General features: G+C 45.9%; 1 protein-coding gene across 4 annotated transcripts; it reads right to left on the minus strand.

The window, feature by feature from the left end:
- Positions 1-18,645: 18,645 nt before the first annotated feature.
- Positions 18,646-101,270, minus strand: LOC141172499 (membrane-spanning 4-domains subfamily A member 4A-like). 4 transcript variants are annotated; one of them, XM_073656767.1, is made up of 8 exons: positions 101,179-101,252; positions 99,579-99,688; positions 81,594-81,760; positions 61,794-61,910; positions 61,347-61,403; positions 59,660-59,833; positions 31,947-32,066; positions 18,692-19,537 (listed from the first exon to the last, which is right to left on the minus strand). In XM_073656767.1, exons 2-8 carry the CDS (start codon positions 99,655-99,657, stop codon positions 19,430-19,432), a joined length of 822 nt encoding a protein of 273 aa, XP_073512868.1. In that variant the 5' UTR covers positions 99,658-99,688; positions 101,179-101,252; the 3' UTR covers positions 18,692-19,429. The 4 variants fall into 4 exon arrangements, with proteins under 4 accessions (XP_073512871.1, XP_073512869.1, XP_073512868.1 ...); XM_073656770.1 differs by lacking the exon at positions 31,947-32,066 and having other exon boundaries at positions 18,646-19,537; XM_073656768.1 differs by lacking the exon at positions 61,347-61,403 and having other exon boundaries at positions 18,662-19,537.
- Between the last annotated feature and the right edge of the window lie 42,909 nt (positions 101,271-144,179).

A 144,179-nucleotide genomic window follows, 5' to 3' on the forward strand; every position in this document is an offset into this window, starting at 1 on the left:
CATGTGGAATTATATACTTAACAAAAAAGTGTGAAACCACTGAAAATATGTCTTATATTCTAGGTTCTTCAAAGTAGCCACCTTTTGCTTTGATGACTGCTTTGCACACTCTTGGCATTCTCTTGATCATCTTCAAGAGGTAGTCACTGGAAATGGTTTTCACTTCACAGGTGTGCCCTGTCAGGTTTAATAAGTGGGATTTCTTGCCCTATAAATGGGGTTGGGACCATCAGTTGTGTTGTGCAGAAGTCTGGTGGATACACAGCTGATAGTCCTACTAAATAGACTGTTAGAATTTGTATTATGGCAAGAAAAAAACAGCTAAGTAAAGAAAAGCAAGTGGCCATCATTACTTTAAGAAATGAAGGTCAGTCAGTCCGAAAAATTGGGCAAACTTTGAAAGTGTCCCCAAGTGCAGTTGCAAAAACCATCAAGCGCTACAAAGAAACTGGCTCATGAGGACCACCCCATGAAAGGAAGACCAAGAGTAACCTCTGCTTCTGAGGATACGTTTATCCGAGTCACCAGCCTCAGAAATCGCAGGTTAACAGCAGCTCAGATTAGAGACCAGGCAAATGCCACACAGAGTTCTAGCAGCAGACACATCTCTTCAACAACTGTTAAGAGGAGACTTTGTGAAGCAGGCCTTCATGGTAAAATAGCTGCTAGGAAACCACTGCTAACGACAGGCAACAAGCAGAAGAGACTTGTTTGGGCTAAAGAACACAAGAAATGGACATTAGACCAGTGGAAATCTGTGCTTTGGTCTGATGAGTCCAAATTTGAGATCTTTGGTTCCAACCACCGTGTCTTTGTGCGACGCAGAAAAGGTGAACGGATGGATTCTACATGCCTGGTTCCCACCGTGAAGCATGGAGGAGGAGGTGTGATGGTGTGGGGGTGCTTTGCTGGTGACACTGTTGGGGATTTATTCAAAACTGAAAGCATACTGAACCAGCATGGCTACCACAGCATCTTGCAGCGGCATGCTATTCCATCCGGTTTGCGTTTACGTGGACCATCATTTATTTTTCAACAGGAAAAGCCCTCCAGGCTGTGTAAGGGCTATTTGACCAAGAGGGAGAGTGATGGGGTGCTATACCAGATGACCTGGCCTCCACAGTCATCAGACCTGAACCCAATCGAGATGGTTTGGGGTGAGCTGGACCGCAGAGTAAAGGCAAAAGGGCCAATAAGTGCTAAGCATCTCTGGGAACTCCTTCAAGATTGTTGGAAGACCATTTCCGGTGACTACCTCTTGAAGCTCATCAAGAGAATGCCAAGAGTGTGCAAAGTAGTCATCAAAGCAAAAGGTGGCTACTTTGAAGAACCTAGAATATAAGACATATTTTCAGTTGTTTCACACTTTTTTGTTAGGTATATAATTCCACATGTGTTAATTCATAGTTTTGATGCCTTCAGTGTGAATGTATAATTTTCATAGTCATGAAAATACAGAAAAATCTTTAAATGAGAAGGTGTGTCCAAACTTTTGGTCTGTACTGTATATATATGTATATAATGGATATTTTAAACTTCGGTACCTGTATTTTGTACTTTGAGGCTATTGTGATAAAAGTGCAATACAAATGTTTGTTTGCTGATACTGTGTAAATCAATCTGTCAGGTGGGGAGTTTTAAACTTGGAAATGAAAGTGGATATAAAACCCGTGCTGCCGAGGATCCAATATACGATAGGAAACCAGATGCGGTATGGATGCGGTTTATATTTGTCAACGCGTTTCGAGGTGATCATGCCTCTTCATCAGGTTATGGTTTGTCCTGATGAAGAGGTATGATCACCATATCTGGTTTCCTATCATATACTGGATCCTCGGCAGCGCGAGTTTCGCATCCACTTTCATCTCCACTTTTGCTTACTATCTGTTTGGTTGATCTGCAGCAGCCATCTTTGCTTAAAAGCTAATAAAGGGGTTGTGACTTCCACAACGCCCCCCCCCCCCCCAGGTGAGCAAATCTCGTTTTACTCTTTTCTTTGTAATCCGGATAAAACCCTATTGCGCTTTTTATCAGTTCAGTTTTTATCTAAACAGGTGAGGAGTTTTGTCACAATGAGAACTTTGCATTTTCTTGCTCCATTTATGCACTCCAGGTTTATAGTATTATTATAGCTTACAGCCTGTAATGACCACCTGCCACCTCACCGTCTCCGGAACTGCTGCAATCCCCCAACCTACTGTCTCCTTCCTCATTACCCCATAGACAGTAAGCCCGAAAGGAAGGGTCCTCTTCCCTCTGTATCAGTCTGGCACTATAAGTTTGTTCAATGTAATCTACATTAGTATTTTGTATGTAACCCCTTCTCATGTACAGCACCATAGAATCAATGGTGCACTAAAAATAAGTAATAATAATAATAATAAAATTCTTCAAGTGATCAAGTGACTGCAGTTTCACTCCCTCTTAAAGGGTTAAAAGATAAAAGACCAAAAAAGAAAACATGGTAAAAAATGTTATAAAAAGCATTAATATAACTATCATGTTTTCTCATTCTGTATATTAAAAAATTGAAAAAATAAACATGGGTGGCTCAGTGGTTAGCACTGTACTATGTATAGGGCAGCACGGAGGCTCAGTGGTTAGCACTGCAGGCTTTCAGCACTGGGGTCCTGTGTTCAAATCCCACCAAGGAGGAAAATATCTGCAAGGAGTTTGTATGTTCTTCCCGTGTTTGTGTGGGTTTCCTCCGGGTTCTCCGGTTACTTCCCACACTCCTAAGACATACTGATAGGGAATGTAGATTGTGAGCCCAAATGGGGACTGTGATGATAATGTCTGTAAAGCGCTGTGGAATTAATGGTGCTATGTAAGTGATTAAAATAAATAAATAAATATTTGGATCACTATATCCATCAATGTCTGCATGGTGAACTTGTAAAAAAAATGAATTGCTGTTTTTTGATCACTTTGTCTCTCAAAAATCTGGAATGAAAAGATCAAAAAGTCTTATAACCCCCTACAATGGTATAAAGCAAAATGACGGCTTTCTCCTTATAAAACGAGCCCTCATACAGTTCCATAAACGGAAAAATGAAAAAAGTTATACTCAGAATATGGAGACTTACAAAGTTTTACTGTTCTTTAAGTTGTTTGTTTTTAAAAGCAGTAAAAAATGTATAAACGTTTGGTATCACAGTAATCATGCTGATCAGCAATATAAAGTTTAGTAATGAGCGAGCATGCTCGTTTACCCCTTTAAACGAGCACGCTCGGGTACTCGCCGAGTAGTTTCGGCATGCTCGGCATTTCAGTAACAGCGGCCGTGGCTGCATGTGTCACATCTGTTAGACAGCTGTGACACATGCAATAATAGACTGTTTGACATATAAATAAAAATGGTACGACTGAAAACATCATCTTGTTCTGCAAAAAACAAGCCACCATACTGCTCCATCAGCTGAAAAATAAAAAAGTTATAGCTCTCAGAATAAAGCGATGCAAAAAATATATTTTTTCTATAAAATAGTTTTTATTGTGTAAAATCGCCAACACATAATAAAGCGATATAAATGTAATATCGCTGTAAATGTATGTATGCGGAACAGCATAAAAAAACCACCAAAAACAATTCCTGAATTGTTGCTTTTTGTTTATTCTGCTGGCAAAAAATGGCACGTGCACAAAAAAGGTTCCAATAAAAATATAAACTTGTCCCTTACATGGCCGAAATATGGAAAAATTACAGCTCTCAAAATATGGCAATGCAATGCAAAAACTAGTTTTTGCAAAAAAAATGTTTTTTAACGTGTGACAGCAGCTAAACAGCTAAAAACAAATATAAATCTGGTATCGCTGTAATTGCACCGACCCACAGAATAAAGTCGTCTAATCACTTATACCACGCGAGGAAAATAAAGAAAACCAATTCTTCACCTGCTGCTGATTTGTTCATTCTACCTCCCAAAGATCGCAGTATGGCTAGGCTCACATTAATCCTGCGCTCTGCGCTGAGCGCTTACACCGAGGTTTCCATGTAAATCTCTGAAATATGTGATTCAGATGGAACCACCAGTGGAAGATTCCCTGAAATAAGGCAGATGGAGGCACCATGGACGCCGTCTGTTCTGTGATCCCATGGTGTCTGTCTTTTTATTAGGCGTGCATAAAAGTGCCGTCGGCCACAGTTTTGTGAACCTCTGAAAAAAAGGACACTGCCAGATGGAGTTCAGAGTAACTCTGCTGCCTCATGATAGTGAATGGATCCCTCCGGGGTTTCATCTGAATTTACGTGACTCGGAGATTTAAATGGAAACCCAGATAACAGTGCTCAGCATAGAGCAGGATGAATGGGAACATTTTACATAAAATTTTAGATCACAATAAAAGCTTCAACTCAATCCATAAAAAAAGCAAGTCCCCACTCAGATCCTTCATCTGTTAACGGAAATATAGGGGGCTTCCACGTTACTAGTAGCACAAAGGATCTGGAAAAGCAAAATGGCCCTTGTGCCCCAAAAGAAATTCAGCAAATTCTGTACTCCCAAATACAAATGCCCCCCTCCCCTTTGAGCCTCACAGTGTGCCTAAACCGCAGTTAGCATCCACATGTTTGGCATTTCTGTAGTGATGAGAGCCCGCCTAATTTAGGGGTGCGCATCTACAGAAGCACGAGCTGGGCATAACGTACTGGTCACTACAATGGCAGTTTGCAATTTTCACTCAGCAAAATCCACTGCTGCTTGTTTCTGGAAAACACCCATGGAGTTAAAATCCTCACCACACTTGCAGATAAATTCCTAAAGGGGTATAATTTCCTAAATGGGGTCACTGGAGGGGGGATTCTGCTCTTCTAGCACTTAGGGGCTCTGTATATGTATATACTATTCAAGGAAACTCTGCGCTCCAGGAGGCAAATAGCGTTTCGTTCCTCCCGAGTCTCGCTGTGTGGCCAAGTAGTACTGTTCCGCCACATATGAGGTATTTCTACATTCAACAGAAATTGTGGGAAAAATTTTGTTGCCATTTTTCCCATTTCCCAGTGTGAAAGTGTAAAATCTGGGGCTTAATCAAAATTTCGGTAGTAAAAAATGTAATTATTCTTTCTTCACCACCCAATGGTGTAAAATTCTGTGAGGTACATATGGTGTCAACATGCTCACTGCACCCCTAGATGAATTCATTGAGAGGTGTAGTTTATAAAATGGGGTCTCTTATGGGGGTTTCTGCTGTTCTGGCACCTTAGGGGCTCTGCCAATGTGACAAGGCACCGTCAAACCAGCCCAGCTAAATATAATCTCCAATATGGCGCTTCTTCCCTTCTGAGCTTTGCACTGTGCCTCAAAAGTAGTTTTTGACCACATATGGGGCATCGGCGTACTCAGGAGAAATTGCACAACAAATTTTGAGGTTCATTTTCTTCTGCAATCCTTGTGAAAATGAAAATATTGAGGACTAAAACAACATTTTTGTGGGAAAAATATATTTTTTTCATTTTTACAGATGCACGTTGTAAAATTCTGTGAAGCATCTGTGGGATCAAGGTGCTCACCACACATCTAAATAAATTCCTTGAAGGGTCTAGTTTCCAAAATGGCATCACTTGTGGGGGGTTTCCACTGTTTAGGCACATCAGGGGCTCTTCAAATAAGATATGACACCCGCAGACCATTCCATCAAAGTCTACGTTCCAAAATGTCACTCCTTCCTTTCTGAGACCTGCCGTGCACCCAAACAATAGTTTTCCCCCACACATGGGGTGTCTACATGCTCAGGAGAAATTGCACAAGAAATTTTGGGGTCCATTTTCTCCTGTTACCCCTTTGAAAACAAAAAAATTGGGGCTAAAAAGCATTTTTGTGGGAAAAATTGGATTTTTTTATTTTCACGGCTCCACATTATAAACTTCTGTGAAGCACTTGGGGGTTCAAGGTGCTCATCACACATCTAGATAATTTCCATGAGTCTAGTTTCCAAAATAATGTCACTTGTGGGGGGGTTTCCACTGTTTAGCTACATTCAAAAAGTCAAATGGCACTCCTTCCCTTACGAACCATGCTGTGTGCCCAAACACAGGTTTATCCCCACATATGGGGTATCGGCGTGCTCAGGAGAAATTGCACAACAAATTTTGGGGTGCATTTTTTCCTGTTACCATTGCAAAAATAAAAAAAAATTAGGTCTAAAGTAACATTTTTGTGAAAAAAAGTTAAATGTTCATTGTTTTCTCCCACATTCCAAAAATTCTTGTGAAGCACCAGAAGGGTTAATAAACTTCTTGAATGTGGTTTTTAGAACCTTCAGGGGTGCAGTTTTTCAGAATGGTGTCACTTTTGGGTATTTTATGTCATAAAGGCCCCTCAAAGTCACTGCAAGTGTGATGTGGTCCCTAAAAAATGGTTTTGTAAATTTTGTTGGAAAATTTAGAAATCGCTGGTCAACTTTTAACCTTTATAGCTTCCTAACAAAAAAAAATTTGGTTCCAAAATTGTGCTGATGTAAAGTAGACATGTGGGAAATGTTATTTGTTAACTATTTTGTGCGACACATCTCTCTGATTTAAGGGCATGAAAATTAATATATTATACGGCTATGTGCCCACGATGCAGAATGCTCCGGATTTTTCTGCATCTCCCTGGCAGAAAAAACGCATGCGGATTGTACATGCGGATAGTACATGCGTTTTTCCTGCCAGGGACATGCGGATGTGAAGCGTTCTTCACATGCATTTCTGTATGCGGGTTGACGAGTGCTTTCCAAGCGATTTTAGCATCACTTGGAAAGTGCTTGACAACTTGGTCACACTATATAAATCCATGCAAACGGCATGGATTTAGATAGTGTGACTGAAAGAATGGTAAAAATACTGCTTGCCGGCAGCTCGCGGTAGATTTAAGGACCTGCCGACTTCAGCGGTCGCGTGACCCGTCACATGACTAAATGACGTCAGCGCAGGTCCTTTAATCTACTGCGAGCTGCCAGCAAGCAGAGGCAAGGACTTCGGGGGCCATCAGAAGGTAAGTATATATTTATTTTTTATTTTATTCTTTTTTTACAGGTACTATGGTACCCGGGTCCGGAGGAGAGTCTCTTCTTCTCCAAACCCGGGTACCATCCGCACATTGAAACGCATGGAATGCGCATGTACAGATCCAGTGATGCGAATTCCAATGCAAGTCAATGGCGGCGAAAATGCCGCGTTTACGCAAAATAATTGGTAGTGCTGCTGATTTTTCCGCAATGATAATCCGCAGTGGAAATTTCACATATGCACAGCACATGCGGATTATCATTGGGGAACATGGCAGACCTTCTACCAAGCGTTTTTAAGCGTTTCTGCAGCAGAATTGCCGCTGCAGAAACGCTTAAAAAACGCATAGTGGGCACACAGCCTACCACTATCAAGAAGTACAATATGTCACGAAAAAACAGTGTCAGAATCAGTGGGATCCGTTGAAGCGTTCCAGAGTTATTTCCTCATAAAGTGACACTGGTCAGAATTGTAAAAACTGGCCCGGTCATTAACGTGCAAACAGCCTTCTAGGGTAAAGGGGTTAATGCACTACTGCAGCGTTTTTTTATTGCACCGCTGGAGTGGTGCTCTAAATGTAAGTCCACTGCCCCCTGTCTCATACTCACCTGCCGCCGCCTTCTTCTTCATTTTCCACCATCGCTCCCGTCGATCTCCAGCGAAAAGTGACCGGTCGGCAGCTCCAGTGTTTCATGGGCCATCATACATTGTGGGGGCTACTTAGGGGGGCATGAAACAGTGTGGGGGCTACTGAGGGGGTCATCATACAGTGTGGGGGCTACTGAGGAGGCCATCATACAGTATGGGAGCTAATGTGCCTTTGTACAGTGTTGGGGTCATCATACAGTGAGGGGACCATTAAATGGTTTGGGGGCTACTAAGGGGTCAGTATACTATGTGAGGGCTACTAAGGGGCCATTATACAGCGCAGGGGTCATTACATAGTGTGGGAGCATTATACTATGTATAGAGGAGCATCATACTGTGTAGAGTGGAGCTGTAAAGGGGGGAGACTTGGGATATTATTAAATGTTAAGTGGGTACTTATTAATATAGAGGCACTTAAGTTATTGTGACTGTCAAAGGGGCACACAGAGGGCATTATTATTCTCTAGGGGTCAAAGGGCGCTTGCACAGGGCATTAATATATTCTAGAGGTTTCTTTTACCATCTAGAGGGCACATAGTACCACACAGCAGGTGCACTAATAGGGATACATAGGGCAGAAGCAGCTCAGTATTGGGGAGGATAAGGAGTTTGTGCAGGTTGGAGATAGATGGGGAAGGTGGTAGAAATGTGAGAAATCATAGGTGTCTTTGTTGTAGTCTCTGTAGCCGAGTCCTGGCTGGAGAAGTCGTCAAGTCGGTCTGGGCCAGATGAAAAAGACAAGAAAAGTGAACAACTCCACCGGACAAAATGTCAGCTGTAAGTCACTATCTGTAACTATACTGTCATTTCTTACATGTTCTGCAACACTGGTATCTACCACTATATGGTCATTGTATGGCAGTAATATCAGTGTTGGTGTTTGTATAGAGATTTTGTTTAATAACATAGCGGTCATCTGCTGAGGTTCCCCTGCATCCACTATTAGGGTGCGCCGCCATAGTTGTAATCAGGGTTACCAGTTCAGATCTGCCTTTTTTTTCTAGTATACAGAGCAAATTAATCCCTTTTGATTGTAATTTATTTATTTATCCATCCGTGAAAAACACTGATAGTAAAACGGACACACGGACCGTACACTAATGACATATTCATGTGCAACACTGATGACACCAGCACCATTTTTTCACATACATGTTTAAAAAAAATCGAAAAAGAACTAATAACAAATTTAAATGTAATAGAAATCATGTAGACAGCTATAAAAAGAAAAGAAAGACTGATCAAGACAGATGGACCAGGGACTCTGATTCGAGTATTACAGAGGACTTAATTGACTGTGACAATATGGAGGTTTCAGATACAGGATCAACTTCAAAAAACTATCAACCAACAAAAAACGCACCAGATGAGGCATACGGTGGAAAAACAATCAACGAGACCATGTATCCTGGAAAAAATAAACGACTCATCCACAGTTGGAAATGAAATGATTAATCTCATAAATCAGGTTCTAAATCCTCATCATGAGTCTTAACTAGTGATGAGCGAGCATGCTTGCCACTGCTTAGTACTCGCCCGAGCATCTCAGTACTCGAGATGCTCAGAGCTCGCCGAGTACTTTCGAGATGCTCAGGCGGGAGCTCGGGTCCCCGTCCTGCATGTCTGGCGCTATTTAGAGCACCAATCATGCAGGGACTGTCTGCCACTCACTGTAATGTCACAGTCATGGTGGTTGTGGCATTACTGTGATTGCCCAAATCGATGGGAACAGTGCTCACAGTGAAACATGAAAAGCCGGCAATTCAGCAGCGGCATACACCGGTACCCGACAATTTAGAACAGAAAGGATGGAGCATCACACATAGATTACATAGATAGAAACATGTCAGTCACATATATAATAAATATAGTGACAGTGTTGGTTACTGTACTTGTCATTTAGTATTAAAATAAAGGATTTATTAAAAAAAAAATAATAGTGTTTTCATGCACCCGTCTCTTTAAAAAAGCCGGCCGGCAATTCATCATCGGTACCCGACAATTTAGAACAGAAAGAATAGAGCATCACACATAGAGTAGATAGATAGAAACATGTCAGTCACATATATAATAAATATAGTGACAGTGTTGCTTACTGTACTTGTCATTTAGTATTAAAATAAAGGATTTATTAAAAAAAAAATAATAGTGTTTTCATGCACCCGTCTCTTTAAAAAAGCCGGCCGGCAATTCATCATCGGTACCCGACAATTTAGAGCAGAAAGAATAGAGCATCACACATAGATTAGATAGATAGAAACATGTCAGTCACATATATAATAAGTACAGTAACAGTGTAGGTTACTGTACTTGTCATTTAGTGTTAAAATAAAAGATTTATTAAAAAAAAAATTGGCGTAGGGTTCCCCGTAATTTTAGTCTCTAGCGGAGGTTAAGCAGACGGCTGGGGCAGAATTTTGAAGCCTGGGAAGGGGGTAATACCCACGGAGCTTCCAAGGCTGCTAATATCAGCCCCCAGCTGAATACCTAGCCTTTACTAGCTATTAAAATGGGGGACCGAAAAAAAAATTACGTGGGGTCCCCCCTATTTTAATAGCTAGCAAAGGCTAGGCAGAAAGTTGGGGGCTGATATTAATAGCCCAGGAAGGGTGCCATGAATATTGGCCCCCTCCCAGGCTAGAAACACCAGCCATCAGCCGCCCCAGAAATGGCGCATCCAGAGGATGCGCCAATTCTGGCACTTAGCTTTGCTCTTCCCACTGCCCTATAGCGGTGGCAGTGGGGTAATAGGGCTGGGGTTGATGTCAGCTTATAATGCCAGCTGACATCAAGCCCAGGTTAGTAATGGAGAGGCGTCTATAAGACACCCCCATTATTAACCCCATAGTCAAAGTTAAAAAAAACACAAACACCCAGAATAAAGTCCTTTAATTGAAATAAAGACACATTCCTTTAATGTTCTAAATTAAACTCTACTTACCATCACGCCCATTCCAGCTGAAGCCATCGATCTCCTGCAATAAAAATAAAATAATGAACCAACCTCATCCTTACCTTTCCATGGTTCCCAGGACAGCTTCAGCTCTGCTACATTGACATGACAGGCTGGAGCGCAGCAGAACGCTGCCATCCAGCTTGCCAAGCCGCAGACACTGAGAAGCTCCTCAGTGTCTGGCTGTGACGGCATCCAGATGGGCCGAGTTCATGTCCAATGAACTCAACTGACCTCATGCACGTCACTGACAGCGTGGGAGAATTCTCCAGCTCAAGCGGTGCAGGCAAATTACGTCACCACTTTAGCAGGAGAATTCTCCCACTCTGGGATGGCATTGAGATGACAGGCTGGATCACAGCAGAACGCTGCCATCCAGCTTGTCATCCTTCAGAGACACTGCAGAGCGCAAGCATGCCAGCGCTCTGCAGTGTCTCTGAAGCGCTACCTGCAGTGTCTCTGAAGCGCTAGATTTTTGCAGAGCGCTACCATCCAGCTTGTCATCCTTCAGAGACACTGCAGAGTGCAAGCATGCCTGCGCTCTGCAGTGTCTCTGAAGGATGACAAGCTGGATGGCAGAGTTCTGCTGCCATCCAGCCTGTCATCTCAATGCCATCCCAGAGTGGGAGAATTCTCCTGCTCAAGCGGTGAGCGCAGGAGAATTCTCCCACGCTGTCAGTGACGTGCATGAGGTGAGCTGAGGTCATTGGACATGAACTCGGCTCATCTGGATGCCGTCAAAGCGAGACACTGAGGAGCTTCACTGAGGAGCTTCTCAGTGTCTGCGGCATGGCAAGCTGGATGGCAGCGTTCTGCTGCGCTCCAGCCTGTCATGTCGATGTAGCAGAGCTGAAGCCGTTCTGGGAACCATGGAAAGGTAAGGATGCGGTTGGTTTATTATTTTATTTTTATTGCAGGAGATCGTTGGCTTCAGCTGGAATGGGTGATACGGTAAGTAGGGTTTAGTTCAGAACATTAAAGGAACATGTCTTTATTTCATTTAAAGGACTTTATTCTGGGTGTTTGTATTTTTTTTTAACTTTGACTATGGGGTTAGTAATGGGGGTGTCTTATAGACGCCTCTCCATTACTAACCTGGGCTTGATGTCAGCTGGCATTATAAGCTGACATCAACCCCAGCCCTATTGCCCCACTGCCACCGCTACAGGGCAGTGGGAAGAGCAAAGCTAAGTGCCAGAATTGGCGCATACTCTGGATGCGAAATTTCTGGGGCGGCTGACGGCTGGTGTTTCTAGCCTGGGAGGGGGCCAATATTCATGGCACCCTTCCTGGGCTATTAATATCAGCCCCCAGCTGTCTGCCTAACCTTTGCTAGCTATTAAAATAGGGGGGACCCCACGTAATTTTTTTTTGGGGACCCCATTTTAATAGCTAGTAAAGGCTAGGTATTCAGCTGGGGGCTGATATTAGTAGCCTGGGAAGCTCCGTGGGTATTACCCCATTCCCAGGCTTCAAACATCTGCTCCAGCCGTCTGCTTAACCTCCGCTAGAGACTAAAATTACGGGGAACCCCACGCCAATTTTTTTTTTTAATAAATCCTTTATTTTAACACTAAATGACAAGTACAGTAACCAACACTGTCACTTTACTTATTATATATGTGACTGACATGTTTCTATCTATCTAATCTATGTGTGATGCTCTATTCTTTCTGTTCTAAATTGTCGGGTACTGATGCTGAATTCCTTTTTTAAAGAGACGGGTGCATGAAAACACTATTATTTTTTTTTTAATAAATCCTTTATTTTAACACTAAATGACAAGTACAGTAACCAACACTGTCACTATACTTATTATATATGTGACTGACTTGTTTCTATCTATCTAATCTATGTGTGATGCTGTATTCTTTCTGTTCTAAATTGTCAGGTACCGGTGTATGCCGCTGATGAATTGCCGGCCGGCTTTTTTAAAGAGACGGGTGGATGAAAATCGGAGGGCACTAGTGTGTTCCAAGTGCCTTGATATGTTTTTCATGCACCCTCCTATATACCCTGCCTGCCTGTCTGCCTATATATTCTGCCTGCCTGACGTTTAATTAAGCACAGTTCCCATCGATTTGGGCAATTTTTGACCTTCTGCAGACCACTAGGGGGGACCGCCAGAAAAATGCTCAAGTTTCCCATAGACTTACATTGGGCTTGTTGCTCGGGTCGAGCACCCGAGTATTCCAATGTGCTCGACCCGAGCTTCGAGCACCCGAGCATTTTAGTGCTGGCTCATCACTAGTCTTAACTTAAAAAAGGACTTAATCATTGTATCCCAGAACCTTTTAATAAGTCTGAATGTAAGACAAATTTATTTAAAGCTACTCATAAAATACATCTACATAAGGCATTTGTTAATAAAGTATCAGCAAAATTTGCTCCAGTATTTCAGATCAAATAGGTTTCAGTGCGCACACTTCTCGATCTTTTACTAAATTTGGACGAACTGTTCTCTGTATCTAGAAATAGTTCTAATAATACTACAACTATGCCTTTCATAGGAGGTATAAAATCTAGATTTATGTCCCCCATCAATTTGCGGAATATGATAGATCTCCTCCACGAAAAAGTAATCTCAGGTGTTAAAGCTCTGGTATACAAAAATCAATCGAACAATTTAAGTGATAAAGAAAAAGCAGCCCTGAAAGAAATTAAATCATGGGATGATACTATAATCCACAAGGCGGACAAAGAAGGGAATATCGTACTCCTCCAAAAGAACAATATATAGCGGAGGCTATGAGACAATTGACACTAATACATACAAAAAACTTCATCAGGATCCAACATATAGATATAAGGAACAATTGCGTACTTTATTACGATTTTATGTAGAAAATAGCATTCTTTCTAAAAAAGCAGCTAAAAAATTAATTTTGGATTTTCCACAAAAACCGCATTGGTAGTACATTCCTAAAGTGCACAAATCTATTACATCGCCCAATAGTGTCTGTGATCGGGTCACTAACGGAACTTCTTTCCAATTATTTGGACTGGTTATTAAAACCATTGCTAATTAATATACCATCCTATGTCCTATATACAGAATATAGATTGGCAGGATGATTGGTTCTTAGGTTCTATTGATGTTGAGAGCCTGTATACCCGCATTCCACAGAATGAGGGTATACATGGCATAAAAAAAATTCTGACAAACATAGGAAAGGATGAAAAATATATAAATTTTTCAACTACAACTACTAATGCTTTTAAATTTGTCGATTCATGTTCTCGCAATGTTTGAAGAAAAATATATCTATAACACTATTAACCCATATATTAGATACATTAGAGCATTCCACAGATATGTGGATGATATTTTTATTATATGAATATATAATTCAGAGAGTTTGCATCTTACTTAAATACTATCAATGTAGACAACATGACATTCACTTCCAGTTTTGGGGGACAAAGTTTAGATTTTTTGGATGTACGAATACTAATTAAAGATAGTATTTTACATACTGAATCCTTCAAAAAAGACACAGCTACAAACATGCTCCTCCATTTCAATAGTGCGCATCCACAACACACTAAACAAGGCTTACCATACAGCCAGTATTTGTGACGGAGAAAAATTAATAGTTCTGATACCTCCTTTCTGTCTCAAGGCGATGATCTTACCAGTTGTCTGAGAGAGAGGTTATCCATCACAAATATTAAACGAAAATAAATCCCAGGAAGATCTGAAAAAACACTACCAGTCAGAAGACCAAAAATTCAATATTAATTTTAGATATAATCCTATGATGAATATTATCCGTACAGCGATACGAAAAAATTGGTATTTATTAGAAAACTATAATGATTTATATGATAGAGAAAAACTCAAACCTGTTGTCACGGGCGTGTCAGGTGAGACAGACAGTCGTCCTGGATCCAGCTGTTGAAGGTCATTGCACTTGGCTCTGCAGGCACCTTCTTGATCTTTTCATTTCTGCAGTGTATTGATATCCTTCTCCTTCTAGGACCCAGCAGTGATCTCCACCTTCTGCTGCTAATTAACACACGCTTGCTGCATGTTTAAATACCTTCAGTCTCTCCAGAGAGTCGCCAGTGATAGCTCTATTTTCCTCTGTCCAGTTCTGAAGTACTAGTAGGTGGTTAGTGCCTTCTTGGAGTTCCCTTGGAGGATAGTTGGTGTGATGTCTCTGGTGTCTTCTCAAGCTAAGTGTATCCCCTTTGTCTGTTTACCTTGTTGTCTTTAGTTGTAGTGGGGCCTGACTATTGCTCACCCCGTCCCCTCCCTACCTAGGGCCTATCGCTAGGGGCAGTCAGGGATTAGGTTTCCTGCTCGTGATAGGTGTGGAACCTATTTAGGGATGTTAGGGGAGACAGGGTGTTGTCAGATCTGCCTAGAGGTCTCCACACTTTCCCTAGTGTATCTGCTTCCTTCCCCTCTTCCCATCTTGTTGCACTTAGTCTTTCCCGCACCTTGTGTGACACCTATCATATCATACAGAAGATGTCACAATCTAGGGGATCTTTTGGTTCATAATAGATATGGAAATAAAAAATCTAATTGGTTAGACAGTAATCCACTGAGAGGGAATTATAAATGTGGACACTGTTCTTTTTGTAAATTCACATCCCTCATAAAACCATCCGAATAGGTTCTATATATCATATTGTCAAAGATTTTATTTCTTGTAAGACATGTTGTATACAATATTTTTTGTCCATGTGGATATTTTTATACAGGTAAAACAATTCGTCCCCCTATTTGTTAGATTCAGAGAACATTATAAATCCATTTCTTTGGGAAAGGGTTCTCCCAGACTAATTAGTCATTATTATTATTATTATTATTTATTATTATAGCGCCATTTACTCCATGGCACTTTACATGTGAAAAAAGGGTATACATACAAGAACAATTACAATAATCTTGAACACAATGTGACAGCGACTTGTACAGGAGAAGCGAGGACCCTGCCCGCGAAGGCTCACAATCTACAAGGGATGGGTGAGGATACAGTAGGTGAGGGTAGAGCTGGTCGTGCAGCGGTGGTTACTGCAGGTTGTAGGCTTGTCGGAAGAGGTGGGTCTTCAGGCTCTTTTTGAAGGTTTCCACAGTCGACGAGAGTCTGATGTGTTGGGGTAGAGAGTTCCAGAGAAGAGGGGAAGCACGGGTGAAATCTTGTATGCGATTGTGGGAGGAGGAGATTAGAGGGGAGTAGAGAAGAAGATCTTGTGAGGATCGGAGGTTGCGTGTGGGTATGTAACGGGAGACTAGGTCAGAGATATATGGAGGAGACAGGTTGTGAATGGCTTTGAATATCATGGTTAGGGTTTTGAACTGGAGTCTCTGGGCAATGGGGAGCCAGTGAAGAGATTGACAGAGAGGAGAGGCCGGGGAATAGAGGGGGGACAGGTGGATTAGTCGGGCAGCAGAGTTTAGGATGGATTGGAGGGGTGCAAGAGTGTTGGAAGGGAGGCCACAGAGCAGGAGGTTGCAGTAGTCAAGACGGGAGATGATGAGGGCGTGCACTAGTGTTTTTGCAGATTCATGGTTGAGGAATGTGCGGATCCGGGAGATATTTTTGAGTTGGAGTCGGCAGGAAGTGGAAAGGGCTTGGATGTGTGGTTTGAAGGAGAGTTCAGAGTTCAGGGTTACCCCAAGGCAGCGAGCTTGATGGACTGGGGAGAGTGGGCAGCCATTGACTATGATGGATAGGTCAGTTGGGGGGGTTGAATGAGATGGCGGAAAGATGATGAATTCTGTTTTGTCCATGTTAAGTTTTAGAAATCTAGCAGAGAAGAAGGATGAAATAGCAGACAGACATTGTGGGATTTTGGTTAGTAAGGAGGTGATATCAGGTCCAGAGAGGTAGATCTGTGTGTCGTCAGCATAGAGGTGATAATGAAAGCCATGGGACTCTATGAGCTGTCCCAGGCCTAAGGTGTAGATGGAGAAGAGCAGGTGTCCTAGAACTGAACCTTGGGGTTAGATGAGGGGGGGGGGGTTTTGAGTGAGAAACACTGAATGTCCTGTCTGTTAGATATGAGGAGATCCAGGATAGGGCCAAGTCTGTGATGCCGAGAGATGAGAGAGTCTGTAGTAAGAGGGAATGATCCACTGTGTCGAAGGCAGATGACAGGTCTAGGAGGAGGAGGACAGAATAGTGTCGCTTAGATTTGGCGGTTAGTAGGTCATTGGTAACTTTGGTCAGTGCAGTTTCAGTAGAATGGTGCGGTCGGAAACCAGATTGTAGGCGGTCGAAGAGGGAGCAGGAGGAGAGGTGGGATGACAGCTCAGAATGGACATGTTGCTCCAGTAGTTTGGAGGCATAGGGGAGAAGTGATATGGGGTGATAGCTAGTCAGAGAGGATGGGTCAAGGGAGGGCTTTTTGAGGATGGGTGTGATTGAGGCATATTTGAAGCATGAGGGGAAGACACCAGTTGTTAGTGACAGGTTGAAGAGGTGGGCTAGGGCTGGGATGAAGATAGTGGTAAGGTTTGGGATGAGGTGGGACGGGATTGGGTCAAGTTTGCAGGTGGTGAGGTGTGATTTGGAGAGTAAAGAGGAAAGAAATGTAAAAGAATATCATTATAACAATTCTAATGTATTTCTTAGGTCTGGAAAAAGTAAAATATCCCCCTCAAGGAGGGAATTATGATAGGCTATTAATAAAACATGAAGCTTGATGGATTTTAGATACGGATGCCCGAGGCCAGTTAGGTCTAAATGAGAAATTAGACATGTCAGTATTTTGATAACTGGAAATCGACTGTAATAGCTATATATTTGCAATGTTGTATGTTTTTAATTGTTCACCTTTTCACACGTGCACTAATCAAAGGTTTGTATGAAAGGAAGTAGTAATATGCCGTAATCACTTTTTAAGAGTGCAAATGGCCGTCGCTCAGCTCTCTCCTCCCTCACACCATTCTTCCCCTACCTTGCTTGCCAACAAGATGTCCCATTTGAAATAATAAAGGACGACTTGATTTAATCGCTGCTTTTCTGTGCTTCCTATATATATGATCAGGCAACAGCTTTATCACTGCAATTCAAGTTCTTCAGATTGGCTGCACATGCTGAATAGGAAATTGTTGCTTGGAAAACGAATAATAATCAGAGAACTTCTGCACATAAAATAAGACAATTGAGCTTCACAAAAGGGGTGAGTCTGGAGATCAACTATATGCTGTTTATTATTGCTTATAAATTATATACAAGTTATATTGTGCAAAACATAATACATGTTGGAGATAGTATATACTGTAATTGATGATTCAATAGAATATATGCCATACCATTCATGGGCGTACCCAGGATCAAAACTAGGGGGGCCAAGCCATGGTCACAGATATCGAAGAGAAATATATATATAGTACAATGCAAAGATTTCACTTCTTATATTACATGAGTGATATCTATTGTAAATTCCACAATAGCTCAGAAACCGGCGAATCGCTCCACACAGTATACTGGCCCCCATAAAATGCCCCTTACAGGACACTGGTCCCGATATAACGCTCCATACAGGATACTGTCCCCCATATAATGCTCCATACAGAATACTGGCCCCCATATAACGCTCCATACAGAATACTGGCTCCCATATAACGCTCCATACAGGATACTGGCCGACATATAACGCTCCCTACAGAATACTGGCCCCCATATAACGCTCCATGCAGGATACTGGCCCCCATATAACGCTCCATGCAGGATACTGGCCCCCATATAATGTTCCATGCAGGATACTGGCCCCCATATAACGCTCCATACAGAATACTGTCTCCCATATAAAGCTCCATACAGGATACTGACCCCCATATAATGCTCCATACAGAATACTGGCCCCCATATAACGCTTCATACAGAATAGTGGCTCCCATATAACGCTCCATACAAAATACTGGCCCCCATATAACGCTCCATGCAGGCTGTTCCCCCCCACATAATGCCCCACGCAGGCTGTTCCCCCCACATAATGCCCCATGCAGGCTGTTCCCCCCCATATAATGCCCCATGCAGGATGACACACACCCCCCCTTCCTTATAATGCCCGATGCAGGATGTCACCCCCCTTTATAATGCCCCATGCAGGATGTCACACACACCCCCTCCCTTATAATGCCCCATGCAGGATGTCACCCCCCCCCTTATAATGCCCCATGCAGGATGTCACCCCCTCATATAATGCCCATGCAGGATGTCACACACCCCCCTCCCTTATACTGCCCCATGCAGGGTGTCACCCCCCCTCCCTTATATTTCCCCATGCCTCCATACAATAAAAAAAAAAAATCAAATACTCACCTCACTTCTCACCTGCTGCCGCTGCTCCGGACTCCTCAGCGTCGCCGGCGTCTTCCCGCTCTGCGCTGTGACTGCTCAGGAGAGAGCGTGGTGTAAAGACGTCACCACGCCCTCTGACCTGAGACGTCACAGTGCAGGAGCTGCTGCGGAGGCACGGGGAGGGGTAAGTATTCTGCCGGGTGCCGGGGCCCTGAGCAAGCGGGGGGGAGCAGGCGCTGACACCGCTCTCCTCCGCTCACGGGTCCCATAGCTCGCGGGGTGCCCGACGGTGAGGGGTCCCCCCCGCCTGCTCAGGGCCCCAGCATTTGCCCAGGTGCGCCGGGTGCTGACGCCGGCCCTGGTGTGCACCGTGCATCCCTGCTTCTAGGGGGGGGGGCAGCTGCCCCACAGTGGGTACGCCCATGATACCATTACTTATTAATTAAATGTTTAGGAAGTGATACAGTGATACAGAAACTAAAAATGTTCTAAAGTCACAGGTTGTCAATAAGGATAGTGCCATTGAATTTGTTCTGTATTCTTTTTGCCTCTGGTCTATCCCCGAGATCAATGACTTCATGCCTGTGTCTTTAAGGCAGATGAGAAGGCCGCTGTGGAGTCAGGAGGGACATCTCTGGTGGTATCAGATACGACTGAGGACGTGGTTTGATAGATGACCACACTCTGAAATAAAGGACATTTTTGTATAACGGAAGACGAACAATCTTTAATTCTCTTTAACAAGGCAAGAAAGTAATTTCTTAAAAATATTTATCAGTCTTTGAAAAGTTCTGAAACACTGTAATGTACTCCATAACGTTATCTTGTTTCCTTTTCTCTCAAACTCCTTGCTGAAATTGCTGTTTATCTGCCTAGTTCATGCACTGAGAGTAGATGGTTTGGACTGAAGGATGACAAAATATCTGTACACCAGTGTGAGTTTATTTTCTGTTCTGTTACAATTAATGATGAGTGAAAGTGCTCGGATAAGGGGTTAAAAGAGCATGCTTGAGTCCTAACCGAGTATCTTCAGCATGCTTGTATATTATGTTCAAGTCCCAGTGGCTGCATGTTTTGCGGCTGTTAGACAGCTGTAGCGCCCCTGAGGGTTCAGTCACCACAGGGGTACTGCACCTCAGAATGAGGTGTGGTATCTCCTCTCCCACGTAAGGATGGAGTACTTCACAGGACCCCAACCACACATTCAACACTACACCACTCCAGTTCTGAAGGGGGCCTAAAGCACCATAGTGCTGCCCCGGGCCTGAATGGAGGAGTTGGGGGGAACCAAAGTTAGGGGGAACCACGTAGTGAGTGAGGGTGGAGGAAGCACTTTACTTAAGCACTTAATTAGAATCATATATAACTGGAGGCAGGGGCATACATAGAAGTCATGGGTCCCCATAGCAGAAGCTCTAATTGGGCCCCCCCCCCCTACAAAAAATAAATATTTGTCTGTGTCACAGAAGAGCAGATCTCATAACTTTCCAGCCTTTACATAGTAATTTACCTCCTTCTCAAGTCGTAGATTCCTCCTTCATTGCCCCATAAAGTATGATGCCAACAAAAGTGCCCCCCAAACAGTATGATACCCCTATGGTGCATTCCTCCACATGCACAGTATAATGACCCTATTGTACTCCACTTCAACTCCCACAGCAAAGTATGGTGACCCTAAAGCAGTATAATCCCCCAACTGTGAACCCCACAGAGCCCTCCATACACTCTCATGGCCCCACACAGCCCTCCAAACAGTATAATGGCCCCCACACAGCCCTCCAAACAGTATAATGACCCCACACAAACATTCACACTGTATAATTGCTTTCATACAGTATAATGGCCCCCCACATAGCCCTCAAAATATTATAATGGCCCCACAAAGCCTTCCATATAATATAATGCACCACCAATAATCTTCCATATAGCATAATGCGCCCCCATAATCCTCCATATAGTATAATGCTCCCCCCATAAACCTCCATATAGTATAATGCGCCCCCCATAATCCTCCATATAGTATAATGAACTTCCCATGGTCCTCCATAGAATATAATGCACTCCCCATAGTCCTCCATACAGTATATTACACACCCCATAGGGTAAAATGCAGCCCCCATATAGTATAATGCACGCCACAGTCCTGCAGTATTATGGGCACCACGTACTCACTGATTTTAAAATACCGTATATTTTAAACAAGCCGACCCAAATATAAGCCGAGGCCCCTAATTTTACCACATAAAAATGGGAAAACCTATTGACTTGAGTATAAGCCTAGGGTGGGAAATGCAGCAGCTACTGGTAAATTTTCCCATCCTCGTATGTGTGGCCCCCCTCAATCCCACAATCCCTGGTATGTGTGGCCCCCTCAATTCCACAATCCCTGGTATGTGTGGCCCCCTCAATCCCACAATCCCTGGTATGTGTGGCCCCCTCAATCCCACAATCCCTGGTATGTGTGGCCTCCTCAATCCCCCAATCCTGGTATGTGTGGCCTCCTAAATCCCCCAATCCTGGTAAGTGTGGCCTCCTCAATCCCCAAATCCTGGTATGTGTGGCCTCCTCAATTCCCAAATCCTGGTATGTGTGGCTTCCTCAACCTCCCAATCCTGGTATGTGTGGCCTCCTCAATCCCCCAATCCTGGTATGTGTGGCCTCCTCAACCCCCCAATCCTGGTATGTGTGGCCTTTTCAATCCCCAAATCCTGGTATGTGTGGCCTCCTCAACCCCCAAATCCTGGTATGTGTGGCCTCCTCAACCCCCCAATTCTGGTATGTGTGGCCTCCTCAATCCCCCATTCCTGGTATGTGTGGCCTCCTCAACCCCCCAATCCTGGTATGTGTGGCCTCCTCAATCCCCCATTCCTGGTATGTGTGGCCTCCTCAATCCCCCATTCCTGGTATGTGTGGCCTCCTCAATCCCCCATTCCTGGTATGTGTGGCCTCCTCAATCCCCAAATCCTGGTATGTGTGGCCTCCTCAATCCCAAAATCCTGGTATGTGTGGCCTCCTCAATCCCCCATTCTTGGTATGTGTGGCCTCCTCAATCCCCCATTTCTGGTATGTGTGGCCTCCTTAATCCAAGTATCCTGGTATGTGTGGCCTCCTCAATCCCCTAATGCCTGGTAAGTGTGGCCTCCTCAATCCCCCATTCCTGGTATGTGTGGCCTCCTCAATCCCCCATTCCTGGTATGGGTGGCCTCCTCAATCCCCCATTCCTGGTATGTGTGGCCTCCTCAATCCCCAAATCCTGGTATGTGTGGCCTCCTCAATTCCCAAATCCTGGTATGTGTGGCCTCCTCAATCCCCCATTCCTGGTATGGGTGGCCTCCTCAATCCCCCATTCCTGGTATGTGTGGCCTCCTCAACCCCCCAATCCTGGTATGTGTGGCCTCCTCAATCCCCCATTCCTGGTATGTGTGGCCTCCTCAATCCCCCATTCCTGGTATGTGTGGCCTCCTCAATCCCCCATTCCTGGTATGTGTGGCCTCCTCAATCCCCAAATCCTGGTATGTGTGGCCTCCTCAATCCCAAAATCCTGGTATGTGTGGCCTCCTCAATCCCCCATTCTTGGTATGTGTGGCCTCCTCAATCCCCCATTTCTGGTATGTGTGGCCTCCTTAATCCAAGTATCCTGGTATGTGTGGCCTCCTCAATCCCCTAATGCCTGGTAAGTGTGGCCTCCTCAATCCCCCATTCCTGGTATGTGTGGCCTCCTCAATCCCCCATTCCTGGTATGGGTGGCCTCCTCAATCCCCCATTCCTGGTATGTGTGGCCTCCTCAATCCCCAAATCCTGGTATGTGTGGCCTCCTCAATTCCCAAATCCTGGTATGTGTGGCCTCCTCAATCCCCCATTCCTGGTATGGGTGGCCTCCTCAATCCCCCATTCCTGGTATGTGTGGCCTCCTCAACCCCCCAATCCTGGTATGTGTGGCCTCCTCAATCCCCCATTCCTGGTATGTGTGGCCTCCTCAATCCCCCATTCCTGGTATGTGTGGCCTCCTCAATCCCCCATTCCTGGTATGTGTGGCCTCCTCAATCCCCAAATCCTGGTATGTGTGGCCTCCTCAATCCCAAAATCCTGGTATGTGTGGCCTCCTCAATCCCCCATTCTTGGTATGTGTGGCCTCCTCAATCCCCCATTTCTGGTATGTGTGGCCTCCTTAATCCAAGTATCCTGGTATGTGTGGCCTCCTCAATCCCCTAATGCCTGGTAAGTGTGGCCTCCTCAATCCCCCATTCCTGGTATGTGTGGCCTCCTCAATCCCCCATTCCTGGTATGGGTGGCCTCCTCAATCCCCCATTCCTGGTATGTGTGGCCTCCTCAATCCCCAAATCCTGGTATGTGTGGCCTCCTCAATTCCCAAATCCTGGTATGTGTGGCCTCCTCAATCCCCCATTCCTGCGATGTGTGGCCTCCTCAATCCCCCATTCCTGCGATGTGTGGCCTCCTCAATACCCATTCCTGCGATGTGTGGCCTCCTCAATCCAAGTATCCTGGTATGTGTGGCCTCCTCAATCCCCTAATCCCTGGTATGTGTGGCCTCCTCAATCCCCAAATCCTGGTAAGTGTGGCCTCCTCAATCCCCCATTCCTGGTATGTGTGGCCTCCTCAATCCCCCATTCCTGGTATGTGTGGCCTCCTCAATCCAAGTATCCTGGTATGTGTGGCCTCCTCATCCCCCCAATCACTGCACACATAAAACAATAAACACTTATACTCACCTTCCTTCCTCACCTCTGCTCCAGCGCTGAGTCCTGTCTGCAGCAGCTCATGTCGGCAACTGAGCAGCGCGCTCTCAGAAGCCGAGGTGAGCTGCTGCCGGTGCATTCACTCCTCTACACGCCGGGACTATGGGTGTGGAGAGGCGTGAATATGCTTTCTTTTTAGCGGCGGGCACTGACAGCAGGAGCCGGGGCTCAGCGCTCCTCCGTGCCCGCTACTAAAGAGAATGAATATTCCGTCTTCTCCACGCCCATGGGAGTGGAGAAGAGGGAATATTCATATCCCTTTAGCAGCGGGCACACGTGGTAGCTGCAGCAGCGGCTACCGCGTGTGCCCCGCTCCTCCACTGCCGCAACCCGCTCCTCTGCCGCCACAACCTCCTACTCACTTATCCTCCTCGTTCCCACGCTGCTTGGGGCCCTCACAGGCCCCCTCCGGCCACGGGCCTCATAGCAGTGGCGTGGTCTGCCGCCATTGGCGGTACGCCATTGACTGGAGGCCATCTTTATAACAGGGTCTTTGGTCGTGGGTCTTTTGGGACGGCAGGTCAGCACAAGGCTGCAGCCGGCTGAGAGGTCCACGGTTCCCGGTCTCAGGCCTCGAGACGGGGGGTTGGGGCAGAGTTATAACCGGCTCTGTCCCCGATCAGAGTCCAACCAAGAAGGCCCAGGAGGGGAGCAGAGGAGATCGGCTCCACAGGCGAAAGCATCTCAGGTGGTGCGGACGGAGCGGAGTCGCCACCTGCATACCTTATTCTGGCCCTGCCAGAGAGACCCTGCCGCAAAAGGGGGTACCGGTCCCCAATTATCTGACTTTGCACTTCACGTCTCTGTCGGAAAAGTCCGGAGGCTTATGTGGATCACAGGGGGATACGGACGGAGTGGAGTCGCCACCTGTATCCCCTAATCTGAGTTTATCCAGAGGGATCCGGCCTTACGCCACGTTCTCACCACAAGTCACCAAAAAGGGCACCCAGTCGGTCCGGGAGCTACACGCTATCCACAAGGGACATCGCAAAACCCGTACGGGACTCAGTGGGGGACACAAGGCAGGAGAAGTTCAACAAGAGAGGAACACACTAGAGCGGGGGTCCTGTCAAGCGCTCCTGAGCTACCTGGAGAGTGCTGAACCCCACCCTGGCGGCCGCAGCTCGCCGTGTGACAGCAGAGAGAAGCTCTGAGCTGACAAAACACCACAGTGAGTAAAGACTCGGATGACTTCAACTACTGCCTCTGTCTGTTCTTTCCCCCGCAGCTCTGCACCCGCTGACACTCTATTCTACACCCTTTCTCTACGCTGCCCTGAGGCCCCGCTCCACCTGTGGGGAGCCGTCCCAACTAAGCTGCATGAACACCTGTATCAGAGGACTGTCGCAGCGCTGGTGATCCTCACCGGACACCACAGGTGACTTCACGAATATTCCCCTTTCCCATATAACTTTTCCCCTTCTTTTAAGAGTGACCGCAGGGTACGGGCCCGGGAGCCGACCACCGCAACATCCCCTCCCAAGATCAGGCAACAACAAGGCCCGGGTGCCGAGTTGTCCCCATCCCCTGGGCGCGTCACAGCCTCAACACAAAGACTCCCTAACAAACAGGCAAAGTAACACTCTGTAACGCTAAGTATGCTAACATTAAATATACAACTACCGCCTCTGTCTGTTCTTTCCCCCGCAGCTCTGCACCCGCCGACGCTGTATTCTACAGGTGGCGTCACGAATATTCCCCTTTCCCATATAACTTTCCCCCTTCTTTTAAGAGTGACAGCAGGGTATGGGCCTGGGAGCCGACCACCGCGACATCCCCTCCCAAGATCAGGCAACAACAAGGCCCGGGTGCCGAGTTGTCCCCATCCCCTGGGCGCGTCACAGCCTCAACACAAAGACTCCCTAACAAACAGGCAAAGTAGCACTCTGTAACGCTAAGTATGCTAACATTAAATATACAACTACCGCCTCTGTCTGTACTTTCCCCCGCAGCTCTGCACCCGCCGACGCTCTATTCTACAGGTGGCGTCACGAATATTCCCCTTTCCCATATAACTTTCCCCCTTCTTTTAAGAGTGACCGCAGGGTACGGGCCTGGGAGCCGACCACCGCGACATCCCCTCCCAAGATCAGGCAACAACAAGGCCCGGGTGTCGAGTTGTCCCCATCCCCTGGGCGCGTCACAGCCTCAACACAAAGACTCCCTAACAAACAGGCAAAGTAGCATTCTGTAACGCTAAGTATGCTAACATTAAATATACAACTACCGCCTCTGTCTGTTCTTTCCCCCGCAGCTCTGCACCCACCGACGCTCTATTCTACAGGTGGCGTCACGAATATTCCCCTTTCCCATATAACTTTCCCCCTTCTTTTAAGAGTGACCGCAGGGTACGGGCCCGGGAGCCGACCACCGCGACATCCCCTCCCAAGATCAGGCAACAACAAGGCCCGGGTGCCGAGTTGTCCCCATCCCCTGGGCGCGTCACAGCCTCAACACAAAGACTCCCTAACAAACAGGCAAAGTAGCACTCTGTAACGCTAAGTATGCTAACATTAAATATACAACTACCGCCTCTGTCTGTTCTTTCCCCCACAGCTCTGCACCCGCCGACGCTCTATTCTACAGGTGGCATCACGAATATTCCCCTTTCCCATATAACTTTCCCCCTTCTTTTAAGAGTGACCGCAGGGTACGGGCCTGGGAGCCGACCACCGCGACATCCCCTCCCAAGATCAAGCAACAACAAGGCCCGGGTGCCGAGTTGTCCCCATCCCCTGGGCGTGTCACAGCCTCAACACAAAGACTCCCTAACAAACAGGCAAAGTAGCACTCTGTAACGCTAAGTATGCTAACATTAAATATACAACTACCGCCTCTGTCTGTACTTTCCCCCGCAGCTCTGCACCCGCCGACGCTCTATTCTACAGGTGGCGTCACGAATATTCCCCTTTCCCATATAACTTTCCCCCTTCTTTTAAGAGTGACCGCAGGGTACGGGCCTGGGAGCCGACCACCGCGACATCCCCTCCCAAGATCAGGCAACAACAAGGCCCGGGTGCCGAGTTGTCCCCATCCCCTGGGCGCGTCACAGCCTCAACACAAAGACTCCCTAACAAACAGGCAAAGTAGCATTCTGTAACGCTAAGTATGCTAACATTAAATATACAACTACCGCCTCTGTCTGTTCTTTCCCCCGCAGCTCTGCACCCGCCGACGCTCTATTCTACAGGTGGCGTCACGAATATTCCCCTTTCCCATATAACTTTCCCCCTTCTTTTAAGAGTGACCGCAGGGTACGGGCCCGGGAGCCGACCACCGCGACATCCCCTCCCAAGATCAGGCAACAACAAGGCCCGGGTGCCGAGTTGTCCCCATCCCCTGGGCGCGTCACAGCCTCAACACAAAGACTCCCTAACAAACAGGCAAAGTAGCACTCTGTAACGCTAAGTATGCTAACATTAAATATACAACTACCGCCTCTGTCTGTTCTTTCCCCCGCAGCTCTGCACCCGCCGACGCTCTATTCTACAGGTGGCGTCACGAATATTCCCCTTTCCCATATAACTTTCCCCCTTCTTTTAAGAGTGACCACAAGGTACGGGCCTGGGAGCCGACCACTGCGACATCCCCTCCCAAGATCAGGCAACAACAAGGCCCGGGTGCCGAGTTGTCCCCATCCCCTGGGCGCGTCACAGCCTCAACACAAAGACTCCCTAACAAACAGGCAAAGTAGCACTCTGTAACGCTAAGTATGCTAACATTAAATATACAAAATTTGAATAGCATTACTGCTGTAGAAAATAGAAATAAATGAGGAATCTTAGCGCATAAATTGGAGGTAGCTTCTCCTAGTAAGCACCTGTTCACACCCTGCTTTGGAAGTGCCGGCCAGACTTTTCGTTTCTATGTATAAACTTTGACTGAGCACTCCGCCTCTATGCCACAGGTGATTTTAATTGCAACAGGATCTTATTATTCCACATCAAAGCAGACATAGTCTCTTAGAGAGGAGTTCACATGGATAGGGTTCCCACATACAAGCAGACAAAGTCGCTTTAGAGAGGAGTTCACATTGATAGGGTCCTGGTATTTTGAGAGACGCCTTATCATGGCTACCAGGTACACATGAATTGGCCAATTTATGCGCTAAGATTTCTCATCTATTTCTCTTTTCTACAGCAGTCATGCTATTCAAATTTCGTATATTTAATGTTTGCATACTTATCGTTACAGCTTTGTTTGTTAGTGTGTATGGAGGTAGTTTCTCCTCGTACGCACCTGTTCACACCTTGTTTTGGAAGTGGCTGCCAGTATTTTCATTTGCCTAACAAACAGGCAATACCTTCATGTGTTGAGGTTATCTAACAGCCGCAAGTCATGCAGACACAGGGACTCGAGCATAATATGCGAACACGCCGAAGATACTCGGTTAGGACTCATGCATACTTGGTTAACCCCTTATCCGAGCACGTTCGCTCATCACTAGTTTTTCACTGGTGTGTCAGGTTTGACAGACAGTCATTCTGGATCCGGCTGTAGAAGGTCGCTGCGCTTGGCCTTGCAGATACCTTCTTGATCTTTTCATCATCCCTCCCTCTCTGGGACCCAGCGGTGATTTTCACCTTCTGCTGCTAATTAACACACCCTTAATGGATCTTTAAATACACTCAGTTTCTCCAGAGAGTTGCTGGTGATAGAGTAAATTCCTCTGTTCAGAGCTGGGATTCTAGCAGTCGGCTAGATTCTTCATGGTGTTCCTTTGTGGATTGTAGTCATGCTCTCTCGGTGTCTTCTCAAAGCTAAGTGTATCCCCTTGTCTGTTTCCGTTGTTTGTCTTTAGTTGCAGTGGGGCTGACAAGAGCTCACCCCTCCCTCTCCCCAACTAGGGCCTTGCTTTAAGCTCAGCCAGGGTAAGGTATCCTGCTCGGCGATAAGTGTGGAACCTATTTAGTGACGATAGGGGAGTCAGGGTGTCATTAGATCTGGTTAGACGTCTCCACTCTCATTTTCCCTAGTTTCAGGGCTTCCTTTTCCCGTCATTGCACGCTGAGTTATTCCCATACCTGACATGACATTATAACCAGCCATTTAAAAAAAAAGGAAAAAATAAATAAATTGACTTTTTTTGTGTGTGTGTTCCCCCCCCCCGGGTTATTATGGATCCCGTTTTGGTGCCTTCAATTAGAGGTTCAGCAGCAACTGCAGTGGTCGCAGACTCCTAATTCTGGGGACTCTGCGGGTAGACCAGTCCAGATTGAACCCAAAATTGCCCTCCCGGACAGGTTATCAGGAGGTAGAGACATGTTTTTTGTATAAAAGTTGTATTTTAAGGCTCAACCTTACTCCTCTGGAGATGAGGAGCAGCAAGTAGGGATTGTGATCTCACTGTTGCAAGGAGATCCTCAATCTGGGTTTTCTCTTTGCCACAGAACTCTTTTTGCCTCCAATCAGTTGAAGGATCTTTTGGGGCACTGGCCCTCATCTATGATGATCCTGACTGAATCTCCTTGGCTAAATCCAGGCTGCATCGCCTTCAGCAGCTGAATTGGTCAGTGGAGACTTATAGTTCCAAATTCCGTAGATGGGCAACCAATACCAATTGGAATGACCTGGCTCTCAGAAGCCAATTTTTTCAGGAGCTTTCAGAAAGTTTGAAGGATGCCTTGGCAGTTTATGAAATCCCGGGGTCCTTGGAGGCTGCCATGTCATTGGCTATACGTGTGGATAGACGCCTTCGTGATAGGTGGGTGAGACCACCTTCTCAGGAGCCCCCTTTTCAGGGCAATGCCCCTTTGCCAAGGGGGACAGTCTGGGGTTGAACCCGTACTTATGGAGTTGGAGGAACCCATGCAGTTAGAGGGAGCTACTGCATCGCATATTTCCCCTGAAATCCGCAAGAAAAGGGAGTGTGTTTTTTTGTGGTAAAAAGGGATATTTTATTGGGGTCTTTCCCTCGGTTACTAAGCAAAAAGAAACTCTATTAACCCTTGGTAGTGTGGAGTTGGATAATCAGGGGGTGTGTTTGTCTTCAACATGCAGTTCTCTGTTTGTCCTGACAGCAGAGGTGGTGCTATAGAGCAGGACTAAAAATGTCGGTGTCAGCTGGAGTCAGCATGGTTGATGTTGGGTTCGTGAGAACTCATCAGCTTACTTGCTGCACTTTAACTAAGCCCATCCCTATTTATGCCATCGGCTCACTACCATTTGCACAGAGATGTCTGACACAGATTGTACACGATATAAGACTGAAGGTGGGGCCCCTTCATTATGAAGTAATTCCTTATTATGTCCTGGAGGGCCTTCCCACTCCAATTGTACTGGGTCTACCCTGGTTGGTGAAATATAATCCAAGAGTGGATTGGCAATCCAGGGAAATTGTGGAATGGGGAGATTACTGTCATGAAAACTGTTTAAACATTTGCCTTTCTGCGGTCTCTAGGAAGACCTTACCTGTGTTTTTGTCTGTATTTGAGGATGTATTTTCTGAGAAGGGGTATCAGGATTTGCCTCCTCATTTTGCATATGACTGTCCTATTAACCTTACTCCCGGAGCTAAACTACCCAAGTCCAGACTGCATAATCTTTCTGGCTCTGAGAGACAGCCATGAAGGCTTTCATTGCTGAGAGTCTGGAGAAGGGATATATCAGACTCTCATCTGCGCCCGTGGCGGCAGGGTTCTTCTTAGCCTCGTGATTATGCTAATTATTCTCAAATGTGATTGATTGTTAACATATGTGTTTATTGATCAAGGGTTGGTTACCATTTGTTTTTATACCATGTATAAACTCGTTGAGATGTATTCCCAACCTGTATGATCTTTTAAATTATTTTGAAATAAATTGAGGATTTTAATTATTTTTGGGACTCACCAAAATTATTTTCAGCACAGAGACAACCCTCAAAACTTCTGGAACAAGGTAATTTGGAGTGATGAGACCAAAATTGAACTTTTTAGCCACAACCATAATCGTTACATTTGGAGAGAAGTCAACAAGGCCAATGATGAAAGAAACACCATTCCTACTGTAAAGCATGCAGGTGGATCGCCAATGTTTTGGGGATGTGTGAGCCACAAAGGGACAGGAAACTTGGTAGAAGTTGAAGGAAAGATGAATGCAGCACGTTATCAGCAAATACTGGAGGCAAATTTGCACTCATCAGCCCGGAAGCTGCACATGGGACGTACTTGGACGTTCCAACATGACAACGATCCAAAACACAAGGCCAAGTCGAACTGTCATTGGCTACAGCAGAACAAAGTGAAGGTTCTGGAGTGGCCATCTTAGTCTCCTGACCTCAATATCATCGAGCCACTCTGGGGAGATCTCAAGCGCGCAGCTCATGCTAGACAGCCCAGGAATTTACAGGAACTGGAGGATTTTTGCCAAGAAGAATGGGCAGCTTTACCATCTGATAAAATAAAGAACCTCATCCACAACTACCACAAAAGACTTCAAGCTGTCATTGATGTTAAAGGGGCAATACACGGTATTAAGAGCTGGGGTATGTGAACTTTTGATCAGGGTCATTTGGATGTTTTTGGTTGTCATTAAGATTTAAAAAGTGAAAATACAGTAGTTTGACAATAAATGGCTTCTCCCAACCAATAACCATGAGTGGAGAAAAAGTTTTTTTGTTATCATTCATATTCTCTGAAACAAGGCCAAGAAAGGAAAAATTCTGCCGGGGTATGTAAACTTTTGAGCACAACTGTATAAGCTGGCACTGATGTATACATAACAGCCAGCTATTTATAAAAGTGTCTACCCTAGGTCAGGAAATTAATAACCTTCTTATTGCAGCCAAATGTACATTGTGACATAGGGGTACATCCAGAATATACAACACAAGCACATGCCACTTAGTACATATAACCTTACGGTATGGGTGTCACTGCGCATAACATTCACCAACCGTCAGGGGAAAAGTAAAGGAATGATCTCACCCAGTATGTAGATATGGAGGTCAGTCTCCCAAATCATGGGTGTCTATGTCCTTTTCCCGATCTCCAGACACGTCTCGTCATATCTCATGACTCATCAGGGGAAGTAATCAGATGACCATTAGTTTTGGTCGCAAAATCATTGTCACGTATCCATATTGGACGTGGTGAGCGCTGCATGAAAGGCACCCACCTCACTAATTCCGTCTTTTTAATAATGCCACGCTATGGTAACTCCGCCCACAGCGTGTGGCGTGTTTTCGGTCCATGAATACAGTAGACTTGTGCTTAGAAAAAAAATTCACGACACCAGGCCAAGGAAGTCTACACTGTCCTGGTCCAGCTGCCACGGAGTACCAATGTGAATATCAGACCACAGTCATGCCATTTTTTTTCCAAAATCTAAAATAGACTACAGAATTAACAACTTACTATTTCTTGAAAAGAAGATCGGCAGACAGTTCTGCAGGCAAACACACTTGTGGATACAGAAATGGAAAACACCAGCACAGAAAGGATTAAATTTAATGATAAAAAACCATAATGGATATCCTAAAAGAGAAAAAAATAGTTTGGATTAAATTCTCCTATCATTTTGCATATACACCCACAATACAGATGAATCTGTTATTTTTTATTTTATTTTTGAAGAAAACAGAAGCAAAACCCAAATATCAATACTTCCAACAGGACACATATACTGTTAACAGATGTGGAGGAGCAGAGATCAATGGGCTCTTTACTCCACTATTTTTTTTCTGGCAGACTGTCAATCACTTCCGGTCTGTTGGGGGCCGGTGCCAGTTAGGGGGTGTTACGTGGCACAATGACATCACTGCATCACACTGCCTGCCCCAGCCCACTGTTATGAAATTTATAAGAGGAGGCAGAGGCTGCGGTGGATGAGAAACCAGGATTGAGTATAAAAGGTATTTTTAGTTTATTATATTATTGAGTCTGAAAGTTGGGAGATGGGGAATCATACAGTATGTGGGGTGAGGTCATCATACTGTGGGGGCTGTAGGAACATCATGCTGTGTGCGGGTCTATGGAAACTATTATACTGTGTGGAGAGCTGTACTAGTGACCATACGGTGTAGAGGGCTGTGGTGACTATAACACTGTATGCGGGTTGTGGGGGCCATCATACTGTATGGGGAGCTGTGGTGACCATTAGACTGTGTTTGGGCATCATGTTGTGTTGGTGGAGGAATGTGAGGACATCATACTGTGTTTTAAGCACTGTGGGGTAGTCAAACTATATTGGAGCATTTCAGGGGGCATGATTCTTTATGTTGGAAAGTGTATCATAGTGGGTGAGAACACTAAGGGACTTCAGTGTCATGCAAGGTGAGGGAAGGAATAAATGTACAACAACGGGAAGAGGGGGAAGGGAGCCCAACAACTAGGGAGAGGGTGAGTGGAGACCCCTAGGCAGATCTAATATCACCCTGCCTACCCTATCTTCCCTATATAGGTTCTGCACCTATCGCCGAACAAGAACCTAAACCCTGAATGTTCCTAGAGCTAAGCCCTAGATAGGGAAGGGACGGGGTGAGCACTAGTCAGGCCCCACAACAAACTAAAGACAGCAAGGTAAATAAACAAAGGGGATACACTTAACTTGAGCAGACACCAGAGAGATAATGCCAACTGTCCTCCAAGGGCACCAAAGACGAGACTAGCCTACTGCCAGTACTCCAAGTCGGCACAGTGGTACACAGAACTATCACCGGCAACTCTCTGAAGAAAATGAGAGTTTTTAACTACTAAGCAAGGGTGTGTCAATCAGCAGCAGAAGGTGGAGGTTGCTGCTGGGTCCTAAAGGAAGAAGGATATAACTATACTACAGAGATGAGAGGATCAAGAATGTGTCTGCAATGCCAAGCGCAGTGACCTTCGACAGCAGGATCCAGAGCGACTGTCTGTCACACCTGACACACCCATGAGAGTACCCCTCCTTCTACGAGTGGCCTCTAGACACTCAGGACCAGGTTTCTCAGGATAAGAGGTGTGCAATGAATAAATTAGCCTGGGGGCATTCACCTCTGATGCCAAAACCCACATCCTTTCCTCTGCACCATAACTATTTCAGTGCACCAAGTACTGTAGGGAACAATACTGGAGGTGAGAATCTACAATCCTCGAAATCTGAAACTCCAAATTACCATCAACCATGATTGGGGACGGCGGCAGGGGAAAGGACTCAAGAGGTTCTACATATTTCTTGAACAGAGACCTGTGAAACACATTGTGGATCTTAAGGGCCTGAGGTAGCTCAAGACGAAACGCTGCTGAGTTAATGTTGTCGGTTATTTTATAAGGACCAATAAATCTAGGTCCCAGCTTTCAGGAAGGAACCATCAACTTGATATTCCTGGTAGACAACCACACAAAGTCATTCACACTCAAGTCCGGATCTGGCGAGTGTTTCCTATCAGCCATAAGTTTGTACCTGTCTCCCATGATCTTCAAATTACTCAGAACCCCCCACCACACAGAGGAGAGCGACAAAGCAAAACGTTCCTCCTCAGGAACTTCTGAAGCCTCTCCCCCACTAAAAGTACCAAACTGTGGATTCACCAAAGAACGGTGACCTGCCGGTAGATTCTTGGCGATGATTATTGATAGCAAATTCTGCCAACGGTAAGTAAGATGCCCCATCCTCCTGGTTTTTGGAGACAAAACACTTGAGGTAAGTCTCCAAATTCTGATTAATGCGCTTGGTCTGCCCATTTGACTGAGGATGGAAGGCTGAGGAAAAAATCAGCTGAACCCCCAGTCGAGAACAGAAAGCTTTCCAGAACTTAGAAACAAACTGGGTCCCTCGATCTGACACCACATCGGAGGGAACCTCGTGAAGCTTCACAATCTCATTTGTAAATACCTGAGCAAGAGTCTTGGCATTTGGAAGTGCCAGTAATGCAACAAAGTGAACCATTTTACTGAACCTATCTACTACCATCAAAACCACAGTCTTGCCTGCAGATACCGGTAGGTCAGTAATAAAATCCATGATCAAGTGTGTCCATGGCCTGATAAAAATACATAGCAGAAGAAGAGTACCAGACAGACGGGTATGCGATACTTTAGAAAGCGCGCAAGTACTAAAAGCAGACACATGTTCAACCACATCCCAATGCAACCCCGGCAACCAAAAATGCCGCAAAAAGAGGTCCGCAGTTGCCTTACCACCTGGATAACCAGCAAACTCAGAGTTGTGATGTTCCCTAATTACTTTGCGGCGCAGATTAGATGGTACAAATAACCTCCCCGAAGGGCAGGAGACAGGGGCGTCTTACTAAGCCTCCAACACCTCACCCTCCAGTTCAGGGAACAATGCCGAAATGACTACCCCCTCTGAAAAATCCGGGGAGGGTTCTCACCACCACCAGGGAAGCTCCGGGACAAAGCATCAGCCTTGACGTTTTTGACCCCTGGACAGAGAGTGACAACAAAATTGAACCTAGTAAAAAACAGGGACCATCTGGCTTGTCTAGGGTTGAGACGCTTAGCCAATTAAAGATATGACAGGTTGTTATGATCTGCGACAATAGTAATAGGATGGATAGCCCCCTCCAACTAATGTTGTCATTCTTCGAAAGCCAATTTAATCCCTAAAAGCTCCCTATTACTCACGCCATAATTTCTTTCAGCTGAAGATAATTTCTTGGAAAAGAAAGCGCATGGACGCCATTTACCCGGGGACGGACCCTGAGATAACACAGCCCCAACCCCCAACTTTGATGTATCAACTTCAACGATAAAAGACTGAGAAACATCGGGTTGACTGAGTATAGGTGCTGTGGAAAAACATCTCTTTAGGTAGCAAAATGCCTGCAGGGCGGCATTCGACCATTTAGAAAAATCAGCCCCCTTGTCATATCAGTAAGGGGTTTCACAATTACAGAATAATTGTGGATACATTTCCGGTAAAAATTAGTAAAGCCCAGAAAACACTGTAAAGCCTTCAGGTTCTCGGGATGGTCCCAATCAAGGACAGCACGGATCTTCTCCGGATCCATCCGAAAACCTGAAGGTGACAACAGGTACCCCAAAAACTGCACCTCCTGGACGGAGAAAACACATTTTTCTAGTTTGGCATATAGTTTGTTATCCTTTAATATCTGAAGCACCTGTTTAACATGCCCCCGATGTGTCTCAAAATCAGGTGAGTAAACCAAACTATCATCCAGATAGACAACCACAAACCTGCCAACCAAATGATGGAAAATATAATTTATGAAATGTTGGAACACCGCAGGTGAACTGGTCAGACCGAAAGGCATAACCAAACTCTCGAAATGCCTTTCACGGGTACTGAACGCTGTTTTCCATTCATTCCCTTTTCTGATTCGAATCAGATTGTAGGCTGCCTTTAAATCCAAAGTGGAGAATACCTTAGCTCCCACAACCTGGCTAAACAAATCTGGAATCAGAGGAAGAGGGTATGGATCTTGGATGGTAATTTGACATCACTGGACAGACAGAGACACAGGGACAGAGACTGACATTTTTTTTCTTCACGAAGAAGAACCCTGCCACCACAGGAGAAGATGAGGGTCTGATATGTCCCTTCTCTAGACTTTCCGCAATGAAATCTTTCATAGCTTGTCTTTCAGAGCCGGAAAGGTTATACAGTCTAGACTTTGGTAGTTTAGCTCCGGGGGTCAGGTTAATAGGGCAGTCATATGCACAATGAGGAGGCAAATCCTGACACCTCTTCTCAGAAAAAACATCCTCAAAACCAGACAAAAAGGCAGGTAAGGTCTCTATACAGACTACAGAAAGGCAAATGTTCAAACAGTTCTCATAGCAGTAATCTCCCCATTCAATAATCTCTCTAGATTGCCAATCCACAATTGGATGTTGTTTCACCAACCAGGGTAGACCAAATATAATTGGAGTGCGGAGTCCATCCAGGAAATAACAAGGAATTCTCACAATGAACAGACCCCACCCTCAGTCTTATATTATGTACAATCTTAATCAGAGCTTTCTGTGCAAGTGGCGCTGAGTCGATGGCAAAAATAGGAATGAACTTAGTTAAAGTACAGCAAGCAAGCCCATGAGTTCTCACAAACTCAACATAAACCATGCTGACTCCAGCTCCACTGTCTACAATCACAGAAATTTTCTCAGGCCTGCTCTCTAGCACCACATCTGCTGTCAGGATAAACCGAGAACTGCAGGCTGACAACAAACACACCCCCTGATTATCCAACTCCAAATTACCAAGGGTTAATCGAGCTTCATTTTGCTTAGGAATGGAGGGACAGGCCCCAATAAAATATCCTTTCTTCCCACAAAAAAACACACACCCTTCTTTTTGTGGATCTCAAGGGAAACATACAGTGCAGAGGCACCCCCTAACTGCATGGGTTCTTCCATCTCCATCCGTACTGGTTCACCCCCAGACCGCCCCCCTGGCAAAGGGGCATTACCCCGAAAAGAGGGCTCCAGGGAAGGTGGTCTCACCCACCTGTCCCGCAGGCGTCTGTCAGCACGTATAGCCAATGACATTACAGCCTCCAAGGACTCCGAGGTTTCATACTCTGCCAAGGCATCGTTCAACCTTTCAGTCATTCCATTTGGTATCAGTTGCCCATCTGCGGAACTCGGAGCTATACGTCTCCACTGACCGATTCCCCCGCTAAAGACGACACAGCCTGGGCTCAGCCAAGGAGATACGGTCAGGATCATCATAGATGAGGGCTACAGCCCCGAAAAAACCCTCCACTGAAAGGAGACAAACAGAACCCTGCGGCAAAGAGAAAGCCCAGTATTGAGGATCTCCTTGCAACAGTGAGATCACAATCCCCACTCGCTGCTCCTCATCTCCAGAGAAGTAAGGAAGAAGTTTAAAATACAATTTGCAAGCTTCCTTGAACACAAAAAACTTGTCCCTAGCTCCTGAAATCCTGTCCGAGAGGACAACCTTGGGTTTAAGCTGGACCGGCCTACCCACAGAGACCCGACCCCAACATTAAGGACCTGCAGCCGCTGCTGCTGAACCTCAGAGTGGAGGTCAGTCATTTCCAGAGACAGCTTGTGCAGCTACTCTGCCAGCATTGCAATGGGATACATGAACCAAGGGAGAAAGAAAAAAAAAACACACAAAAAAAACCACACACAAAAAAAAAAGTCTGTTTTTTTTTCTTGTTTATGCATGGCCGGTGATAATGTCACCCAAGGTGAGGGAAGGAATAAGTGTACAACGATGGGAAGAGGGGGAAGGGAGTCAAACAACTAGGGAGAAGGGGAGTGGAGACCCATAGGCAGATCTAATATCACCCTGCCTACCCTATCTTCCCTATATAGGTTCTGCACCTATCGTCGAGCAGAAACCTAAACCCTGAATGTCCCTAGAGCTAAGCCCTAGATAGGGAAGGGATGAGGTGAGCACTAGTCAGGCCTCACTACAAACTAAAGACAACAAGGTAAACAAACAAAAGGGATAAACTTAGCTTGAGTAGACACCAGAGAGATAACACCAACTGTCCTCCAAGGGAGACTAGCTGACTGCCAGTACTCCAGGTCTGCACAGTGGTACATAGAACTATCTCAAGTGACTCCTTGGAGAAACTGAGAGTTTTTAACTACCAAGCAAGGGTGTGTCAATCAGCATCAGAAGGTGGAGGTTGCTGCTGGGTCCTAAAGGAAGAAGGATATAACTATACTACAGAGATGAGAGGATCAAGGAGGCGTCTGCAATGCCAAGCGCAGTGACCGTCTACAGCCGGATTCAGAGCGACTGTCTGTTACACCTGGCAAACCCGTGACATTCAGTAGGGGCAAAAAAACTGTAGTATTGCAATACATGTCCCTCTCACTGTCTTTAAAAGTTGAGAAGAATGCACCTCTGCACTCTGATAGGACTTTTACTATGGGACCTCAATGATTTCTATGTGCTCTAGTGATCAGTAAATAGTAATGCTCGAGTGCTCAACCCGAGTAACGAGCCCAATGAAACTCGAGCATTTTTCTTGCGGCCCTCCCCCAGAGGTCTGGGGGGGCCTAAAAACTGGTCAAATCGATGGAAAGAGTGCTCAAATGACATGGGAACAATATGAGGAAGACTCCTGGAAGCATCTCTGACTCACAGGTCACTGCTGTTAACAATGTTGTCAGAGTATTACGCCACTTTTACGGACTGACAATAAAACATACAAAAATGAAGCAAAAATGGATTTTCCTGGAAATAAAGTAAGAAACATTCTTTTCAGGGTATGACTTATATATAGGGAAAAATAAATAATCAAAAACAAAAATACTCCTCCACACCTTGGGCTATGTTCACATATACAGTTTTTGATGCGTTTTTGCACTTTTGCATTTCTTTCAATAGTGAAAAATACATTCACCAGTAAATGTCATTTTAACATTTTGCTACCTTATCTGGCCACATGGTGTTTGAGACATGATAATACACATCCAGAATGAACACTCATTTCCAGCTGATAATACCATCTAGCACCTGTCCCTATTTTAAAAGTAGCTAACAGTGTTATCAATAGGGAATAGATTTTCTTTCACCACGGAGTATAATACAATAATCCCTGACTAGATGCCTGTAAAACGCTATCCCAACTGCTATAGGTCACACGTACATGAATCTCATATAAGAGAGGTAATATAGTACAATAAAAAATAGAGTTTAACTGGCTCAGACAAGGTTTTTTTGGTACATTGCACCACCAAACTGTGAAGGCATGCAAGCAGCCCTGTTTGCTTTCATCAATTTCTAATTACAGATCACCGTTAAAAATTACGAATCGGTCAACGAGTGCATGGAAAGTATCAAGCAATGCACTGTGGAAGAGATGTATTTGACAATAATGAACAACACTCATCTCCAGCTGATGATACCTTGCACCTGTCCTTATTGTAAATGCAGCTAACAGCGGTATCAATAGAGAATAGAATAGATTAATGAGAAAATAACTTTCGCACCTTTCCTCTGATCGGTGACACGGATCTCTGTTCTCTCTATTTCCATTTTTATCATAGTTATATATTTTTTTTAGTATATGTGTATTCACTTGTGTCTTTTTGTTTATTTGCAGTTCTTAACTTTTATTCCCTTGATTGAAGACATGGATCTCACTTACAGCATGAAGCGTATTGGGCACTATGCTTATCTGAACGTCAGCTGGATATGCTGCTTATATTTAAAGCCATCTTTGTGACAACCCTTCTGAGGCATCGATTCAATCCCATTGGACTGCTATTGGCCTTGGACTAATCACTAACTGCTTGCTGTATGATTCTATAGTCTCCTATTTTTATATGGATGTCATTACTGTGCCATTTCTCCTGAACAGCATGCAGATCAATGGAGGTGTTGATTCTGTGGAGTAATCACTATTGAATTTTACTACACCTTAAGGACCATTACGGTAATTACAGTATTATATGAATACGTTGATATAAGGATTTCTCCTGAGTTGGAGGTGAATGTACTTTATTGTTGGTCGTTTTTCTATCTTTGGACCTTATGTGTATTCGTGCAGACTGGTTGCTCTTTAGAATTACTCGTATTAGTTATTTATTTGTCACCTTTATATTTATGTCCTGCGTGTACAAACATTTATTGATTGTACACTTGTTACATCTATATACTACTACATGTGCATCCACTCTTAATGCCACTTTGGCTACATTGTAACGACTTACTGTTTAGATGTCATTGTATTTGGTCCACAGCAACAAGGTGATGTACTTTAGCTTTTTCTGGCTGCGATTGTATGTCCCCCTTACCTGCCGGTGACTCGGACGCTCCCGTGGGTGCCCGCCGACCCGTGTCACTTGCTGTGGGCTCTGTTGCACATGCGCTGCACTATGATTACACCTGGTGGGAGACTATATAAAGAAGCATATGCTATTCACTAAACATCACTGCTCCACCCCTGAGGAAGATTTGAAACGTGCGTTGGGGCATGAGGGTCTGATACACAGGGTCTATGGGTAAGCATTATTACTTTCATTAATATGCTGAATTTGCATCTTGTACTTTATTGGCACTGAGCCATATTAAATGCAGAGCATCCAGTGTGCTCTCTCTCCCATGGTCTACCCACCTGAACATTATGAACTGGCTTATTCTTATTTATATCTACTGATCACTGTCTACTGAGGCCAGCACTGCTGCTCTGTGGCTACCCATGTGATTTGATCACACTGGTATCAGCATCTGATTACACCATACTTATACTCAATGTTTTCCTGTGATCGACCCTCATTTGATTTTTTTGCTCTTCTTTAATTACCTCGTGTTCATTTGAGGGAATTGTCCCTCCACACACTTGGGTTTAATAACCAGTGTATATGTTTTTATCATGTTTGTCTTTCTGTCACCAATAAAATTTATACCGTTTTTTGATATGAATTGAAGTAGTAATGACTCTTTTTTCTTTGGGTTGAAGTTGTATAGACTTTGAGTCTGCTTCTCTTACAATGCAGCATGGATTCCAGAATCTTGGTTTCTCACTGTTTCTGGACCCTAGCGTTCGGCCCAACTATTCGGGTGCTTTGCTGTCATGTGCCTGAACACGCTGGTGGTGGTCAGACTGGTAGTTTTCCTGCCCCTGCTGATGCTGGCATGGCAGATGTTGCAAATGGCCTATTTTTGGGTTAACTTTTGGGTTAACTGGACAGTCTTTAAAAAAGAGCCAGACTGGAGAAGACCTAGCAGTTGGACTGGCAACTTCCCTTGTATTGGTGTCTTGGGGAACAGTTGCCTGCCTTGTGTCTGTGGCCAACACACTGCTTCTTCCTGCATGTTGTGGTGCTACGCCTCCCTCCCCCCTCTGTGCTGCTGTCCTCACTATGCGTGTCACCTTTCCAGGTTGGGTCAGTGACTTCATTGTTCACCATCTTGTCTTCCACGTATGCACCCTGGGCCTCCTCCTGACTTGCTGACAATTGTGCCTAATCATTATCATCCATCTCTTGTGAAAGTAATTGTATTTTCTCACCATCGCGTTCGTGTGACTGTGGCTGCTCAAATATTTTGGCATCACTACATGCGATCTACTCTTGACCCGCTTGAAGCGGACTGAGCAAAAGGCCAGAATCTATAAATGGAAATGTGAACAGCTCTTCAGAGTGTCCAAGTGTGGAATCACATGTCTCTGTGCGCTCGGCATGGTGAGAGGAAGGAGGATCAGGGTGAGGAATATGTGGTCTAGACTCTCGGCTACTGAGACTGGACCATGTGGAAGACAGGGTGGTGGTGGTGGCAAACTAACTGGAAGCATTATCTGCTATCCAACCAACAACCTTTTCACACTGCTCTGGCTTCAAGAGTTGTGTTCTGTGGCCCCCTAGAAAGTGGGACAGGAAGGTAGGTCGACAAGATGTTTGTGTTTGTTGTGCTCCCTCAGTAGGCACAGTTTCATCTTGCCCATGGCCTCGACCTCTGTGTGCGCCATCAGCATCACATCCACTTCCCCGTCCCTTACCCCGCACCTTGCCCATTTTAAATGGAGTAAAATATTTTGCAGCTTGCAAAAAAAATCAGGATCAATACTGCAGTATTTGATCACGTCTGATGACCAATTCTTTTGTCCAGTGAGGGTATACCAATGCTATTGGCCAGCAAACAAGTGTGAATATATTTTTGACACAAAAGTAGCAGACTTTAAATAGAGTATAATCTTTTGAAGCTTGCCAAACATATCAGGATTAATACCGCAGTATTTGATCACGTCTGTTGACCAATTATTTTGCCCAGTCACGGTATAGCGATGCTATTGGTCAGCGAACAAGTGTGGATATATGTTTGACACACAAGTAGCAGACTTTAAATGGAGTATAATCTTTTGCAGATTGAAAAAAAAAACAGGATTAATACTGCAGTAATATTTAACCACCTGAGATGATGGACAAGTATCACAATACAGCAATGCTAGTCAAATCAACCAAATCTGTCTGTGTGCTGCTAACAAGCAAATGGAGCAGTAAAAATGGTGTATTATATTGCTTTTCAACAAAATTAGCAGAATTAAGAGCAAAAAGAATATTATAAGCCCTGATATCTAGGGCTATGGATAGGAGTTCCAGCAGCAGAAAGAACGTGCAATGGACCCTATTCTGTACTATACTAGGTCTCCACAAACTCTGCCTAACTAGTGCTATCAGCAGGGTTAATATTTTCTTCAGAATTTTTATTCCTTAGAAGGACTGTTAGAGTAGATTTCTAATACTGTAGTGGTGTGGAATCTCTGTTTAAAATAACCGCCAATTCTCTCCCTCGCTCAGCAGCACCTCTCCCTACTCTGCCTGTTTGACCGGAAGACTATGATGAGCATAGGGTCCCAGGTCTTACATAGACCCGATGATGCTATGTGGCCAGCCAATCACTGTAATGCCACAACCAACATGGGTACAGCATTACAGTGACTTTTAGACAATCCCTTCATAGCAATTGACTGCCTAAAATGTACCCAACATGTGGGGCGGGGACTCGAGCTCCCGACTGAACATTCAAAATTACTTGCCGAGTACCGAGCATCTCGAGCACTGTGATGCTCGGGCATAAAGAGGCATTGGGTTTTATTATTATAAGGAGGCACAATAAGAAACATTATCAATATAGGGGAAGCACAGAAGGCATTAATTATTATTATTTTATAATAAAGCTCAGGGCGGTGATTTTATTATTATAAGGAGGTACAGGGTCATTATTTTTATAAGATGTTACAGGAGGGTTATTATTAAAAACTTTTTTTCAACAATTGAAAAATATAAAGTTTAATGTTTTTAATTATGAATATTTTTAATGGTATAAATATGAAAAATGATTTAAAAACGTTTGCTATTTTCAACTTTTAAAAACTAGGGGTAGCATCTCTTGACATATGTCGTGAAAGTCAAGAGTAATGACAGCTCACCTTATGACTGCAGTAAATGTGGGCGGGATCTTATGTCATGTGTCTGATGTCACTCCTCTCCTCTCCTTTTGGGTGTTTGCAAAAGGAGGGGGGAGGATAAAGTTTAGGACCTAAGTGCAGAGATATTTTGTTGGCGACTGCAATGTGCTACTGACATGTGGACATCACAGAGTATGGCTGGCAAGGCCAATTCTGGCTTTCACACTAATGTAGGAGAATATTTAAATGGCGGCCTTCCCCGCAGTTCAATATATAACATCCAGTGAATAAACACAATTCTTACCTTACTTTATAGGGTTTGTTTTTCTGGTGTACATTGTATGGTAAAAATGTATGGTAAAAATGAGCTGTTAATATGATTTTCCTGGGAAAACTATGTACTTGGGAAACTGAACAGGTCCCTGGAACCACCACATATTATAACCCCATTCACAATAGAGCAACTTTGGCAGATATTGACGGGTTTGTCTAATGTGCATGGGAAGGAAAAATAGTCGGCACTCCGTGTTGCGTCCTGTTGTTTGAGGTGGAAATACAAATCAGAAAAAGAAGGATCCCGGCATTCACGTGTTGAATAATGGCTGCTTATTGCAGTTCAACACAAAATCCAATTGGACATTTTAGCCCATCCCAAGCCTGAGATGAACTCAAATGTCTAATTAGATTTCGTGCTGAACCGCATTAAGCAGCCATTATTCAACACATGAGTGCCGGGAACCTTCTTGTTATAATGTGTATGAGGGCCCGGACAGATGATTGTGGGAGGAATTAAGGATCCAGCATGTCCGATTCTGGACTGCCAATACTTATGTTCTCCCTGTGATAAGCCCCTGCCAATGATGTCTGGCAGCAGCCGTATCTCATAGAGAACACATGAGCAATCGGCAAATTGAGTGTTTGGGAGAGCAGGATGGGAATTCGAAAGGGGTCTTTGTTGTTAACTCTTCATATGAATTGTGGCTGGAAGACATAGTCATGGCGGTCTGGGCCAGATGGAAAACACGGGAAAAGTGAATGACTCCATCAGACAGAACATCAACTGTATGTATCTGTAACTGTATTGTAACTTCTTAATCTGTTCTGCAGAACTGGTATCTATCAATATAGGGTCATCATAGGGCGGTAATATCTATCTTGGTCTTTGTATTGTGATTTTTTTTAGTAATAACATTCCCCTTTATCCACTATGATTAGGTTGTGCTACAGTAGTTGCAGACATGGTTACCTAGTTAAGGGTCTACTCAGATGTGTTTCTCCCCCCACCAAGCTGATAACCCTAGCTACTAGTGTTGAGCGAGCACTAAAATGCTCGGGTGCTCGAAGCTTGGGCCGAGCTCACTGTGATACTCGGGTGCTCGACCCGAGCAACGAGCCCAATGTTAGTCTATGGGAGACCCGAACATTTTTGCGGCGACTCCCCCGGCAGTCTGTAGACAGCCTAAAAAGTGCCCAAAACGATAGTGACAGTGCTCAAATGACATGGGGACAGCATGGGGATCGCCCCTGGAAGCATTTCTGACCCCCAGGTCACTGCTGTCAACAACGTGGTCAGAGGTATTAAGCCACTTTTACAGGCTCACAATAAAACGTTCAAAAACGAAAGTGAAAGTGCTTTCCTGTGAAATATGTTAACCCCTTAACGACCATGGGTCTTTCTGTTTTTGTGTTTTCCTTTTTTGCTCCCCTTCTTCCCAGAGCCAGAACTTTTTTAATTTTCGTTCAATATGGCCATGTGAGGGCTTATTTTTTGCGGGACGAGTTGTACTTTTAAACACCATCACTGGTTTTACCATATCGTGTGCTGGAAAATGGGAAAAAAATTCCAAGTGCAGTTCCACAGTTGTTTTTTGGCTCATTTTTTTACCACGTTCACAGATTGCTAAAACTGACCTGCCATCATTATTTTCCAGGTCGTTACGAGTTCATAGACACCAAACATGTATAGGTTCTTTTTTATTTAAGTGGTTAAAAAAAAATCCAAAGCTTGCTAAAAAAACAAAAAAAAATGACGCCATTTTCCGAGACCCTTAGCTTCTCCATTTTTCGGGATCTGGGGCCAGGTGAGGGCTTATTTTTTGCGTGCCGGGCTGACGTTTTTATTGATACCATTTTGGGGTAGATCCGATGTTTTGATCGCCCGTTATTGCATTTTATTGCAAAGTTGTAGCGACCAAAAAAACGTAATTCTGGCGTTTAAAATTTTTTTCTCGTTACGCCGTTTACTGATTGTATTAATTCTTCTTTTATATTGATAGATCGGACGATTCTGAATGCGGCGATACCAAATATGTGTATGTGTTTTTTTTTTTAATATATATATATATATTTTATTTTGAATGGGGCGAAAGGGGGGTGACTTAAACTTTTATATATTTTTTATTTTTTTTATTTTTTTAAAAACTTTTTTTTTACACTTTCTGCTTGCTTCTATAGTCTCCAGAGGAGACTAGAAGCAGCAGTTGTCTGATTGCTTCTACTGCATACAAGCGATGAGCAGATCGCTTGTATGCAGGAGAAATGCTCACGTGCTATGAGCGCTAACCACTAGGTGGCGCTCATAGCAATTGAGACATGACAACCACAGGCGTCTGCTGCAGACCCTGAGTTGTCATGCCCACCCATTGGTGACCTGCGATCAAGTGACGGGGTCACTGATGGGCGGGGCTTAGGACTCCCGGAAGCGCGAGTTAAATGCCACTGTCAGAGATTTAACATATTAACAGCCGCGGGTGGATTGCGATTCCAATAATCAGCTGACATGTGCTCGCTTCAGTGCGGGCTCACTGCCGGAGCCCCCGCTGAACCGGCCTTCCCGACCTGGTGCGTACTATTACTGACCAGGTCGGAAAGGGGTTAAGGAACATCCTTTCCAGGGTAAAGACTTGTGTATAAGGTAAAATAAATAACCAAAAACAAAAATACTCCTCCACACCTTGGGCTATGTTCATAAGTAGCATTTTTTATGCGTTTTTGTACGTTTGTATTGCTTTCAACCGTGACAAATGCATTCACCGGAAAATGTCATTTTAACATTTTACAACCTTATCTGGCCATGTGCTGTGTGACACATGCATACAGTGCTAAAAAGACATGAGAACAGCATGGGGAAGACCCCTGGAAGCATCTCTGACACCCAGGTCACTGCCTAAAAGTGTGCCCATCAGAAGTGATCCTTGCCGCATCAGAAGATGCAGACTTGCAACTATCCCCGTGCAAGTCCTTGTCCCAGGGCAGTGTTCAATTGTACCTCCCCCATAACTTGCAATACAAGCGCAAGTATGCAGCCTGCCACCCACCCACCCCCCAGGCTGCAATACCATACTGCTAGCTTGCTTGCACTTGAAATTGGGCCTTTTAGGCATGTGGAGGTGGAATCTGGCCACCACGTCATGGCTGCGTCGGTAGCCTGGTATTCATACTCAGTCCCCAGCCGCCCGGCGGCCGGGTGTCCACGCTTGGTCCCCAGCCGCCAGGGGGCGGCCGGGTGTCCATACTCAGTCCCCAGCCGCCCCGCGGCCGGGTGCCCACACACAGTCCCCAGCCATGTGGGGGTGGCCGGGTGTCCATAAACGGTCCCCAGCCACCCCTATTTGTCCCGGTGCGCCTTATACACAAGCGCGCATACCAAAACATTACCTGTGCGCTCCCCAGTGCATTTAGTGGGAAGGACAGCCTAACCACAAACACGTGGACAAGTGAATGTGGCCAGGAATGGTCCATCTCACTGACGCCTTCACACTGGGTTAATATTGTGGAAGCCGGGACACAGTTGGACACTGGGATGTAACACGTCCTCCAGACATAGAGGATTGCGGGTCCTGGGCCAATCAGGCTTCAACACAAAGTTCAGAAGGTAGACAGCAGCAGTGGTCAGCCTCCTACACAACGAGTAAATTATTCATGATCATGAGGCCATCCACCTCCTTAGCTTTCTGTTCCTTGGAATGCAAGCGCATGTATGTAGTAGCAGCTAGGCCTGAGGTGGTCAGTGTTTTGGCGCATATTCTACCTCCTTCGAGGATTGCTGGATGTTTTCCTGCTACTATCCCAGTTCTATGACTCCCGTTAAAACAAAGCTTCAGGTGATGAATGATGGATGAGGTGGTGGCAAAGGAGAAAGAGCAGGAGGAACAGGGACCATTCACATCAATATCAGGCCAGCCAACCACACATGTCTTGTAGGATATGTTTCCGTACCAAAAGGGGCGGTTCAGCTACACAGTTATAAGGCATACAGTGAATGCAATGCCTACCAAAAATTTCGAGCCACTCCAATGCCCCTTGGAAGTGACATGGAGGTCAGAGGGCATTAACTAAACCGTTTTTTCCATTTATAGCAACTGGGTCTCCTGTACACTGTTGGCCTAAGCAGGGAATGGAAGGCTTTCCAAAAATTATTAGGCACTGCAATGCCCCTTGAAACAGACGTGGATTACAGCGTATTAAAAACCTTCTACCCATTATTGGGGAGTGGGTCTCCCTTAGTGTTCGCCTATGCATCGAAAAGCAAAAGCTGACAAAAATTAGGAGGAAATGCAATGCCCGTTGCAAGAGTCGTGGAGGTTAGAGGTAATTAAAAACAACATGTCAATGCCCCTTGGAAGAGCTGTGGAGTTCAGAGTGGTTTAACAAGACGGTTATAATGCCCCTTAGAAGAGACGTGGAGTTCAGAGTGGTTTAACAAGACAGTTTTAATGCCCCTTGGAAGAGATGTGGAGGTCACAGTAGCTTAACAAGATGGTTTTAATGCCCCTTGGAAGAGACGTGGAGTTCAGAGTGGTTTAACAAGACAGTTTTAATGCCCCTTGGAAGAGAGGTGGAGGTTACAGTGGAATAAAAAGACAATATCAATGCCCCGTGGAAGAGATGTGGAGGTCACAGTAGCTTAACAAGACGGTTTTAATGCCCCTTGGAAGAGTGGTGGAGGTTACAGTGGAATAAAAAGACAATATCAACGCCCTGTGGAAGAGACGTGGAGGTCACAGTAGCTTAACAAGACGCTTTAAATGCCCCTTGGAAGAGTGGTGGAGGTCGCAGTGGAATAAAAAGACAATATTAACGACCCTTGGAAGAGACGTGGAGGTCACAGTAGCTTAACAAGACGATTTTAATGCCCCTTACAAGAGCCATGCAGTACAGCATATTAAAAACATTATTCCCATTATTGGAGAGTGGGTCTCCCATAGTCTTTGCCTATGCCTTCCAAGCAAAAGCTGACAAAAATTAGGAATGGGGAACTTGCAATGTCCCTTACAAGAGCCATGCAGTACAGCATATTAAAAACATTATTCCCATTATTGGGGAGTGGGTCTCCCATAGTCTTTGCCTATGCCTTCCAAGCAAAAGCTGCCAAAAATTAGGACAGAGGAACTTGCAATGCTGGCAACATGGACCACGGTCACCCTGGTGGTATAGTGGTCGTGGAGGCTGAGGATAAGGAGAAGAGCAAAAAACAGCCGAAATGAGGAAGCGTATACTCATGTGTGGGTGTGAAGTGATGCATGGGAATACACCTCCCGAAATAACACAGTGGATTTGACTTTATGTTACTCTGCTGTCATTTGGTGGTGATGAGAAGTCTGGCCCAATCCAGCCCTTGTTCATTTTGATAAGGGTCAGCTTGTCAGCATTGTCAGTTGACAGGCGAGTGCGCTTATCAGTTATAATTCCCCCAGCGGCACTAAAAACATGCTCCGATAACACGCTAGCGGCAGGGCAGGCCAGGACCTCCAAGGCATACAGAGTGAGTTCATTCCAAGTGTCCAGCTTGGATACCCAATAATTAAAAGGCACAGAGGAATCACGGAGGACGCTGGTACTCCCTCACCATCTTTTGAAACTTTCCACTCCTTGTGAGAGTACCCTGCGCCTCAGGGCCTGTAAGCTGGGCAGGTCTCAGAAAACTGTCCTAGAACATTGACAGTGTTCCCCTGCCTCTGCTGGATTGGAGTTGCGTCTCTCTCGCCTGTATGCCTTAGTTGGGCAGCGAACTGTGACCTCTGCCGCTACCGTGTTCAGATGGGAATTTTTTTAATAGTTCTGCAGCAAGGGCCTTCTGGTACTGCCCCATTTTTGTAGACCTCTCCAACTCAGGAATAAGAGAGTGAAAATTCTCCTTGTAGAGGGGGTCTAAAAGTGTCATCAACCAGTAATGACTGTCACCCAACATTTTGACAATGCGAGGGTCACGGTTAAGGCAGCGTAACATAAAGTCAGCCATGGGTGCCAGACTGGTAACGGGCAAGACTTCCGTGTCCTCACCAAGATGACGACTGATAGTGTTGAGCGATCACTAAAATGCTCGGGTGCTCGAAGCTCGGGCCGAGCTTACCGTGATACTTGGGTGCTCGACCCGAGCAACGAGCCCAATGTTAGTCTATGAGAGACCCGAGCATTTTTGCGGCCGCACCCCCGGCAGTCTGTAGAAAGCCTAAAAAGTGCCCAAAACGATAGTGACAGTGCTCAAAAGACATGGGGGCAGCATGGGGATCGCCCCTGGAAGCATTTCTGACCCCCAGGTCACTGCTGTCAACAACGTGGTCAGAGGTATTAAGCCACTTTTGCGGGCTCACAATAAAACGTTCAAAAACGAAACTGAAACGGTTTTCCTGTGAAATATGTTAAGGAATTTCCTTTCCAGGGTAAAAACTTGTGTATAAGGTAAAATAAATAACCAAAAACAAAAATACTCCTCCACACCTTGGGCTATGTTCACAAGTAGCATTTTTCATGCGTTTTTGCACTTTTGTATTGCTTTCAACCGTGACAAATGCGTTCACCGGGAAATGTCATTTTAACATTTTACAACCTTATCTGGCCATGTGCTGTGTGACACATGCATACAGTGCTGAAAAGACAAGGGATCAGCATGGGGAAGACCCCTGGAAGCATCTCTGACCCCCAGTTCACTGTCTAAAAGTGTGCCCATCAGAAGTGATCCTTGCCGCATCAGAAGATGCAGACTTGCAACTATCCCCGTGCAAGTCCTTGTCCCAGGGCAGTGTTCAATTGTACCTCCCCCATTCCTTGCAATGCAAGCGAAAATATGCAGCCAACCACCCACCCACCCGCAGGCTGCAATACCATACTGCTAGCTTTCACTTGAAATGGGGCCTTTTAGTTTGGAGGAGGCCGAAGCTGGCCACTACCTCATGGCCGCTTCGGCAGCGAGGTATCCATACTCTGTCCCCAGCCGCCCGGCGGCCGGGTGTCCACGCTCGGTCCCCAGCCGCCCTGATTTCTCCTGTCACCTTCCCCCACACTTTTCTTAGCCTGGCCTGCTTTAGGGCAGCATTGGACGAGCCCACCAGAGAACCAGACTCCTCCGGTGGGCACTGGCTTCTCCATCAGGGGAGTTGAGAGTGCCTAGGTGAGGAGCTTGATGATGATGATAGAAGTTAGCATCTGCTTTGTTTTCTTGGAATGCAAGCGCATGTATGTAGTAGCGGCTAGGCCTGAGGTGGTCCGCATTTTGGCGCATATCCTACCTCCTCCGAGGATTGCTGGATGTTTTCCTGCTACTATCCCAGTTCTATGACTCCCGTTAAAACAAAGCTTCAGGTGATAAATGATGGATGAGGTGGTGGCAAAGGAGAAAGAGCAGGAGGAACAGGGACCATTCACATCAATATCAGGCCAGTCAACCAGATATGTCTTGTAGGATATGTTTCTGTAACAAAAGGAGCGGTTCGGCTACACAGTTATAGGGCATACAGTGAGTGCAATGCCTACCAAAAATTTCGAGCCACTCCAATGCCCCTTGGAAATGACATGGAGGTCAGAGGGCGTTAACTAAACCTTTTTTTCGATTTATAGCAACTGAGTCTCCCGTGCACTGTTGGCCTAAGCAGTGAATGGAAGGCTTTCCAAAAATTATGAGAAACTGCAGTGCCCCTTACAAGAGCCATGTGTGGCACCCCAGGGGTCTGGTCACCACAGTAATAGAGATATTACGTCGGAGAGGCATGTTTAAGGGATCCTGACCAGGAAACCTCCCACTTGAACATCCTCCTGCCCCAGTCCTGGGAGGGGAGAATTCTGTCCTTATAAATTGGATCTGGGGCGGGGTTGAGTGAGTCAGAGAACAGTCAGCGTCAGAGTGAGAGCAAGGGAAAGTAACAGCAAGGAGCTCTGTAGGAGCTAGGAGCTAAAGACCAGGGGCTGGAAGCTGAGCAGAGCTCGCCCTGGCAGAAGACAATAGGAACCGGACACAGGAGTCCGAAGCTGTGAGGACTTATATATCCAGCAGCAGAAACCAACCGGCAGGGGATTTCAGGTCCTCTGGCCATAGAAGCCCGGAGGCTCAGTCACAAGCAAGGGACCAGCACCACCGTCGTGGAGCGGAGGCTAACAGAAGGCCCCAAGTCACCAGCCATACGGGTGAGCACTACACGGTACACTCAGGGACGTTGGCTACTTCTACCCGCTTACAGCAAGGTAGCCAGGAAGAGTGCAGACAGACGGGGAGGCCTACAACTCCACCTGGCCAGGGGAACTCCTGCTTGCTGACAGACTGACCAGGCCTCTTATGCTAGCCAGTACTCGCGGGAGGGTCTACCTTATAATCATCAGTAAAGACCCTGAACTGCACTGCAAAGACTCTGAGTCGTTCCTGCTGCGCTCGTGCACCATCACCCCCATCATCCACACTCACTGCCCTGAGGCTATACTCCTCCCGAGGGGAGTTATCCCATTCTATGCTGCGCACACAACACCAGCCTCAGCGGTCTGCCTCGCAGCGGTGGTACTCCCTGACCGCAATCCACGGGTGGCGCAGTCGGACAATTAACCTCAAAACCTAAGAAAGACTGCCACTGGTTTGACCAGCCTGAGCCACGGGACAGGGTCACCACCACGGAGACTACAGACCCCAGAGACCCGGCACCGGGTATCCCACACACGTGTACACACGGCCCAGGGAGCGCGTCACATGCAGTACAGCATATTACAAACATAAGTACCATTATTGGGGAGTGGGTGTCCCATAGTATTTGCTTATGCCTTGCAAGCAAAAGCTGCCAAAAATTAGGACGGAGCAACTTGCAATGCCCCTTACAAGAGCAATGCAGTACAGCATATTACAAACATAAGTCCCATTATTGGGGACTGGGTCTCCCATAGTATTTGCTTATGCTTTCCCAGCAAAAGCTGCCAAAAATTAGGAAGGAGCAACTTGCAATGCCCCTTACAAGAGCCATGCAGTACAGCATATTACAAACATAAGTCCCATTTTTGGGGAGTGGGTCTCCCATAGTATTTGCTTAGGCTTTCCCAGCAAAAGCTGCCAAAAATTAGGACGGAGCAACTTGCAATGCCCCTTACAAGAGCCATGCAGTACAGCATATTACAAACATAAGTCCCATTATTGGGGAGTGGGTCTCCCATAGTATTTGCTTATGCTTTCCCAGCAAAAGCTGCCAAAAATTAGGACAGAGCAACTTGCAATGCCCCTTACAAGAGCCATGCAGTACAGCATATTACAAACATAAGTCCCATTATTGGGGAGTGGGTGTCCCATGGTATTTGCTTATGCTTTTCCAGCAAAAGCTGCCAAAAATTAGGACGGATCAACTTGCAATGCCCCTTACAAGAGCCATGCAGTACAGCATATTACAAACATAGGTCCCATTATTGGGGAGTGGGTCTCCCATAGTATTTGCTTATGCTTTCCCAGCAAAAGCTGCCAAAAATTAGGACGGAGGAACTTGCAATGCTGGCACCCTGGTGGTATAGTGGTGGTGGAGGCTGAGGATAAGGAGAAGAAGATTAAACAGCCGAAACGAGGAAGCGTATACCCATGTGTGGGTGTGAAGCGGTGCATGTGAATACACCTCCCGAAATAACACAGTGGATTTGACTTTATGTTACTCTGCTGTCATTTGGTGGTGATGAGAAGTCTGGCCCAATCCAGCCCTTGTTCATTTTGATAAGGGTCAGCTTGTCAGCATTGTCAGTTGACAAGCGAGTGCGCTTATCAATTATAATTCCCCCAGCGGCACTAAAAACACGCTCCGATAGCACGCTAGCGGCAGGGCAGGCCAGGACCTCCAAGGCGTACAGAGCGAGTTCATTCCAAGTGTCCAGCTTGGATACCCAATAATTAAAAGGCACAGAGGAATCACGGAGGACGCTGGTACGATCGGCAAGGTACTCCCTCACCATCTTTTGAAACTTTCCACTCCTTGTGAGAGCACCCCGCGCCTCAGGGCCTGTAAGCTGGGCGGGTGTCAGAAAACTGTCCCAGAACGTTGACAGTGTTCCCCTGCCTCTGCTGGATTGGAGTTGCATCTCTCTCGCCTGTACGCCTTGGTTGGGCAACGAACTGTGACCTCTGCCGCTAGCGTGTTCAGATGGGAATTTTTTTAAGAGTTATGCAGCAAGGGCCTTCCGGTATTGCCCCATTTTTGTAGACCTCTCCACCTCAGGAATAAGAGAGTGAAAGTTCTCCTTGTAGCGGGGGTCTACAAGTGTCACCAACCAGTAATGACTGTCACCCAACATTTTGACAACGCGAGGGTCACGGTTAAGGCAGCGTAACATAAAGTCAGCCATGCGTGCCAGACTGGTAACGGGCAAGATTTCCGTGTCCTCACCAAGATGACGACTGACCATGCTCTCCTCCTCCTCTTCCTCCTCCCCCCTGTCCTCAGGCCACCCACGCTGAACCGACGGTATGACATTGTACAGGTACTACCTTCTACAACGCATAATAGCAGCTCCTGCTCTTCCTCCTCCTCCTTCTCCTCCTCCTCTCCCTCATTGTCCCCCAATGCACGTTGGGATGAGATGAGGCTGGGCTGTGTGTAATCGCCCGCTATGGCTTCTTGATCCATCTCATCATACTCTGGCTGCAATGCCTCCTCTTTAATTCTCTCCAGAGAGCGTTGCAAAAGACAGACAAGTGGGATGCTGACACTAATGATGGCATCATCGCCACTCACCATCTTGGTGGCCTCCTCAAAGTTTGTCAGGATGGTACATATGTCAGACATCCAGGTCCACTCCTGAGGTCTTATGTGCGGAGTCTGACCTGAATATCGACGGCCTTGTTGCAGCTGGTACTCCACAATTGCTCTCTTCTGCTCACAAATCTTTTGCAACATGTGGAGGGTAGAGTTCCAATGTGTGGAGACATCACACACCAGTCGGTGTGCCGAAAGCTGCAAATGCTGCTGCAACACAGCAAGGGCGGCGGAAGCTGTAGCCGACTTGCGAAAATGAGCTGACAGGCGGCGTACTTTCACGAGCAGATCTGGCAACTCGGGGTACGATTTAAGAAACCGCTGAACAACGAGGTTAAGCACATGAGCCAGGCATGGTACGTGTGTGATCTCACCTCGCCTCAGAGCCGCCACCAGGTTACGGCCATTGTCACACACGACCATGCCGGGATGTAGGTTCAGCGGTCTCAGCCACAGATCTGCCTGCTCTTTCACAGCTGTCCACAACTCACAAGCAGTGTGAGGTTTATCAGGAGGAGGAGGAGGATGCGCAGGAGCTGTACACTGTGGGGGCAACTCTGACTGACATAGGGCCCGCAATCCTCGGTGTGGGGAGGATGTGTTCCGTCCCAAGGTCCGACTGGGTCCCGGCTTCCACTATGTTTACCCAGTGTGCCGTCAGAGAGATGTACCGTCCCTGGCCACAAGCACTTGTCCACGTGTCCGTTGTCAGGTGGACTCTCCCAGTAACTGCGTTGTTGAGGGCACGGCAGATGCTTTGGGACACGTGCTTGTGTAGTGCGGGGATGGCACACCGGGCAAAATAGTGTCGGCTGGGGACCGAGTACCGAGGGACGGCCACCGCCATAAGATTGCGGAAGGATTCCGTCTCCACCAGCCTAAAAGGCAGCATTTCCAATGCAAGCAGTCGTGAAATGTGCGAATTTAGGACTGGCCTGTGGGGCGTTAGCTGCGAATTTCCGCTTTCGTTCAAAGGTCTGGGATATGGACAATTGAACGCTGCGGTGGGACGTGGACGTGGACGTTGATGCTGTTTCTTGAGAAACTGCCATAACAAGTGAAGACTGAGAGGAGGGGGCATCTTTACATGCAGTATGGACAGGGGATTGCCTTGCACACACAACAGGGGGTTCTATTGCACGCACAACAGTGGAAGAAGCAGTGGTGACACCCGCTGACACTGGTCGTGGACCCTGGGTTTCGCCCCACAAAGTCGGGTGCTTTGCTGCCATGTGCCTGATCATGCTGGTGGTGGTCAGGCTGGTAGTTTTGTCACCCCTGCTGATGTGGCATGGCAGGTGGAACATATGGCCTTTTTGGGGTTATCAGCAGAGTCTTTAAAAAAATTCCAGACTCTGGAAGACCTACCGCTTGTACTGGCAACGTCCCTCGTGTTGGTGTTACGGGGAACGGTTGCCTGCCTTCTGTCTGCGGCCACCACACTGCTCCTTCCTGCCTGTTGGGGTACTCTGCCTCCCTCCCCCTGTGTGCTGCTGGCCTCACTCTGCATGTCCTCCTTCCACGTTGGGTCAGTTACTAGATCATCCACCACCTCCTCCTCTTCCACTTGCGCACCACGATCCTCCTCCTCACTTCCTGGCAATTGTGTCTTGTCATCGTCCACCTCTTGTGACAGATTGCCAACGTCGACTTCCTGTGGCCGTGGCTGTTCAAATATTTGGGCATCGCAACATGGGATCTCCTCTTCCACCACTTCAAGCGTATCAGGCGAGGGGCCCAAATATGGAAATGGACCAGTGAACAGCTCTTCAGAGTGTCCAAGTGTGGGATCACTTGCTGTCTGACGACACTCGGCATGGTGAGAGGAAGGAGCATCAGGGTGAGGAGGAGTATGCGGTCGAGACTCATGGCTACTAAGAGTTGACCGTGTGGAAGACAGACCGGAGGTGGTGGTGCCCAGGTAACTGGAAGTATTGTCTGCTATCCAATTAATAACCTGTTCACACTGATCAGTTCTCAATACTGGTGTTGTTCTGTGCTTCCCTAGTAATTCAGTCAAGAAGTGGGAGCGAGAAGATGTGGCTGTTGGTTGTGGCACATTTTCACCTTGGCCACGGCCCCGTCCTCTGCACGAACCATCACCAGAACGTCCACTTCCACGTCCCTTGCCACGCGCCTTGTCCATTGTAAATTAAGTAAAATAGCTTACACTTGCACTATCAATGGAAAAAGGGTAATAAAGAGTAGATTAGAACCGTGGAAGAGGAAAACCACAGTTATTGTTTACTGGGGTATACCACACTTTTTTAAATAGAGATATTTGCAGCTGAACAGTGAGCGACACACTCAAACTGCTTTTTTTTTAGATACCAAAAGCCCAAAACTGGATAGTACAGCGATTTGACCCATGGAACTGCGAAACCACACTGGGATGTCGGGGCTACACAAGACTATTTTCAACAGATATATTTTTGTGTCACAACAGTCAGGAGACACTACTGTTTTTCTTTACGGAAAAAACGACCAAAACCTGAATAATAGAGATATTTTACCGTGGAACAGCAAAACCACAGTTATAATTTACTGGTGTATACCAGGCTTTTTAAAATATATATATATTTGCGGCTGAACAGTGAGCGACACACTCAAATTGCTTTTTTTAGATACAAATGGCCCAAAAGTGGATAATACAGAGGTTTGTACCGTGGAACTGCAAAACCACACTTGTATTTCTCGGGCCTACACCAGACTATTTTCAACAGATATATTTGTGTCTGAAAAATCAGGGAGACACTATTTTTTTTTTTTTACAGCAAAAAATGCAAAAAGCAGGATAATAGAGATTTTTTACCGTGGAACAGCAAAAGCACACTTCTGTCTCTCTGGCCTACACCAGACTATTTTCAACAGATATATTTGTGTCTGAAAAATCAGGGAGACACTATTATTATTTTTATACAGCAAGAAATGCCAAAAACAGGATAATAGAAATGTTTTACCGTGGAACATCAAAACCACAGTAATAATTTACTGGTGTATACCAGGCTTTTTAAAATATATATATATATGCGGCTGAACAGTGAGCGACACACTCAAACTGTTTTTTTTAGATACAAATGGCCCAAAAGTGGATAATACAGAGGTTTGTACCATGGAACTGCAAAACCACACTTGTATTTCTTGGGCCTACACCAGACTATTTTCAACAGATATATTTGTGTCTGAAAAATCAGGGAGACACTATTTTTTTTTTTTTACAGCAAAAAATGCAAAAAGCAGGATAATAGAGATTTTTTACCGTGGAACAGCAAAAGCACACTTCTGTCTCTCTGGCCTACACCAGACTATTTTCAACAGATATATTTGTGTCTGAAAAATCAGGGAGACACAATTTTTTTTTTTTACAGCAAAAAATGCAAAAAGCAGGATAATAGAGATTTTTTACCGTGGAACAGCAAAAGCACACTTCTGTCTCTCTGGCCTACACCAGACTATTTTCAACAGATATATTTGTGTCTGAAAAATCAGGGAGACACTATTTTTTTTTTACAGCAAAAAATGCAAAAAGCAGGATAATAGAGATTTTTTACAGTGGAACAGCAAAAGCACACTTCTGTCTCTCTGGCCTACACCAGACTATTTTCAACAGATATATTTGTGTCTGAAAAATCAGGGAGACACTCTTTTTTTTTTTTTTTACAGCAAAAAATGCAAAAAGCAGGATAATAGAGATTTTTTACCGTGGAACAGCAAAAGCACACTTCTGTCTCTCTGGCCTACACCAGACTATTTTCAACAGATATATTTGTGTCTGAAAAATCAGGGAGACACTATTATTATTTTTATACAGCAAAAAATGCCAAAAACAGGATAATAGAAATGTTTTACCGTGGAACATCAAAACCACAGTAATAATTTACTGGTGTATACCAGGCTTTTTAAAATATATATATATTTGCGGCTGAACAGTGAGCGACACACTCAAACTGTTTTTTTTAGATACAAATGGCCCATAGAACTGCAAAACCACACTTCTTTTTCTCTGGCCTACACCAGACTATTTTCAACAGATATATTTGTGTCTGAAAAATCAGAGGCACACTTTTTTTTTGGGGGGGGGGCACCAAAAGGTTAATAAGATGGGTATTTGTACATTGTGAAGGAGGAAAAAAAAAAAGAGGATTTAGATAAAAAAAAAGGATTTTTCCTGGCCCCCGGGACCTGGAGCTAAGTCCAGCAATTTAAGCAACAGGAGCAGCACACAGGACTGTAATGCAGCGTTTGCTGGTATAACCACTGCGTCTCCTATACAGCCTGCCTGCCTGCCTGCCTGATATACCTGGGATGGATATTAGTCCTGAGAAGGACTGTTTGTTTGATCTGGCAGCCTTTACAGACCCTACACTAACTATTTTGCAGGATATATCTCTCCCTAAATCAGCAGCGCTGTCCCTACGCTGTCTGATCCGGAGCGACTGTGTCCAAGATGGCGGCGCCCGGTTTTAAATAGTCGAGGTGACGCTGTGCGGCCAGCCAATCACTGTAATGCCCACAAACAACATGGCTGCGGCATTACAGTGACTGGCTGGCAATCCCTGCATGTTCATTGGCTCTGTAAAGAGTGCCAAACATGCAGGGCGGAGACCCGAGCTCCCGCCCGAGTAACCCGGAAATGCTCGGTGCTCGCCGAACATCCTGAGTAGCGTGATGCTCGGGCGAGTACCGAGCAGTGTCGAGCATGTTCGCTCAATACTACTAGCTACACCTCTGCACTGTAGGTAAAAAATAATCTAACACATCCTCACAGTCATCAGTGGAAAGCTAAGGAATTGCCATCCATTTACAGAGAACTTTATCCAGTGGTTTGGTGCCACTAAACTGAATACCCTGCATGCGCACACCTAGGGAGGCATCATGCAAGATTTTTACTAGCACTGATATCGGTGCAGAGGGGTGGGCTGGATTATGGTCAGTGATAGTAAAAATCTTGCGCATGCATAATGCCTCCATAGGTCTGTGCATGTGGAGTATTCCTATACTGTCATTTACTATCACAGAAGTCGGCGCAGATGAGTGGGTCGGATTATGGGCGTGGGGAGCAGTGCATATTCATTTTAGATTTACATACGCTTGACTAGCTGGCATGTGGCTGTGAATTTTCGGGTGCTTACAGCAAGAAAACTGGAGAAGATACAGCAATAAATGCTACAGATTCTGAAAGGGCTGCCCAAGCCCTATTTCATGATAGTATCATGATACTATTAGCATCCTACTATAAAAATCGCATGACAGATTCCTTTTAACAGAATAACATGAACATGATTCTTACCAAAGGAGAAAAAGTTCCTAAACACTGGATATCACTTTTGTAATATGCACAATATGTAGAGTGCAAGGTCGGTGTGAATATATGTAATAGCAGGATATGCTCACTTATAGCAATTATAATTCCACAAGTTGCAGCTACAGAAGTGATAATCTGCATGACCAAGCTTGACGTTACCTAAAACACAAAATATCATTAATTGGGCAGTGTTTTTAAGAAGTTATAACTTTTTGTTCATTGAAGTGTGATCCATCTATTGTCTATGGGACTGCTGGAAAAAAGCTGAGCGCTGTACTCGACTCTGGAAATGCTATAGAAAATGAATATCCATCCTAAAGCCCCTCATATACATAAGACTAATGTTGATATTTCGGCCGATTGTCTAATATGTATGGGAAAAATACGACAGAGCCCCAAGATGTAATTCAAAATATAAAAAGTACAAATCTTTATTAATAATAAGCCAATAAAAAAAACATGAGGTCACATACAGAGTACAAAGCACAGATGGTCATGTACAAAATTGAAAAAATGGACAACGCAAGCCCCCAGCATGGAGGGCCCAGCTAGACAAGTGAAGATTGTATTGCTAAACTCTAAACATGGTCATTAATTTTTTAGAAGAATCCACAGTATGTAATAAACAGATAGGCCAAATCGGGTCTTCAAATTTATTTAGAAAAATTCACAATATGTAGTAGGCAAATTGGCCAGAAAAACTGCCATATGGAGCAGTGTATATAAGACCAGTTTAAGCAGAGCACGGGCACAGAAATAGTGAACAGGTTAACCAAGCAAAGCTACCATGTAAAGCAGTGTATGCAAAACCAATTATAAGTGATCACATATCAGTACCTTCGTAGAGAGTATAGGCGATGGGCCAGCAGCTGGGGGGTGAGTGTCCACCCCAACGCGCATTTCGGCGAGCCTTCTTCACACCCCCTGAAGAAGGCTCGCCGAAACTGACAGTGGCTCTCTTAAAGAGAATAAAAGAGCATTCTGCAGAGCGAGCTCTTCTGTGTATGGGAAAGATAGCTGCCGACTGAACCATTGCTTGGCCATTGGAGGTGTACAGGGGAATAAATGGCCATTTCAAACCTCCAGCAGTCAGTCCAGTTGAGAATAAATCTTTAAGGGAATTATGGATGGGAATAAAAGGGAGTTGAGTGGAAAAGATTGCTTGATCAAGACAACCAATATTCCTATCTTGTTTTAAAGGGTTATTCTCCTCTTCATTAATGGGTACTATCAAATAGTGATTGTAAATATAAGCAATTTAGTAATTTACTGTATTTTAAAATTTTCCTCCGTTCTTGCGAAATTAAGCGATTTGTCATCTTTGGGGATTTTTTACCTAATTGCATATATTTGGAGCTAAAAATAATGTTTACAATTGGGTTTCATTAAAAATTTTGCACCATCTGGCTTATACAGGCTTTGTTTTCCTGTATATTTAACTTTGATGTTGTCTGTGGTAATAAATCAGTAGAGAAAAGCTCAGAAAAAGACATAAAATTGCTACAAACTCTATCAGACCATCATAGTGGGCTCAATGACGGACTCTGAGTTAATTAATTTAACAACTGGCAATAGCCAGTGCAACACGAAGTACAAAAACAATATTTGACCCCAAATGTTGACAACTCTTTTTAATACTTTTCATTTGATTACTGTTAATAGTCTTTCTTACCTTTCCAGCTTTAGGTTTTACAGAAGCAGCCACTGACAGTGATCCAGAAATAATAAACTAGAAAAACATGATATAAACGTAACTTTTATTTTACAGTAGAGATCGAGACAATTAGCTTATCGATAGAATTATGGAATTAGGGTCATGTGAATGGAAATTTTAAAACGTTATGGCTCTTGGGGAAAAAAAGAAAAAAGAAGAGCAGGGGAAGCAAAATGCAAAAATGGAAAATTCCTTGGTCAGGTAGGAGTTAATACCAAACTACCAGAACTTCATTGGGGGATAGAAAAGCAACCAGAACTAACGCTGAGACCCGTGCTGTGTCTCAGACCACCGCAGACCCCCTGTACACACAGGATTTATGCTGTAATCACTGATCACAGCTTTTGTGTCTAAGCTAAAAAGCAGCAAGAACCAAAAGGAAATAAATAAGTGTAAATATCTTACCAATATTCCAGACCATATGGGGACACCACTGTAGAATAAAATTCCAGGGAAAGTACTGGCTATTATCATCGCGATGTCAAAGGAGATAAGAACGATTCCTGAAAAAATCTGTGTTATCTACAAAATAAGAGAAAGACATTTCACACAATAGTAATATAACTGTAGGAGACAATCAAGTTACACTAAAGAAAAATTATTATATACCTAAAACATAAGTTGGGAAAAAGTGACAGACAGATAGAAGGGAATATGATCTAAGGATCAGACTACTTAAGAATTGTTTGTTGTCTGTTACCATGGAGACTTATAAATCTGCATAGAAGCTGTAGTCAAAAAATGGTAGAATATTTACATTGGGGAAAATAAGTATTTGATACACTGCCGATTTTGCAAGTTTTCCCACCCACAAAGAATGGAGAGGTCTGTAATTTTTATCGTAGGTACACTTCACCTGTGAGAGACAGAATCTTAAAAAAAATCCAGAAAATCACATTGTATGATTTTTACATAATTAATTTGTGTTTTATTGAATGAAATAAGTATTTGATACAATAGAAAAACAAACTTAATATTTGGTATAGAAACCTTTGTTTGCAATTACAGAGGTCAGACGTTTCCTGTAGTTCTTGACCAAGTTTGCACACACTGCAGCAGGGATTTTGGCCCACTCCTCCATACAGATCTTCTCCAGATCTTTCAGGTTTCGAGGCTGTTGCTGGGCAGCATTGAGTTTAAGCTCGCTCCAAAGATTTTCTATTGGGTTCAGGTCTAGAGACTGGCTAGACCACTCCAGGACCTAGAAATGCTTCTTACAGAGCCATTCCTTTGTTTCTCTGGCAGTGTGTTTCAGGTCATTGTCATGCATGAAGACCCAGCCACGACTCATCTTCACTGTTCTTACTGAGGAATAGAAGATTGTTGTCCAAAATCTCGCGATACATGACCCCATCCATCCTCCCTTCAATATGGTGCAGTCGTCCTGTCCCCTTTGCAGAAAAGCACCCCCAAAGTATGATGTTTCCCCAACCATGCTTCACAGTTGGGACGGTGTTCTTGGGGTTGTTCTGATCCTTCTTCTTTTTCCAAACATGGTGAGTGGATTTGATACAAAAAGTTCTATTTTAATCTCATCTGACCACATGACCTTCTCCCTTGCCTCCTTTGGATCATCCAGATGGTCATTGGCAAACTTCAAACGTGGTGTGACATGTGGCATGAGCAAGGGACCTTCTGTGCCCTGCAGGAATTTAATCCATGATAGCGTAGTGTGTGACTAACGATAATGTTTGAGACTGTGATCCCAGCTCTCTTCAGGTCATTGACCAGGTCTTCCTGTGTAGTTCTAGGCTGATTCCTGATCTTTCTCAGAATCATCCTTACCCCACGAGGCAAGATTCTGCATGAAGCCCCAGACCGAGGAAAATGACAGTCAACTTGCGTTTCTTCCATTTTCTAATAATTGCGCCAACAGTTGTTGCCTTCTCACCAAGCAGCTTGCCTATTGTCCTGTAGCCCATACCAGTCTTGTGCAAGTCTACAATTTTGTCCCTGGTGTCCTTAGATAGCTTTTTGGTCTTGGCCATGGTGGGGAGATTTGAGTGTGATTGATTGAGTGTGTGGACAGATGTCTTTTGTACAGGTAATGAATTCAAACAGGTGCAATTAATACAGGTAATGAGTGCAGAGTAGGAGGGCTTCTTAAAGAAAAGCTAACAAGTCTTGGAGAGCCAGAATTCTTGCTGGTTGGTACGTGATCAATTACTTATTTCATGCAATATAATGCAATTTATTTATTTAAAAATCATCCAAAATCGGCAGTGTATCAAATACTTTTTTTCCCCACTCTATAAGGAAAGTTTTATAGAAATTTGCTTATGTTTTCATTTAAGATGATTAGGAGAAAAAAAATTTAAAATAAAGTGAACATGTTGGATTCCTAGATATCAAAGGTTGCAACTCGAGTTATAAGGGTAAAGTGTAACAAAAAATTATATAAGTTAATAAAGTCCCCACAAGAGTCTTTCTGCTCATTCTGAGTCGATAATCAGATAGGCTTTCTCGGGTGTGATGTAGGAACTGAGCTGTACATCCTCCTAGTTAAAGTTTTACATTAGATGAGTTTTGAGAGACAGGGGTAGCTTCTGAGCATTAACAGCCAGCAGGTATGGAATAGAAAGGTGTGGGCTGCTGCCATGTAAGGTATATTATATGTTAGAAAGTTTCAATATTTTCACATGATGTACAATACAAAGTTATATTGTGGTACCGTGTTAGCCAGAAAAATCGATGTAAATACTTTTATGCCCAAAAATGACAAAAGTATTCTTGGAGTGATACCTTTATTGGCTAACCAGAAAAAAAAAAATGCACTCAAAATCTCACGATACATGGCCCCGTTCATTCTTTCATATACACGGATCAGTCGTCCGGGTCCCTTGGCAGAGAAACAGCCCCAAAGCATGTAGCGAAAGTATGCTAGAGGTTTAATATATATATATATATATATATATATATATATATATATATGTGCAAGCTTTCAGAGCACAGAGGCTCCTTTATCAGACAATATTACAAATTAATTCATATGACAAGGGGCACAACATTTAGGAGATGTTACAGTACGACATTTGTTCAAAAGGAGGAGGGGGTGATGCCTCCTAATGATAAGTCAAATTTAGGCTTTTTAGTTGCAAATGACAAGTCTGTGGGAATGCTTAATTATCTGCAGTCCATCTGGTGGAGGTGTGCATTGACTCCATGTAGTGAGTCATAAATCCAGGTATTAGATTGAGTCCTGTTGTCAGTGAATTGAACATCTTTATCAATTTGAATTCCCAGATTTTTCTATCCTTGTCGTCTTTGAAGTGACCTTTTAGTGCTAAAACTTTTAGATCTTTCATACAGTGTCCCTGGCTAGAGAAATGTTTTCCCACAGGTGTGTTCAGTTCATTCTTAATTGTGTGTCTGTGTAAATTCATTCTCGTTTGCAGCCTTTGCATAGTTTCTCCAATATAAACTCCTTTTGCGCACCTTGTCCATTGTATCATGTACACCACATTGGAGAATGTACATGAAAATACATTCATGATGTTGTAGTCCTGACTTGTGTTAGGTATGCAGACTGTATTTGATGGTATTATGTGGGTACAAGCTTTGCATTTTTTTGTTTTTACATGGGAATGTGCCCATCACTGATGGTGATGAGAGGACACTTCTGACAAGGAGATTCCTTAAGTTAGGGGGCTGTTTGTAGGAGAGAAGTTGTTAGTTCTGGGAATATTTCTTTCAGTTTGTGGTCTCTGTGGAATATGGGTTGGAGATCAGCACCAATTTTCCTCAAGATGTTCATTTGGGGGTTGTACGTGACCACAACAGGTACCCTGTTGTTGTCCTCCCTTTGTCTGTAATCCAGCAGGCTGCTTCTTGGGATTCTTGTAGCTCTGTGGATCTTTTCATCTATTACCAGTGGATGGTATAGCTGCAGTTTTCTGTCCTTGCTGTATGAACAGATTCGAATGTACCTCAGAGCTTGGCTGTAGATGATGGATTTTTTTGTGTCTTTGATGAAAGCTGTTCCATCTAAGATATGCCGGGCGTCCTGTGGACTTATGGTAAATTGATGTTTGTATGGTGTTGTCTTTGATGTATATGGTCGTGTCCAGAAAATATATCTGGGATTTTGAGAAGTTGAGGGTGAGCTTGATCGTTGGGTGGAACCTGTAGAAGTTTGAAGGTCAGCAGATCATCTTTTGAGCCTGTCCAAATTATTAGCAGATCATCAATGTAGCGGAAGTATGCTAGAGGTTTAATAGAGCAAGATGACAAAAACGCCTCCTCTAGTTTTGCCATAAATAGGTTAGCATATTGTGGGGACATTTTTCTTCCCATGGCACTGTCCATACATTGTTGGTATAAATTGTTCCCAAAGGAGAAATAGCTGTTATGGAGCACAAACCTGATGAATTGCAGAGTTGGTTCTGTGGCCAGATTGTTTTTTTTGCAGGAAATGTTTGCATGCTGCAATCCCATCCTCATGAGGAATGTTGGAGTAGAGAGAACATAAAGATATTCAATTCACTGACAACAGGACTCAGCAGGATTTTTGCTCACCGTTCTTGAGATCATTTTGACCCTACAGGGTGAGATCTTGTGTGGAGCCCCAGATCGAGGGAAATAATCAGTGGTCTTGTATGTCTTCCATTTTCTAATTATTGCTCCTACAGTTGATTTCACAGCTGCTTGCCTATTGCAGATCCAGTCTTCCCAGCCTGGTGCAGGGCTACAATTTTGTTTCTGGTGTCCTTTGACAGCTCTTTGATCTCCACCATAGTGGAGTTTAGAGTGTGACTGTTTGAGGTTGCAGATAGGTGTCTTTTATACTGCTAACAAGTTCAAACAGGTGCCAGTACTACAGGTAGTGAATGGAGGACAGAGGAACCTCTTAAAGAAGAAGTTACAGGTCCGTGAGACCAGAAATCTTGCTTGTTTGTAATTAACCAAATACTCACTTTCCACCAAAATTTGAAAAAAATTTCTTTCCAAATCAGACAATGTGATTTTCAGGATTTGTTTTCTCATTTTGTATTGGGTGTGGGGGGAGTGGCAGCGGGGGATCAGCGTGGCACAGGAGGCTGCAGCTACCTGCTGCAGCCTTTGCTGTGCCCGCTACTAAAGAAATTTAATATTCCCTGCTCCCCATGCCCATGGGCATGGAGAGCAATGAATATTCATTTCTCTTAATAGCCGGCACACTGGAGCCGCAGCACGGCTCCTGCTGCCGCTCTGCGGTCTGTGTGCCCGCTATTAAAGCTCATGAATAATCCCTACAATCCACTCCCATGGGTTGTAGTGAATATTCATGGTCTTTAATAGCAGGCACACTGACCGCAGAGTGGCAGCAGGAGCCGCGCTGTGGTACAGTGTGCCGGCTATTGAACAGACTGAATGGTCACTGCTCCCCACGCAAAGTGTCCCAGCGTGGGGAGCAGTGACTATTCCAGCACAGCGGCTCACACAGTGAGAGTGTTGGCAGCACAGAGGGACAGGAGAGAGGAGGTAAGTATGATTGTTTATTTTTTTTGTGGGCAGCATGATGGGGGCTCAGAGGGTGCCATGCATACCAGGATGGGGGCTCAAGGGGTGCCATGCATACCAGGATGGGGGATCAAGGGGTGCCATGCATTCCAGGTTGTGTAATCAAGAGGTGTCATGAATACCAAGATGGGGTATAAAGGAGTGTCATGAATACCAAGATGGGGTATAAAGGGGTGCCATGCATACCAGGATGGGGGATCAAAAGGTGCCATTCATACCAGGATGGGGGATCAAGGGGTGCCATGCATACCAGGATTGGGGATCAAGGGGTGCCATGAATACCAGGATGGGGGATAAAGGGGTGCCATGAATACTAAGACGTGGTATAAAGGGGTGCCATGCATACCAGGATGGGTGATAAAGGGGTGCCATGAATACCAGGATGGGGGATAAAGGATTGCCATGAATACCAGGATGGGGGATAAAGGGGTGCCATGCATACCAGGATGGGGGATAAAGGGGTGCCATGAATACCAGGATGGGGGATAAAGGGTTGCCATGAATACCAGGATGGGGGATCAAGGGGTGCCATGCATACCAGGATGGGGGCTCAAGGGGTGCCATGAATACCAGGATGGGGGATTCAGGGGTGCCATGCATACCAGGATGGGGGATCAAGGGGTGCCATGCATACCAGGATGGGGGATCAAGGGGTGCCATGCATACCAGGATGGGGGATCAAGGGGTGCCATGCATACCAGGATGGGGGATCAGGGGGTGACATGAATACCAGGATGGGGATCAGGGGGTGCCATAAATACCAGAATGGGGGATCAAAGGGTGCTATGCATACCAGGATGGGGGATCAAGGGGTGTCATGCATCCCAGGATGGGGGTTCAAGGGGTGCCATGAATACTAAGATGGGGTATAAAGGGGTGCCATGCATACCAGGATGGGGTATCAAGGGGTGCCATGCATACCAGGATGGGGGATCAGGGGGTGCCATGCATACCAGAATGGGGGATCAAGCGGTTCCATGCATACCAGGATGGGGGATCAAGGGGTGCCATAAATATCAGGATGGGGGATAAAGGGGTGCCATGAATAACAGGATAGTGGACAAAGGAGTGCCATGAATACCAGGATGGGGATCAGGGGGTGCCATGAATATCAGGATGGGGGATCAAGGGGTGGTATGCATACCAGGAAGGGGGATCAAGGGGTGCTATGCATACCAGAAAGGTGGATGAAGGAGTGCCATGCATACCAGGATGGGGGACCAAGGGGTGTCATGCATACCAGGATGGGGGATCAAGGGGTACCATGCATACCAGGATGGGGATGGGGGCCACGTATACCAAGAAGGAGGGGCCATATATACCAGGATGGAGGATTTTAACAGAATTGGGGGACATTACCCCAATATTTTCTTCCTCTAAAACCTAGGTGCGTCTTATGGTCCGGTGCATCTTATAGTCTGAAAAATATGGTAATATTGAGCATAATTAAATATGCTGACATCCCACTGTATACAGTATGAGCATCCACATAGCTCCCTAGATACAGTATGAGCCCCCCGCATAGCTCCCTAGATACAGTGTGAGCCCCCGCATAGCTCCCTAGATACAGTATGAGATCCCCATAGCACCGTACATACAGTATAAGCCCACACACTGCCACCTACATACAGTATGAGCCTCCACATAGCTTCCTAGATACAGTATGAGCCCCCACATAGCCCACTAGATACAGTGTGAGCCCCCACATAGCTCCCTAGATACAGTGTGAGCCCGCACATAGCTCCCTAGATACAGTATGAGCCCGCACATAGCTCCCTATATGCAATATGAGCCCGTACATAGCTCCCTTCTCTGATCAACTGTCGGTTCCACAGCCAGCTCAGAGAATGGTCGAATGCAAAAGGCAGCTGTTATGTTCTGCTACCAGAGCTAAGGAAAGAGAGGAGATCTGTCCCTACGATAGAACTCAGCTGAATCCCTACGATGTAACAGGGAACCTGATCCTGCGATCAGACCTGCTAAAGTCCTAAGCTAGTCTGTACGGAGACCTATAGATGTGGGGAAGGAATCCCTACAAGTACTAAGGACTGGGAGGAAAATGGGACACCTCCTAACAGAAATAGTAGCAGATAGACGAACAAACAAAATATATAGAACATAGAGGTCCGTAGACCAAGCAAACTAACAGAGTTAGATACAGAGCACAGGCTAGCTAGAAAGTAGTTATACAATGAAGTCCAGCAAAGCCAGAAGGGCGGAGCAGGATTAAATAGGCCAACAAGGTCATGTGACCAGCAAAGGAAAAAACCTAAGAGCAAGGTTCTAACAGTACCCCCCCTTCTAAGAGGATCCTCCGGATCCCCTAGGACCAGGCTTATCAGGAAATCTCCTGTGAAACGCTCTGATAAGTCTGGACGCGGAAACATCATCTGACCTCACCCAAGAGTTATCCTCGGGTCCGAAACCTTTCCAGGCCACAAGATACTGCAAACTACCTCTATACCGTCTAGAGTTAAGGATGCGAGAAATTTCATATTCCCCGTCCTCCACCACCGGAGCAACAGAGGCAGAGGCGTCACCATCCGACACAACAGCTTTTTTTAACAGAGAGACATGAAATACCGGATTAATTCTCCAGGAGGTAGGAACCTCCAACCTAACAGCAGATTGGTTGACAACCTGAAGCACCTTAAAGGGCCCTACAAACTTGGGACCCAATTTCTTAGAAGGAATCCTCAACCGCAGATTCCTAGAGGACAACCAAACCATGTCACCAACAGCGAACAAAACCTCCTGTCGTTTCCTATCAAAGTAGTCTTTAGATTTTCTGTTGGCCTCCTGAAGATTACCACGCACATCCGTCCAAACTCTCTCCAAATCACCGGAAAAATTCTCCTCCTCAGGCACGGCAGATCCCAACTTGGAGAACGACCCAAACGACGGATGTCTCCCAGAACAACAAAAAAAAGGCGAACAACCAGCAGAAGAAGATGTATGATTGTTCAGAGCAAATTCAGCAAGTGGCAGAAACTCAGACCACCCCTCTTGATTGTCTGCCACAAAACAACGCAAGAACTGCTCAACATCCTGGTTTTTCCTTTCTGTCTGGCCATTAGATTCAGGCTGATATCCGGACGAGAACGACAGATGAACTCCCAACCTGTCACAAAAGGCACGCCAAAAACGAGCCACGAACTGAGGACCCCTATCAGAAACAATGTCAGTAGGAACGCCATGAAGTCTGACAATTTCCTTGACAAAGGCCTTAGCGAGAGTTTTAGCGCAGGGCAGTTTGACGAAGGGAACCAAGTGACACATCTTGCTAAAACGGTCCACGACCACCCAGATGACAGTAAAACCCTCAGAGGGGGGAAGGTCAGTTATAAAGTCCATAGCCAAATGTGTCCAAGGAGCACTGGGAACCTCCAAAGGACAAAGCAACCCCGCAGCAGGAGTATGTGAGGACTTAGATCTAGCACATATAGTACATTGACGCACCCACTTAATGACTTCCTTCTGCCATCCAGGCCACCAAAAACTGCGACCTACCAGTCTCTTGGTCTCAGAGATTCCGGGATGACCTGCCAACCGAGATTCGTGACACTCAACAAACAAATCTCTCCTAAAGGTCCCAGGCACAAACAACCTCCCATGAGGAGTGTTAGATGGGGCATTCTCCTGTGCTTTAAGAATCTCATCTTCCAAAACGGAGTCCAAAGCAGCTATCACAACACCTTCTTGTAAAATGTTCTCCTCTTTCTCAGCACCGACTATGGGAGAAAAACTGCGAGACAAGGCATCCGCCTTAACATTCTTAGTACCAGGGATGTAAGTAACGGAGAAATTAAACCGCGAGAAAAACAGTGCCCACCTAGCCTGACGGGCATTCAGGCGCTTGGCAGCATCAAGATATATCAGATTTTTATGATCCGTAAGAACCTGAACGGGAAATTCCGCACCTTCCAAGAAGTGGCGCCAGTGTTCAAATGCGAGTTTAATAGCCAATAATTCCCGATTACCAATATCGTAATTCAGTTCAGTCTCCGAAATTTTTTTTGAAAAAAAGGCACAGGGATGTAATCCATCCCCGTTATCCTGAGACAATACTGCGCCAACCCCCACAGAGGAAGCATCAACCTCAACCAAAAACGGCTTAGTCACATCAGGCTGCATAAGGATGGGAGCAGAGGTGAACCTCTCCTTGAGATACACAAAAGCTTCAATGGCCTCAGAAGACCACTGAATCGCATCAGCACCTTTCCTGGTGAGATCGGTCAGAGGTTTGACAATACTAGAAAAATTTTTTATGAATTTTCTGTAATAATTGGCGAAACCTAAAAACCTCTGTATCGATTTCAAACCAATAGGCCTAGGCCATTCCTGTACAGCTTGAACTTTAACCGGGTCCATCTCAAAACCTTCGCTGGAGATAATGTAACCCAAAAAACTAATTCTCTGTACAGCGAACTCACATTTCTCCAGCTTAGCAAAAAGCGAATTGTCCATTAATAACTGTAATACCTCACGTACGCTCCGCCAATGAGACTCCAGATCCGGCGAATAAATCAAAATGTCATCCAAATACACAACCACATTTTTGCCGATCAAAGGTCTAAGGATGTCATTAATAAGATTCTGGAAAAATGCAGGAGCATTAGTAAGACCAAAAGGCATAACCAGATTCTCAAAATGACCCACAGGAGTGTTAAAAGCAGTCTTCCATTCGTCACCCTCCTTCATGCGCAACAGATTGTATGCCCCCTTAAGGTCAATTTTAGAGAACCACTTGGCCCCCATTAACTGGTTAAACAGATCAGGAATCAATGGCAGTGGGTAAGGATTGCGTACAGTAATTTTGTTAATCTCACGAAAATCCAGACAAGGACGTAAACCGCCGTCCTTTTTTTTTTACAAAAAAAAAATCCAACCGCCACAGGAGACTTAGAGGGCCTAATGTGACCGGCGGCCAAACTTGTCTGTATGTATTCCTCCAAAGCCTTCCTCTCAGGAATAGTAAGGTTAAATAAACGACTTTTAGGAAGAGTCGCTCCAGGGACAAATTCAATAGAACAATCATAGTCTCTATGGGGAGGCAAAACCTGCGATTCCTTCTCAGAAAAAACTCTCCAAAAATCCTGAATAGGAACAGGCAATTCTCCCCTATCCAAAGCTGCAATACGCCCGTTACAACACTTGTCATAACATTTATGGCTCCAGGATTTAATTTCACTGGTAGACCAATCCAGTACAGGATTGTGAAATTTTAACCAGGGCAATCCCAATATTACTGGAGAAGGCAAGTTATTCAAAACTACCAAATCCAATTTCTCATGGTGAACACCATTAATAGTGAGAGGAAATTCACAGACCTTGAGAGTAATATTCTTCAAAGGGGAACCATCCACAGAAACCACAGCAATGGGGGATGATAAAGGTTCGGGTTTTAAATTGAGTCTTTCCAAGAATCCCCCATCAATTACATTCAGAGTAGACCCACAATCGACAAACACCCGAAATTCCATTAATTTTTCCTGAGCAATCGTGGAAGCAGCTAAAAATACACCCTTGGAATTTAAACAGGCAATACGGGCATGACTGACCATTTTTTTTTCTTTCTTCATACGAAGCTCACAGCCTTTAATCAAATGACCAGATTTTCCGCAATAGAAACACAAGCCTTCAGAAAATCTACGGTCTTTTTCTTGAGAGCGAGGTGCCACCGATCCAATCTCCATCGGTTCACCACTGTTAGTTCACACATTCTCATAACCAGAAACTGACATAGCAGAGGATTTGCTCTCATTAACCCTTGCACGCAGTCTCCTATCCACCCGAATAGCTAATTGCATAGCCTGTTGCAAATCTTCAGGTGTAGGATAAGCAATTAGCAGGTCTTTAACCCTTTCATTGAGCCCAGCAAGAAATAGACTTTTCAGAGCAGAATCGTTCCACCCTGTTTGAGTAGACCAACGACGGAAATGAGTACAATATTTTTCCACATTACCTGATCCCTGTTTCAAACGTCTCAACTCAGTCTCAGCTGATGTGACACGGTCAGGATCATCATATAATAGTCCCAAAGCAGAAAAAAAACTATCCACTGATCTGAAGCATGTATCACTAGGTTGCAAAGAAAAGGCCCACTCCTGAGGCTCTTTGCGCAAAAGTGACATTATGAACCCTATGCGCTGGGATTCATCCCCAGAGGACTTGGGTCTCAAACGAAAATACAATAAGCAAGCATTTTTAAATGAAAAAAATTCTCGGTGTTCACCAAAAAATAAATCCGGCAAACATACCTTAGGCTCCAAGAAATGTGCTCCAGGACAATTACTCACGTGCTGATGGAGCTCGGCCACCTCCAGAGAGAGTCCCTGCAGGCGATGAGCCAAATCCTGAACCGACACCATGATGGAACAGAAAAATCTTTCCTTAGAGAATTTGCAGGCTGGACTTACTGTTATGTTCTGCTACCAGAGCTAAGGAAAGAGAGGAGATCTCTCCCTACGATAGAACTCAGCTGAATCCCTACGATGTAACAGGGAACCTGATCCTGCGATCAGACCTGCTAAAGTCCTAAGCTAGTCTGTACGGAGACCTATAGATGTGGGGAAGGAATCCCTACAAGTACTAAGGACTGGGAGGAAAATGGGACACCTCCTAACAGAAATAGTAGCAGATAGACGAACAAACAAAATATATAGAACATAGAGGTCCGTAGACCAAGCAAACTAACAGAGTTAGATACAGAGCACAGGCTAGCTAGAAAGTAGTTATACAATGAAGTCCAGCAAAGCCAGAAGGGCGGAGCAGGATTAAATAGGCCAACAAGGTCATGTGACCAGCAAAGGAAAAAACCTAAGAGCAAGGTTCTAACAGCAGCTGCTTGGGAGACACCTCTGACCACCGCATGAGGTGACCCGAAGACACCGCCCTGACGGCTGTACCAAGATCACATGCTCCCCCTGATTCCCCTAAGTATGGCCTTGTACAGTCTATATGACAATACATGAGTGGTATCTATAGTATAATCAGGGATGTGTCCTTCTGTCAGACGCCTCTATAGACTGCGCAAGAGCAATATGTGCGCAGTCTGGCCGCAGACAGAAAGACACATCTACATCCCAGACAGGGATGAGGAATGTGGCACCAGAGATCGCGGTATGCGAAGGCACCATAAACACATACCTGTCCAGTCATCTCTGGAGAGGCTGGGGGAGGAGTGTGGCGCCAGAATCGGTGCTTGCGCATAGTGCGATTTCCGGCGCTATTTTAGTGAAGACAAATATGAACAGTGTCTTCGACAAAATGGACAGCGTGGTGTGCGCCATTTTGTTGAATACACTCTGCACATTTGTATTCATTCAAATGAAACAGAATATCACACTATGCAGATATGGGGAGCATGGACCAGGATGAGGGGGGGAGCATATACCAGGATAGGGGACCAGGATGGCGAGCATATACCAGGATAGGGGACCAGGATGGGGGGGGGAGCATGGACCAGGATGGGGAAGCATATACTAGGATGGGTGACCAGGATGGGGGAGCATGTACCCAGGGCTGTGGAGCTGGAGTCGTGGAGTCGGTGTTCATTTTGGTGGAGTCGGAATCTGAGTCGGTATAAAACGGACCAACTTCAACTCCTAAAATATATAATAAATTGGGTACAGTAGTACAATGCAGTTTGTGGGGAATATTTTTTTCATAAGAATTTTGGAAAGTTATGAACTGTCCTATAAATGTCTGAACTATTCCTGATCTAAGGGTCTAGACTTTTAGCTGATATGAATCTGTGCTACAGTAAATTTATCACTTAAACATGAGCCATGTATGAGGGAGTCGGAGTCAGAGCTGGAGTCGGTGTCATGGAAATTGAGTAGTCCGAGGTTTGGCTTACCGACTCCACAGCCCTGCATATACCAGGATGGGGGGGAAGCATGGACCAGGATGGGGGAGCATATACCAGGATAGGGGACGAGGATGGGGAAGCATATACCAGGATGGGGACCAGGATGGGGGAGCATATACCAGGATGGGGAACCAGGATGGGGGAGCATATACCAGGATGGGGGACTAGAATGGGGGAGCATATACCAGGATGGGGGAGCATATACCAGGATGGCGGACCAGGATGGGGGAGCATATACCAGGATCGGGGAAGCATGGACCAGGATGGGGGACCAGGATGGGGGAGAATATACCAGGATGGGGGACCTTGATGAGGGAGCATATACCCGGATGGGGGGGAAGCATGGACCAGGATAGGGGAGCATATACTATACCAGGATGGGGGAGCATATACCAGGATGTGGGGACCAGGATAAGGGAACATATACCCGGATGGGGGGGGAAGCATGGACCAGGATGGGGAAGCATATACCAGGATACGGGGCCAGGATGGGAGAGCATATACCAATAAAAAAGCTCACCACCCGGGCGTACAACAGGTTCAATAGCTAGTACGATATACTGTGATACAGACATCAGAAGTTATGTACTATATACATTGTTATATCCCATCTGATGTCTATACCACAGTATACCATACAGTAATCTGTATACAGGATGACATTTCTTGTACAGGGATATACACTGTACTGATTCACACCTGGGCCAGCACACAGGACCTCACATATTATATATGGAGCAGTATAGTATGTGACGTCCTGTAGGTTCAGGGTTGATCAGTCAATGTAGGATCCGGTCTGCTTATGTCTGTGGTCACTCTGCTGGGGCTCAGTGTGATTTATTGCAGGACTCTGAATTTTCCTGCAGATCTGGTGACGATGGAGCTGATGACCTGGCACTGACAGCGCGACCTGATCTGCAGCAAAGGTCAGACTCCGGCAATAAGACATACAGAGCCTCAGCAGAGAGGCCGCCAACCTGACAGTAAGGGATCTGTGTGAACTCATCAGGAGGGGAAGCAACGTCCTGCAGCCCCCTCCTCACTCCAGACATCCGGCCCTGGGCCCAACCTTGTATTTACTATTTACCGCCATCCACTGATGCACGAGCTCCTCTCCAGCAGGCTGAAATGAAGCAGCTCCAGGCGTCGCTGTGTGAAGTCAGTCCTGGAGACGTAGCACACAGCGTGCAGGGGGCGTGTCTGTCTCCCTGATGCGGCCGGCGTCTAATTGTACAGTGCTGTCCAGTGCCCCTGCCTCTGCAGAAAACTTTATAATGAGGGCGATCAGGCCATAAGCCCCCCCTGGAGCCTCGGACCCCAGGCGGTAGCCCAGATTGCCCTCATTATAATCCGCCTATGCATCACCCCTTCCTCCTCATGAACAAATGTCGTACTGTAACATCTCTTAAATGTTGTGCCCCTTGTCTTATGAATTCATTTGTAATATTGACAAAGGAGCCTCTGTCCGCTGAAAGCATGCACATATATACAGTGGGTACGGAAAGTATTCAGACCCCTTTAAATTTTTCACTCTTTGTTTCATTGCAGCCATTTGGTAAATTCTAAAAAGTTCATTTTTTCCTCATTAAAGTACACTCTGCACCCCATCTTGACTGAGAAAAACAGAAATGTAGAAATTGTTGCAAATTTATTAAATAAAGAAAAACTGAAATATCACATGGTCATAAGTATTCAGATCCTTTGCTCAGTATTGAGTAGAAGCACCCTTTTGAGCTAATACAGCCATGAGTCTTCTTGGGAATGATGCAACAAGTTTTTCACACCTGGATTTGGGGATGATCCTCTGCCATTCTTCCTTGCAGATACTCTCCAATTCCGTCAGGTTGGATGGTGAACGTTGGTGGACAGCTATTTTCAGATCTCTCCAGAGATGCTCAAGTCGAGGCCAGTCAAGAATAGTCATAGAGTTGTTCTGAAGCCACTCCTTTGTTATTTTAGCTGTGTGCTTAGGGTCATTGTCTTGTTGGAAGGTGAACCTTTGGCCAAGTCTGAGGTCCAGAGCACTCTGGAAGAGATTTCATCCAGGATATCTCTGTACTTGGCTGCATTCATGTTTCCTTCAATTGCAACCAGTCGTCCTGTCCCTGCAGCTGAAAAACACCCCCATAGCATGATGCTGCCACCACCATGTTTCACTGTTGGGATTGTATTGGGCAGGTAATGATCAGTGCCTCATTTTCTCCACACATACCGCTTAGAATTAACACCAAAAAGTTCTATCTTCATCTCATCAGACCAGAGAATCTTATTTCTCTTAGTCTGGAAGTCCTTCATGTGTTTTTGAGCAAACTGTAGGTGGACTTTCATATGTCTTGCACTGTGGAGAGGCTTCCGTCGGCCCACTCTGCCATAAAGGCACGACTGGTGGAGGGCTGCAGTGATAGTTGACTTTGTGGAACTTTCTCCCATCTCCCCACTGCATCTCTGGAGCTCAGCCACAGTGATCTTGGGGTTCTTCTTTACATCTCTCACCAAGGCTCTTCTCCCATGATTGCTCAGTTTGGCTGGACGGCTGGGTCTAGGAAGACTTCTGGTGGTCCCAAACTTCTTCCATTTAAATGACGCACCCCCTGGGCCTGGGCTGTGGATGCACGGTGCGGGAGTACCCAGAGCCGGATCGCTGGGGGTTGTAGTCTCAGTGTGGCGGTGACCCGGTCCGTGCCCAGGGCGGTCAAACCAGTGGCAGTCTTAGTGTAATAACAAATGTCCGACAACGCCACCCGTGGATTGCGGTCAGTGGGGACCGCCGCTGCGCTGCAGACCGCTGAGGCTGATGTTGTTTGCGCAGCCGAGTATGGGATAACTCCCCACAGGAGAAGTATTGCCTCAGAGCAGCTAGTGTGGAAGATATTAGTGATAGTGTGAGCGTCCCAGTACTAATGGTGCTGGTGCGGCGATGAAACACAGAGACGTGTGGTGCAGTTCAGGGTCTTTACTGATGGTATAAAGCAGACCCTCCCGGGAGTACTGGTTAGCAGTAGAGGCCTGGTCAGTCTGTGAGCAAGCAGGATCTCCCTTGGCCAGGCGGAGTTGTAGGCCTCCCAGTCTATCTGCACTCTTTCCTGGCTACCTTGCTGTAAGCGGTTATAAGTAGCCCACGTCCCTGAGTATACCGTGTGGTGCTCACCCGTATGGCTGGTGACTTGGGGCCTTCTGTTAGCCTCTGCTCCTGGATGGCGGCACTGGTCCCTTCCTTGTGACTGAGCCTCCGGGCTTCTATGGCCAGAGGACCTGGAATCCCCTGCCGGCTGGTTTCTGCTGCTGGGTGTATATCAGTCCCCACAGCCTCGGACTCCGGTGTCCGGTTGTAGTGTCCTCAGCCAGGGCGAGCTCTGCTCAGCTCCAGCCCCTGGTCTTCAGCTACTGCTCCTACAGAGCTCCTGCTGTATCTTTCCCTCTCCAAGCTCTGACTCTCCTAATCCCACCCCAGACCCAGTTTATAAGGGCAGATTCCTCCCCTCCCAGGTCTGGGCGGGCAGTGTTGCATGCTTATGGCTCCTGACCAGAGAAACCTCCCACTTGCTCTCAGTCATAATATTTCTATTACTGTGGCAACCAGACCCCTGGGGTGCCACATAAGGATTATGGAGGCCACTGTGCTCTTAGGAACCTTGAGTAATGCAGAAATTCTTTTGTAACCTTGGCCAGATCTGTGCCTTGCCACAATTCTGTCTCTAAGTTCCAAATCAAGTCCTTTCAGTTTAATTAAACACAGCTGGACTCCAATAAAGGAGTACAACCATCTCAAGGAGGATCACAAGGAAATGGACGGCATGTGATTTAAATATGAGTGTCTGAGCAAAAGGTCTGAATACTTATGACCTCATATGTGTTACGCACCTGTCTCAGATCCTTGCCTTGCTTTCTTCTCCCCATTCCACTAAATTGTGTAGTGCTCCACGTTGGGCTTTGCAAATGGCCTGGCAATCTTCCATGTGAGCATTTGTCAGGGCATAAATGAGGCTCGCTAAGACACACCCCTGTGTCTTGGTATTGCATTAAGATTTCTGTGTTGCTAGTTCTTGGTTTTCTACACACCTCTCCAGCTCTCCATCTGCCTGCTTGCAGTTTCCTGTCATCCTTCACTAGCCAGCGGTTTCCCGACGTCCTCAGCCAGCTTGCGGTTTCCTGACGTCATCCATCTGCCTGCGGTTTTCTGACGTCCTCTGCCTGCCTGTGTTTTCCCGACGTCTTCCGTCTGCCTGCAGTTTCCCAACGTCCTCCGTCTGCCTGCGATTTCCCAACGTCCTCCGTCTGCCTGTGGTTTCCTGATGTCCTATGCCTGCCTGCGATTTCCTAACGTCCTCCGCATGCCCGCGGTTTCCTACATCCTGCCTGCCTGCAGTCTCCGGTCCATCTGCTGTCCATGTATTGCATGCAATACGGCTATATCAATGGAAAAGTAAAAACATTATGGCAATTGGAAAAAAGGGAAGAAAAGTGCAAAAATGAAAAATGGCTGTGGTAGGAAGGAGTTACAGAACTAGGCTGCAAGCTAAAGAGAATGACCTCATGTTAACATCTTCAGGAATACTACCTGTGCCATGCGCAACACAGTAGAGACAGTTGGAGCTAAGAGAGGTAAATACATGGCTTAAGGCTATGTACACACGTAGCATTTTTGATGCTTTTTCGCTATGGAGACGCAGCGAAAACACTATGTAATCCGTCTGTCAGGTATTGCAAAGATAATCCTAATGTGCTGTGCACATGAAGCGGACATTTCCGCTCAGAATTACCATTGCAGAAAAAAACGCAGCATGCCCATTGTGCGTGTGTTTCCGCCGCAAATTCGTGCCCATTGACTTTAATTGAACCGCAGCAAATCCACAAGTATAATATTTATACCTGCGGATTTGCTGCATTTCAATTAAAACCAATGGGCTTCGGGTGGTACCCGGTCGGAAGAGGAGGACTACTACTCCTCTCATCCGACCTCAGCTCTTGCTGATAACAGCGAGAGCGGCACAGCTGAGGGGAGCAGTAGAATCTTCAGCCAAGCTGGCATTCTCGCGGTAGTAAAAAAAGAAAAATAAAATAAAAAAATAAAAAAAAAAACACTATACTCACCTGTCCGGAGCCTCCTGGTGTCCTCTTGGTCCCCGGCGATGTCTTCAGCCCGGCGGCTGGCGGTACACTGCTGGGAGTGCGCTGGCTCCCAGCAGTGAACTGCGCTGCCAATCGCTCACGTGACCTCACCGTGGGAACATTCTCAAGAATGTTCCCACCAGTACTGGTAGTGAGTTCACCAGAGCTGATCAGCTGATCTTCAGCTGATGAACCCCAGTAACCTCACTCCTGCAGCAGCAATGTACACTGAAAGGAGTGGTTTTACACTCCTGTCAGTATACATTGCTTTCTTCTACAGCAGTGACATCAGTGATTGCTGCTGTCACTGCTGTAGAAGTGACCCAGACTGCCGAGGGACAACCGTTGTCGGTAATCGTGGACTGCGTCGTGATTGCGGACAGGTGAGGGATATGGTTGTTTGTTGTTTTACTTTTTTTTCAGAAGATTGAGGGATTCAGGGACTAAGAGAATAATTTTTTTTAAAACCGTGTTTTTTATTTCATTAAAATAATTTATTCTGGCCGTGTATTTATTGAAAAAGCGGCAACCACTTTACTACACGGTTAGTAATGGGGGCAACTTATAGACGCCTTCCATTACTAACCTGGGCTTCACATCAGTCGTCAATACAAGATTGACGTGAACCCCAACCCCGTTAACCCACGGTGGGATTAAAACTAGGAGAGTTACTTGTAGAGAAGGATCTGGTTGCACTTGTCGATCACAGACTAAATAACAGCATGCAATGTCAATCAGCGGCTTCTAAAGCCAGCAGGATATTGTCATGTATTAAGGGAGGCATGGACACGCAAGACAGGAACTCAATACTACCATTTCATAAAGTGTTAGTGCGACCTCACCTGGAACAAGTAATTCAGATATGGGCATCAGTTCATAAAAAGGGACCATGGATTTAGAAAGGAGAAGAGCCACAAAACTGATAAGGGGCATTGAGAATCCTAGTTATGCTGAACGATTTAAAGAATTACATTAATTTACTGTTTAGAAGAGACGAACAAGGGGGGACTTGATTAACTTGTACAAGCACATAAACGGCCCCTACAAAAAGTATGATCAAAAGCTGTTACATATAAAACCCTGTCAAAAAATAAGATGGCATTCTCTGCGTCTTGTAAAAAAAAAAATTATTTCAGAAGAGTTTAAGCCTGTGTTCATCATGAGAACTATTATTTTAAGAAACAGCCTAACTAACTGAGGAGTAGCTCACAGCGGGAATGGTTAAGGGTTGCAAAGAAGGTCTACATTATTTCTCAGAATAAAATATCATAAATATTTACATAAATGTTATAAAATTCTTGTTCTAAGACCATGGTCCCACTATCAGTATTTGGTCAGTATTCGGTCAGTATTTTTTCTCAGGAGTGAGAGCCAAAACCAGGTGAGGAACAATCAGAGAAAAGGTATAATAGAAACAAGTCACCAATTCTGCATTTATCACCCACTCCTGGTTTTGGCTCCCAGTCCTGAGAAAAAAAATACTGACCGAATACTGATAGTAGGGCCGTGGCCATATGGTTGATCTAGTCTGATCAACACCTGGAATCAAGAAGGTAGATTTGCTCTTTTAGAACAGATTGGCTCATGCATTATGGTTGTTCTTATACCCTTTTCCTTCATTCAATATCCTCTTTTGATCTTTAGTTAAACTTGATGGATATTTATCTTTCTTTCAACCTTACTATGTAAATATCTCTACTAACAGTTATATGACATGGACTTACCCCCAGAACTTCAGGTTCTCCCCTATAAAATGTAACAACTTGTTTTGGCATGTTGGCTGGAGCATTGCCGGTCTCTACTTCTTCCGGTCCATTTCCTTGATCATTTTGTGGTCTCACTTGAGAGATAATTACAACCCCTCCAGCATCTGGTACCACTGTAGACATGACTATTAAAAAAGTGACAGATGAATTAGATTGCATTAAAAAAAAAAATTTGAAACAGTAAGCTTATAATTTTATAAAAAACACAATAAAAGTGAAAAATAACGTATGTAATAAACAGTACCAAAGAGACAGAGAATAAAACATCAGATAAAAATATCAAGCAAATACACTGCAGTAAGTAAATAGTAATATATATATATATATATATATATATATCTATGTATAGATATATACAGTATATATATATATATTTATATCATAAGGTACTAATTTGACACTATTATGGTCAAAAGAACATAAAAGCCATCCCACTGCGACAAGGTGACCCAATCAGGATGGTCCACTACTCTAGTATTTCACCTCGCTATGTATCAGCAGGTCTCAACATATTTGGGGGCATAGAGGACCCAGACCAGACTGTTTCACACATGCATGGCATGCAGGAGACCAATGCCACCCCCTCAAGTGACGTCACTGGTCTCTGCAGGGTATAGTGACACCGCTCTGCTGTGGGGTTATTAAGCCATGTTCACACTAGGCATTTTTTCAGCGTTTTTTTATGCAAATTTTCAGCTGCGTTTTACAGCACCAGCAGAGTCTATGAAATTTCAGAAATCTCACGCACACATTGTTTTTTTTGTCCTCAGTATTTTGTGCTTTGCATGTTTTGTGCACAATAGAGCATGTCTCTTCTTTCAGCATTTCTTCAGCGTTTTTCACCCAATGAAAGCAATGAGCAGTTGCAAATACGCTGGAAAAATGCAGGTATCAGGTTTTGCTGCGTTTTTGAAGTTAACCCCTTCCCGACCCGTGTCACAGCGTCTGTGACATGGAAACTGGTGCGTTCCCGACCAATGTCACAGCGTCTGTGACATGGCGGGATTGCGCCCCTGCAGCGCTGATGCAACTGGACAACCTGTAGTTGACCCCACGGGGATGGAAATTGGTGAAATATTTACGATCTGGGCATGGCCTGATGCATATAGCATCAGCCATTGGCTGGGCGGGAGTGTCACCTCCGTCCCCCCCCCCCAGATCTGATTGGGGCTAGTGTCCATGTGACGCTAGCCCTTCACTCAGATGTGGAGAGGGTTGTTTTTACAATGGCTGACCAAGCTCCCCAGCTTCATCCTGTCCATGGAAGCAGAGGAGCTTGGTCACCCGTCGATCTGCTGCCGCCGCCACCGATCTGCACCCGTCACCGATCTGCCGCCGGTAATATTTCCCCCTTGTCCGACTCCAGCCCCCACTTCACCCCCCGAACCCCCTCCTATCCCTCCCCACCGCTCCACCCCAGTCCAATTTCATACCTCTGCTCCCTCCCACGTCTGCATCCACCGGCTGGTGCTCTCCTTCTGCCAGCCGGTGTAAGGTGATCACAGGCAGCAGCAGGCTCACTGTAAATCCCCTGCATCTGTGATCACCCACCATCCCTCCCAGTGATCATCCCCCCGTCCCAGTGATCACCCCCCCGTCCCAGTGATCACCCCCCCGTCCCAGTGATCACCCCGCCCAACCCAGTGATCACCCCCCTGCTGCTGCCGGCTACTGCCGGCCTCCTACCCCCCTTGCTGCTGCCGGCTCCTGTCCCCCTTTCTGCCCCCTTCTGCCCCAGTGATCACTCCCCCCTGCTGCTGCTACTGCCGGCTTCCTGCCCCCCTTTCTGCCCCCTCCTACGCCTGACCGCCCTCTCCTGCACCCTGTGTGCCTGAGGGTGCCCCGTGTTCCTGAGTGCGCTCCCTCCTGCGCCCCCTCAGCCTGAGCGCGCCCCGTGTGCCTGAGCGCACCCCCTCCTGCGCCCTCTCTGCCTGAGCGCGCCCCGTGTGCCTGAGCGTGCCCTGTGCGCCTGAGTGCACCCTCTCCTGCGCCCCGTGTGCCTGAGCGCGCCCCGTGTGCCTGAGCGCACCCTGTGTGCCTGAGTGTGCCCCCTCCTGCGCCCCGTGTGCCTGAGCGCACCCCGTGTGCCTGAGCGCGCCCCCTACGCTTGACAGTCCCCTACATCTGACCATTCCCTACATCTGACCGTCTCCACACGTGACTGCAGAAGGTTACACCAAGCACTCACACATACACACACACGTACACTCACACTATAAAGTTTTGATTTTTTTACATACGCACACAGCACACAAAATGTCCCGCCCATCCCACTCATCCCAGTCTAGGGCGTACTCATCTGAGGAGGCATATTCCATTATTGCCTCCAAAGCTGATAGTGAGGGAGAGGACCCCATGTTCCTCTATTCCTCCCATTCTTCCTCCTCCAGTGACACCGACTCGGCACCAAGACGACGTCACAGGTCAAGACATCGTCCAGAGGCCATGGAAGAAGACCCACAGCCATCTGTGAGTAACCCTCAACCTGGTGCTAGTCACGCCCAACCAGCACCAGGGCCCCCGTGTGGACCCCCGTCCCTGAAAATTACACTCCACGGATTCCTGATTTCCATCCCCAATCAGGAATCCAGTTCGAGACATCAAACCTCAGGGAAATAGACATTGTCAGTCTCATGGTGGAGCAGACCAACATCTACGCCCAACAGTTTTTGGCTGCAAACCCAAATTCAATGTTTTCTACTTGGAGTCCTGTTGACTCAGTAGAAATGTTGAAATATTGGGGACTGGTACTTCACATGGGGATTGTGAAGAAACCAGAAATCCGCCAATACAGGAGTACCGATATTTTATATCAAACTCCAGTGTTCGGAATGGTGATGACCTGCAAAAGATTTGAGGACATTCACAAATTCTTACATTTCAGGGATAATGCGGACAGCCTTCCCCGCGATGACCCGAATTCTGACAGACTGTTCAAAATTCGTCTGGTCATCGAACACTTCAGCAACACGTGTATGTTCCCCAAAGGGAAATTTCTGTGGATGAATCCCTCATCCACTTCAAAAGGAGGCTTCAATTCCGACAATACCTGCCCAGTAAGAGGGCCAGGTACGGAATAAAACTCTACAAGCTGTGCCTGTGCGAGAGTGCGTCAGGACACACTCACAGCTTTAGAGTGTACGAAGGAAAGGATTTGAGGATCCAGCCCCCAGAATGTCCACCTGCTCTGAAGGTGAGTGGGAAAATAGTGTGGGATTTGATCAGCCCACTGCTTGATAAAGGTTACCATCTATACGTTGATAACTTTTACACAAGCATTCCACTATTTCAGTCCCTCTCTGCCAGAACTACCGCCGCTTGCGGTACTGTGCGCAGAACCCAGAGGGGTCTCCCTTTGACACTAATTGAGCAGCCACTCCCAAAGGGTGAGAGCCGAGCCCAATGTAGCAGCAAAATTGTGGTGAAGTTCAAAGACAAAAGGGACATCTTTTTCTTGACCACAATCCATGGTAATGGCACCACGGCCACCACCGTTAGAGGTACCCCAACATCAGTCCACAAACCGGACTGTGCCCTGGGGTACAACAAGCACATGGGGGGAGTTGATCTTTCTGATCAAGTCCTCCAGCCCTACAGTGCCATGCGGAAGGCGAAGGTTTGGTACAAAAAACTGGCCGTGCACTTCGTTCAAATGGCACTGTATAATGCGTACGTGCTATCACGATGTGCAGGCCAGACCACCAACACCTTCCTCAACTTCCAGGAGGCGGTGATAAAGGCCCTGATTTTTTGAGGTGAAGAAGAAGCAGGCCCCAGCACCCCTGGAACTCGAGTCTCCCGTGTGGTACCAGGGCAACATTTTCCCGGTGAGGTCACAGTAAGCAAAAGGTGCCGGGTCTGCCATAAAAGGGGGATAAGAAAGGTCACCCGTTTCCAATGTGAAACGTGTCCTGACAAACCGGGACTATGTTTGAATGAATGCTTCAAAATTCATTACATGTCCCCGGACTAAACACATCCTGACCTTCCCTACTGAACTCACCCACACTAGCATGACATACACAACATCACACACACAACAACCTCCCGTACACTACAACACCCACACCAACCTACGTCAGGTTGGTGTGTGTGTTGTAGTGTATGTGAGGTTGTTTGTGTGTGTGTGGTGTATACACTACACTATACCACACCGCACACCAACCTGACATACACTACACAATTTGTGAAGCACCTGGGGGTGTTCACTATGCATCTAGATAAGGGGGGGGTCTAGTTTCCAAAATGGGGTCACTTGTGGGGGAGCTCCAATGTTTAGGCACACAGGGGCTCTCCAAACGCAACATGGTGTCCGCTAACAATTTGAGCCGATTTTCCATTCAATTTGTTAGCGGACACCCTGTCGCATTTGGAGAGCCCCTGTGTGCCTAAACATTGGAGCTCCCCCACAAGTGACCCCATTTTGGAAACTAGACCCCCCCAGGGAACTTATCTAGATGGGTGGTGAGCATTTTGAACCCCCAGGTGCTTCACAAATTGATTCGTAAAAATGAAAAAAAAAAACATATTCAACAAAAATTTTCTTTTTTCATTTTTACGGATTAATTTGTGAAGCATCTGGGGGCTCAAAATTGGCTCCAAAAGTGAAATTGCGCTCCTTCCCTTCTGAGCCCTGCCATGCGCCCAAACAATGGTTTATGACCACATATGAAGTATCAATGTACTCAGGAGAAATTGCCCAACAAATTTTAGGATCCATTTTATCCTGTTGCCCATGTGAAAATGAAAGAATTGAGGTTAAAAGAAAATTTTTGTTAGAAAAATTAAAATGTTCATTTTTTCCTTCCACGTTGCTTTAGTTCATGTGATGCACCTGAAGGGTTAATAATCTTCTTGAATGTAGTTTTCAGTAGCTTTAGGGGTGCAGTTTTTGGGATGGTGTCACTTTTGGGTGTTTTCTGTCATGTACACCCCTCAAAGGGACTTCAAATGTGATGTGGTCACTAAAAAAAATGAACCCTTCAAACTTCCTACTAAAAAAAATGTTTTTATTCCAAAATTGTGCTGATGTAAAGTAGACATGTGGGAAATGTTATTTATTAACTATCTTGTGTCACATAACTCTCTGGTTTAGCAGAATAAAAATTCAAAATTTGAAAATTGCAAAATTTTCAAAATTTTTGCCAAATTTTGGATTTTTTCACAAATAAATGCAAATATTATCGACCTAAATTTAATACTAACATGAAGCCCAATATGTCACGAAAAAACAATCTCAGAATCGCTAGGATCCGTTGAAGTGTTCCAGAATTTTTACCTCGTAAAGGGACACTGGTCAGAATTGACAAAAATGCCAAGGTCTTTAGGGTCAAAATAGGCTGGGTTCTGAAGGGGTTTAAATAGGTCATTTTTTTTTGGTCACTAAACTTTTTTAGCATGCAAAACAGACAAATGGACAATGACAAAAACGCTGCAAAAAACGCATCAAAAACAAAGCAAAACCTGCTTTTTAGAGGCAGAAACTTTACTTAGGCTTTGCTTCAGAAAAAAAATGCACCAAAAACACCTAGTGTGAACATACCCTTACTATTCATCTATACAGACAGCAGACCGGATGCTGCGCTCATCGCTCAGGGCACGGGGGGATACTGCACAAGGGAGACAACATGGGGACAGAACAAGGTCCAGCTCCTGAAACGAGCATCACTGATGACGCTTCGTTTCATGGAGGGGCAGAGGCTGGGACAGTAACCGTGGACCACTCAGACCGAGGAAAAAATCTGACATGTGAACAGAGCCATAGACTGTTATAGGTACGAGTGCTATCAGTGAACAAAAAACGATATCACTTATATGTGAAAAACGGACGTCTGAATGAGGCCTCAGAGATTTTTTTCCCCTGTTTTTCCAGTAGACTATATGGTAAATTAAGTGATGGCGTACAAAACTACAGCTTGCCTTCCCCAAAACTGTCATAGATCTATTACAGCATTAGAATAAAAAATTGTATAGTAATTGGAAGACGAGAATTTAAAATACAGCTGCCCATAGTAGGAAGGGGTTAATAAATTCTGCAATTCGTATTGTGAAATCTAGTGTCTGATCCTCTTCGGCAATCAATAGAGTGTGAAAAATAAAAGTTCTACCTTTAGCCAAAACATGAATACCATTACTATAAAGTGGCTGGTTATTAATAGTGTTGAGCGAGCACTAAAATGCTCGGGTGCTCGAAGCTCGGGCCGAGCTCGCCGTGATACTCGGGTGCTCGACCCGAGCAACGAGCCCAATGTTAGTCTATGGGAGACTCGAGCATTTTTGCGGTGGCACCCCCGGCAGTCTTTTAAAAGCCTAACAAGTGCCCAAAACGATAGTGACAGTGCTCAAATGACATGGGGACAGCATGGGGATCGCCCCAGGAAGCATTTCTGACCCCCAGGTCACTGCTGTCAACAACGTGGTCAGAGGTATTAAGCCACTTTTACAGGCTCACAATAAAACGTTCAAAAACGAAAGTGAAACTTTTTTCCTGTGAAATATGTTAAGGAACATCCTTTCCAGGGTAAAGACGTGTGTATAAGTTAAAATAAATGACCAAAAACAAAAATACTCCTCCACACCTTCGGCTATGTTCACAAGTAGCATTTTTTATGCGTTTTTGCACTTTTGTATTGCTTTCAACTATGACAAATGCATTCACCGTGAAATGTCATTTTAACATTTTACAACCTTATCTGGCCATGTGCTGTGTGACACATGCATAAAGTGCTGAAAAGACAAGGGAACAGCATGGGGAAGACCCCTGGAAGCATCTCTGACTCCCAGGTCACTGTCTAAAAGTGTGCCCATCATAAGTGATCCTTACCGCATCAGAAGATGCAGACTTGCAACTATCCCCATGCAAGTTCTAGTCCCAGGGCAGTGTTCAATTGTACCTCCCCCATTCCTTGCAATACAAGCTCAAGTATGCAGCCTGCCACCCACCCACCCCCAGGCTGCAATACCATACTGCTTGCTTGCTTGAACTTGAAATTGGGCCTTTTAGGCATGTGAAGGCGGAATCTGGCCACCACGTCATGGCTGTGTTGGCGGCCTGGAATCCATACTCAGTCCCCAGCCGCCCGGCGGCCGGGTGTCCATACTCGGTCCCCAGCCGCCCCGCGGCCGGGTGTCCACACTCGGTCCCCAGCCGCCTGGGGGCAGCCGGGTGTCCATAAACGGTCCCCAGCCGCCCCTATTTCTCCTTGGAACATCCCCCCACACACTTTTCTTAGCCCGGCCTGCTTTAGGCAGCATTGGACGAGCCCACCAGAGAACCAGACTCCTCCGGTGGGCCCTGACTTCTCCATCGGTGGAGTTGAGAGTGCCAAGGTGAGGAGCATGATGATGATGACAGAAGTTAGCATCTGCTATGTTTTCTTTTAATGCAAGTGTAAGTGTGCAGCCTGCCACCCACCCACCCCCAGACTGCAATTCCATACTGCTAGCTTGCACTTGAAATGGGGCCTTTTAGTTTGGAGGAGGCCGAAGCTGGCCACTACCTCATGGCTGCTTCGGCAGCGAGGTATCCATACTCAGTCTCCAGCCGCCCATATTTGTCCTGGTGTGCCTTATAGATAAGATTAAGCGTGTATACCAAAACATTACCTGTGCCCTCCCCAGTGCATTTAGTGGGAAGGAGAGGCTATTCCGCTGTAGTGTGTGCATGCCAAACCCCTGTTCATGGTACATGCGAAGATGCCTCCCACCTTGCACCTGTCGTTGCAGACTTGCAACTATTCCCATTCAAGTCCTTGTCCCAGGGCAGTGTTCAATTGTACCTCTCCCATTCCTTGCAATGCAAGCGCAAGTATGCAGCCTGCCACCCACCCACCCCCAGGCTGCAATACCATACTGCTTGCTTGCTTGCACTTTAAATTGGGCCTTTTAGGCATGTGGAGGCGGAATCTGGCCACCACGCCATGGCTGTGTCGGCGGCCTGGTATCCATACTCAGTCCCCAGCCATCTGGTGGCCGGGTGTCCCCGCTTGCTCCCCAGCCTCCAGGGGGTGGCCGGGTGTCCTTACTCGGTCCCCAGCCACCCCTATTTGTCCCGGTAACCTTTCCCACACTTTTCTTAGCCTGGCCTGCTTTAGGGCAGCATTGGCCGAGCCCACCGGACTATCAGACTCCTCCAGTGGGCCCTGGCTTCTCCATCAGGGGAGTTGAGAGTGCCAAGGTGAGGAGCATGATGAGGATGATAGAAGTTAGCATCTGCTTTGTTTTGTTGTAATGCAAGTGCATGTATGTAGTAGCGGCTAGGCCTGAGGTGGTCAGCGTTTTGGCGCATATCCTACCTCCTCCGAGGATTGCAAAATGTTTTCCTGCTACTATCCAAGTTCTATGACTCCCGTTAAAACAAAGCTTCAGGTGATAAATGATGGATGAGGTAGTGGCAAAGGAGAAAGAGCAGGAGGAACAGGGACCATTCACATCAATATCAGGCCAGTCAACCAGATATGTCTTGTAGGATATGTTTCTGTAACAAAAGGAGCGGTTCGGCTACACAGTTATAGGGCATACAGTGAGTGCAATGCCTACCAAAAATTTCGAGCCACTCCTATGCCCCTTGGAAATGACATGGAGGTCAGAGGGCGTTAACTAAACCTTTTTTTCCATTTATAGCAACTGGGTCTCCCGTGCACTGTTGGCCTAAGCAGTGAATGGAAGGCTTTCCAAAAATTATGAGGAACTGCAATGCCCCTTACAAGAGCCATGTGTGGCATGCCAGGGGTCTGGTCACCACAGTAATAGAGATATTACGTCGGAGAGCAAGTGGGAGGTTTCCTGGTCAGAATCCCTTAAACATGCAACATCCTCCTGCCCCAATCCTGGGAGGGGAGAATTCTGCCCTTATAAACTGGATCTGGGGCGGGGTTGAGTGAGTCAGAGAACAGTCAGAGTCAGAGTGAGAGCAAGGGAAAGTAACAGCAAGGAGCTCTGTAGGAGCTAGGAGCTAAAGACCAGGGGCTGGAAGCTGAGCAGAGCTCGCCCTGGCAGAAGACAACAGGAACCGGACACAGGAGTCCGAAGCTGTGAGGACTTATATATCCAGCAGCAGAAACCAGCCGGCAGGGGATTTCAGGTCCTCTGGCCATAGAAGCCCAGAGGCTCAGTCACAAGCAAGGGACCAGCACCGCCGTCATGGAGCGGAGGCTAACAGAAGGCCCCAAGTCACCAGCCATACGAGTGAGCACTACACGGTACACTCAGGGACGTGGGCTACTTCTACCCGCTTACAGCAAGGTAGCCAGGAAGAGTGCAGACAGACGGGGAGGCCTACAACTCCACCTGGCCAGGGGAACTCCTGCTTGATCACAGACTGACCAGGCCTCTTATGCTAGCCAGTACTCCCGGGAGGGTCTACCTTATAATCATCAGTAAAGACCCTGAACTGCACTGCAAAGACTCTGAGTCATTCCTGCTGCGCTCGTGCACCATCACCCCCATCATCCACACTCACTGCCCTGAGGCTATACTCCTCCTGAGGGGAGTTATCCCATTCTATGCTGCGCACACAACACCAGCCTCAGCGGTCTGCCTCGCAGCGGTGGTACTCCCTGACCGCAATCCACGGGTGGGGCAGTCGGACAATTAACCTCAAAACCTAAGAAAGACTGCCACTGGTTTGACCAGCCTGAGCCACGGACCCGGGTCACCGCCACGGAGACTACCCGGGTATCCCACACACGTGTACACACGGCCCAGGGGGGGCGTCACATGCAGTACAGCATATTACAAACATAAGTCCCATTATTGGGGAGTGGGTGTCCCATGGTATTTGCTTATGCTTTCCAAGCAAAAGTTGCCAAAAATTAGGACGGAGCAACTTGCAATGCCCCTTACAAGAGCCATGCAGTACAGCATATTAGAAACATAAGTCCCTAAGTCCCATTATTGGGGAGTGGGTGTCCCATAGTATTTGCTTATGATTTCCCAGCAAAAGGTGCCAAAAATTAGGACGGAGCAACTTGCAATGCCCCTTACAAGAGCCATGCAGTACAGCATATTGCAAACATAAGTCCCATTATTGGGGAGTGGGTGTCCCATAGTATTTGCTTATGCTTTCCCAGCAAAAGCTGCCAAAAATTAGGACGGAGCAACTTGCAATGCCCCTTACAAGAGCCATGCAGTACAGCATATTACAAACATAAGTCCCATTATTGGGGAGTGGGTGTCCCATAGTATTTGCTTATGCCTTGCAAGCAAAAGCTGCCAAAAATAAGGACGGAGGAACTTGCAATGCTGGCACCCTGGTGGTATAGTGGTGGTGGAGGCTGAGGATAAGGAGAAGAAGATTAAACAGCCGAAACGAGGAAGCGTATACCCATGTGTGGTTGTGAAGCGGTACATGTGAATACACCTCCCGAAATAACACAGAGGATTTGACTTTATGTTACTCTGCTGTCATTTGGTGGTGATGAGAAGTCTGACCCAATCCAGCCCTTGTTCATTTTGATAAGGGTCAGCTTGTCAGCATTGTCAGTTGACAGGCGAGTGCGCTTATCAGTTATAATTCCCCCAGCGGCACTAAAAACACGCTCCGATAACACGCTAGCGGCAGGGCAGGCCAGGACCTCCAAGGCGTACAGAGCGAGTTCATTCCAAGTGTCCAGCTTGGATACCCAATAATTAAAAGGCACAGAGGAATCATGGAGCATGCTGGTGCGATCGGCAAGGTACTCCCTCACCATCTTTTGAAACTTTCCACTCCTTGTGAGAGTACCCCGCGCCTCAGGGCCTGTAAGCTGGGCGGGTGTCAGAAAACTGTCCCAGAACGTTGACAGTGTTCCCCTGCCTCTGCTGGATTGGAGTTGCATCTCTCTCACCTGTACGCCTTGGTTGGGCAACGAACTGTGACCTCTGCCGCTAGCGTGTTCAGATGGGAATTTTTTTAAGAGTTCTGCAGCAAGGGCCTTCTGGTATTGCCCCATTTTTGTAGACCTCTCCACCTCAGGAATAAGAGAGTGAAAGTTCTCCTTGTAGCGGGGGTCTACAAGTGTCACCAACCAGTAATGACTGTCACCCAACATTTTGACAACGCGAGGGTCACGGTTAAGGCAGCGTAACATAAAGTCAGCCATGCGTGCCAGACTGGTAACGGGCAAGATTTCCGTGTCCTCACCAAGATGACGACTGACCATGCTCTCCTCCTCCTCCTCCTCTTCCTCCTCCCCCCTGTCCTCAGGCCACCCACGCTGAACCGACGGTATGACACTTGTACAGGTACTACCGTCTACAACGCATGATAGCAGCTCCTGTTCTTCCTCCTCCTCCTCCTCCTCTCCCTCATTGTCCCCCAATGCACATTGGGATGAGATGAGGCTGGGCTGGAGAGGAGTCCTGAGGAGATAATTTGCATATTCCCACTGCATTTTGGGGTAAGTGAAGAGTCTCCGCGAGCTCAAAGAACACTGGATTTTGGCTGTTGGAGCTGAAAAGAGGACATCGGTAAACCAGGGGAGGAGTCCTGAGGAGATAATTTGCATATTCCCACTGCATTTTGGGGTAAGTGAAGAGTCTCCGCGAGCTCAAAGAACACTGGATTTTGGCTGTTGGAGCTGAAAAGAGGACATCGGTAAACCGCGCGCCTACTGGCGCGCGCATTTTGAAGCTTTTTTTTTAAGCTTTTTTCACTGTTTTCAGAACATTAACAATAAGAACATGGAAGAGTCCAGGAGCCATTTGGTGAGCTGCATATCCTGCTACATGTTCACAGACTTGCCAGTGGAAAAGCCAGACTTCACATGCCAGAAATGCAAGCTTGTGTCCCTGTTGGAGGAAAAGTTGCGAAATCTAGAAGAGAGGTTAACTACCTTGAAAATCATTAAGGAAGGTGAAGAGTTCTTAGACAGAGCAGAATTATCTCTTCATGATTCAGAAAGAGAAGAAATTCGACCTGCACCTGACGAAACAGAGGAATGGAAGCATGTGACCCACAGAAGCAGGAGGATCGAGAGGCAGTCAGCACCCATACTGCTCAGGAACCAGTACCAGGCTCTCACACAGGAGAACCATGAAGAAATACAGCAAGATAAGACTTTGCCAGCAATGAATAACCTTGTAAGCCCTCAGAATCCTCCTGGATGGAGAAAGAAGAATGTTGTGAAGAAAAAACGGAGAGTGGTGGTCATGGGGGATTCCCTGTTAAGAGGAACAGAGGCCGCTATCTGCAGACCAGACATAACCTCAAGAGAAATGTGCTGTCTTCCAGGAGCAAAAATTAAAGATGTGTCTGACAGGATATCAAGACTCTTCAGACCTACAGATCACTACCCATTCCTGCTAATACATGTGGGGACAAATGACACCGCAAGAAAGGACCTGGAAACCATCTGCAGTGACTTTGAAGACTTAGGCAAGAAAGTGAAAGAATTGGGAGCGCAGGTGGTCTTCTCATCCATCCTCCCAGTGGATGGCCATGGAACAATGAGGTGGAATAAGATTCTACAGGTGAACAACTGGCTACGTCGATGGTGCCGTCAACAAGGATTTGGATTTCTGGATCACGGAATGAATTACCTATACGATGGACTACTTGCTAGAGATGGGGTGCACCTTACGAAGACTGGAAAACATGTATTTGGAAGTCGCCTTGCTACACTCATCAGAAGAGCTTTAAACTAGAACAATGTGGGAAGGGAAGCAAAAGGCCAGAAAAAGCCATACAGCTGACAAATACTATTGAGATCTCTGCTACTGGAAGTGGAAAAGAAGAACAAAGACAAAAAAATCTAAATAATAAAAATATGGGAGGAAGAGAAACCAATCACAAACTAAAATGTTTTTATACAAATGCACAAAGCATGGGCAACAAACAAGGAGAATTGGAACTACTAATGCAGGAAAAGGAATATGATGTCATTGGAATCACTGAAACTTGGTGGGACGATACACATGATTGGAATAAAAGGCTAAAAGGATACAACTTATTTGCAAGAAACAGACTTGATAAACGAGGAGGAGGTGTTGCATTGTATGTTAGAAAAGCGTATATCTGCACAGAGATTGAAGCTTCAGAGACTGGGAGTTCTGTGGAAACTGTTTGGGTAAGAATACAAGGAGAGAACAACGGAAAGGACACCATTGTAGGCATTTACTACAGGCCACCTGGGCAAGCTGAAGATATGGATGAACTCTTTATGTATCAAATGACCAAGTTCTCCAAAAAATATGACGTAGTGGTCATGGGAGATTTCAACTATCCAGACATTTGTTGGGAATCTCTCTCAAGTAAAACTAACAGGTCAAGCAAATTCTTATCCTCTCTTGCTGACAACTTTATCTTCCAAAAGGTAGGGGAGAAAACAAGGGGATCTGCTACTTTGGATCTAATTCTTATAAACAGGGAGGAAATGGTTGAGGAGGTAAAGGTGGCTGGGACCCTAGGAGGCAGCGATCATGCTATTATAGAATTTTGGATAACTAGAGGAGGAAGACATGTGAAGACTCAAACTTCAAGGTTAGATTTTAGAAAGGCAGAGTTTAAGAGACTCAGAAAGAGAATAGGAGGGATCCAATGGCTGGATGTCCTTAAGGACAAAAATGTCCAGGAAGGATGGGAAATTTTTAAAAATGAGATTCTCAAAGCACAATCGTTAACAATCCCGAAAAGTAGGAAGAATGGGAAGCATTTAAGGAAACCAGGATGGATGAACACAGAACTTAAACACATGCTAAAAAGAAAGAAAGAAATGTTTATTAAATGGAAAGAGGGAGGCATATCTAAAGAAGATTATAATGCAGTCTGCAGATCCTGCAGGGCACGTATCAGGTTAGCTAAAGCTGACAATGAATTAAGGCTTGCAAGAGATGTCAAAAGCAATAAAAAAGGATTTTGGGGGTATGTCAAAAGTAAAAGAAAAGTCAAAGATGCTATAGGATTTTTACAGGATGAAAATGGAGAAATGGTAAGAGAGGATGTTGAGAAGGCCGAACTTTTTAATTCCTATTTTGCATCTGTTTTCTCTCAGAAAGAAAATGTAACATCAACTGATCTTCACTGTCCTTTTAAAGGAATAGAGGAATCCAAGTTATCAGTAAACAGAAAGATTGTGAGGGAATATTTAGCTAACATAAATGAGTTCAAGTCTCCAGGTCCAGATGAATTACACCCCAGAGTACTGAAGGAGATTGTAGAAGAAATTTTAGAACCACTCTCCATAATCTTTGAAAATTCTTGGAGAACAGGAGAAGTCCCAGAAGACTGGAGAAGAGCAAATGTTGTTCCTATCTTCAAAAAGGGGAAGAAGGTGGACCCAGGGAACTATAGGCCGGTGAGTCTGACTTCTATACCAGGAAAGATCTTTGAACAAATTATTAAACAACATGTATGTAAGTACATGGATAAGAATGAAGTGATTAACCAGAGTCAGCATGGGTTTGTAACTAACAAGTCATGTCAGACTAACTTAATTTCCTTCTATGACAGAATCACTGACTGGGTGGATCAGGGAAATGCTGTAGATATAGTATATCTTGACTTCAGCAAAGCATTTGACAAAGTATCTCACATCATCCTTATTGAAAAAATGACCAAGTATGCAATGGACCAGGCAACTGTTAGGTGGATTCATAACTGGCTTAGTGATCGGACTCAAAGGGTGGTTGTAAATGGCTTCACATCCAGCTGGATGAATGTCTCAAGTGGGGTACCACAGGGCTCCGTCCTGGGACCTATATTGTTCAACATCTTTATCAATGATTTAGATGAAGGAATTGAGGGTAAACTGATTAAATTTGCTGATGACACAAAGCTAGGAGGGATAGCTAATACTAGAGAAGAGAGAGAGAGGATTCAAAAAGACCTAAATAAACTGGAGCAGTGGGCAGCAACCAACAGAATGGTTTTTAACAGGGAAAAATGCAAAGTACTACATCTGGGCAATAAAAATGAAAAAAGCATATACAGAATGGGAGGAATAGAGCTAAGCAACAGTACATGTGAAAAAGACTTAGGTATACTAATAGATCATAGACTGAACATGAGTCAACAGTGTGATGCAGCAGCAAAAAAGGCAAATACAATTCTGGGATGTATTAACAGAAGCATACAGTCTAGATCACGTGAAGTCATTATCGGTCTTTACTCCTCTTTGGTCAGACCTCATCTGGAATACTGTGTACAGTTTTGGGCACCACATTTTAAAAAAGACATAGACAAACTGGAGCAAGTTCAGAGAAGAGCGACCAGAATGGTGACTGGTCTGCAAACCATGTCCTATGAGGAACGGTTGCAGGATTTGGGAATGTTTAGCTTGCAAAAAAGAAGACTGAGAGGAGACTTAATAGCTGTCTACAAATATGTCAAGGGCTGTCACATTGTAGAAGGATCATCTTTATTCTCATTTGCACAAGGAAAGACTAGAAGCAATGGGATGAAACTAAATGGGAGGAGACACAGATTAGATATTAGAAAAAACTTTTTGACAGTTAGGGTGATTAATGAGTGGAACAGGCTGCCACGAGAGGTGGTGAGTTCCCCTTCAATGGACGTCTTCAAACAGAGGCTGGACAGACATCTGTCTGAGATGATCTAGTGAATCCTGCTTTGAGCAGGGGGTTGGACCAGATGACCCAGGAGGTCCCTTCCAACTCTACCATTCTATGATTCTATGATTCTATGTGTTTAATCGCCCACTACGGCTTCTTGATCCATCTCATCATACTCTGGCTGCAATGCCTCCTCTTTAATTCTCTGCAGAGAGCGTTGCAAAAGACAGACAAGTGGGATGCTGACACTAATGATGGCGTCATCGCCACTCACCATCTTGGTGGCCTCCTCAAAGTTTGTCAGGATGGTACATATGTCAGACATCCAGGTCCACTCCTGAGGTCTTATGTGTGGAGTCTGACCTGAATATCGACGGCCTTGTTGCAGCTGGTACTCCACAACTGCTCTCTTCTGCTCACAAATCCTTTGCAACATGTGGAGGGTAGAGTTCCAACGTGTGGGGACATCACACACCAGTCGGTGTGCCGGAAGCTGCAAACGCTGCTGCAACACAGCAAGGGCGGCGGAAGCTGTAGCCGATTTGCGAAAATGAGCTGACAGGCAGCGTACTTTCACGAGCAGATCTGGCAACTCAGGGTACGATTTAAGAAACCGCTGAACCACGAGGTTAAGCACATGAGCCAGGCATGGTACGTGTGTGATCTCACCTCGCCTCAGAGCCGCCACCAGGTTACGGCCATTGTCACACACGACCATGCCGGGATGTAGGTTCAGCGGTCTCAGCCACAGATCTGCCTGCTCTTTCACAGCTGTCCACAACTCACAAGCAGTGTGAGGTTTATCACCTAAGCTTATGAGTTTCAGCACAGCCTGTTGCCGCTTGGCGGAGGCAGTACTGCAATTCTTCCAGCTTGTAACTGATGTGGTGATATCTGAGATGGAGGCTGAACATGAGGAGAAGGAGGAGGAGGATGCGCAGGAGCTGTACACTGTGGGGGCAACTCTGACTGACATAGGGCCCGCAATCCTCGGTGTGGGGAGGATGTGTTCCGTCCCAAGGTCCGACTGGGTCCCGGCTTCCACTATGTTTACCCAGTGTGCCGTCAGAGAGATGTACCGTCCCTGGCCACAAGCACTTGTCCACGTGTCCGTTGTCAGGTGGACTTTCCCAGTAACTGCGTTGTTGAGGGCACGGCAGATGCTTTGGGACACGTGCTTGTGTAGTGCGGGGATGGCACACCGGGCAAAATAGTGTCGGCTGGGGACGGAGTACCGAGGGACGTTCACCACCATAAGATTACGGAAGGATTCCGTCTCCACCAGCCTAAAAGGCAGCATTTCCAATGCAAGCAGTCGTGAAATGTGCGAATTTAGGACTGTGGCCTGTGGGGCATTAGATGCGAATTTCCGCTTTCGTTCAAAGGTCTGGGATATGGACAATTGAACGCTGCGGTGGGACGTGGACGTGGACATTGAAGCTGTTTCTTGAGAAACTGCCATAACAAGTGAAGACTGAGAGGAGGGGGCATCTTTACATGCAATATGGACAGGGGATTGCCTTGTACACACAACAGTGGAAGAAGCAGTGGTGACACCCGCTGACACTGGTCGTGGACCTTGGGCTTCGCCCCACAAAGTCGGGTGCTTTGCTGCCATGTGCCTGATCATGCTGGTGGTGGTCAGGCTGGTAGTTTTGTCACCCCTGCTGATGCTGCCATGGCAGGTGGAACATATGGTCTTTTTGGGGTTATCAGCAGAGTCTTTAAAAAAATTCCAGACTCTGGAAGACCTACCGCTTGTACTGGCAGCGTCCCTCGTGTTGGTGTTACGGGGAACGGTTGCCTGCCTTCTGTCTGCGGCCACCACACTGCTTCTTCCTGCCTGTTGGGGTACTCTGCCTCCCTCCCCCTGTGTGCTGCTGGCCTCACTCTGCATGTCCTCCTTCCACGTTGGGTCAGTTACTAGATCATCCACCACCTCCTCCTCTTCCACTTGTGCACCACGATCCTCCTCCTCACTTCCTGGCAATTGTGTCTCGTCATCGTCCACCTCTTGTGACAGATTGCCAACGTCGACTTCCTGTGGCCGTGGCTGTTCAAATATTTGGGCATCGCAACATGGGATCTCCTCTTCCACCACTTCAAGCGTATCAGGCGAGGGGCCCAAATATGGAAATGGACCAGTGAACAGCTCTTCAGAGTGTCCAAGTGTGGGATCACTTGCTGTCTGACGACACTCGGCATGGTGGGAGGAAGGAGCATCAGGGTGAGGAGGAGTATGCGGTCGAGACTCACGGCTACTAAGAGTTGACCGTGTGGAAGACAGACCGGAGGTGGTGGTGCCCAGGTAACTGGAAGTATTGTCTGCTATCCAATTAATAACCTGTTCACACTGATCAGTTCTCAATACTGGTGTTGTTCTGTGCTTCCCTAGTAATTCGGTCAAGAAGTGGGAGCGAGAAGATGTGGCTGTTGGTTGTGGCACATTTTCACCTTGGCCACGGCCCCGTCCTCCGCACGAACCATCACCAGAACGTCCACTTCCACGTCCCTTGCCACGCGCCTTGCCCATTGTAAATGAAGTAAAATAGCTTACACTTGCACTATCAATGGAAAAAGGGTAATAAAGAGTAGATTAGAACCGTGGAAGAGGAAAACCACAGTTATTGTTTACTGGGGTATACCACACTTTTTTAAATAGAGATATTTGCGGCTGAACAGTGGGCAACACACTCAAACTGCTTTTTTTTTAGATACCAAAGGCCCAAAACTGGATAGTACAGCGATTTGACCCGTGGAACTGCGAAACCACACTGGGATGTCGGGCCTACACAAGACTATTTTCAACAGATATATTTTTGTGTCACAACAGTCAGGAGACACTACTGTTTTTGTTTACGGAAAAAACTACCAAAACCTGAATAATAGAGATTTTTTACCGTGGGATGGCAAAACCACAGTTATTGTTTACTGGGGTATACCACACTTTTTTAAATAGAGATATTTGCGGCTGAACAGTGAGCGACACACTCAAACTGTTTTTTTTTTAGATACAAATGACCCAAAATGGATAATACAGAGGTTTGAACCGTGGAAGTGCAAAACAACACTTCTGTTTCTCTAGCCTACACCAGAAAAATCAGAGACACGCTTTTTTTTGGGGGAGGGGGGAGGGGGGACACACCAAAAGGTTAATAAGACAGGTATTTGTACAGTGTGAAGGAGGAAAAAAAAAAGGAGGATTTAGATGGAAAAAAAAGGATTTTTCCTGGCCCCCGACACCTAGTGCTAAGTCCAGCAATTTGAGCAACAGGAGCACACAGGACTGTAATGCAGTGTTTGCTGGTATAACCACTGTGTCTTCTATACAGCCTGCCTGCCTGGTATCTGGGATGGATATTAGTCTTGAAAAGGACTGTTTGTTTGTTCTGGCAGCCTTTACAGACCCTAGACTAACTATTTCGCAGTTTATATCTCTCCCTAAATCAGCAGCGCTGTCCCTACACTGTCTAATCCGGAGTGACTGTGTCCAAGATGGCGGCGCCCCGTTTTAAATACTCGAGGTGACGCTGTGCGGCCAGCCAATCACTGTAATGCCCACAACCAACATGGCTGCAGCATTACAGTGACTGGCTGGCAATCCCTGCATGTTCATTGGCTCTGTAAAGAGCGCCAAACATGCAGGGCGGAGACCCGAGCTCCCGCCCGAGTAACCCGGAAATGCTCGGTGCTCGCCGAACATCCCGAGTAGCGTGATGCTCGGGCGAGTACCAAGCAGTGTCGAGCATGTTCGCTCAACACTAGTAGTTATTAAGGATCTCATCTGTATCTGTCCCTTATACGTAGTTTTTAGTTTCTCTATTTCCAGGACCCCCGCTTGCTGTCAGGGGATGATAACATTGCTGTTTTCACCCTGAGTGTACAGACTATATACAGCTGAGGGATGGATACAATGTGTCAGTTTACTGATCTGATCAGACAAGGAGCATTAACTCTCTCCTGCCCTGACAGTAAAGTATAGCACAATGTATCAGTCTGGAGTTCAGGTTATGTAGATCATTAGTAACTAAGCTGAGATCAGAAAAAGACTTACCCAGAGATTTCCTCCCGTTAGTTCAGAGAGTAAGGAGGAGATATACAGAAATGGCTCAACAATCAGGAGACTCCCTGAAGGGAGGAGTAAATGTGTTTTTGTGTTTCTGGGAAACGTACCAATTTACATCTGCTTCTTTTTTTCCAGTGTACATAGCAAATTTGTTTCTTTTGTTTGGGCGATTTTTTTTTCCAGTTTTTGGACAAAGACATCAGCAATGGCGCCTATAACTATTTATATTTAGTATGGATATTTTACACCTCAGTTCCTGGATTTTGTACTTTGAGGCTATTGTGAGAAAAGTGCAATATTTATTTATTTTACTCACTTATATAGCGCCATTAATTCCACAGCACTTTGCAGATATTATATACACTGTCCCCATTGGGGCTCACAATCTAGATACCCTATCAGTATGTCTTTGGAGTGTGGGAGGAAACCGAAGAACCTGAAGGAAACCCACACAAACATGGGGAGAACATACAAACTCCTTGCAGATGTTGTCCTTGGTGGGATTTGAATACACATTTGTTTATTTATACTGTGTAAATTAATCTGCCTGGTGGGGAGTTTTGTAACAAAGGAACTTTGTATTTATTTGCTCCATTTAGGCACTCCAGGTTTATGGTATTATTGTGGCTACTCACCGGTAATGTTGAGCCCTGCTTCAAAAGAATAAAAATTTCACAAGCTCATTGCTGGACACCGGCATCAAACCGGATGGACTATGGCCATCAACTCTCGAGACCCATAAAAACCACCACAAGAACAAAATGCATCCATAAACAAGACCTATAAATATTCCTTCTTCATTGTGGCTTACTTTCAAATACATATTGTGAATATACTGTATATGACCTCTTGTGGACACAGCCAGAAGAGGCCCCTGTGCAAGAACACTGCATGGGCCCTTTCCACTACAATAGCTCTATATGATGCACACTTACACCTGCTTTGGAGATAGAAATGGTCCCCCTTGCCTCTTGGGCCACTGTGTGGTTGCACCATCGGTATGCCTACTCCTGCAAATGACCCTCTTTCCTGCTTAAAGCTCCTGCGAAAATCCTCATCAGGCCTTCTATTCCACTACTCTTTTTCCTCACTGCTTGTCTTTCTTTTTGTAAAAAGATGCAAGAATCAACAGCAGTTCTGTCCCCGGATGACACAATACAAATTCCAAACGTGAAGAGGCTGGTGTACTTGCTAGCGCTAGGGAAGGGCTCATAAAATGCAGGTGTAGTCCTTTAGTAATCATGGCAACTAAGGAATCAGACAGAGGGGATTCCACTTTTCCATCTCCATAGTCCCCTCCTTCCACAAGATGGATGTGGGATGCTTATGGGCTGTCCCTGCCACAAAGCTTCATAGGAGATCACACCAGAAGTATTGCAGTGTATGCTCCCAATTCCCCAACGCATCCAGTTTAAACTATTAACACTGACTTACAACACCGTCCATAATCTGTCTCTTCCGTATATCTCCAAACCTATCTCTCATTACCTTTCAACACGTAATCTCCAGTTCTCTCAAGACCTCCTTCTCTCCTCCACACTCATACGCTCCTCACCCAATCGCATCCAAGACTTATACCCAGTATCCCCCATCGTCTGGAATACTGGGCCCCAACACGTCCGATTAACAGATCATTCTGAATTTTCAAATGGAACCTGAAAACCCATCTCTTCAAGAAAGCTTACAGCCTGTAATGATCATGCTGCCACCTCACAATCACCGGAGCTGCCGCCTCACCACCACTGGAGCTACCGCCTCACCACCACTGGAGCTGCCACCTCACCACCACTGGAGCTGCCACCTCTTCACCACTGGAGCTGCCACCTCACCACCACTGGAGTTACCGCCTCACCACCACCGGAGCAGCCACCTCACCACCACTGGAGCTGCCACCTCACCACCACTGGAGCTGCCGCCTCACCACCACAGGAGCTGCCACCTCACCACCACAGGAGCTGCCACCTCACCACCACTGGAGCTGCTGCCTCACCACCACTGGAGCTGCCACCTCACCACCACAGAAGCAGTTACTGCAACCCCCCCCCCAACCTACTGTCTCCTTCATCACTATCCGGTAGACTGTAAGCCCACAAGGGCAGGGTCCTCTTCCCTCTGTACCAGTCTATCATTGTTAGTTTGTTTACTGTAAGTGCTATCTGTATTTTGTATGTAACCCCTTCTCATGTGCAGCACCATGAAATCAATGGTGCTCTAAGACTAAATAATAATAATAATAATCATAATAAAATCCTTCAAGCAATCAAGTGACTGCAGGCTCATTCCCTGTTGGAGGGTTAAAAAGATAAAAGACCAAACAACCCCAAGGTAAAAATGTTATAAAAAGCATTGAAAAATGAAAATACGGTAACTGTCATGTTTTCTCACTCTATTTATTAAAAAAGAAAAAGGAAACTGAAACATATTTGGTATCACTTTATCCATCAATGTCTGCAAAATAAACTTGTAAAAAAATATAATGCTTGAATTGCTGTTTTTTTGATCAGCTTGTCTCTCAAAAATGTGAAATGAAATGATCAAAAAGTGTCATGAATATTACAATGGTAGAAATAAAATCTATAGCTTTATCCTTTAAAAAAGAAGTCATCATACAGTTCCATTGATGGAAAAATGAAAAAAGTTATACTCAGAATACGGAGACTTAGGCCACGTTCACACGTTCAGTATTCGGTCAGTATTTTACATCAGTATTTTTAAGCTAAAATCAGGAGTGGAGCAATCAGAGGAAAAGTATAATAGAAACACGTCACCACTTCTGTATTTATCACCCACTCCTGGTTTTGGCTTACAAATACTGATGTAAAATACTGACCAAATTCTGAGCGTGTGAATGTGGCCTTAGGCTATGTTCCCACAATGAGCTCTTGGTGCATTTTTGATGTTGCAGAATCTCTGCACTTATTATTTAAATTAGGTTACTTGCGTTTTTGTGCATGGTTTTTTTTTTTTTTTTTAAACCAATTATTTTTATTTAGGTTTCAAAAATTTACAGCAAACAGTTATCAATATACATATAACAATTCACATAACGTGTAGTAATACAGTTAAAACCCTCTCCCCCCTCCCCCCTCCCGCCAATACTCCTTATGCCGGGCATACCTGGGAACATTGACAATCATATTACCGCCATCCATGCGGACCATATTTTCCCAAAAGTTCTCTCTCCATGCCTCCGCCTGTAAATGCTTTCCTCTAAATGCATTACCGTACGTGTCTGAGCAATAAATTCCCTCCTAGTGGGGGGTTCCGAATCTGTCCATTTTCGTGCTATTAGTTTGCGTGCCACATATAGCAATCGCGCTATCGCCACTTTGTAATGTTCTGAGACAGGTATCCATCCACCTCCCCCAAAACACACAGCACCGGGTTTCTGTCAATTGTACATGTATAAGCCCTCTCAATTTTGTTAACAACGACCAACCAATAAGCCACTAGCCGTGGGCATGACCATAGCATGTGTAGCAGTCCGGCCTGGTCCGTGCCACATCTAGGGCAACTGGAATCTCCCCTCAAGCCCGCCTTGTACAGGCGCAGCGGTGTTTTGTATGTCCTATATATTATGTATAATTGGGAGATCCGTGCCTGCTCGCTTAGAGAGATCTTCGGGACATATTCTAGAATTGCCTCCCATTGTTCTGTTGTGAGGGTACCCACCTCCCTTTCCCATTTACTCTTTGCAATGAAGTGAATTCCCCCCAGATAGGAGTGCAGTAGGTCATGATATAAGCTCGATATGACTCCCCTCGTCCCTCCCTTCATACATACAGAGTCTAGTACAATGTCACCCTGAACCGTCATGGCTCCCAATCCACACTGTGCCCTCCAAGCATGTCGAAGCCTATAGTATTGAAATCCCCATACCAAAGGCAAATCAAATTCTTCTCTCAATTTCTCAAAGGTCTTCAGGTCCGTTCCACTCTGCAGCTGGCACACATATCTCACTCCTTGCGCCTTCCAATTGCCCATTTGACACAGCTTATTAAGTTCCGGCAGATGTTCATTGCCCAACACCGGTGAGTACTTAGTCAGCCCGTCCACCCCCCTGATCTTTTTAATAGTGTCCCATACCTTCTGAGTCAAGCCTAAGGTAGGATATATTGCTCCCAATTTCTTAAAGGTACCATCCTCTAACGCCTGGACCAGTGGGCGTCTCCCCGACACATGTACCAGCACCCGGCAAGCTGCCCCTCCACAATCGGGTTCTCTCCATCCCCTGACATGCTGGCCCTGTACTGCCAAGAAATAGACCCAGGGATTGGGTGCGGCCAATCCTCCCTCCTCCTTCCCATTTTGCAGCGTTCCCAATTTAATCCTTGCCTGCCTCTTGCCCCATATCAAGGATCTGAAGATAGAATCAATACCCTGAAACCGTTTTTTTGGTAGCCATATCGGTGAGTTGTGCAAAACGTACATTAGTTGTGGCATAAGGACCATCTTAATCAGGTTAGTTCTACCCGTCACCGTCAAAGCCAATTGGCACCATGCGCCTATTTTCTTTTTAAATTTCTCTAGCAGAGGAACTAAATTCAGATCCGTGAATCGTGTCAATGGAAGCGCCACCCATATCCCAAGGTATTTAAATTGTGAAACCAGCTGGAGCTGCTTCCCCCTCTCATCTATCTCCTCCGCTTTTATTGGTCTATCTACAGCCATGACATAAGACTTGTGCCAGTTTATCTCCAGTCCCGAAATGCTCCCAAAGTGTTTAATTACATCCATCGTGCACCCCAATGTCTCTCCTGCATTTTCCAGAAATAACAGGATGTCATCGGCATACAGTGATATTTTTTCTTCCAGCCTCCCAAATTTAAATCCGACCACTCCTCTCTCAGCTCTTATTTTGGCCGCCAGGGGCTCCACTGCCACCGCAAACAATAGCGGGGACAGCGGGCACCCCTGCCTTGTGCCCCTATGTAAGTCAAACATCCCGGACCGTTCACCATTCACCTTAACTACCGCCCTTGGGGATGAGTACAATAACTTCACCCAGGCCATGAATGCGGGGCCAAATCCCATTATTTCCATGATTTTCCATAAATATTTCCATTCCACGCTATCAAATGCTTTTCTAGCGTCCAATGACATCACTATTCTCCCGCCACCATTATCAGCAGGCAGCTGCATATTAAGAAATAATCTTCTCAAGTTAACAGCCGTGGAGCGGTTGGGCATAAAGCCCGACTGGTCCTCGTGAATAACAGTATGCGCAACCCCGGTGAGCCGGGTGGCCAGGATCTTAGCGAGTATTTTGACATCCGTTGTCAACAACGATATGGGCCTATACGACTCCGCATCCATGGGGTCTTTCCCCTCCTTTGGCAGAACCACTATCACCGCTTCCTCCATTGATCTCGGTAACGCCCCCTTCACCAAAGCCTCATCAAACACAGATTTCAATTTTGGAGCTAGCAGTTCCACCAGCTCCCTGTACACCTCCCCAGGTAGACCATCAGCACCCGGTGATTTGTTATTGGGCATAGACAGAATTGCACATTCCACCTCCTCCACACTCACAGGTTCATCCAACCTCATCCTATCTTCCTCAGACAATTTAGACAGTGAGATGCCTTCCAAAAATTCCTCTACGGCCCCCTCCGTGTCCTGTACTCTTGAATTGTACAGTGCCATGTAATATTCCTTGAAGACCTCCAATATGTCCTTTGTGTCTGTCAGAGTCGTCCCCGTTTGGTCTCTCAACCTGTACACCCTGGAAGACTCCCTCTGTGCCGCAGATATCACCGCCAACAAGTGACCCACTCTCTCTCCTTCCTCAAAGAATTGGGCTTGCTGAAATGCCCTTTTCCTCTCAGCTTGCATCATGTGCAGTTTATTAACTGCCTCCTGTGCCAATTTTAGTCTATTGTGAGCTACACTCGTTGGCGCCAAAATCATGTCTGCCTCTGCCCTTGTCAAGTCATCCTTTATTTGTTGATCTGCCAATTTAGTTTTGGTCTTACACCGTGAGATCTCACTTATAAAGAGTCCCCTCGTAAATGCCTTCATAGCCTCCCACACCACTGTGGCCTCAGCACTCCCTTCATTCACTTGGAAGAAGTGCTCTAGTTCTTTGGTTATGCCACCCATATCCACCACTTTAAGCCACGTCGGGTGAAGACGCCAACCTCCCCTCTGACCCTGAGCAGATCCCACTAGAAGCGTGACAACCATAGGACTATGATCCGATAGAGTCCTCTGTAGGTATTCCACTTCCCCAACCATCCCATCCATAGCAGTATCCCCAAAAGCCAGGTCTATCCTTGACAGTGTTCCGTGTGTAGCCGAATGACACGAGAAGGTCCTCTTACCCTCATTTCGTACTCTCCACAGATCCACCAGCCCCAGCTCCCCCACGTAGGTGCCAAATGCAGTCATTCCGTCCCGTCCAGCTTCCATACCTGCCGGACGTACTTTATCCCAGTAATCATTCATGGTGTTGTTAACATCTCCCATAATCAACATCGGAGCCTCCCCCCATCTGGCCGTCAAGTCCGTTACTGCTTGAAGTTCCTTTTTAGAATAAGGTGGAGGGATATATAAAGCCACTAAAATCATTTTGTGTCCATACAATCTGCACGCAATCCATACATACTGCCCTTCACTGTCTACTTGCACTGCCAGCTCTTCATAATGTGCGTTTTTGTGTATTAAGACTGACACCCCCCTGGAGTACGAGGAATAAGTGGAATGATATGTCTTTAACATCCACCCTCTCGATAGCCAGTGCCTAGTATCTCTAGTGAGATGGGTCTCCTGTAAGGACGCAATCATAGGATCACAAGATCTGATGTGATTCAGAACTGCTGCCCTCTTAATCCTGTCAGATATACCACGTACATTCCAACTTAAAATCCGAACCGTACGGTTACTCATTGTGCATTAGAAAAAACAATCCACCATCATCAAGTAACATCTTTCCATTTTGTTCCCAAGCATACCAGGTCAAACAGCATAAGCAACCCCATTTTCCCGCAAATCCAACCCATCCAACTCCCCCCCTCCCTCCCCCTCCCCCCACCCCCTCCCCCCACCCTTCTCTTGTCACTCTCTTCCCAACGTGAGAGTGGGAGCTCAAAGAACCTGAGCAACATCGTAGTATACCGCATATCAACATGCGCCGTGTCCTCCTCCAGCATTGGCAGTCTCTCCACCACATAATCAATAGTATGCATAGTCCCGAACCATTAATCAAACAAATTAACTATAAAACTATAAAACGTAGATCCCAGCGGGGGTTTCTCCCCCTCCTCTGCGGTTTCGCAGAGCAATGCAGAGCCACAACCCTGTCCAGTGGTCAGGATAGCAGGGTCGTGCATTCACCGTGCCGAGTCCTCAGCTTCTCTCAATTTGCTCCGGTTCCGCTCCAACCACGAGGCGGCCTCTACCGGTGACGGGAAAAAATTGACCTTTCCAAAGGCTTCCACTCTTAATTTGGCAGGATAAATTGTAGAGTATTTCACATTCAAAGAGCGGAGCTGTTTCTTCACTTCACCATACCGTAGCCGCAGCTTTTGCACCTCAGCCGAGTAATCCGGGTATATTTCAATGCGTTTGCCCTCCAGGGTAAGATCTGTCAATTTTCTGGCCTTACGTAAGATAGTGTCCCGGTCTCTGCAGTTCAGGATTCTGGCTAACATCGTACGAGGGCCCTCTCCAGGCACTGGGGGTCTCATGGGCACTCGATGGGCATGCTCCACAGCAAACACCCTCGACAGGATATTAGACCCAAACTTTCCCAGCAGCCAGGTTTCAACAAAGGTCGTGGGGTCAGCACCCTCAGCTCTTTCAGGGATGCCCACAATACGCAAATTGTTCCTGCGTGACCGGTTTTCCAGGTCATCGTTTTTGTTAGCCACTACCGTGATCCTCTGAGTGTGCTGTTGCTGCGTCTTTTGCACTGAGGTTAAATGATCTTCTGTTACACCAACTCTGCCCTCCACCTCAGTCAATCTGGCTGTAACTTTCTGCATAGAAGCCTCAATGCCTCCCAAGTCGGCTTTCAGACCATTCACCTGCTTTGTCAGAGCAGTTAAAGCAGTCTTGCAGTATAAGACAGCCTGGAATACATCTCGCAGAGTCGGTTCTGCCTCATCTGAACTTTCAGCTGCCAGCACAGTGTCACCATCCCCCTCCTCCTGCTGTTCATTATGTAGCACAGGCACAGGCATCTCCTCACCATCTTCCTCCTCATCTCCATGCTTCTCACTGCCTTCACTTCCTTCTTCATCTGCCTTCATGCCCCTCGCATACCTGTGCAGCCGTGCTGAAGCCTCCAGCCTCCGTGCATAGGCTGTGTTCCTCCTTCCCGCCTCTTCCTCTGTCTCGGTGCCATCTTTGGCTGAGGCACTGCTGCAGGCCCCAGCATCCTTCTGCCTTTTGCGGCCCATGTTGGACTCTCTGAGTCTGGCAGAAGCTCGCCTCTGACTCCCGGGACCCTCAGACAGCAGTTCCTGATAAGGGATTTGGCTGGTTCGGGCTCTGTGCAGGATAATTGAAGCTAATGGTGGTGGAGAGGCACTGCCACCCGACCTCTCACATCAAGAGCTAGGCCACGCCCCCCGTGCATGGTTTTTAACATACGTTCTTATCACATTTTTGATTCTGTGATATTTGTTTTTGTTCATTGTGCTATGCTGTAAATAAAGTTGCTTTGTTTTTGATACTTCCTGTTTTTTGCTTTGACAAAACTTTATTGATATACTTAAAAATGCATGTGCGTTTTTTACCTGCCGAATTTTTGCACCTAATGCAAGTCTATGGGAAAATTCTGCACAGAAAACTCAGCGTACCCGCAAGAGAAATTGACATGGTGCGGACTTGAAAAACACACCGCAGGTAAGTTTACACTCAGTGTTAACCACTTCGCACCAGAGCTTGTTTTTGCCTTCGTGACCGGGCCAATTTTTTCAATTCTGACCACTGTCACTTTATGAAGTAATTACTCTGGAACGCTTCAACGGATCCCCCTGATTCTGAGAATGTTTTTTCGTGACATATTGTACTTCATGATAGTGGTAAAATTTCTTTGATATCACATGCGTTTATTTGTGAAAAAATCAGAAATTTGGCGAAAATTTTGAAAATTTTGCAATTTTCAAACTTTGAATTTTCATGCCCTTAAATCAGAGAGATATGTCACACAAAATACTTAATAAATAACATTTCCCACATGTCTACTTTACATCAGCACAATTTTGGAACCAAAATTTTTTTTTGTTAGGGAGCTATAAGGGTTAAAAGTTGACCAGCGATTTCTCATTTTTCCAACAAAATTTACAAAAACATTTTTTTAGGGACCACATCATATTTGAAGTCACTTTGAGGGGTCTTTATGACAGAAAATACCCAAAAGTGACACCATTATAAAAACTGCACCCCTCAAGGTGCTCAAAACCACATTGAAGAACTTTATTAACCCTTCAGGTGCTTCACAGGAATTTTTGGAATGTGGAAGAAAAAAATTAACATTTAACTTTTTTCACAAAAATGTTACTTTAGACCCAATTTTTTTTATTTTCACAGGGGTAACAGGAAAAAATGGACCCCAAAATTTTTTGTGCAATTTCTCTTGAGCGTGCTGATACCCCATATGTGAGGGAAAACCACTGTTTGGCAGGGCTCGGAAAGGAAGGATCGCCATTAGACTTTTTGAATGTAAAATTTGTCTGAATAATTAGCAGACACCATGTTGCGTTTGGAGAGCTCCTGATGTGACTAAACAGTGGAAACCCCCCACAAGTGACACCATTTTGGAAACTAGACCCCTTAGGGAACATATCTAGATGTGTGGTGAGCACCTTGAACCCCAAGGTGCTTCACAGAAGTTTATAATATTGAGCTGTAAAAATAAAATTTTCACATTTTTCCCACAAAAACGTTTTTCATCCCTTAATTTTCCATTATCATAATGGTAATAGGATAAATTGCACCATGAAATTTGTTGTGCAATTTCTCCTGAACACGCTGATACCCCATATGTGGGGGAAAACCACTGTTTGGGCGCACGGCAGGGTTTGGAAGGGAAGGAGCGCCATTTGACTTTTTGAATGTAAAATTTGTCTGAATAATTAGCGGACGCCATGTTGCGTTTGGAGAGCCCCTGATGTTCCTAAACAGTGGAAACCCCCCACAAGTGACACCATTTTGGAAACTAGACCCCTTAGGGAACTTATCTAGATGTGTGGTGAGCACCTTGAACCCCAACGTGCTTCACAGAAGTTTATAATAATCAGCTGTAAAAATAAAATTTTCACATTTTTCACGCAAAAACGTTTTTCATCCCTTAATTTTGTATTATCATAAGGGTAATAGGATAAATTGCACCATGAAATTTGTTGTGCAATTTCTCCTGAACACGCCGATACCCCATATGTGGGGGCAAACCACTGTTTGGGTGCACAGCAGGGCTCGGAAGGGAAGGAGCGCCATTTGACTTTTTGAATGCAAAATTTGTTTGAATAATTAGCGGACGCCATGTTGCATTTGGGGAGCCCCTGATGTGCCTAAACAGTGGAAACCCCCCACAAGTGACACCATTTTGGAAACTAGACCCCTTAGGGAACTTATCTAGATGTGTGGTGAGCACCTTGAACCCCAAGGTGCTTCACAGAAGTTTATAATAATCAGCTGTAAAAATAAAATTTTCACATTTTTCCCGCAAAAACGTTTTTCATCCCTTAATTTTGCATTATCATAACGGTAATAGGATAAAGTGCACCATGAAATTTGCTGTGCAATTTCTCCTGAACACGCCGATACCCCATATGTGGAGGCAAACCACTGTTTGGGCGCACGGCAGGGCTTGGAAGGGAAGGAGCGCCATTTGACTTTTTGAATGTAAAATTTGTTTGAATAATTAGCGGACGCCATGTCGCATTTGGGGAGCCCCTGATGTGCCTAAACAGTGCAAACCCCATACAAGTGACACCATTTTGGAAACTAGACCCCTTAGGGAACTTATCTAGATATGTGGTGAGCACCTTGCACCCCAGCTGCTTCACAGAAGTTTATAATATTGAGCCATAAAAATAAAATGTTCACATTTTTCCCACAAAAAATGTTTTCCTTTCCCTAATTTTGTACTATCATAAGGGTAACAGGATAAATTGCACCATGAAATTTGTTGTACAATTTCTCCTGAACACGCCGATACCCCATATGTGGGGGAAAACCACTGCTTTGGTGTACGGCAGGGTTCGGAAGAGAAAGGAGCGCTATGTTGGCTGGGATAGGCAGCAGACACCGTGTCACATTTGAAGAGTCGCTGACATGCAGAAACAGCAGAAACCCCCACAAGTGACCCCATTTTGTAAACTACACCTCTCAAGGAATTCATCTAGGGAAGTAGTGAGTATTTTTTAATTTTTAAATTTATACCATTGGGCAGTGCAAAAAGCATAATTATATTTTTACCACAAAAAAATGTTTTACCCTCAGATTTTACATTTTCACACAGGACAATATGTAAAAATGGTGCCGAAATGTGTCACACAATTTCTTCTAAAAGTGCCAATACCCCATATGTGGCTGTATCGTACCGCTCAGCCATATGGCGAGATCTGGGGGGGACGGAGTGCTATTTGACAACTGGAGAACAAATTATTGTAGAATAGGCATTTGGATTTGGGAGCACAAAATTTTTTGAATTTCTTTTGGGGGGCAAGGGCCATTTCGCTTTTCCAGAGCCTTTCTGCTACCAGTGACTTGGAAGTCCCTTATATTTTTAACAGATGACGGACCTGAGTGGGGACTAGCTTTTTTTGAGGACTGAGTTGAAGCTTTTATTGGGAACATTTTACGTAACATTTATCCGGCGCTCTAGGCTGAGCACTTACATCGGGGTTTCCATCTAAATTTCCAAGTGATGTAATTCAGATGAAACCCCTGCGGGATCCAGTCACTGTAATGAGGCAGCAGAGTTACTCTGGACTCCGTCTGGCCTCTGTTTAGCGGTGTCCTTTTTTTCAGAAGTGCACAAAACTGTGGCCAACCGCACTTTTATGCACGCCTAAAACAAATGACACCGTGGGATCACAGGCCAGACGGCATCCACAGTGGCCTATATCTGCCTCATTACAGGGAATCTTCCGTCATGGGTTCCGGCTGAATCACATATTTCAGAGATTTACATGGAAACTCTGGCGTAAGTGCTCAGCGCAGAGCGCAGGATAAATGTGTGCCGAGCCATACTGCGATTTTTGGGAGACATAATAAACAAATCAGTAGCAGGTGAAGAATTGGTTTTATTTATTTTTTTACGCCGTTCCTAGTGTGATAAAACTGATTAGATTACTTTATTCTTCGGGTCAGTGCGATTACAGAGATACCAGATTTATATCGGGTTTTTATGACTGACAGCTGTCACACACTAAGAGACGCTTTTTTTTTGCAAAATCTAGTTTTTGCATCGCCATATTTTGAGAGCTATAATTTTTCCATATTTCGGCCGACAGAGTCATGTGATGGCTTGTTTTTTGCGGGACGAGTTGACATTTTTATTGGTACCATTTGTGGGTACGTGACATTTTTTGATCGCTTTCTATTCCGTTTTTTTGGGAGGTAAAATTAACAAAAACCAACAATTCAGGAATTGTTTTTTGAGGTTTTTTTTTATGCCGTTCTGCGTGTGGTAAAAGTGATCAGGCAGCGTTATTCTTCGGGTCAGTACATTTACAGCGATACTACACTTACTGTATATTTTTTTATGTTTTGGCGCTTTTACACAATAAAACAATTTTATAGAAAAAATATTTTTTTGCATTGCTTTATTCTGAGAGGTATAACTTTTTTATTTTTTGGCTGATGGAGCTGTATAGCGGCTTGATTTTTGCGGAACAAGATGACGTTTTCAGCGGTACCATTTCTATTTCCATTTTGCTTTTTGATCGCATTTTTTTCCACTTTTTGTTTGGCGATATGAGGAAAAAGCATAGTTTTTTGCTCCGTTTTTTATTTATTTTTATTACGGTGTACACATAAGGAGTTAATTAGTGTGACAGTTTTAAAGCTCGGGTTATTTCGGACGCGGCAATACCAAATATGTGTACTTTTTTTATTTTTGCATAACTATATGGATTTATCGGTTTAATATTTTATTTATTTATTTTTATTTATTTTGTATTTTGTTTTTAACAGTTTCAAAACATTTTTTTTTACTTTTTTTTACATTTTTACTTAGTCCCTGTATGGGACATTAATTTTTATTTTTCTGATCCCTGATCTCATGTAATGTAATAGACATATATTACATTATATGAGATCTTCACTGACTGTTTCACAATCTCTTGTCTGGCATCAGCTACAGGCTGAAGCCAGACAGGAAGGTCACCATATATGGCAGAGCTGGAGGCGGTCATGTGACCTCCAGCTGCCATAGCAACGCCAGGTCCTGAAAGCAATCAAGGGGTCGTCAGAGAGGTAAGTGGACGACCCCCTCTCCTCCTGCTGTCTCCTATATGCTGCGATCACTATAGATCGCAGCATACAGAAGACAGCAAAGGGTTAACATCACTGGGACCTGATCTAATCAGGTCCCGATGATGTTCCCTGTCTGAGCTAATGCTCTGCACCGCTCTCACAGCGCTTGCAGGACCCAGGGGGTCCTGAGCACTGCGAGACCACCCACCGTTTTTAAACGTCCGCGCTGCACAGAGCCCAGGCAGCGCGGACGTTTATCTACAGTGGGCGGTCGGGAAGCGGTTAAAAAGAAGCAGAGTGGGCATGAGATTTCTATACATCACATCCATTTTGTTAGAACTGTAAGATGCAGCATTTTTGAAGCAGCCAAAAAAAAAAAACACAGCGTCAAAAACGCACTAAAAGTTCATTGTGTGAACATAGTCTAAGGCCACGTGCACACGTTCAGTATTTGGTCAGTAATTTACATCAATATTTGTAAGTCAAAACCAGGAGTGGAACCAGGGTTGGACTGGCCCACCAGGACACCGGAGAATTCTCTGGTGGGTCCCGAGGCCTTTGCGGGCCCCCTTTATGTCCTGCTCGAGCAGGACATAGAGGGGGCCCGCTGATTTCAACTGAATGAGTGTCCTCGGAAGCACATTCAGTTGAAATATATTTCCATATCGCCATCGCAATAGGCCGCTGTCCTATCAGAGGTCAGCGGCTGATGTGTGTCCATCCATCAAAGGCGGCGCATGAGAGTGACGTTGATGGCATATAGTGTCACTGTCATGCAGCGCCTGCGAAGGACGCACACACCTCAACCGCCGGCCTCTGCTAGGTCGGTCGCCATTTTAACATGAGTGTGCCGGATCTATAAGAATATGACGCTGTGTGTGGCCTAGAGTGCAGTCAGGTAAGAGGGATCTTTTTTACTTCTGTCACTGTGGATGTGGCATGATGCTGGGGCCAAGCCAAGGAACCTAGGGGTCACAGCCAGGGCCAAGTGACATAAGGAGCACAGCATGGGTCAAGGGACATAGGGCCCATATATCACGTGGCCCTGGCTGTGTCCCTTGGCCCTGACTGTGCCCTCTACATCCCTTGGACCTGGCAGTAGTCCTTAGGTCCCTTGGCCCTGGCTGTGCCTCCTAGGTCCCTGGGCCCTTGCGGTGGTCTCTTGGTCCTGGCTTGTACCCCCTTGGTCCCTTGGCCCTGGCTGTGACCATAGGCCCCTTGGACCTGGCTGTGCTCTCTAGGCCCCTTGGCCCTGGCTGTGCTCCCTAGGTCCCTTGGCCCTGGCTGTGACCCATATGATAGGGTGCACAGCCAGGTCCAACGGACATAGGGGGCAAGGATGGGATGCATTATTAAATAAAGGGGGCCAGGATGAGGGACTTAAAGTGAACCAGTCAGGTCCCCCATGCCCTCCAACCCAGTAGCATTCACTTATTTCTGAGTAAATTCCCTACCTAACCAGACCTGTAAAACGTTTTTCTGTAAAAAGCCTTAGTTACTTACCGGTAACGGGATTTTTCAGAGCCCATGACAGCACCACGTGAGAGAGAGGATCCGCCCATCAAGGACAGGAAACCTACAGGTTAAAAAGGGCGGCCCTCTCTTTCCGCCTCAGTTTAGTTAACAGAGCATGAGAGTACCGCCAAGGTTAGTTATAACAAAACATAATCACATTAAGTACATTACTTTTCATCAATTTCCCACAAGGGTGCACAAAAAGAAATCAAATCTACAGGAGTGCACAACACCAGTGAAGGGAGGGAATATACGGGTGCTGTCATGGGCTCCGAAAAATCCCGTTACCGGTAAGTAACTAAGGCTTTATTCGGTCGTCCATGACAGCACCACGTGAGAGAATTACAGAGACGAAGGAAATTAGGGAGGGACCACAGCTTGAAGCACCCTTCTCCCAAAAGTGAGATCTGCAGAGCCACCCAGATCCAATCTATAGTGCCTATAGAAAGTAGAGGGAGAAGACCAAGTGGCAGCCTTACAAATCTCCTCAATGGAAAGCCCTGTCTTCTCCGCCCAGGAGGTTGACACCGCTCTGGTAGAATGCGCCCTCAATCCCTCCGGTATCTCTTTATCCCCTGAGGAGTATGCGAGGGAAATGGCCTCCTTGATCCATCTAGCGATTGTAGCCTTTGAGGCCTTACAACCCTTTCTAGCCCCCCGATAGCATATAAATAGGGACTTATCCTTTCTAAACCCACGTGATACATCTAAGTACTTTAGTACGCACCTCCTAACGTCCAAAGTGTGAAGCCTCTCCTCTTTTTGATTTTTGGGCGGAAAGCAAAAAGTTGGGAGAACTATTTCCTGGGTTCTATGGAATCGAGTGGCCACTTTAGGATGAAAGGCTGGATCAGGTTTTAATATAATCCTATCGTCCAGAATTTGCGTGAATGGAGGGCATATTGAAAGGGCCTGTAGGTCACTGACTCTCCTGGCTGAAGTTAGGGCTACTAACAGGATCGTCTTTAGGAAAATAATTTTGGGGGAGACTAAATCTAGTGGCTCAAAAGGAGGACTGGTCAAGGCATCTAAGACAAAATTCAAATCCCAGGGAGACATCTTTGCTTTGGTAATGGGTCTACACCTAAAGGAAGCTTTTATAAAACGGCCTATCCAATAGTTATCTGCAATATTGGAAGAAAATAAAGCTCCCAACGCCGACACCTGTACTTTCAAGGTACTGGTAGTGAGACCTAATTCTAAGCCTCGCTGCAGAAATTCCAGAATTTTCCCAATAGGGGGCCCCTCCTCCACCTTAACTTCTGCAAAGGACAGAAACTTCCTCCAGGTCCTGGCATAAATACGGGTGGTAACAGGTTTTCTGCTAGCCAGGAGAGTATTCACTACATTTGCGGGGAATCCTTTGTTGGTCAATAACACCCTCTCAAATTCCACGCTGTCAAATGTAGACTCGGGGTTGGAGGATGGGAAAGTGGCCCTTGAGTGAGGAGGTACGGAATCTCCGGAAGAACCCAGGGATCTGATATGGACATCTTCCGGAGACAAGGGAACCACGGTCTTTTGGGCCAAAAGGGACATACAAGTATCACTCTGGCCCGGTCTGTCCTGATCTTTCTTATCACCGCTGGGAGCAGGATCATGGGAGGGAAGGCATAAGCCAGAGGAAATCTCCAAGGAACCATAAAGGCGTCCACTGCCAGGTGTCCTTCTCTGGGGTCTAAGGAACAAAAATTTTCCACTTTCCGATTGGCTCTTGTTGCGAATAAGTCCACAGTCGGAAGGCCCAACATTTCTACGATTCTGGAGAATATTTGTGTATTTAGGGACCACTCTCCTTCTTTTACAGAAGTACGGCTGAGGAAATCCGCTGTGATGTTTTCCTTACCTTTTAGATGAGTAGCCGAAAGAGAGAGACAGTGATATTCGGCTTTCAGCAGAAGTGCGTTCGCTACCCTCATCAAGTTTCTTGAGCGGGTTCCCCCTTGGTGGTTTATGTAAGCTACCGTGACTTGATTGTCCGAGAGTACACGGACATGCTGGTCCTGAAAATATATAAGGAACTCGTTGAACGCATGCTGCACCGCCAGAAGCTCCTTAACATTTGATGACAACTGTTGCTCACTGCTTGACCAGGTTCCCTGCACTAATTTCCCTTCAAAGTGAGCTCCCCAACCTGTAGCACTTGCATCAGTGGACAAGACTGCAGTTGGACTACATTCCCAGGGAACCCCTTTAGCAAGATTGTCTTGTCGTAACCACCAATGAAGGGACCATATGGCACGAGGACCTAGCGTAAACTTACGGTCTAGATGCCCCTCTAAAGCTGCGTTATTGTACAACACATCCCACTGAAAGGCTCTTGAATGCAATTGTGACCAACGAACCGCAGGAAAAGTGGAGGTGAAGGTTCCCAATAATGACATGGCCTTACGGAGTGACATAGAAGGTTTACGTATACATTGTTCTACCAACTCCCGGATTCTATCAATTTTCTCTTCTGGAAGACAACATAGCTGTTTCCTGGAATCTAATATGACCCCTAGATATTGTTGTACCTTGAGTGGAGATAGTCTAGATTTTTCTAAATTTAGAAACCACCCCAAACTCTTTAAGACCGACATGGTCTCCTGCAGGTGGGTCTCGCATTGAACCAACGAATTCCCCACTATCAGGAGATCATCCAGGTAAGGGATAATTAGAATGTCCCTTTCTCTTATATCGGCCATAACTTCCGCCATTACTTTAGAAAAAACCCGTGGGGCTATAGCTAAACTGAAGGGGAGTGCAGTGTATTGGAAGTGTTTAACCACCCCGTCTATTTCAATGGCCAGCCTCAAGTATTTCTGGTAATCACAATGAATTGGGATATGGTAATACGCATCTTTGAGATCGAGCACTACCATATAGCAGTGGGGAAAAAGTAACTTTATTACGGATTTTAAAGACTCCATTTTAAAGGTGTGTATTTTAAGGAAATTATTCAGGGATTTCAGATTTATAATTGTCCTGAAACTTCCATCCGGTTTCGGAATCAAGAAGAGTGGGGAGTAGAAACCAAGACCCTTTTCAGCTTCCGGAACCTCAGTCAGGACGTGCTTTCTTATTAGGGTTTGTACTTCCGAAACGAGGGCAGCCTGGCGTTCTGGGGAAGAACTGGAGGGAACAACCATGAACCTTTTGTGAGGCAATGCTTTAAATTGAAACTTAAGACCATACTTAATCAGGCTCAAAATCCAATTACTATGAGAAATCTGTTCCCAAGCTGGGACAAAAAATGACAATCTCCCTCCCACCTGGGCTGATTGTGTATCCCCTGTCTTCTGCTCAATTTTTGGAGACGGACCAAAGAGTAGACCTCTACCTTTTCGACCTCTTTCATCAGACTTGTCTTGCTCCCTGAAATATCTCTTCCGGAAAAATTTCCTCTTCCGGAACGATCTCTTAAAGGAGGGTAGAGGTACTGATGGAAACCCCTTCTTAGGGTCCCCCGCTTTCTCCAATAAGTCGTCCATGGTCTGACCAAAGAGGTATTCCCCTTCACACGGGATTGTACACAGTCTGGACTTAGTCTGTAAATCCCCTGGCCAGCTTTTAATCCACAAGGCTCGCCAAGCCGCATTTGACAATGCTGCTGACTTTGCTGCCAACCTCACCGAGTCCACAGATGCATCAGCAAGAAAAGCTGCCGCCCCCTGAACCAGTGGAAGGGAAGAAATAATATCTTTCCTAGAAGTCCCATCCTTCAACTGACTGTCTAACTGTTCAAGCCACACCATCAGGGCTCTGGACGTACAGGTAGCTGCTACTGTTGGTCTCAGTGCTCCCGCAGCTGTCTCCCATGCCCCTTTCAGGAAAGTATCAGCCCGTCTGTCTAGGGGATCTCTCAATGCACCCATATCATCGAACGGGAGGGAAGTTATTTTCGCTGCTTTAGTAACAGCAACATCCAGCTTGCGTGCTTTTAACCAGGAGGAACACATAGCATCCTCAAACGGATATTTCCTTTTAAAGGATGGAGGAGCACTACCCTTCTTGTCAGGCTTTCTCCACTCCTTATCAATGAGGTCTTTCACCCTTGAATTTACTGGAAAGACCCTTCTCTTCTTTAGCCCCAGACCACCAAACATAACATCCTCAGCTGACTTCTCTACCCTCGAGTCCACTATCCCCATTGTAGATCGGACGGCTTTTACTAGGGCATCGACCTCCTTCAGGGGGAAGCACTGTCTGTCTGGCTCACTATCAGAGGAAGAGAAGGCGGAGGAGGAAGCGACCGATAGCTCAGAGTCTGAACCCGGCTGGGTTTCTTGAGGAATATGCCCAGACTCTGAACCTTGCAATGCTTTGCCTATTTCTTCCCTTATTAAAGTTCTTAGGCCTAGGGAAAAATCTGGGGTCTCCTCCAATATCATTTTGCTGATACAAAGCTGACACAACCTTTTGCTATAAGAATCAGGGAGTGGACAGCTGCATAAGGCACACTCTCTGTGCTTGGACTTCGAGGAACATTTCTTGCTCTAAAAGAAAGTCATAGATAGAAAGAAGGAGGAAACATTAGTAGAACTTTCACGAAGATTCCACTCACCCCACAGAACCTTCGGTACCGTAGAAGCAGAAGAATCCAGCATGCATGGCGAGGAATCACGCCGCACCGGACCGTCCTTCCTGCTCTTAGTGGTAGCTCTTCTAGTTGTACGACCAGACCCTAGCCGGGAATGACGCTGCGCCACTAGTTTTGAGGGCTCCCCAGAGGGCTGCTCCTGCAGCAGATGTTGTTGCCTAGGTGACAGCTCCTGTGAATCTTCCATAGCTTACAATGTAAGAATGGGCTGGGAAGCACCTCTGTATGTTACCAGACCCTTTATATACTGGCCATACTGGTACCATGTGTGGGTGTGTGTTTCCTTTTTTTTTTTGCCCAGGAGGGCGTTACCTGCTCCTTGGTCTTCCTCCCCAGGTCCAGGTGGGATCCAGGTGGGCTACTCGCCGCCAGGTCCTCAATCCCCCGGCGTTCAGCTGCTCGCGCCAAAAAATTCAAACGAGCCCCGCCCCTTCCGGTGACGTCACAGGGCTTCCTGCCCGGCGCACCGGAAGTCGCGTCAGAAGGTCGCGCCCATCACGTGCGCCGCCGGCGCGACCTGGATCTCCTGCAAGCGGTAGCGGGGGGGGGGAGGAAGCCCGCTAGCGGCCCCACACCTGGCGGACATCTACCTCCTGTGAGGCGATGTCGCGCCTGCCATAACGCTCACGGAGGCGCCCCCATGAGCCCTGCCGTGGCGTCTCCAGAGGACCGGGACAGACCGGCTCCAACCACCTGCTGTGGCCCTCTCTGGGACAGGAGTCCATCTTCTGCAGGTAAGCCTGCAAGGTCCCCCATCATGGACAGGAAACCTAAACTGAGGCGGAAAGAAAGGGCCGCCCTTTTTAACCTGTAGGTTTCCTGTCCTTGATGGGCAGATCCTCTCTGTCACGTGGTGCTGTCATGGACGACCGAATAAATGAGGTTTAAAAAAAGCATTTATATTGTCCTAATTTCCTATGCTAATGAGGGCTTTGACTAGTCAATGGGGTGTTAGTTGAACCAGACTTGTCAGCCCTCTTTCCATGTTATCAGAGGTGCACTGCGCAATCGGAAGTTCAGAAGATGGCTTCCGGTTATGCGCAGTGCGAGTCTGAAGCCAATAAGCTTACACCCCGGTTGCGGAGGTGCAGTTGCGCTGCCAAAATGTGCAGCGTGCATGCACAAGATTTGCAGGGGCTGGCGATGACGACAGTATATTATGTTATCACACCCACAGGGGCGTGATAACATGGAAAGAGGTCTGACTAGTCTGGGGCAACTAACGCCCCATCGACTAGTCAAAGCCCTCATTAGCATTGGAAATGGGGACAATATAAATGCTTTTTTTTTTAAACCAAATTTTTACAGAAAAACGTTATACAGGGCTGGTTAGGCAGGGAATTTACTTATAAATAAGTGTCACGCCAGGTGTGGGAAAGACTTAGTGCAACACAGAGGGAAGAGGGAAAGGGAGCCCAAAAACTAGAGATAAGGGGAAGTGGAGACCTCCTAGTCTGGTTTAGTGTCACCCTGTCTCAACTACCATCCCTATATTGCCTCTTCAGCAATCGCCACACGCGTGCCTCGCCCTGACTTTCCCTGGTGTATGGCTACGGCTAGGGATGGGAGGAGATGAGCACTAGTCCATCTCCACTAAACTCTATAGACAACAAGGGAGACAAACAGGGGGAAATTGCTTAGCTTTAGACGACTCCAAATGTGCACACGGCCTGAAGCACCAGAGAGGACGAAGTACTGCTCTTGCTAAGCCTCACAAGTAGAAATGAGTATAGCCAGCACCTCCCTCTCAGACACATCAGGTATTTATACACCCAGGCCAGAGAGCTAATTAGCCAGAAGGAGGTAGCCGCTGGGTCCTAAAGACAGCCTCTCATCTAAGAAGATGTCTGTAATGCCAAACGTAGAGATCTCATGCAACCAACTGCAGGCCAACTGTCTGTCATCTCTGACACACGCGTGACAGTATCCCCACTTCTACGAGTGGCCTCCGGACACTCAGGACAGGGTTTCTCAGGAAAAGAGGTGTGGAATGAGCGAACCAATCTGGGAGTGTTCACCTCTGATGCTGAAACTCACATTCTCTCCTTTGGACCATAGCCTTTCCAGTGCACCGTAATGGAAGGTCCTTTTACACCATCGCGAGCCACCGGGGAGCCAGGACGCATCATACAGGAGACCGGGGGACATCAGAAGGTGAGTATAATGTTTATTTTTTATTTTAAATTCTTTTTTTTACAGGTACTATGGTACCCGGGTCTAGATGAGAGTCTCCTCTTCTCCAGACTCGGGTACCATCCGCTCATTGAATCTCTTAATATCCGCATGTGCACATGTAGTCATGCGGATATTAAGCGATTCAATGCAAGTCAATGGTGGCAATTACGCTGTGTGTCCGCAAAATTAATGGACATGCTGCGTATTTTTCCGCAATGATAATCCGCAGCGGAAATTTCCTCAGCATGTGCACAGCACATGCGGATCATCATTGGGGACCATGGGGCACCTATTACCAAGTGTTTTTTAAGCGTTTTCGCTGCTGAAATTCCCCTGCAAAAACGCTTGAAAAACGCATAGTGGGCACGCAGCCTTAATAGGACAGTCATAAGCACGATGGGGAGGCAAATCCTGACACCCCTTCTCAGAAAAAACGTCCTCAAAACCAGGCAGAAAAGCAGGTAATATTTCCATAGATACTGTAGCAATGGAAATATCTAAACAGTTCTCATGGCAGTAATCTCCCCATTCAATAATCTCCCCGGCTTGCCAATCCACCAAAGGATTATGTTTAACAAGCCAAGGGATACCATTATGCACAATCTGAGTAAATGCTTTCTGTGCAAGTGGCGCTGAGGCAATGGCAAAGATGGAAATAGGTTCAGCTATAACACAGCAAGCAAGACCATGAGTTTTCACAAACTGACACATGCTGACTGCGGCTCCACTGTTAGCAAACACAGTAATTTTCTTGGTTTTGCTCCTTTGCACCACCTCTGCTGAAAGAACAAAGCGGGAATTGCAGGTTGGTAACAAATGCACCCCTTGTTTATCCAACTCCAGACTACCAAGAGTTAATTGAGTCTCCTTTTGTTTAGGGATTGAAGGACAGGTACCAACAAAATGTCCCCTTTTCCCACAAAAAAAAATATGCCTTTTTTCTTGCAAATGTCTGGGGAGATGTATGACGTAGAGACACCCCCTAACTGCATGGGTTCCTCCACCTCCCCCAGTACTGGCTCAACCCCAGACTGCTCCCCTGGCAGAGGTACACAACTCCGACAAGAAGGCCCCAGAGAAGGTGGTCTCACCCGTCTATCCCGAAGGCGTCTATCAAGGCATATGGCCAATGACAGCCTCCAAGGACTGAGGGGTTTCATATACTGCCAAGGCATCTTTCAACCTTTCAGTAAGTGTATTGCCAAGTTTTTAGCTATAAGGTTCGGATACGGCTTTAAAGAAGGCAAACACTTGTAATATAACGTGATTTTATTTATAACAGTTAATTTGAAAGATAAAATACAGAATCAAAGGAATAGTATGATATTGCGTACACTTTTGTAGATTAAAGGATACAAAGGTTAAACACTTATAAAGGTTACATACTTACTATTAGATGGAAGATGAAAAAGATTTCCCTAGTAGTATGTACATCATCTGTCTGGAAACTTCAGCTGGAGGAGCGTTCAGTGATGGGCAGAGAATGCGTCCTAGGTCCTACACTGTAAAGAGCGTCCTCTTCACAGGTCCACAAAGCTTCTGCTATAACTGAATTCTTCAACAGCTTTATACATTTTAGAAAAAGGCTTACCCAACCTAATACTACGTAAGCATGAAAGTACATAGGTTGTTGTCCAACATTCTAATCCTGTGACAGTGGCCAGCTATCACAGATAAGCAATGCGGACAAGACCTGTTCACGGACCGGACCATTCTTCTGTCATAATGTTTACATATGATAAAAGTAAACCCTACACCGGGTTATAAATCAGAACAAGGTTTTCTTCCCAGACAGTATATTGTGTTAAGAAGCTATGTATCAGTGAGATACATTCACAGATAAAGTATACCTTAACACAGAATATATAATCAGAATATTAATTAACCCCTTTACAACCCAAGGTGGTTTGCACGTTAATGACCAGGCCAATATTTACAATTCTGACCACTGTCATTGTATGAGGTAATTACTCTGGAACGCTTCAACGGATCCCCCTGATTCTGAGAATGTTTTTTCGTGACATATTGTACTTCATGATTGTGGTAAAATTTCTTCGATATCACTTGCGTTTATTTGTGAAAAAAACGGAAATTTGGCAAAAATTTTGAAAATTTTGCAATTTTCAAAATTTGAATTTTTATGCCCTTAAATCAGAGAGATATGTCACACAAAAGAGTTAATAAATAACATTTCCCACATGTCTACTTTACATCAGCACAATTTTGGAACCCAAATTTTTTTTTGTTAGGGAGCTATAAGGGTTAAAAGTTGACCAGCGATTTCTCATTTTTCCAACAAAATTTACAAAACCATTTTTTTAGGGACCACATCACATTTGAAGTCACTTTGAGAGGTCTTTATGACAGAAAATACCCAAAAGTGACACCATTCTAAAAACTGCACCCCTCAAGGTGCTCAAAACCACATTCAAGAACTTTATTAACCCTTCAGGTGCTTCACAAGAATTTTTGGAATGTGGAAGAAAAAAATGAACATTTAACTTTTTTCACAAAAATGTTACTTCAGACCCAATATTTTTTATTTTCGCAGGGGTAACAGGAAAAAATCGACCCCAAAGTTTGTTGTGCAATTTCCCCTGGGCACGAAGATACCCCATATGTGGGGAAAAAACACTGTTTGGGCGCACGGCAGGGCTCGGAAGGGAAGGAGCGCCATTTGACTTTTTGATTGTAAAATTTGCTTGAATAATTAGCGGACGCCATGTTGCGTTTGGAGAGCCCCTGATGTGCCTAAACAGTGGAAACCCCCCACTAGATGCATAGTGAGAACTTGGAACCCCTAAGTGCTTCACAAATTGATTCGTAAAAATTAAAAAGTATTTTTTTTTCCACTTTTTCATTTTTACGAATCAATTTTTGAAGCAGCTGAGGGTTCCAAGTGCTCACTATGCATCTAGATAGGTGCCTTGGGGGGTCTAGTTTCCAAAATTGGGTCACTTGTGGGGGAGCTCCACTGTTTAGGCACATCAGGGGCTCTCCAAACGCAACATGGTGTCCGCTAACAAATTGAATGGAAAATCGGCTCAAATTGTTAGCGGACACCATGTTGCGTTTGGAGAGCCCCTGATGTGCCTAAACAGTGGAAACTCCCCACAAGTGACCCCATTTTGGAAACTAGACCCCCCAAGGCACCTATCTAGATGCATAGTGAGCATTTGGAACCCTCAGGTGCTTCACAAATTGATTCGTAAAAATGAAAAAGTGGAAAAAAAAATACTTTTTCATTTTTACGAATCAATTTGTGAAGCACCTAGGGGTTCCAAGTTCTCACTATGCATCTAGAGAGGTGCCTTGGGGGGTCTAGTTTCCAAAATTTGGTCACTTGTGGGGGAGCTCCACTGTTTAGGCACATCAGGGGCTCTCCAAACGCAACATGGTGTCCGCTAACAATTTGAGCCGATTTTCCATTCAATTTGTTAGCGGACAATTTGTTAGCGGACAACTGTTAGGTCTCCCAGAGTCTGGTTGCTTTTTAAAGACTCTGCCGATAACCCCAAAAAGCCCATTTGCACCACCTGCCAGGCCATCATCAGCAGGGGTGGCAAAACGACCAGCCTGACCACCACCAGCATGATCAGGTACATGGCAGCAAAGCACCCGACTTTGTGGGCCGAACCCCAGGGTCAAAGAACAGTGTCTGCGGGTGTCACCATTACTTCTTCTGCTGTTGTGGATGCAAGCCAATCCCCTGTCAATGGTGCATGCGAAGATGCCTCCTGCCCTGCACGTGTCATTGCAAACTCTCAAGTAGCAGCATCAGGAAGCACGTCCATGTCCTTGTCCCAGCGCAGCATTCAGTTGTCCATACCCCAGTCCTTGGAAAGCAAGCGCAAATATGCAGCCAACGCCCCACAGGCCACACTACTAAATTCTCACATTTCACGACTGCTTGCGCTCGAAATGTTGCCTTTTAGGCTCGTGGAGATGGAAGCATTTCGCAACCTGATGGTGGCGGTAGTCCCTCGGTACTATATCCCCAGCCGCCACTATTTCTCCCGGTGTGCCGTCCCCGCATTACACAAGCACGTGTCCCAAAACATTAGCTGTGCTCTCAACAACGCAGTTACCAGTAAAGTCCACCTAACCACGGACACGTGGACAAGTGTTTGTGGGCAGGGATGGTACATATCGCTGACGGCACACTGGGTTAACATATTGGAAGCTGGGACCCAGTCGGACCTTGGGACGGAACACGTCCTCCCGACGCCAAGGATTGCAGGCCTTAGGTCAATCAGTGTTGCCCCCACGGTCTACAGCTCCTGAACCTCATCCTCCTCAGCCTCCTCCTCCTCTTCAGCCTCCATCTCCAAAATGACCACATCAGTCACAAGCTGAAAGCACTGCAGCACTGCCTCAGCCAAGCGGCAACAGGCAGTGCTGAAGCTAATATGCTTAGGTGACAAACCGCACAATGCTGAAGAGTTGTGGACAGCTCTGAAAGAGAAGGCAGATCTGTGGCTCACACCGCTGAACCTACAGCCAGGCATGGTCATATGTGACAATGGCTGGAACCTGGTGTCGGCTCTGAGGTGAGGCGAGCTCACACACGTACCATGCTTGGCCCATGTGCTTAACCTCGTGGTTCAGCAGTTTCTCAAATCCTACCCGGAGCTGCCGGATCTGCTTGTTAAAGTACGCCGCCTGCGTGCCCATTTTAGAAAGTCAGCTACAGCTTCCGCCGTCCTTGCAGTGTTTCAGCTGCATTTGCAGATTCCGGCTCACAGACTGGTGTGTGATGTCCCCACGCATTGGAACTCTACACTGTAGATGTTGGGATGAACTTGTGAGTAGTGTTGAGCCACCCCCGTAGTGTTCGAGTTCGGTTCGGTTCGTCGAACACCCGTGTGTTCGCCGAACTGTTCGTCGAACTGTTCGTCGAACACCTTCGAACACCGTTAAAACCAATGGCAGGCAAACAAAAACACATAGAAACACATAGAAAACACCTTCAAAGGTGTCCAAAAGCTGACAAACTGCTCAGAAGACATAACTAACACATGGAAAAGTGACAAGTACATATAGTCATGCGAAAATAAAAGAGGTGGAGGAGTAAAAGGAGGGGGAGACACAGATATAGGCATGTCATGCCCTTCTAAAATCCAAAAAGTGAGAAGCCGACACGGCCAGTCCGCTCCTGCCCGTGCCACCTCCGTATCGCCGGGTTTGTGCCAGAGCCGCGGTGAACCCTGACGGCCAGCCCCCCTCTCCCAATACTGGTGCCTGTCGAGCGAGCCCCCCTGTGGTGGAGGCAGCTCTAAGCTTTTTAATTTAAATTGTCTCTCTAATTTGAATGAATACACTTTAAATCCATTTACAAGGATCTATTGGAGGGCAAGTCTCATGCCAGCAGCCGCGGTAATTCCAGCTCCAGTAGCGTCCACTAAAGCTGCTGCAGTTAAAAAGCTTTTATAAGGATCGAGCTCGGCTGTCCACCGCAAGGCATCCTACTGCCAGTCCCAGCCCCTATGCCTTGGGGTGCCTCCTGATGCTCTTCACTAAGTATCCCATGGTCCCGAAGCATTTCCTTTGAAAAAATTAAGTGTCTAAACTACAGGTGGTGTAGCTTGCTTAACAGCCGGGATAATACGCTGACTAGCAGACACTGCTACTAGGCACAAAGTATTTCCTGGGCTAGATGCAGCTAAAAATTTGTAATTAGATACTCTCGTTGGATGCTGAGAAAGCATTCCATAGAGTCTCCTGGCACGCCATATATGATTCTCTTAAAAAGCTTGGGGTAGGGGTCTAGGGGACCCTTTTATAGCCAAAATCACGGCCCTGTATCGCAATACGTCACCTAGGCTGAAGATAAATGGAACTGTAGCACCCTGAGGGCTCGGTTGCTACAGACGTATTGCACCTCACCCAGAGGTGTGATATCTCACTCTCAGGTAAGGATGGAGTGTGGATCAGGATCCGACACCTGCATGCATTACACCACATTGCCGTGGGGCAGGGCGACCAATATGCCCCTGAGATGGGCACGACAGTCCCTGTCCCTGGCTGGAGTGGGGGGAGGGAACACTGAGGAAGGGGAACCCTGTAGTGCAGGAGCAGGGAGGAAGCAGTTCCTGGGTGCATTGAGAAGGGAGTATAAAAGGTGGGCACCATCTTAGTTCAGTGCAGAGAAGTCTGAGCAGAAGTGGCAGGGAGCAGGGGCTCTGCATGAGCTCTGCTCCGGAGGCGGGCCTAGTAACAGAGGCCCAGGCCTGGAAGAGGGAGAAGGAAGGAAGAGGAGCGGAGAAGGCTCCAGGAACGAGGAATGAAGGGATCCCAGGGGTGCGGACGGGCGAGTCGCCACCGCACGCCCGAATCCACCTGCGTGGAGGGGTCAGGCCAAAGGGGGAGACCGGTCCCCGAACTAGTGGAGGCAGGAAACGACCCTCAGCTAGAAACCGGAGGCTCTGACATTTTATGTGGCGCAGCCCCTCGCTACACCCGCTAGGAAGGCACCACATAGGGTCAGGGAAACTGGCGCCAAGTTTACCAAGAGGAGGCCCGAGGCAGCCGGACAGAAGTGTTGGTAAGAAAGGCCAGACAAAGGACACACAAAGGGGGTCCTGTGAAGTGCTCCAAAGTTATCTGGGAGTTGTCTGAGCCCCTCACCTGGTGAGCACAGTACGACGTGGGCAGCCGTTACCTGCAGACGTGGTCTGGATAATAAGAACTGTGAGTAAAGGCCCTGGACTGCATCACTGACTCCGTGTCGTTACTGCTGCTGCCCTGCACCATCACCCCCATCCTCCGCATACACTGCCCTGAGGCTATACTCCTCCCGTGGGGAGTTATGCTACGCTCTGCTGCACCCACAACACCAGCCTCAGCGGTCTGCCCTGTAGCGGCGGTTCACTCTGACCGCAATCCACGGGTGGCGTAGTCGGACATTTAAACATCAAAACCACATAAATAGTTCCGCCACTGGTTTGACCGCCCTGAGCCACGGAACCGGGTCGCCGCCACGAAGACTACAACCACCATCATCCACCAAAAAGGGTCCGGCTCCGGGTGTCCCAAGGCCCAGGGGGTGCGTCAGAAAATTTTCATCACCTTTCACAATCACCAATGGGACAAGGCAGGGATGTCGTCCTCTGTCCCCTCTCTTATACATCCTAGTGACGGAGCACCTGCTCTCATCAATTCGCCATAACCCCAATATTAGGTGGATTGAGGTGGGAGGCACCGAGTACAAGTGCTCTCTATTTGCTGATGATGTCCTAGTATATATCACTCAATCACATATATCCATCCCTGCTGTTATGGCTGAAATAGATCACTTTGTTACATGGTAAAATTTTAAAATCAATGCAGCGAAGTCTGAGGCCCTCGATGTCTCCCTCCCCAAATCCATATAGGATTCCATCCAGTCCAACTTTCCCTTTGCCTGGCCCTCACAGGGTATCAAATACTTAGGAATTCCTATTCATAGAGACCTCTCCCATCTATGTTATCTTAATTTTGGGCCCTTTATTGAACAATTCCATACAGACCACGGTTGGCAAGTTAGAACTGTAATATTCACTACGTGAACCACTGGTGTTTTGTGGAAAAGCACATGTACACTGCGTTCCAAATTATTATGCAAAAAGTGTTTAGGAGTGATAAGGGAAGAATTTGTTTGTTTGTCAGTTAAACTCATTGATGGTGATGTGTGTCAGGGACTTTATATCACTGTAAGCAATTGCAGACACCTGTGCTAATTAGTTTGGCAGGTGTGTCCAATGAAAGGCAAGACTACTTAAGAAGGCTCTCTCACATTATTAAGCAGCCTACATTTTCTGCCAAAATGGGAAAGAAAAAGAATGTGTCGGCTGCTGAGAAGCAACAAATTGTGGAGTGTTTAGGTCAAGGCATGACTACAATCAACATTGTGCGATGATCAGGATGAAGTGTCTTGGCAATCAAGAAGTATGTAGCTGATTCACAGTACACACGTGTGCGTGTTGATAAGGGCAAATTGAGGACTCTTTCCTACAGGCAATTACGTCAGGTTAAAAGAGCAGCGGCAAGAAAGCCTTGTCATAGCAGCAGACAAGTTTTTGAAGCTGCTGGTGCCTCCAACGTCCCCCGAACAACAAGATGCAGGGTCCTTCAGAGGTTTGCAGCTGTGCATACGCCATCCTGTCGACCTCCTCTATCCACTTCACACAAGCAGAAACGGCTCCAGTGGGCCAAACATTACATGAAGACTGATTTCAAAACTGTTTTGTTCACGGATGAGTGCCGTGCAGCGCTCGATGGTCCAGATGGATGGAGTGGAGGATGGCTGGTTGATGGACACCCCACGCAAACACGGCTACAGCGCCAACAAGGAGGAGGTGGAGTAATGTTTTGGGCTGGAATCATGGGGAGAGAGATTGTCGGCCCCTTTAGGATCCCTGAAGGCGCTAAAGATGAACTCCATAATGTATGTGGATTTTCTCAAACAGCACTTCCTGCCATGGTTCAAGAAGAAGAACCGTGTATTTCACAGCAAGATCATTTTTCTGCATGATAATGCACCATCTCATGCTGCACATAAAACATCTGCATCTCTGGCTGATATGGGCATAAAAGGGGACAAACTTATGGTGTGACCCCCATGCTCCCCTGACCTCTACCCCATTCAGAACATTTGGAGCATCATTAAAAGGAGTGTCTATGATGGCGGGAGGCAGTTCACATCTAAGCAACAGCTCTGGGAGGGTATTCTGTCCTCATGCAAAACAATTGAAGCAGAAACCATCCAAAACCTGACAAATTCAATGGACGAGAGAGTTCAGAAGCTCCTTTCGAACAAGGGGTCCTATGTGAAAATGTAACATCACCTACAATAAAGTTTTGAGTTGAAAACTGTTTGATTTCAGTTTCTAACAACCTGCTAATGCTTATAATTTCAAAAATGACCATTTTTTTGGTCTTTATTAAAATGAAAAGGTTGATCGAAAAGTTTGGGGGATCTAAGAGTGTGGCAACCCAGTAGTCATGATTACTTCGAATTCTGACAATATGAGGGTCATGCTGCAGGTAGTGCAGCAAGAAGGCACTTATGTGTCTTGCGCATCTCGGAGCCCCAAAATTATTTTCCGGGCTAGATGCAGCTAAAAATTATTTTTAATTTTAAATCTGGTGGAGCTTATTATAGATGGCCTAATAGGATCAGTGCTGCACACTGCTACAAAGCCCAAATTATTTTCCAGTCAAGATACAGATAAACATGATTAGTAATTTGAAAGCTTAAAACGGTTGGTAGGGTGATTTTAACCAATCATCAAGCTTTTACTCTCCCCAGGATGACACAGGGGTAGAAAAGTCGTTTCGGATCCATGATTTGTTCATCTTTATGAACGTGAGTCTGTCTACATTATCAGTGGAGAGCCGCGTGCGCTTATCTGTCAGCACACCACCAGCAGCGCTGAACACACGTTCAGACAGAACGCTGGCTGCGGGGCATGACAAGATCTCCAAGGCGTAAGTGGCTAGCTCCGGCCATTTATCCAGATTGGAAGCCCAAAAAGAGCAAGGGTCCAGTGACACAGTCGTGGCTTCAATGTTTACTTGGAGATACTCCTGTACCATCGTCTCTAGGTGTTGACTATGTGTCAGACTTCTTGTCTCCTGTGGCCTTGCAAAGGATGGGCTAAAAAAGTGGTGAAATGATTCCGCAAAATTGATGTTACCAGCAGATACTGTGGTTCTGTTACGGTTTGAGTGCTGAACACTTGACGGTCCCACGGTTGGCAAGTTGGAACTGTGAGATTCACTACGTGCACCACTGGTATTTTGTGGAAAAGCACATGTAAGATTCTGCAACAGTCTCTGCTGATACTCCTGCATGCGTGCATCCCTTTCTATGGCAGGAATAATTTCTGCAAATTTACTTTTGTACCGGGGATCTAACAGTGTGGCAACCCAGTAGTCAGGATTATTTCTAATTCTCACAATTCGAGGGTCATGTTGCAGGTAGTGCAGCAAGAAGGCACTCATGTGTGTTGCGCATCCAGGAGCACCAAGTCCCTGTTGTGTTGGTGGCGAGGTAACAATCATGCTTCCTTCCTCTGTCCTCTCCCCCCAACCTCGCACAACAGAAATGTGATCAAGGTCTCCCTCATCTGATGAGTCTTCCATCAGTTCGTCCTCCACTTCTTCCTGGGCTCCTGCACCTTCCTCACTAGTTTGGCTGCTACCATGCGCCCTGGTAAAACCATCTCCCCCACCCTCACATGCCTGCCGCCTTGGTGCTGCCGACCGTCTGGACCTTGCAGATGTTAGCCCTTCCGCATACAACTCCTCCTCCTCTACTTCCTCCACCTCCTCTTGTGCCACCACCTGACTCCGAATTCTGTTTAACATGTGCTCCAGCATGTAAATCACCGGAATAGTCATGCTGATAATGGCATCGTCAGCACTAAACATCTTCGTCGCCATTTCAAAACTGTGCAGAAGGGTGCATAGGTCCCTGATCTGAGACCACTCCTCCAGCGTGATTTGCCCCACCTCTGAATCTCGTTGGCCCAGGCTATACGTCAGAACGTATTGCACCAGGGCTTGTCGGTGCTGCCACAGTCGCTGCAACATGTGCAGAGTTGAATTCCACCGGGTAGGCACATCGCATTTTAGCCGGTGAAGTGGCAGGCCCAACGACTTCTGTAGAGATGTAAGTCGCTGAGCTGCGGGATGCGAATGGCGGAAGAGAGCACACAGCGACCGTGCCCTCTGCAGAAGGCCATCTAGTCTGGGATAGTGGGCTAAAAATTGCTGGACAACCAGGTTCAACACGTGAGCCATACAAGGCACGTGTGTGACATTGCCCCGGCGAAGGGCCGCACCCAGGTTTGCAGCATTGTCGCACACGGCCTTCCCTGGTTTCAGGTCCAGTGGAGACAATCATTCATGAAATTGGTTCTCCAGAGCTGACCACAACTCCTCAGCTGTGTGACTCACATTTCCCAGACATTTCAAAGTAAAAACCGCCTGATGACGTTGAGCCCTACTGCCAGCATAGTAAGGAGGTGTGCAGGATCCCTTCTGCGCAGTTAGAAAGCTTGTGGCATGACCAGACAGGCTTTGGGTGCAGGTGGAAGACCGAGAGGAGGTTGAGGAGGCAGAAGCAGTGGAGGAACTTTGACATAAAGAGGATTGACGCACAACTCGTGGGGACGGCAAGACTTGGACAGCAGCCCCTTGTCCTGCTGTCACCATAGTTACCCAGTGCCCAGTCAGCGACATGTAACGCCCCTGTCCATGCCTACTCGTCCAAGTGTCTGTGGTGAAATGCACCCTGTCACACACAGAGTTTCTCAAAGAAGCGGTGATGTTGTGTGCGACATGCTGGTGGAGCGCAGGCACACCTTTCTTTGAGAAGTAGTGCCGACTGGGCATCTGGTACTGGGGCACTGCGACGGACATAAGGTCTCGAAAATCCTCTGTGTCCACCAGGCGGAAAGACAGCATTTCTGTAGCCAAGAGCTTACAGATGGTGAAATTCAACCTCTTAGCTTTCTCATGGCTAGGAGGAAATGGTCTTTTACTTGTCCACATCTGAGGGACCGAGGGCTGGCTATTGTGCTTAGACGGGGTTGATAAGGGTGTCCCCGGCAAACTGCCGGTCTGTGAGGAAGATGCAGGCGGACATGTTAGGTTGCCTTGATCCAAAGGTGGTGCTATCGATGTCGGACAGCGCTCAACACCAGCTGCTGTTACCACCTCCAAAGAAAATGATGACCTGCCAATCACGCTGGCTGTTGCGGGTAAAGAGGTGGCAGGTCTGCGCCCCAAAACAGGTGTGACTGCTGTCCCCCCAGTCACAGAGGATGAAGAGGCCGCGGATGCACAAGATATGGCAGACGGCGGTTGGCCCGGCCGGCTAGGCCGCATTGTAGCACACTGAGCTTCCCACTGCAACTTATGCTTCATGTCCATGTGCCGGTTCATGCATGAAGTACTCAAACTATGTATTTTTTGGCCTCTACTTAGCTTTTGCTGACAAATGTTACAGATAACACGAGTTGGGTCATCTTTATCGATCTGAAAAAATGCCCAGGCTATGCAAGGCTTAGCACCCATGCGACCTGAAGAGCCACCACGACTTGTGGTGAGAGGCAGAGTTGTGTTTGAGGATGCAGTTGTTGACGTGCTTCCAGTACTACGTCTCTGTCCAGGAAGGCGCAACCTGACCTCGTCGTCACTAGCATCTTCCTCCACCTCCTCTGCTGACCTCATCTCTTGGCTGACTGTGGGTTGACAGTAAGTGGGATCTCCAACCTCATCATCATCACCCTGTGTGTTATCACACCCGTCGTCCTCAGAGCCAACCTGTTCCTGCCCTGACAAAAAACTAAAGTTGTCGCTCCAATCAGGTATTTGAGTCTTATCATCGTCTTCCTCATTGTCTCCACCAACAGGAGTTACAGTTTGGGAATGAGGGTCTACATTATGGTCAGAACCTTCTGCGTCTGGTCCTGGATCCGACTCATAAAGATTCTGGGCATCAGTGCAGATCATTTCCTCGTCTGGATTCACAGAAGCGCTGGAGTCGACCTCTGATTCCCAGGCTATAGTATGAGTAAACAGCTCTGCAGACTCAACCATCTGTTCTACCTCATACTCAGACGGGCAGCTGGAGATTTGGGAGCTGTGAGGAAGCAAGTGCGATTTGGGTGACACCTTTGAGGACTGGAGTATTTGTGATGTTGAAATTGATGTGGAGGGGAGCCCAATTAAAGGAGCACTTGATATCCGTTGAAGCACCTGCTGTTTTTGTGCCTCATCTGGAATTTGTAGCGATTGGCGTGGCCGTAAGAAAGGGATCTTATCACATTGTCCGCTAAAAGAAGTAGACATTTTAGTTTGGCTGGAAGATGGTCTTTCTTCTGCAGATGTTACTGTTGCTTTAACACCTACCCCACGGACACAACCTTTGTTCCCCTTCCCAACACGCCTATTCCCCTTTCCACCAGCAGCAGGCCTTTTTCCACTCATTTTGGTGGTTAACTAATTCACAACTCTGGAGTTGTTTGCACAAAAAAACAATGGATGGTAACCGAGCAGAGCTGAGTGGCCAAACTGTGGTATTAGGCCAAAACTATTGGCTGGGTTAGATGCAGAAAAAAATTATATTCAATTTGCAACCTGATGGAGGTCAGTATAGATGGACTAATACAACAAGTCCCACACACAGCTAGAAGCCCAATATTTTTTCAGAGGTAGATGCAGAAAAAAATATATTCAGTTTGCAACCTGATGGAGGTCAGTATAGATGGACTAATACAACAAGTCCCACACACAGCTAGAAGCCCAATATTTTTTCAGAGGTAGATGCAGAAAAAAATATATTCAGTTTGCAACCTGATGGAGGTCAGTATAGATGGACTAATACAACAAGTCCCACACACAGCTAGAAGCCCAATATTTTTTCACAGGTAGATGCAGAAAAAAAATATATTCAGTTTGCAACCTGATGGAGGTCAGTATAGATGGACTAATACAACAAGTCCCACACACAGCTAGAAGCCCAAATATTTTTTCAGAGGTACTGTAGATGCAGATAAAAATTATTTTGAATTTGCAACCTGATGGAGGTCAGTATAGATGGACTAATAGAGAAAGTCCGACACACTGCTAGAAGGCCAAATATTTTTTCAGAGGTACTGTAGATGCAGATAAAAATTATTTTTAATTTGCAACCTGATGGAGGTCAGTATAGATGGACTAATAGAGAAAGTCCGACACACTACTAGAAGGCCAAATATTTTTTCAGAGCTAGATGCAGAAAAAAATTATATTCAGTTTGCAACCTAATGGAGGTCAGTATAGATGGACTAATACAACAAGTCCCACACACAGCTAGAAGCCCAATATTTTTTCAGAGGTAGATGCAGAAAAAAATATATTCAGTTTGCAACCTGATGGAGGTCAGTATAGATGGACTAATACAACAAGTCCCACACACAGCTAGAAGCCCAATATTTTTTCAGAGGTAGATGCAGAAAAAAATATATTCAGTTTGCAACCTGATGGAGGTCAGTATAGATGGACTAATACAACAAGTCCCACACACAGCTAGAAGCCCAAATATTTTTTCAGAGGTACTGTAGATGCAGATAAAAATTATTTTGAATTTGCAACCTGATGGAGGTCAGTATAGATGGACTAATAGAGAAAGTCCGACACACTGCTAGAAGGCCAAATATTTTTTCAGAGCTAGATGCAGAAAAAAATTATATTCAGTTTGCAACCTGATGGAGGTCTGTATAGATGGATTAATAGAACAAGACCCACACACAGCTAGAAGCCCAATATTTTTTCAGAGGTAGATGCAGAAAAAAATATATTCAGTTTGCAACCTGATGGAGGTCAGTATAGATGGACTAATACAACAAGTCCCACACACAGCTAGAAGCCCAAATATTTTTTCAGAGGTACTGTAGATGCAGATAAAAATTATTTTGAATTTGCAACCTGATGGAGGTCAGTATAGATGGACTAATAGAATGATGCTATGCCCAAAAGATTTTACTTCACTAGGTGCAGTAAAAAAATTGGTATTCTATACACAGGTGGTATATCTTGCAACACAGATAGGCTACTCCACTGACTAACACACTCTGCAATAGGCCAAAAAGGATTAGCTTTGCTAGATTCAGCCAAATGCTGTGAAAAAAACTTGCACAGCACTGGCACAGACCTGCCTGGCAAAAACTGATAGGAACTGATGTAACCTAGTCCTGAAAAGGACTCCAATTACAATTAGTCTTTACTCCCACAACCTATCTATTTAAGAGCACAGACCTGCCTGATAAAAGTCGTAGGAAATGCTGTAACCTAGTCCTTAAAAGGACTGCAATCACAACTATTCCCTACTCCCAAGCTATCTGTATATTTGTGCGAAAATTGGCTTGAAATTAACAAGGTATAGCGCACACAGCAACAGCGGTGCCGTCTAACACGCAGCTGCAGCAGTGAGAAAATGGTGGCGACGGGGAAAATGGCTTGGTCTTATAGGGCACGGACATGTGACATACACTGCCAATGACACATGCCCTTGCTTGTGTGAAAAAAAGCACTTCGCTCCGTGTGTGCGCTGCTGATAGGCTGACAGATTGCACCTCCCCACTGTAAATGCGGGAAAGAGAAAAAAAAATGGAGATCTTCATTGTTCCTGCAGAGATCCATCCCCTGCCCCTCCCCCCACCCCGCTGTACACTCAAACTGCGTATTAACATTAATTTTCATCATTACTGAGAAAAAATCCAGTTATGATTTTGGTGCACGAACAGTTATCGAACATAACCTCGAACAGCTGAATTTTTCTCAAATTGTTCGTGTTCGCCGAACGGCTCGAACACCGCCCAAAACAGCTCGAATTTGAGATTGGCGAACAGTTCGAGTAGAACAACGCTCATCTCTACTTGTGAGCAGAAGAGGGCAGTTGTTGAGTACCAGCATCAACAAGGCCGTCGCTATTCAGTTCAGACTCCACACATAAGACCTCAGGAGTGGACATGGATGTCAGACATATGTACCATCCTCCAAAACTTTGAGGACTCCACCAAGATGGTGAGCGGCGATGACGCCATAATTAGCATCACCATCCCGCTTCTCTGTCTTCTGAAACGCTCTCTGCTCACAATCAAAGAGGATGCATTGCAGGCGGAGCACGATGAGATGGAGCAATGAACCATACAGGGTGATTACACACAGCAAAGCCTCATCTCATCCCAACGTGGATTGGGTGACAATGAGGAAGAGGAGGAGGAGGAGGAAGGACAGGAGCTAGTTTCATGCACTATAGACGGTACTACCTGCACAGCTGTCATACCGTCTGTTCAGCATGGATGGCCAGAGGACAGAGAGGAGGAGGAGGAGAGCATGGTTAGCCATCCTCTTGGTGAGGACACGGAAGTCTTGCCTGTTAGTAGTCTGGCACGCATGGCCGAGTTTATGTTACGCTGCCGTTCCCATGACCCTCGCATTCTCAAAATTTTGGATGACAGTCATCACTCATTGGTGACACTTCTAGACCCACGCTACAAGGAGAACTTTATATCTCTTATTCCTGAGGCGGACAGGTCTACAAAAATGGGGCTGTACCAGAAGGCCCTTGTTGCGGAACTATTAAAAAAATTCCCATCTGAAAACGCTGGCGGCAGTGGGCACACTTCGTTGGACAACCAAGTAGTAAAGGCGAGAGAGACATAACTTCAATCCAGCAGAGGCAGGGGAACACTGTCAAAGTTCTGGGAGAGTTGTCTCAGACCCTCCCATCGGAAAGGCCCTGAGGCACGGGGTACTCTCACAGGGAGTGCAAAGTTTGGGAAGATGCTGAGGGAGTACCTTGCCGACCGTACCAACGTCCTCCGTGATTCCGCTGTGCCTTATAATTATTGGGTATCCAAGCTGGATACGTGGAATGAACTGGCTCTCTATGCCTTGGAGGTCCTGAACTGCCCTGCCGCCAGCGTTTTATCAGAACGGGTTTTTAGTGGCGCTGCTGGAATTATAACTGATAAGCACATCCGCCTGTCAACTGAAAATGCTGACAGGCTGACTCTTATAAAAATGAACAAGGGCTGGATTGGGCCAGACTTCTCAACACCACCGAATGATAACAGCACAACATAAACTCCAATCCAGTGTCTTTTCTTGAGAGGTGTATTCCCACACATGGGTATACGCTTCCTGATTTTGGCTATTTGCTCTTGTCCTCCTCCTTCTCCTCATCCTCCACCACCATATCACCAGGGTGACCGTGGTCCGTGATGCAACACCCACCTAATTTTTTTAAAGGGTGTTTATGATGCCCGTAAAAAAATTTTTTGATACAGTATGTTCATGTATACCCCCCAGGGGTAAATGTTTGTCAACCCATACACTTAGTGCATGGGCATTACAAGTATAGGAGGCCCGCTCCTTTCTAATGGGAAGATTTTTTTATGAGTCCCTCCTCCACGTCTCTTCCAAGGGGCATTGAAGTGCCTCCAAATTTTTGGCAGCCCTTGCATTCACTGCATAGGCCAACACCATGGGAGACTCTCTCCTTTCTAATGGAAATTTGTCATTACTGTGGCCCTGCTCTATGTGTCTTTAAATTCTTAGTGGGGTTTTTCCTAAAATTGTCAGCCGTTGGACTCACTGCATACCCTATAACTGTATAGCAGACTCTCTCCTTTCTAATGGGAACATGTCGTACTTGTTACTGTGGCCCTGCTCTATGTGTCTTTAAATTCTTAGTGGGGTTTTTCCCAAATTTTGGCAGCACTTGCAGTCACAGCATTACCACTTATAGGAGACCCGCTCCTTTATAATGGGAACATTTTTTTTACTGACACCCTCCTCTATGTCTCTTCAAAGGGGTTTTGGGTTGCGTCCAAATTTTTGGAAGCCCTTGCAGTCACTGGATACGCAATAACGGTATAGGAGACCCACTTGTTAATAATGGGAACAACAAAGCATAGCCGGCTGATGGCTCTCTAAGAATAACTAGGGCCGACTGCTGGCCTTTTAAGAATAGTAAGGGCTGTCTGATGTCCCTATAAAAATAGGCTTTATGACTTTCAGAGTCTCTGCATCATAAATAAAACAGGAAGTGTCTGATGATATGTCACACACCACATTGCCAGATAAGGTTGTAAAATGTTAAAATGACATTTCCCGGTGAATGCATTTGTCTTAAAAAAAAGACTTAAAAAAAACAAAACAATAGGATCTTTCTTTAGTATAAAAAATAGTGTCACCAATTTAACAACAATGTAGTCACATTGTTCAGCTCCTGCACCTCCTCCTCCATCTCCAAAATGATCACATCAGTCACAAGCTGACAGCACTGCAGCACTGCCTTGGCCAAGAGGCAACAGGCTATGATGAAGATAACATGCTTAATGCTTATTTAACAAACCACCGAGCGCTGCAGAGTTGTTGAAAGCTGTAACACAGCAGCCTGATCTGTGGCTCTCACCGCTGTACATACAGCCAGGCATGGTCGTGTGTGACAATGGGTGGAACCTGGTGACGGAGAAATGACAGCCGGAGTAGATACGGTTTCCCTCTATGCCAGTCCTTTCACCGAGCTAAAGAATATGGCTGTGTGGTTTCAGATTGAAAAACATTGTGCCCACCAGAGAATTTGATTCTGAGGGCTAACCTTTCTGCCCCGCTCAAGAGCCCCATAGCAGCTGCAAAGTTAGTACTATCATGAACTTTCCTGAGGTAGAAGCCAAGGCACACCATAGGATTCTCTGGTGGGACCGTCCAACCCTGCCGAGAAGCAGTCCTGGCTAAGAAAAGTGTGTGGAAAGGTTCCCGGACACTCTATGGCTGCTTTTTTACTGAGGTGGAAACCCACACAAACACGGGGAGAACATACAAAGTCCTTGCAGATGTTGTCCTTGCTGGGATTTGAACCCAGGATTCCAGCGCTGCAAGTCTTCAGTGCTAACCACTGATCCAATGTGCTGCCATTCACCCTCTAATATCTAACAGGCTGGAGAAACTTGCACCTGCTGCTTTTTTAATGTGGATCGGCCATGCTTATGCATGTTATTTCTCAAACCGCATTACAGATCAGGCCATTGTCCAACTCTGTATTCAAGAAATTAAATGCGCAAAGAAAGATGTGTGTGTGTCAAAGCACCACCGACAAGGGCGAGTTGATGTTGGACGGGCTGCCATTGTTTCTGCAACAAGCTGCATTACAGGACTTCCTGTGAGAAATGACATGCAGGCTAGATAGGGTTTCAAGCTATGCCAGTCCTTTCACCGAGCTAAATACAACTGTCAGGAAAAAAAAGTTGTGGACTGGCTCCGTACCGTCCCAGGCCACATTCACCTATCCACGTGTTTGTGGTTAGGCGGTCCTTCCCAGTAAGTGCTCTGGGGAGGGCACGGGTAATGTTGTGGGACCCGTGCTTGTGGAAGGCAGAGGTGATACCGGGAAATATAGTGGCCGCTGGGAACTGAGCATGGACACCCGGCCGCCGCCGGCATGAGGTTGTGAAAAGCTTCCGCCTCCACGTGCTTAATAGGCCACAATTCAAGTGCAAGAAGCTGACAAAAATTTGGCAGTATAGTATTGCAGCCTGTGGGTGGGTGGCTGGTTGACTGCATACTTGCGCTTGCTTTCCAAGGAATGGGGTAGGGACAACTGAACGCTGCACTGGGACAAGGACGTGGATGGTGATTGTTGCAAGTCTGCAATGACAGGTGCATGGCGGGAGGCATCTTTGCATGCGCCAAGGATCACTTATGATGGGCACACTTTTAGGCAGTGACCTGGAAGTCAGAGATGCTTCCAGAGGTCTTCCCCATGCTGTTCCCATGTCTTTTCAGCACTGTATGCATGTGTCTGATCATGTCTCACACACCACCTGGCCAGATAAGGTTGTAAAATGTTAAAATTACATTTCCTGGTGAATGCATTTGTCTTGGTTGAAAGCAATACAAAAGTGCAAAAACGCATCAAAAACACTGTGTGTGAACATAGTCCAAGGTGTGGAGGAGTATTTTTGGTTTTGGTTATTTATTTTGCCTTCTATACAAGTCATTACCCTGGAAAGGATGTTCTTTAACATATTTTCCAGGAAAATCCATTTTGGTTTCGTTTTTGTATGTTTTATTGTGAGTCCGTAAAAGTGGTGTAATACTCTGACAACGTTGTTAACAGCAGTGACCTGAGAGCCAGAGATGCTTCCAGGGGTCTTCCCTATGCTGTTCCCATGTCATTTGAGCACTGTTCCCATCGATTTGGGCAATTTATAGGCCCTCTGCAGACCGCCGGGCGGAGCCGCCTGACAAATGCTCGAGTTTCCCATAGACTTACATTGGGCTCGTTGCTCGGGTCGAGCACCCGAGTATTCCAATTTGCTCGACTCGAGCAACGAGTACCCGAGCATTTTAGTGCTCGCTTGTCACTAATAATAATGGGTTTCAGATAGCCACTTATATTTTTGGTACTACAATAAGCTTCTCCATCTTAAGCCATATGCCTGTAGTCTTATTTACAATTTTGTCCAATCGTCTGTGTCTGGTTCTACATCGGATGACAAACACAGTGTATACAAAAGGCTAATTCCCTTCAGTAATAAAGATTAAACCTCAGACTGTTAGCAAACTTAAACTAATGCTATGTTTTAACTGTTCTATAGTAAAAATCGCGCTATCGGTAGTGAAAAAGAGATCAGGAGAAGAGTACTATTATTTTATAAAAAATGTTTTATTTGTTTGGATGCTAGAGATAAAAACTTAATAAAATACAGGATTAAAAGACGAGTGTAGTAAACAATATTTCGTTTGGGATAAAAAAACCTAATGATATACAAGGTGTAATAAATAGTTAAATCCAGCGGCTAATTTGGTGTGATAAAATGCCTGTGGTGGCTTTGTACCTGGAAAGAAGAGGAGTTTGGTTAGGGCTATTGTTCTCTAGTATTGGATATGCTTAGCTGGCTGTGGAGCTGTTACTCACCAGGTATCAGAATTGGCAATTTGCAGGTGTGCACTAGGACTGTGGTCCGTCAGGATTCTTTGGGTGGGGCGTGGTCCTGAACGCTTTGTTATGCTCCTGGAGATTTAATGATATGGGGTTAATGCTGTTAGCACTGGGTAGGTAGATAGTGGGGTTAGCGACTTACCCTCGGAGGAGCTGTTCTGCTTTTGGAGATTGCTTATTAGCACTCCCTCAGTTGGGGGGTGCAGCAGGAGGCTCTGGATTGTATCTGACTTTATTGCAGAGTTGTGACAGGGGGGCTTTATGGTTGCCGGTAGGCGTAGTAACGCTTGAGGATACTCAATGTCCTGTATATAGATATGGAGGAAGGGTTAGGAACTGAGGTATACAGGAATAGTCCACAGTATGTGGTAAACCTAGATGTTTACCTGTGCGTAATTATCAGTAATCCAGGGGGCTCTGGATTGTATCTGTCTCTGAGCAGAGATGTAGCAGGAGGCTTCTGGTTGCCGGGTGATAGGGGGCGTTGTGGCGCTCAAGGATATTTGATGTCCTGTATATAGATGGGGAGGGAGAGTTAGGAGCTGAGGTATGCAAACAATAAGCCCAGGTGTAAGTAAGCCCAGGTGTTTTACCTTGTTTAGGGTCCAAGTGTGAAATGGTCAGTCACCTTCTTATCTGTAGCTGAATGCCTAAATCAAGGGAAGGTGTTCAAGAGGTTCTGCAAGAGGTTTCAGCCTAGTGGTAGGTGCAGCAGGAGGCTCTGGCTGAGTAGTTTACTGGCTAAGTAGCAGTGGGTCTTGTCCCTGGACGCTGTGATGCAGCAGGGGATCGGCTGCAAATGTG

The sequence above is a fragment of the Phyllobates terribilis genome, unplaced genomic scaffold, assembly GCF_046119375.1.
Source record: "Phyllobates terribilis strain yellow unplaced genomic scaffold, ASM4611937v1 Scaffold_12__6_contigs__length_324123572, whole genome shotgun sequence".
NCBI classification, from domain to species: Eukaryota; Metazoa; Chordata; class Amphibia; order Anura; family Dendrobatidae; genus Phyllobates; species Phyllobates terribilis.

What these genes read in the sequence shown, in the direction of transcription:
- LOC141172499 (XM_073656767.1), bottom strand. Translation starts at nt 99,657, where the DNA reads ATGGGCAAGGCGCGTGGCAAGGGACGTGGAAGTGGACGTTCTGGTGAT. An exon ending in AGGACGGGGCCGTGGCCAAG is followed by an intron (nt 81,761 to 99,578) that starts GTGAAAATGTGC and finishes CTTTTTTAATAG; the next exon opens with TCATGTCTACAGTGGTACCA. An exon ending in CCATATGGTCTGGAATATTG is followed by an intron (nt 61,404 to 61,793) that starts GTAAGATATTTA and finishes ATGTTTTTCTAG; the next exon opens with TTTATTATTTCTGGATCACT.